The sequence below is a fragment of the Schistocerca serialis genome, chromosome 1 (assembly GCF_023864345.2).
Source record: "Schistocerca serialis cubense isolate TAMUIC-IGC-003099 chromosome 1, iqSchSeri2.2, whole genome shotgun sequence".
Taxonomy (NCBI): Eukaryota; Metazoa; Arthropoda; class Insecta; order Orthoptera; family Acrididae; genus Schistocerca; species Schistocerca serialis.
The window spans coordinates 470162631-470306809 of record NC_064638.1 but is presented as its reverse complement, the minus strand read 5'-3'; the positions used below and the strand labels follow the sequence as shown (position 1 = coordinate 470306809).

Here is a 144179-nt window from a genome sequence, read left to right as displayed (position 1 = left end):
GTTGTGTGGCGTGGACTGGGCGGTTTTTTAGGTTAGATGGCCTCGGGCAAGTACAGAAAGGACGGCAGCCTCAAAGGGTGCGGGGCAAAGTCAGGACATGCGGGAGCCAAGCAGCAAACGCTATTGTAATTGTAAACTGTCGAAGCTGCATTGGTAAAGTACCGGAACTTCAAGCGCTGATAGAAAGCACTGAAGCTGAAATCGTTATAGGTACAGAAAGCTGGCTGAAGCCAGAGATAAATTGTGCTGAAATTTTTACAAAGGCACAGACGGTGTTTAGAAAGGATAGTTTGCAGCCGGCCCAAGTGGCCGTGCGGTTCTAGGCGCTGCAGTCTGGAACCGCGAGACCGCTACGGTCGCAGGTTCGAATCCTGCCTCGGGCATGGATGTGTGTGATGTCCTTAGGTTTAACTAGTTCTAAGTTCTAGGGGACTAATGACCTCAGAAGTTGAGTCCCATACTGCTCAGAGCCATTTGAACCATTTGATAGATTGCATGCAACCGGTGGTGGCGTGTTTCTCGCTGTTACTAGTAGTTTATCCTGTAGTGTAGAAGTGGATAGTTCCTGTGAATTATTATGGGTGGAGGTTACACTCAACAACCGAACTATGTTAATAGTTGGCTCCTTTTACCGATCTCCCGACTCAGCAGCATTAGTGGCAGAACAACTGAAAGAAAATTTGGAATACATTTCACATAAATTTTCTGAGCATGTTATAGTCTTAGGTGGAGATTTCAATTTACCAGATATAGACTGGGACACTCAGATGTTTAGGACGGATGGTATGGACAGAGCATCGAGTGACATTATACTGAGTGCACTATCAGAAAATTACCTCGAGCAATTAAACAGAGAACCGACTCGTGGAGATAACATCTTGAACCTACTGATAACAAACAGACCCGAACTTTTCGACTCTTTAAGTGCAGAACAGGGAATCAGTGATCATAAGGCCGTTGCAGCATCCCTGAATGTGGAAGTCAGTAGGAATATAAAAAAAGGGAGGAAGGTTTATCTGTTTAGCAAGAGTAATAGAAGGCAGATTTCAGACTACCTAACAGATCAAAACGAAAATTTCTGTTCCGACACTGACAATGTTCAGTGTTTATCGAAAAAGTTCAAGGCAATCGTAAAATGCGTTTTAGACAGGTACGTGCCGAGTAAAACTGTGAGGGACGGGAAAAACCCCTCGTGGTTCAACAACAAAGTTAGGAAACTACTACGAAAGCAAAGAGAGATTCACTCCAAGTGTAAACGCAGCCAAAACCTCTCAGACAAACAGAAGCTAAACGATGTCAAAGTTAGCGTAAGAGGGCTATGCGTGAAGCGTTCAGTGAATTCGAAAGTAAAATTCTATGTACCGACTTGACAGAAAATCCTAGGAAGTTCTGGTCTTACGTTAAATCAGTAGGTGGCTTGAAACAGCATATCCAGACACTCCGGGGTGATGATGGCATTGAAACAGAGGATGACACGCGTAAAGCTGAAATACTAAACACCTCTTTCCAAAGCTGTTTCACAGAGGAAGACTGCACTGCAGTTCCTTCTATAAATCCTCGCACAAACGAAAAAATGGCTGACATCGAAATAAGTGTCCAAGGAATAGAAAAGCAACTGGAATCACTCAACAGAGGAAAGTCCACTGGACCTGACGGGATACCAATTCGATTCTACACAGAGTACGCGAAAGAACTTGCCCCCCTTCTAACAGCTGTGTACCGCAAGTCTCTAGAGGAACGGAAGGTTCCAAATGATTGGAAAAGAGCATAGGTAGTCCCTGACTTCAAGAAGGGTCGTCGAGCAGATGCGCAAAACTATAGACCTATATCTCAGACGTCGGTCTTTTGTAGAATTTTAGAACATGTCGTTTTTGGAAACCCAGAATCTACTATGTAGGAATCAACATGGATTCCGGAAACAGCGATCGTATGAGACCCAACTCGCTTTATTTGTTCATGAGACCCAGAAAATATTAGATACAGGCTCCCAGGTAGATGCTATTTTCCTTGACTTCCGGAAGGCGTTCGATACAGTTTCGCACTGTCGCCTGATAAACAAAGTAAGAGCCTACGGAATATCAGACCAGCTGTGTGGCTGGATCGAAGAGTTTTTAGTAAACAGAATACAGCATGTTGTTATCAATGGAGAGACGTCTACAGACGTTAAACTAACCTCTGGCGTGCCACAGGGGAGTGTTATGGGACAATTGTTTTTCAAAATATATATAAATGACCTAGTAGATAGTGTCGGAAGTTCCATGCGGCTTTTCGCGGATGATGCTGTAGTATACAGAGAAGTTGCAGCATTAGAAAATTGTAGCGAAATACAGGAAGATCTGCAGCGGATAGGCACTTGGTGCAGGGAGTGGCAACTGACTCTTAACATAGAGAAATGTAATGTATTGCGAATACATAGAAAGAAGGATCCTTTATTGTATGATTATATGATAGCGGAACAAACACTGGTAGCAGTTACTTCTGTAAAATATCTGGGAGTATGCGTGCGGAACGATTTGAAGTGGAATGATCATATAAAATTAATTGTTGGTAAGGCGGGTACCAGGTTGAGTCCTTAGAAAATGTAGACCACAACAAAGGAGGTGGCCTGCAAAACACTCGTTCGACCTATACTTGAGTATTGCTCATCAGTGTGGGATCCGTACCAGATCGGGTTGACGGAGGAGATAGAGAAGATCCAAAGAAGAGCGGCGCGTTTCGTCACAGGGTTATTTGGTAACCGTGATAGCGTTACGGAGATGTTTAGCAAACTCAAGTGGCAGACTCTGCAAGAGAGGTGCTCTTCATCGCGGTGTAGCTTGCTGTCCAGGCTTCGAGAAGGTGCGTTTCTGGATGAGGTATCGAATATATTGCTTCCCCCTACTTATACCTCCCGAGGAGATCACGAATGTAAAATTAGAGAGATTCGAGCGCGCACGGAGGCTTTCCGACAGTCGTTCTTCCCGCGAACCATACGCGACTGGAACAGAAAAGGGAGGTAATGACAGTGGCACGTATAGTGCCCTCCGCCACACACCGTTGGGTGGCTTGCGGAGTATAAATGCAGATGTAGATGTAGAATTACTTCTGATTCAAGTACAATTTACATGCTCAAACATAAAAAATACATTTATTTATTATTGTTATTTTTTACTCAATAGAACCTTCTCATCACGATCAAAAGCAAGATTTTCCTGTCATTACTGATAAAAGCGAAAATTGTTTATGAATAGATGCAACATGTTGTGCATGAGTTCGGCGAAGTGTTGAAGTGATGTTTGATATGGTGTTGTTTTGTGGTATTTTTTATTTTACCTCTTTGTTGAGGAAATCACGTTTTTAGCGCTTTGTGAATAACCTGTATTGTTTCGCTTATTTTTACTACAACGTGCATGTTTCAGGTTACAGATCGCCAACTTTCGAATAAAATCTGATTTAAACATTTACAGTTTCGATCTGACCATAAATACCGTTTGGTTTTTAGTAAGAGACAAGAGGATGACTAGGTAGAACAAAAATGTCCCGTGGGTCATCCGACGCTTTATACACTGAAGCGCCAAAGAAACTAATATAGACACGCGTATTAAAATACAGAGATAAGTGGACATGCAGACTACGACGCAGTGGTCGGCAACGCCTACATAGACAAGTGTCTGGCGCAGTTGTTAGATAGGTTACTGCTGCTACAGTGGCAGTTTATCAAGATTTAAGTGAGTGTGAACGTGGTACAGTCAGCACATGAGCGATATGACACAGCATCTCTTAGGGAGCGATGAAGCGAATATTTTCCAGGACGACCATTTCACGAGTGTACTTTGAATATTAGGAATCCAGTAAAACATCGCTGCGGCGGGAGAAAGATCCTGCAAGAACGGGACCAACGACGACTGAAGAGGACACTTCAGCGTGACAGAAGTGTAGCCCTTCCGCAAACTGCTGCAGACTTCAACGCTGGGCCATCAACAAGTGTCAGCATGCGAGCCATTCAACGAAACATCGTCGATATGGGCTCTCGGAATCGATACGAACTCTTGGAACCGAAGACCCAATCGTTTACCTGTGATGACTCCACTACGCAAAGCCTTACGCCCCGCCTGGGCTGGCCGAGCGGTTCTAGACGCTTCAGTCTGGAACCGTGCGACCACTACGGTCGCAGGTTCGAATCCTGCCTCGGGCATGGATGTGTGTGATGTCTTAGGTTAGTTAGGTTTAAGTAGTTCTAAGTTCTAGGGGACTGATGACCTCAGCAGTTAAGTCCCACAGTGCTCAGAGTCATTTGAACCAACCTGCCTGGGCTCGTCACACCGACATTGGACTGTTGATGACTGAAAACATGATGCCTGATCGGCCGAGTCTCGTTTCAGATTGTATCGAGCGGATGGGCTTGTATGGGTATGGAGACAAACTCGTGAATCCATGGACCTTGCGTGTCAGCAGGGGGCTGTTCAAGCTGGTGGAGGCTCTGTAATGGTGTGGGGCGTATGCAGTTGGAGTGATATGGGATCCCTGATACGTCTAGATACGACTCTGACAGGTGACATGTACGTAAGCATCCTGTCTGATCATCTGCATCCATTGATGCCAATTGAGCATTCCGAAGAACTTGAGGAATTCCAACAGGAGAATGCGACACCGACACCTTCAGAATTGCGACAGTGTGGTCCCAGGAACACTATTCTGCGTTCAAACACTTCCGCTGACCACCAAACTCCTCAGACATGAACATTATTGAGCATATTTGGGATGCCTTGCAATTTGCTGTTCATAAGAGATCTCCATTCCCCTCGTACTTTTACGAGTGTATGGACAGCCCTACAGGATTCATGGTGTCAGTTTCCCCCGCAACTTCTTCAGACATTAGTCGAGACCATGTCACGTCGTGGTGCGGCACTTCTGCATGCTCGCGGGGGCCCTACACGAAATTAGGCAAATGTACCACTTTCTCTGCCTCCTCAGCGTATGTCGTCCTTTATATTTCCTCACTCAGTTTCTATACTGTTCACCACTTCTGGGAATCTAGTAAGACATTACTTGCGTATGGAAGGGAAGAGATCGCTATGAGGTAACGTGCGGCAGATATGCCACAGACTTAATGTATAGGTAAGTGGGTACAACCTTAACTGACCAAAGCCTCTAACTACTGTAGTCTACGTTCCCTTACGGTAGCCTACGGTAGTTCTACAATTCTAACAACGACAGATCCTGATAACGCACATTAGACAAAGCGGTAACAGACGCAGTGGAAGTGTGTCCAGTTGCAAATCGTTGTACTTTAACGATTACCATTCCAACCGCAATACATTAATTTTAGTTTCGCGTTCCGACTACCTACTTTTCCAAGGTCAGTATGTTGAATCAAAAGTGTCGGAAATTGTCGTCTCCAGTGAGCGCATCCGCAAAGGTGCAAATTAGTTACACAGAAGCCGTACCATACAGGAACACTGTAGAGGAGTGGACGTTCTTATATCGTTAATACTTTGTACTGGCTTGGGCAAAGAACGTGTCACTGCGACTCTGCGATTACACCACCATATTTCTGCCTCTGTGAATCGATGCCCTTTTATTAAAATAAAAAAAAAAAGAAACACACATGGAATTTCCCCCTTGGATGCACGGGTCATTTCACTTTTCAGCTCTCGTGTTCCATTATCCGCTACGAACCGAATGCGACTCGGCCTGCGCGCCCGTCTGGAAAGTCGATATTAGTTCGGAAGCGGGACGTGTGTCACCGGCGCGATGTGCGATGCGCCGCTCTGCCTATTGATTTATCCGAAAAGCATCAAAAGCGCCGCCACGCCACGCCACCCAGCACGGCCCCGTCAGCTGCTCGCCGGCGGCTGCCGCTGCCTGCTGCCTGCTGCCGCTAGCTGACGCTTCCCCGGCGTTCACGGACCGCTGACTCGTGCAATACTCGACACCCACAGCGGCCGGGCTCGCCTGCGCCGCCCACGCCTTACAGCCGCGAAACGGCTCGCCAGCATACAGAGAGCGGCCGTCTCGACACCACTCACCTCCCTCAGCACGGACAAGCGGTTTCTTTGTCAAACGTCTTGACGCATGAAATGACATACACTGAGGAGACAAACGTCAAGGGTTAGCGATAAGCAAATATTCAAAAGGCGTACACAAAGTTTAAAGGCTGTCATTTGCTCAGGTGACCCATGTGAAAAGTTTTCCAACGCACGACGGTAATTAACAGACTTTGAAAGTGGAATTGTAGTTGAAGGTAGGGGTATGGGACATTCCAATTTGGAATTCGTCAACGACTTCATTATTCCCAGGTCCATAGCGTCAAACGTGCGACGAGAATACCACATTTCAGGCATTATCCCTCACCACGGACTAAACAGTGACAAACTGAATTCACTTAACGACCAAGAGCAGCGATTTTTGCATAGAGTTGTCAGTGCTGACAGACAGGCAACACTGTATGAAATAACCATAGAAATCACTGAGGCACTTAACGATGAACTTATCCGTTAGAACAGCGCGCCGAAGTGTGGCGATAATGAGCTACGGTAGCAAACGACTGACGCGAGTGCCTTTGCTATCAGCAAAGGCACCTGCAACGCCTCTCCTGGGCAACCGTATCCAGCCTAGATGACTGGGAAACCGTAGTCAAGTGAGCTGAGTCTCGATTTTAGCTGGTAAGAGCTGAAGGTAGAGTTCGAGTATGGCGCAGAACCCACTCATGTTGTCAACAAGCCACTGTGAAAGCTGGTGGTGGCACTGATACTACTTGGGGAATTTGACCGAGCTAACACCCCACACTGCGCCCTTGTCGTACGTTATATATTCATACTGGTGTCTCCTATTTCTCCAGACAATTTCGCCTAAAGTGCGCTATAGCACCAGAGAGGAAATAACCAATTCGCCTCATTTCCTGAGCCCGCCATCCGTTTTCTCTATCTTCTTTTGCTTTCTTTCAAAAATGGTTCAAATGGCTCTGAGCACTATGCGACTTAACTTCTCAGGTCATCAGTCGCCTAGAACTTAGAACTACTTAAACCTAACTAACCTAAGGACATCACACACATCCACGCCCGAGGCAGGATTCGAACCTGCGACCGTATCGATCGCTCGGTTCCAGACTGTAGTTGCTTTCTTTCCTTCCCATTGCCGACCTTTATCAACATACTTAATGCCCTCGGTTTTTAGGGTAATTCTTCTGTATTAATGAATGTTTTCGGTAAGTATGTAAACATAATATGTGAATAGTCTACTGGATTAATTCCGTCCATGTTGTTCGTTATAACCTTTGCCTCCCCATTTCAAAGACACAATGCTCGGGCAGCTCTTCACACGCTATTAATACATACTCCAAAAGGTTCCTTCACATCCTGTCCACACCCACAATGGATATTCTTTCACTACCTCATACCCCTACCTGTAATTACCCGTTTACACCACTGTACATGGAAGTTCCGAACTGACACTTTAGGAACGTAAGTATTTCCCATGCTTGTGAGTATAACACTTGCAGAAACTCTAAATCTCCTCTAGAAACACTTCCTTCCGTTCATTCAATGACACCAAATGGAACAAGAGCGGTCCAGAACTGAATGCATGAAAGGCGCTTAACAGAGAATGAGGTAACCTAATGACATGTTTACCCCCTATTTCCGTCTGAACACCTGGAGCCACTAATGATCTCCCCCGATTATCTCCTTCCTGCGCTATGTTTACATTCAACATACTGCCTTGTATTGACCTATGTATCACTGTAAACACAACATTTATTATTAATTCTACCAGTACGTCCCTGACCTGCAATCCTCTTAACACGCCGTTGCGTACTCCCTCCTTGCAAGCAGTTAAGAACTTCAGATCACTCAACCAGTTCGTGTATTGAATCACTCTTCTCTATAATCTGTAAGCACGAGGGCTCCACAGCCTCTGAAAATTTAATAAACAACTCCACTTCAGTCAAGGCTGACTCGCTGGTAGCAAATTCGTTACTACCATCCTGCTGCTGCCCCAATGGTAAATGCACTGCCTCTTCGCCATCTGGTGAAGTTGCTGATCCGGCCGCTGTGAGCGAGCGGCTCTAGGTGCTTCAGTCCGGAACCACCCACCTGCTACGCTCACAGGTTCGAATCCTACTTCGGGCATGGATGTGTGTGATGTCCTTAGGTTAGTTAGGTAAGTTGTTTCTAAGTCTAGGGGATTGATGACCTCAGATGTTAAGTCCCATAGTGCTTAGAGCCATTTGAACCATTTAGAAGTTGCTAGATCAAGCTGGATATTGTACCTGCATGGACTGGCCATGAATGGCAACTTCACAGGCCAACTCGTCCTTCCTCAATGAGAATTCACTTCGGACGCCACTAACTGCCATTTCTGCAACACAAAACATAAGAGTGGAAGGAAACAGAATGAAGAACATGAATATCTTATTGCTATCAACTAACACTATGCCAAAACAACATATAACCGAGCTCCGCTACCAGTTGTGGTGCACGAAACTATAAGAGGGAAAATGGGCCCGAGTTGTGTGACTAAAACTATTAGCACAATGTAAATTAGTTTCCTAAGCAGTATTTTACAACTCAGAGTCCATACACAAGAATAAAATCCAGATGAATAAGTGCTAAGCTTACAAAAATGCTATTTAATACCTGAAAAAATATAATTCATCTTTAAATAACTTGGCGCTCTGGATTCAGCCATTTTTGCAATAAGCAGCACAAATTATGTTACCAGACATAACAACACCTTAATCCCTAATGCAACAGAACAAGAAATCAATTAATCAGCACCTCTGAATTGCATCTGCATTGCAATAAAGGACGTATGAGCTACTATACCACAAATAGCAATATACTATAAGAGAAGAACACAAAAATATCCAATAAAGTGTCTTTCCCTATATCCCAATTCTAAAATGGACCAAACAAAACCTTTTACCTTACTTAACACTGGACATGCAGTACAAGATAGACAAAATCAACTATAAAACACTAACCATATGTGCACAATGCTGGATGCAGAAAACCAAGAGCAATGATGAATAAAAGTTCTCAGTGAACGCAATTTAAATACAGCCTTTCCAATTCAATATACCAGACCCAAAAGTAGCCTCATACTTCGCAGATGTAACTTAAGTAGGGCAGGCATGACACAGCAGTCTACACTACAAGACAACAATGTCCACACTAGACAAGCATAGCAAACACCCAACAGCAAGCAAGCCTTGAATCCCAGCAAACACAGTGTCCCCTCGATTTATGAAGCAAAGTTGCATCTGCTGCTCCAGCTGGAACCATGCCCCATATTGACAAAAAACCACCTCAGGCGTCGACTGTGAGTCTACCAGGCTAACTCGCTGCTCTGCTCCATGCTTCCTGCTTCGTCTATCTGGCCAGCTGCTCTCATATACCAACTGCTTGTAGTGTCCATTAGTTGGCCACTTCAAACGGCCTCCACCAGCACAGCTGCCTGTCGCTGGCTGGTGGATGCGTAAAAAGGTCAGTTTCCATCTGCTGCTGGTGACCCTCATTGGCCCTGCTGTCAAATCATGCTGAAACAAAAGAAAAGTTGTAGGGTTAGAAGAAGGATTTAAGCTTTGGAAAAACAACAGTTTGTACAGCATACAAACTGGAAAGAAAATCTATCTGTTATTGATGTAATCTAAGAAGTTAAAGTGATGGTAGAAGGTTTTGGTGGCAATGTATAAATATGTGAAAGCAGCAGAAGAGAAGTGAGAATCTGAAAAGCACAGGATATCTTACCACAAAGTGTAATACTGTGGTTTATATCCAATTCCATCACCGGCCATGTGTCCGTGCGGTTTTCGGTACTTCAGTCTGGAACTGCGTGATCGGTACGGTCGCAGGTTCGAATCCTGCCTCGGGCATGGATGTGTGTGATGTCCTTAGGTTAGTTAGGTTTAAGTAGTTCTAAGTTCTAGGGGACTGATGACCACAGTAGTTAAGTCCCATAGTGCTCAGAGCCATTTGAATCATTTTTGAACTAATTCCACCACCACCATTGTGAATCATCATTTGAAGAAGGTTGTTTCCAGAAGATGGTAATATTTTTTACCATCTCCAACAAACACGCTGTTGAAAACTACATTACAAGAAATAGACACAAAAGAAAGAGAGAGAGAGAATGATAAGAAAAGGTCTGCTAAATAGCTCTGCATCTTTAATGTTAAAATTTCGGTGTAACGTTATGTTATGAATGCAACAATCAAATATTTGACGTAACATAAGTAGGTGATTATTAATGCACTAAAAGTTCCAAAATTAATTGGGTCATGAAGGTGATATTGTACATGAGATAAGGTCCAAAGTCACATATGGTTCATTGACATCATTAACAAAACGGAGTTAAAATGAATTACTTAGTATGTGTACTGAATATAACCTCAAAAACTGTAAGAAAATATTTGAGAATACAAGTTCGCTTTATGAAATTTTTATCAGACGCAGACAAAGGAAGATCTAGTTCAGGCACAAATATATATTATGAATCCAATGAACCAATTTGGAAATAGGTAAAAGAAGTGAAAAGGTTTTTATGGAAAAAGTCTATTCAAAGTTCAATGATAAAGCTGTTAAATATGTTTGCATAAAAGATTTATGAGGACTGACTGAAAGGATTAATCGTAATTGATGGTGAGGAGATTGCAGGTAGTTATAATTAGCACAATGAGAAATTTGGTGTAACATCTATACAAAAAGCAACTTATGTGGTTCTTTACCAGCAGTATTTTCTAAATAATTTACCACATATACTTCTGAAGAGAGAAAAATGAAAACAAATACTAAACACATCAATTAACGAATTACCATTTAAAATTCATTTGTTTGGATATTCAAATTGTGGGTCTGTTAGTAAGAGGAAAGATTAGTATCAGAAAACAAAAGTATCAATCCAGTAGACGAAGCACATAAAAGATATGAAATCACACACACACACACATATATATGTATATATATATATATATATATATATATATATATATATATATATATACACTCCTGGAAATTGAAATAAGAACACCGTGAATTCATTGTCCCAGGAAGGGGAAACTTTATTGACACATTCCTGGGGTCAGATACATCACATGATCACACTGACAGAACCACAGGCACATAGACACAGGCAACAGAGCATGCACAATGTCGGCACTAGTACAGTGTATATCCACCTTTCGCAGCAATGCAGGCTGCTATTCTCCCATGGAGACGATCGTAGAGATGCTGGATGTAGTCCTGTGGAACGGCTTGCCATGCCATTTCCACCTGGCGCCTCAGTTGGACCAGCGTTCGTGCTGGACGTGCAGACCGCGTGAGACGACGCTTCATCCAGTCCCAAACATGCTCAATGGGGGACAGATCCGGAGATCTTGCTGGCCAGGGTAGTTGACTTACACCTTCTAGAGCACGTTGGGTGGCACGAGATACATGCGGACGTGCATTGTCCTGTTGGAACAGCAAGTTCCCTTGCCGGTCTAGGAATGGTAGAACGATGGGTTCGATGACGGTTTGGATGTACCGTGCACTATTCAGTGTCCCCTCGACGATCACCAGTGGTGTACTGCCAGTGTAGGAGATCGCTCCCCACACCATGATGCCGGGTGTTGGCCCTGTGTGCCTCGGTCGTATGCAGTCCTGATTGTGGCGCTCACCTGCACGGTGCCAAACACGCATACGACCATCATTGGCACCAAGGCAGAAGCGACTCTCATCGCTGAAGACGACACATCTCCATTCGTCCCTCCATTCACGCCTGTCGCGACACCACTGGAGGCGGGCTGCACGATGTTGGGGCGTGAGCGGAAGACGGCCTAACGGTGTGCGGGACCGTAGCCCAGCTTCATGGAGACGGTTGCGAATGGTCCTCGCCGATACCCCAGGAGCAACAGTGTCCCTAATTTGCTGGGAAGTGGCAGTGCGGTCCCCTACGGCACTGCGTAGGATCCTACGGTCTTGGCGTGCATCCGTGCGTCGCTGCGGTCCGGTCCCAGGTCGACGGGCACGTGCACCTTCCGCCGACCACTGGCGACAACATCGATGTACTGTGGAGACCTCACGCCCCACGTGTTGAGCAATTCGGCGGTACGTCCACCCGGCCTCCCGCATGCCCACTATACGCCCTCGCTCAAAGTCCGTCAACTGCACATACGGTTCACGTCGACGCTGTCGCGGCATGCTACCAGTGTTAAAGACTGCGATGGAGCTCCGTATGCCACGGCAAACTGGCTGACACTGACGGCGGCGGTGTACAAATGCTGCGCAGCTAGTGCCATTCGACGGCCAACACCGCGGTTCCTGGTGTGTCCGCTGTGCCGTGCGTGTGATCATTGCTTGTACAGCCCTCTCGCAGTGTCCGGAGCAAGTATGGTGGGTCTGACACACCGGTGTCAATGTGTTCTTTTTTCCATTTCCAGGAGTATATATATATATATATATATATATATATATATATATATATATATATAATGCAGCTACAGATATTGCTGCTAATCCCAGGATACCCAGTGCCATTATCTAGTATAGGACTTCAGTAAGATTATATGTTTAATGGAGTATTCAGTACATATTCTATAGTGATTGCATTCTGTATCACAAATGTATATATCATAAGCGCTACATTGTGTTATATTTCTGGACAGCAGTAGCTGTTTGAGAACTATTGTATTACTGTAATATGTTTAATAACTTATGTTATATTATTTATTAGCATACATATATGCAAGAAGATAATTGTGGTGATTGTAGAACTAAGTACTTTGCTATATTGTGCAGTAAGATATATGTGTTACATCTTTTATCACAATAAATTAATTTAATTTAATTTAATAGAATGCACTGAATTCTGAATTATTTCAGTGCTAGATACAGCACAGGTAAATACACTGATGTATTCCATGTTAGATAATGAACAAGCTATTCATCATATATAATGTGGCAAAGATGTGTACCCTCAGTTTCAAAAAGCTGTTGAATGTGATGATGTGGAGTGTAGTAGTGATGTAAGGGAGCATAATTAAAATTCATATCTTTTCTATAATGGCATAAATATTTGAAATTTGAATTTCTAAATATGATAGGACATCATCAAAAGTATGGAGTCAGTGTAGCAGTCTAAAAGATATTCAAGAATTTCTTATTGATTTATTTCAGTAGTTTTGCCATTGTAGTGTATTTAAACTGTGTGCACACTGTTATACTAAGAGAAACTATTATGTTACCAAGGATAAAAGATTTGAGAAAGTTACATGAGAATGTGATAGAAGTTAGGCCAGACCTTAACTACAACAAAATGAACAATAATCAATTAATAGCAATCTCATTACTATGATAAATACTTGATTCTAAATTAAATTCAGTGACAGTTACTGAACTTTGAGTTCTATGTAAGAGCTTAAACTTTCTAGGTTACTCCAAACAACATAAGAATGAACTATTAGATTTTACTGAAAATAAGCAACCATTGTTTCCATTTACCAAAGTTATACAGTATATAAGAACCCTAAGAAAAGAAAACTGCTCAAACAGCGTTAGATTGAGAAATAATTTCAAAATAGACTTGAAACACAAAACATTGAAAAACTCCTAAAATTAAAGGTCCAAAATGTATTATGACAGCAGCTAGACCAACTCTGTATGAGATAGTAAAAGGTAGTCTTAATTATCACATGAATTGAAGGTGAATTTGATATTGCTTTGTAACATCAAACTGAACATGATCAGAGAAACAGAATGGTTTACATTAACATACAATTCAGCAACATGAAATGGAAGAGTTAAATGCTGTAAGAGACATGGTGACATATATGGTAGAGTTTAAAGGTATAGAGTCAGGATGAATGTTGAATAGGGCAATGGGATTGCAACTAATCATTAAGAAATACACACCACACCACATACTATTTTTATGAAACCACCAAACGAAAATGCAATAAAAAGGCAATTATCAATGTTAAGAATAATGATCCAAAGTGCTTTCTGTGTGCAATATGATCAGCACTAAAATCTAGTTGATCCTAACAAATATAAAAATTCTGATTGAAGCTACAATGAATTCATGAAATACTAGAAGAGAATGCTGGGGTGATTAGAATACAACTGATGACATTCTGAAGGAAGAACGTAAACTTACAGCTCTTAACATCTGTATTAATGTTAATATGTATAATGAGAAGTATGTAGTATATCTATTAAAGTTTATGAGACACATATAGAAAACACACTTCTAATTACTCTACATGGAAGTTCGTAGCTATTATCATTATTGGTAGATTAAAAATATGTCTTGTTTACTTTAATTTCAGTACTCAACACATACTTATGATGTGTAGAATAATAATAAATGAAAAGCACCAGTTTGCTTTTGTTCTACAATATGATTTTTATTGCTAACTGGTTTTCGGCTTACAAGGCCATCTTCAGGCATTTACTGAGTATTATCACCAAAGAAGTTAAATGTTAGCAGACCACATTGGAAGAGAAGTAACACATCTAGAGTGAAGTAGAAACATACAGTGAGTAACATCTTTGCAATGAAATAGTAAAAACTGAACAGTACATAAATAACAATGGAGTTGACAGGAAAACCTTTAGCACAAAATAAGAATAGCATGCCTACATAACAGTTTCTATTGATAAACAAAACTATTGAAATAAGATAAAATTAGTACTAGGCAAGGCTGCATCAAGAGGTATGAAACATGGAGAGTGATACACAACCAATTAAAAAAGAAGAGACAGTTGTCAATGTAAATACAGAATACACAAGGAACTTAAGCTATATCAATACGATAAACAGAAATTAATAAATGCAGGAAAATTGAGGTGTTTGAGGGAACCTACAGTTTGAGAGTGTGGTGGTACAGCATTTTAACATTAACATTATAATCAAAGCAGTGGCTGTATACCAGTTTACATTAAATAAATGAGCAAAGTAAAATATGAACAGTATTTGATGAGAAAACTACAAGGGGAGTTAAACATGGACAGTAATACAAGTACAAGTTAAAAGCAAACCCTTAACTATTGAAACTACAGCATATGTGGAATACAAAGACAACAGCAACTAATAAAATGACTTAATGACTACAGGAAAATGGGAATATGTAGGAAGCGAGAGTGTGGGCAGTAATGAACAACAAAGATGATTATATGAAGTTTAGGAGAGGGGAAGTGTTGTGTCTGGTCATTTAGGATGAGATCTGGACTGTGAGCCAGATGTTTGTTAATTTCCAGGGCTTCCAGCAGGTTGAGTTTTTGGCCTTTGTTTGCTAAGTGAAGTACATGGGACACTGGCTGGTAGTTGTGACCCTCACTCAGTACATGCTCAGCAAATGCAGAGTCTGAATTCTGCAACCTCCAGCTGCGTTCATGTTCAGCCAGCCTAGTTGATATGTCTCTGCCTGACTGACCAATGTAAAATTTGTCACAATCAGAACAGGTGATTTTGTGTACCCCACTGTTGGCTAATCGCTGGATCTTATCTTTGCTATTAAAAACACACTGGGCTGTAGTGTTCCTGACATAGTAGGAAACCCTATACTTGCAGAATTTCAGTGCTTTGGCTATAGTCTGTGATACCTGACCTAGAAATGGTAGAGTACACCATTTCTTGCAGACAGTGGATGGGGAAGCAGGTGGGGCATAGAGGAGGGGTATAATTTTCCGTTTGTGTTTCCTGTGCAAGATGTGGTCAATAAGAACTGGATTGTAGCCATTGGCTGAGGCAATAAATTTTATTGTATCTAACTCTGCTTTAAAATCATCTCTGGACATGGGGATGGATAGGAGACGGTGTACCATTGAGTGGAAAGCTGCATGTTTGTGAGCTATGGGGTGTTGTGAGCAAGAAGGTATTACTGTGTCTGTAGTAGTTGTTTTTCTGTAAATTTTGAAACAATGTGTGTGTGTGTACTGATGTCAATGGTGAGATCTAAGAAGTTTATGGATTTGTTGCCAATTTCCATAGTGAACTGGATATTTTTATGTTGACCATTTCGGTTTTTCAAGAATGTATTGATGTGTAGAATATGTAAATAACGCTTTCCTTCTTTATATTACAAGGAAGATTTTCATAAAATGAATTGCTTAATATCATAGCACACAATGAAGATGAATATACATGTTTTGTAAACTATAAACACCCTGAGCCTGCTCGAGTTTTAATCTATGCTCTTTTTGAAAGCTTGCTTTTGAAGAGGAATAAACACAAAACAAATTCTGAAGAATCACATACATCAAAATATCAGACTCATGAACCATCTGGCTTTTGACACCATGTGCAATAAATCCACTGTGTTCACAAAGACCCTGTGGCATATATGCTTATAGAGCTAACAAATAAAAAGAGATTGATAGAATTAGACGTATTTATTCACAGTTTCAGCCAATGAAGGAATTAACAAAGGAATGCCAATTTATTCATTGTGAAGCCAATGAATGACCTCTGCCATTAGATTCATGGCATCTTCAAAGGAGAAGCTATCATAAAATCTGTCACAAGAGCAAATGCCAGCATTAAATATAAGAATCTACCATTAGCATCCATGCATAAACACAAGCTGTTACTTACATTATATGCTTCATAAAATAAGTATGTTGCTCATTATTAGAATCCAAAACAATTCATATCCTTAGGAACGAAATTAACGGACACATCAGCTTCTAAATTCAAACAAAGTGAACAATTGAAAAACTACGTTATTTAGATACAGAGGTGTGAAAAGTGCTATAGATGAATCTGAAAAGAATTTTTATACGCTAATAAATAACTGTGACTATGTAAAATATATGTAATTGGGTGAATATAAAATTAGAATATGATGACAAACTAATAGCTAAAACAAACCATAAATGTAGAACAAAATTTAAGGAAATCTAACAGTGATACACACAAGAATGAAGTGAAATTCAGTGAAACAATTTACTTTTGTGATGTAGAAAAAGTACTGTGATGCCAAGAAATTTAGGATTTGGTGTTCCAGTTACCATCCAAATGACATATGGTGGTGACCTGGAAATAATTTTTCACATTACATCACCATGTGTTAAGATGCCTAAAACAGTAGTGCATGCCTTTGCCACCATACAGCGAAAGACACCAATACACCAATTGAGACACCAATGACATTGGAACCAGAAACTGCAACCAAATACTTGCTGCTGGACCTACCAGTGTCCACTGTTCAACTGTCATCCTACCATCAGTGTGCTAAGGTCTGGAGTCTGGGTCACTATGATGTCTCCATATTGCAATCTTCACCTACACACCTCCAGCTGAATCAAGTACAGTTTTATGACAGCAAAAATGCTGCAGTAGTGTCAACTGGCCACTGGTACCACAGAGCATCTAGTGAGTGTGCTGGGTGCTAGCAGATTGTTTAACCTTCAGGTGCATTAACTGTCTCTGTGATACCAATACGAAGAAATGTGGGTTGACACAGGCTGCTAGTCTTGCTGCAGCCACCTTGAACAAATGGATTGCTCTTATTTGCACCAGACTTTCAACTCCACAATTCCAGTTGGGATAATTGAATACTATCCTGACAGTCTCAAAGAACAGTTCCTCCACCAACACTGTAGAGGTCAGCACAACCCAAAATTCTACACTGCTCTGGAATAAGTATATTAGCCATATAAAAAGAATGAATGTACTGTTTCCAATGCAACAGAATGAAGCCTAAGTATAATGCAAGGACTGTGTTGTGTTTTCAAGATATATTGATAGTTTTGTATACAATATAAAAAGTTAAACATCATGAAGATATGAAGAACATGTATCAAAACTTCGATAATCTATCCAATAACGTGTACAGTGTACCACAAGTGAATAAAACTTGTTAGCTAAGGTGAAGGGCGAGTGCAGTGCAATGGTAATAAATGAGTTCATTAGACTATGAGCTAAGCTGCATGCATATCATGTTGGAAATGATGAATCTAAAATGTCAAAGGGTGAATTTCATATAACAATGACATTAATTAGAAGTCTTCATCATGGAATATACACTTTAGAACTAAAGAAGGTAGCACTAAGTCCATATGATGATTCATTGTGCTTGAAGGAAAAAATTCGTTGTCATCAGGGAAATATAGTTTACTGTAAGTATTCAGTTTTAACATCATCAGTATGTTAATAAATTTTATTTGTCTTAATCACCAGTAAGTATATATACTTTATTCTTCACATCCTCATTAATAAGTTAATATATTTTCTTTTTTGTCTTTATTCTAAGTAGAGTTAATGATTTTCATTATTTCTTAAAGACATTAACATTATTAATAATTATGTTAATTTTTCACAACTATCCTTAACATTTTAGATATATAGTTAAATGACTCGTCAGATACCCATAAAACAGACCATGCATTTTGATAAAGAGTTGTCTATATTTGAAAATAATGTATCATAATGGGGCTATATTCAAGGCAACCGTTATTGCCAAGTGCTTTTGCACTGAAATACATGGGCCTCAATGTGTCTGCATGATAAAGCTGTAAAAAGTAGCTAAAAGTATATTTTAAAGCACTCATTTGGGCAACTTGAGTATAAAATACACTACACATGTAAAATGAAGTCTCTTCCACCTCAAAGTTAAAAAAATATTGACAGTAAAACAACTAAACAAAAAGAGTTATGTCGACATTACGAAAACTAGCTTACAGTTTACAGACTTCCTATCTCCCTCTTATGTAAAAAAAGATATTTATTTCGAAGCAAGATTAATTAGATAGTTGATGTATTTATTTGGTTTTCCTGGTGCAAAGCTTCTAAAAAAGTAACACTGTTAAAAACTGACATGATATCTTACAGCTATTGATACACTAAAAGATATATTATTTTGGAATCAGTAATAAACTAATTAACAGTATGCATTATTAGAATTGTAGGTAGCAGAAACTACTACACTTCATGGAGCTGTCGATGTCGTGTATGTGCATATTATATGTGTATTGTGATTCCAATTTTGCCAACAAAGTATTGATATGTAGTTGGAGGACATTGATAAGAAAATAAACGTGCGAAAATATACAAATAAAGTTGAAAGTCAAATGGTGAAAGCATTAACACATGTTTCTATATGGCAGTTACTCGTAATGACAAAGAAAATCATTTTTCATAGTACACCAGATTGTTGTTGTTGTTGTTGTGGTCTTTAGTTCTAAGACTGACTCTCCACTCTCGTCTATTCAGTGCAGGTCTCTTTGTCTCGGCATGACTACAGCAAACTAAACCCAGCTGAAACACTATATTCAAGCTTTGATCTGCATCTACACTATTCACCCCACACCTTTCTCTCCATTAGAAAACTGATGATTCATTATTCGTTGGGATGTTCCCTATCAACTGAACCCTTCAGTCTGTACCAATAATTTTCTTTCTTCTCCTGTTCGATTCAGTACCTTCTTACTATTTATTTGATCTAACCATCTAACAATTTGAGTTCTTCCGTATTACTGTACAAAACTTCTATTCTGTTTTGTCTTAACTGATCGTTGTCCATGTTTCATTTCCATACAATACTGCACTCCGCACCAAGATCTACCGAAAAAACACACTAACATTTAAAATCGATATTAACACACTTCTCTTTCCAAGAATTTTTTTTGTCTTGCCTCTTATTTCCTCTCTAATTCGGCTGTCATCGGTTATTTTGTTGTGCAAATAGCAAAACAAATCTGCTACTTTTTGTGTCTCACTCTCTAACTTAACTCCACCAGTATTACCTCTTTTAAGCTGACTACTTCCCTTTACACTTCGTCTTTGACTGTATTATCGATCAGAGCTTTCTACCTCATCACATATTTCCACCCAGGCAACGACATCCTATGCCAATTGTTTCTGATGAATGAAACTGGTAACAGTGAATCCAACAGTAGAAGATATGAGACTGTGTTATCAGAACTTTAATAAAAAGTGTTTTGTTATCAGCTCCACATTCGGTCCCTGTGGGGGCATTCAGTGCTGACCGGAAGCAACGTCATTTTCTTTCAGTGACGTCATGTTAGTGTCTGGATCCACCACAACAGTTTCCTGGGCATTGTCAGCTTCTCAGACCATGAGGCCTGTAGTTCTCAGTCAAGCAACTACTGAATTGACATCAGGAGTCGGAGTGGGTTCCCGTTCCAGTCTCACTGATAGTGGGCAATATCTGGCATTACGAGGAAACAAAACCGAATCTACCGCACGGCACTTAAACATGCTGTCCACACAGCTACGTAGGCAGACACAAATGTCTGTGTCATCTGTTTTACTGTATGATGAGGTTACATGGACTTTTTTGTCTTTCCCTACAGTGCCAATGTTAACTGTATTAACTAACGAGATCCTTGCGCAAGTGGGTACAATTTTTGGAGGGCAGCGATCTACCATTCGCTTCCATTTCCATTATCTTCCCTCTGTCAACTGTTTCTGCTGGTCTTAAGAGAACTTGTGTTCTTGCACGAGAAGTTGTTTATTCGTCTCTGTTCCATATATCGTTTACGCTGCACTGTTGCACTGTTGATGTGTGATAAATTCGGAAGCTCCACGAGACTGTTCGCGAATGATGCAGTTGTATGCTCAGAAGTCCCAACGCTATTAAATTGAAACGAAATGCAGTAAGACCTGCAGAAGATCATCGTTTAGTGCTAGGACAGGCAGTTAACAGTGATCACAAATACACGTAATACACTGCACAAAAAATATGCGGAAACAACCGTTATTGACAACACAGACGCCAAATAATGATTAGAAACGGTAACATCAGTTAAATTAATATCTCAGTGCTTGCGTGCGGAGCGACTTAAAGTGGAGTAACCACAATAGTAATCGCAGGAAAGGCAGATGTCAGAGATTCTTTGGGAGAATCTTCAGGAAGTGTAGCCGAAGCACGCAGGAAGTAGCTGTCATTCGTATGACAGAAACTTGATTATTGCTCCTCAGCTGGAGGCCTCTGCAACGTATGAGCGATAGAGAAAACAGAGGAGGTTCAAATGACAGCAGCGCGTTTCATCACTGGTTCGTTTAGCAAGCGCAAATGTGTTGCGGAAATCCTTACTGAACTACAAAGGACGGAGTTATGAAAGAGGTCTTGGGAAGCATTGTGCGGTTTTGTTCAATGCATCACGAGAGCGTAAATTCCTCGAAGGGTCACACAGCAGATTACTTTCTCGTACATACATTTAGAAAGAGGACAATGAAGGCTAAATTAGAAAGATTCAAACTCAAATGGAGGCTTACCAATAACTGTTCTCTTCTCACACCATTCGGTAGTGGAACATAGAGGAAGGAAAAAGATAACGCTACACTAAGTATCTTTATCACCAATCATCCAGTCTCGCTAGCGGGATGAAAGCAGAGCTCACCATCTTCAGCATCGTCGACAGGACTGACTGCGGACCTTTGGTACAGAGCCGAGTGGAGGGTCTGAATCAGAGGCTGAGACGGTTCTGCGACCGTGTGGGCTGCAGATTCCTCGACTTGCGCCATAGGGTGGCGGGGTTTCGGGTTCCGCTGGATAGGTCAGGAGCCCACTACACGCAACAAGCGGCTACACGGGTAGCAGGGGTTGTGTGGCGTGGGCTGGGCGGTTTTTTAGGTTAGATGGCCTTGGGCAAGTACAGAAAGGGCAACAGCCGCAACGGGTGCGGGGCAAAGTCAGGACATGCGGGGACCAAGCAGCAATCGGTATTGTAATTGTAAACTGTCGAAGCTGCGTTGGTAAAGTACCAGAACTTCAAGCGCTGATAGAAAGCACCGAAGCTGAAATCGTTATAGGTACAGAAAGCTGGCTTAAGCCAGAGACAAATTCTGCCGAAATTTTTACAAAGGTGCAGACGGTGTTTAGAAAGGATAGATTGCATGCAACCGGTGGTGGAGTGTTCGTCGCTGTTAGTAGTAGTTTATCCTGTAGTGAAGTAGAAGTGGATAGTTCCTGTGAATTATTATGGGTGGAGGTTACACTCAACAACCGAACTAGGTTAATAATTGGCTCCTTTTACCGACCTCCCGACTCAGCAGCATTAGTGGCAGAACAACTGAGAGAAAATTTGGAATACATTTCACATAAATTTTCTCATAATGTTATAGTCTTAGGTGGAGATTTCAATTTACCAGATATAGACTGGGACACTCAGATGTTTAGGACGGGTGGTAGGGACAGAGCATCGAGTGACATTATACTGAGTGCACTATCCGAAAATTACCTCGAGCAATTAAACAGAGAACCGACTCGTGGAGATAACATCTTGGACCTACTGATAACAAACAGACCCGAACTTTTCGACTCTTTAAGTGCAGAACAGGGAATCAGTGATCATAAGGCCGTTGCAGCATCCCTGAATATGGAAGTTAATAGGAAAATAAAGAAAGGGAGGAAGGTTTATCTGTTTAGCAAGAGTAATAGAAGGCAGATTTCAGACTACCTAACAGATCAAAACGAAAATTTCTGTTCCGATACTGACAATGTTCAGTGTTTATGGAAAAGTTCAAGGCAATCGTAAAATGCGTTTTAGACAGGTACATGCCGAGTGAAACTGTGAGAGACGGGAAAAACCCACGGTGGTACAACAACAAAGTTAGGAAACTACTGCGAAAGCAAAGAGAGCTTCACTCCAAGTTTAAACGCAGCCAAAACCTCTCAGACAAACAGAAGCTAAACGATGTCAAAGTTAGCGTAAGGAGGGCTATGCGTGAAGCGTTCAGTGAATTCGAAAGTAAAATTCTATGTACCGACTTGACAGAAAATCCTAGGAAGTTCTGGTCTTACGTTAAATCAGTAAGTGGCTCGAAACAGCATATCCAGACACTCCGGGATGATGATGGCACTGAAACAGAGGATGACACGCGTAAAGCTGAAATACTAAACACCTTTTTCCAAAGCTGTTTCACAGAGGAAGACCGCACTGCAATTCCTTCTCTAAATCCTCGCACAAACGAAAAAATGGCTGACATCGAAATAAGTGTCCAAGGAATAGAAAAGCAACTGGAATCACTCAATAGAGGAAAGTCCACTGGACCTGACGGGATACCAATTCGATTCTACACAGAGTACGCGAAAGAACTTGCCCCCCTTCTAACAGCCGTGTACCGCAAGTCTCTAGAGGAACGGAGGGTTCCAAATGATTGGAAAAGAGCACAGGTAGTCCCAGTCTTCAAGAAGGGTCGTCGAGCAGTTGCGCAAAACTATAAACCTATATCTCTGACGTCGATTTGTTGTAGAATTTTAGAACATGTTTTTTGCTCGAGTATCATGTCGTTTTTGGAAACCCAGAATCTACTATGTAGGAATCAACATGGATTCCGGAAACAGCGATCATGTGAGACCCAACTCGCTTTATTTGTTCATGAGACCCAGAAAATATTAGATACAGGCTCCCAGTTAGATGCTATTTTTCTTGACTTCCGGAAGGCGTTCGATACAGTTCCGCACTGTCGCCTGATAAACAAAGTAAGAGCCTATGGAATATCAGACCAGCTGTGTGGCTGGATTGAAGAGTTTTTAGCAAACAGAACACAGCATGTTGTTATCAATGGAGAGACGTCTACAGACAAACTAACCTCTGGCGTGCCACAGGGGAGTGTTATGGGACCATTGCTTTTCACAATATATATAAATGTTCTAGTAGATAGTGTCGGAAGTTCCATGCGGCTTTTCGCGGATGATGCTGTAGTATACAGAGAAGTTGCAGCATTAGAAAATTGTAGCGAAATGCAGGAAGATCTGCAGCAGATAGGCACTTGGTGCAGGGAGTGGCAACTGACCCTTAACATAGACAAATGTAATGTATTGCGAATACATAGAAAGAAGGATCGTTTATTGTATGATTATATGATAGCGGAACAAACACTGGTAGCAGTTACTTCTGTAAAATATCTGGGAGTATGCGTGCGGAACGATTTGAAGTGGAATGATCATATAAAATTAATTGTTGGTAAGGCGGGTACCAGGTTGAGATTCATTGGGAGAGTGCTTAGAAAATGTAGTCCATCAACAAAGGAGGTGGCTTACAAAATTCTCGTTCGACCTATACTTGAGTATTGCTCATCAGTGTGGGATCCGTACCAGATCGGTTTGACGGAGGAGATAGAGAAGATCCAAAGAAGAGCGGCGCGTTTCGTCTCAGGGTTATTTGGTAACCGTGATAGCGTTACGGAGATGTTTAATAAACTCAAGTGGCAAACTCTGCAAGAGAGGCGCTCTGCATCGCGGTGTAGATTGCTCGCCAGGTTTCGAGAGGGTGCGTTTCTGGATGAGGTATCGAATATAGTGCTTCCCCCTACTTATACCTCCCGAGGAGATCACGAATGTAAAATTAGAGAGATTAGAGCGCGCACGGAGGCTTTCAGGCAGTCGTTCTTCCCGCGAACCATACGCGACTGGAACAGGAAAGGGAGGTAATGACAGTGGCACGTAAAATGCCCTCCGCCACACACCTTTGGGTGGCTTGCGGAGTATAAATGTAGATGTAGATGTAGAAGGTGGCTTGAGGACTGTAGATGAGAACGTAGGGTGATCGGATGTATTACCTCCGTCTCCGTTCACTCAAATGTTGGGAGTCGATGAAGCAGCTGACGACACAACACTGGGTTATATAACACTCCTCGGCATGAGCAGGAAGAAAACATTAATGAAGGGAAATCCACATAACCCAAAAGTTAAGGAGACAATGATCTTAACGAATATTCTTTAAACGTGACTCAGTTTCGCTAATGCCTTCCAATTAACACAGATCTGAAATACGAGTATTAGCGCAGTATGCTGTTTCATGCTATACAAGTAAATAATCATGCCGTAACTATAACTAGTAAAAGAAATGCATTGAGCTAAATAATAGGATTGCAATGCAGAAGTAGATGCTTCGGCCTGTACATCTGAAGTTCCAGTGAAAGAATTTCCAGGAAAGGAGGTCTAGGGTCGAAGTTATCGCATCAAGTAAAGCCTGCTCCGACAGATATTTCCTGGCAAGAAACTCCTCACGTATACAATTATAGTTCACGCTCGACATTGAAGGTACATAGTATATACGAAGAGAAGAGTCCAGTTCGTGGTGTTCCACATTCAGTATTTTCATAGCTTTGCCGCGTTGAAAACTTGAAAACTGAGTCGACGTAGCTAAAGTTACATTATGCTGCAAAAATACAGTAATATTTATAATAATTATAATTTAATTTTTTTGTTATGACACAGCTCAGAATAGTCCCACGACTCATTAGTAGAAGTAAATTTAGGAATTAATGCAGGCATATACATGCGGCTAACGAATCTGAGGACAAATTATAGATATCCACAATAATATGCAACATGTTATGAATGAAAGTAAAACCTGCCACTCCCGATAAAAATAATGATTTATTGCAGTTAAATTGGAAACAGAATAATGTTAATTCATGCAGCAGCCACGCGCTTCGTCAAGTGAAGGAATTTTAATGCAAAAACCGCTAGATTCAGTGGCGATTCTGCTGCAGTTTTTTCAGAGCGGATTGAGTAACGATGTTTGCGTTAATCAAAGCCCGTGTTTCACACGTGAACGACTACCGTTTACCAAATGAATCCATCGGCAGATGATCCATAAATAATTCGCAAGTTCTTTTATTGCTTCGCTGCGAGCGATATGTAAAAAGAACAACTCTGTCGAACAAAACAGGAAACGTAAAAACTGTATCAGTCCAAAGAGCTGATAGCAAAAACGAAAATATTTCACGTCCTTTTAGGGATGAATCAATTGTCTGCGGCATTTGTATCAGCTTACGTCGTATTAGAGCCATATGGGGTGGGTAATTTTAAAACACATTATTCGGTATTTCAGAGGCTTGTAGTCGCTTCTCTAAAGCCGTTTTTTGTTTAAATATGCTTTTCATGTTCCAGATACGACAGACACATATTACGGCCTCTGCTGATTTTTTATGCAGAAATGTATCTAAATATTGTTTAAAAATATACATTTGTCTACCTTTAATAATGTAGCGTTCGAGTGCTTGACATTTACGTGTACAGCTACATCCACATGTACACTATTCAAATCACACTTAAGTGCCTGGCAGAGGGTTCATCGAATGACCTTCACAATTATTCTCTATTATTCCACTCTCGTACAGTGCGCGGAAAAAACGAACAACTATACCTTTCCGTGCGAGCTCTGATTTCCCTTATTTTATTGTCATGATCGTTTTTTCCTATGTAGGTCAGTGTCAGCAAAATTTTTCCGCATTCGGAGGAGAAAGTTGGTGACAAGATTCGGCAGAACATTCCGCCGCAGCGAAAATCGCCATTTGCTTTAATGGTATCCATCCAAAATCCTGTATCATGCCCGTGACATTCTCCAACCTATTTCTCGATAATACAAAACGTGCTGTTGTCCTTTGAATTTCTTGATATACTCCGTTAATCCCAACTGGCAAGGACGCCAGACAGCGCAGCAGTACTGCAAAAGAGGACTGACAAGCGTAGTGTAGACAGTCTTCTTAGTAAATCTGTTACATTTTGTAAGTGTTCTGGCAGTAAAACGCAGTTTTTTTGTTTGCTTTTCCTACAACATTTTCTAGTTGTTCTTTCCAATTTAAATTTTCGTAATTGTATTTCCAAGATATTTAGTGGAATTTACGATCTATAGACAAGACTGATTTATCGTGTAACCGAAGTTTAACGGAATCCTTTTAGTACTCATGCGGATTACCTCACACTCTTCATTGTTTAGGGTCAATTTCTAATTTTCGCACCATTCAGATATCTTTTCTAAATCATTTGCAATTTGTTTTGAGTTTCTGGTGAGTTTACTAGGCGATAAACGACAGCGTCACCGCAAGTAACCTAAGACGCCCTCAGTTACTACGAACTGTGACCTCTCTGACAGGAAATAATCAATCCAGTCCTATTACTGAGATGATATTCCTTAAGCACTCAATTTCACTGCAAGCCGCAGTGTCAAAAGGTTTTTGGAAATCTGGAAATACGGAATCAATTTGAAATCCCTAGTCAGTATCACTCAACACTTCGTGTGTGTTAAGAGTTAGTAGTGTTTCACAAGAATGATGTCTTCTAAATCCGTGTTCACCGTGTGTCAATAGGCCGTTCTCATAGAGGTAATTCATAACGTTGTAACACAATATATGTTCCAAAATCCTGATGCATATCGAAATTAATGAGATGGGCCTGCAATTTAGTGGACCACTTCTACTATCTTTCTTGAATATTGGTATGGCCTGTGCATCTTTCTAGTCTTTGGGTACGGATTTTTCGTCGAGCGAGCGGTTGTATATGGTTGTGAAGTGTGGAGCCATAGCATCAGCATACTCTGAAAGGAACCTAACTGGCATATAGTCTGGACCAGAAGATTTGCTTTTATTAAGTGATTTAAGTTGCTTGACTATTCCGAGGATATCTACTTCTAAGTTACTTGTGTTGGCAGCTGTCCTAGACTCGAATTCTGCAATGTTTACTTCGTCTTCTTTGGTGAAGGAATTTCGAAAGGCTGTGTTTAGTAACTCTGATTTCGCAGCACTGTCATCGATAATATTTCAATTGGAGTCACGCAGAGAAGGCATTGACTGTGTCTGGCCGGCAGCATACTTTATATACGAACACAATCTCTTTCGATTTTCTGCCAGGCTTCGAGACAAAGTTTCGTTGTGGAAACTGTTATGAGCATCTTCTATTGATGAATCTCGAATTTCTGTAAAAGTTCGCCTTTCTTGGAGATTTTTAGTTCGTTTAAATTTGGCATGCTTTTTTCGTTGTTTCTGCAACAGTGTTCTGACCCGTTTTGTGTACCAAGGGGGATCATCTCCGTCGTTTGTTAATTTATTTGGTATAAATCTCTCAATTGCTGTCGATACTATTTCTATGAATTCATTGCACATCTGTTCTACACTTTAGACAATTTGGAAGGAGTGGAGATTGTCTCCCAGGAAGGCGCCAAGTGAATTTTTATCTTCTTTTTTGAATAGGTATATTTTTCGTTTATTTTTGGGGGATTTGGGGGTTACAAAATTCAGTCTCTCTACGACATCCCTGTGTTCACTACTCCTTGTATCTGTTCTGCCGCTCTTAATTACCTGAGGCTTATTTGTTGCTAAGAGGTCAAGTTTGTTTTCACAACCATGAACTAAAAAATGGTTCAAATGGGTCTAAGCACAATGGGACTTAAAATCTGAGATCATCAGTCGCCTAGACTTAGAACTACTTAAACCTAACTAACTTAAGGACATCACACACATTCATGCCCGAGGCAGGATTCGAACCAGCGACCGTAGCAGCAGCGTGGTTCTGGACTGAAGGGCCTAGAACCGCTCGGCCACAACGGCCGACCAACCGTTTACTATTCGTGTGGTGTCATGAACAAATTGCTCAAAATAATTTTCAGTGAATCCGTTTAGCACAATTTCGGATGATATTTTATGCTTACCTCCGGGTTTAAACATACATTTTCGCCGACATATCGCTGGTAAATTAAAATCACTAGCAACTATAATGGTATGAGTCGTGTACATGTCTGAAATTAAACTCAACTTTTCTCTGAACGTTTCAGCAACTGGATCATCTGAGTTGGGAAGTCGGTAAAAGGATCCAATTAACATGTTATTTCTGTTGTCAAGAATAACCTCTGCCCACATAATTCACACGAACTATCTGTTTCGACTTCGCTACAAGTTAAACTACTTCTAACAGCAACATATACACCACCGCCAACGGTGTCTAGCTTGCCCTTTCGGAACACTGTTCGGTTCTTAGCAAAAATTTCGGCTGAACTGACCTCCGGCTTTAGCCAGGTTTAGGTGCCTATAACGATTTGAGCATCAGTGCTTTCTATTAGCGCTTGGTGATCTGGTACTTTCCCAACACAGCTACTATAATTTACAACTGTTATACTGATGGTTCCTGTATCTACGTTCTTCGTATGTTCGACCTGCACGCTATGAGACTGAAGCCCTTTTTGTATTTCCCAGAGACACTCTAACCTAACCACCCAGTCCACGCCACACAGCCCCTGCTACCCGTGTAGTTACTTCCTTCGTGTACTGCACACGTGAGATATTCAGCGGAACCCGAAACCCAACCAAGCTTTGGCACAATTCGAGGAATCTACAGCCTACACGGTCGTAGAACAGCCTGAGCCTGTGACTTAGACCTTCCATTCGGCTCTGTACCAAAGGTCCGCTATCGCTCCTTCGACTATGCTGCAAATGGTGTGCTCTGCGTTCGTCTAGCAAGCAACACTGGCAGTCTTTACTACTTCCATTAGCCGCTATCAACCAGAGAGAATCTCTTCCGATCGAAAGTGACAAACATCATTCGTAGCGAAATGAGCCACCACTTGCAGTTGACTGCGCCATGTGCTCTTCATGAAATTCAAAAGGGCGCTTTCCATGTCTGGAATGACTCCACCCCGTACGCACACGGAGTGCACATCGGCCTTCATCCCCTCCATAGCAGCCATATTCCTAAGTGTCCTCTTTCTGGCGAAATACTAATAACCAGAATTTAGTTTCACCATAGAGATTCTAAACTGCTACCTCCAAATTGACTATGACGTCATTACGAAGTGGACCACAAGGGCTGGTCCAAATTAAAAGAGTTATGAAATTGACACGTTCACGTATTCAATGGTGCATTGGTGAAGATATATGTATGATATGAGAATTCCATTGCCAGAATCGGTAATTTCATCTCTTCATAACAGAGCCCACAACCGTCAAGTACTGGTAAAATGACGACATGCTTCCTCTTAGGCTGTAACTTAAAGCAAAAATTTTATTTACTTCGTCAGTTTCTACCTCGTTGTCAATATCGAGCACCCTCATGCAAATGTTCATACGTCGGCTGGTTGTAGACATTATATGAAGTCGAAAAACAAAATATCATAAGGAATGCCGAGGCGTGTTGTAGCCATCGTTGTCAAATCATGGTTGCTGACAGCTGTTACTGAACACTTCTACATGTTGGTGACACTACCCGCTGGTGCTCCGTGGGGGGAACATCACGTATGTAATGTAACGACGACAATGAATAAATGAATGTTTGTGCCCGACCGTGACTCGAACCTGGATTTCCCGCTGGTCGCGAACTGTCGCCTTACCATTTAGCTATCCGAGCAGAACCAAGATTCCATATACCGTCAACCATGTGTTTATGCCCTGTACTCGTACAACCCCATACAGGGGAGAGATTTTACTTGAAGTCGCTTGCCCGGTATGGGCAGATAAATACGATACTGCAGTGCCTGTACTATTGCTAATTACGATGCAAAGTTCCTTCAGACATGCATGCATGTGCGAGAACGTACACCTTGGATGTACGAGTACAGGATGTACCTATGGTTGACGACTTAAGGAAGTCTCGGCCTGGCTGTGAGATGTGCGTGTCCGAACGAATTTTGCATCGAAATTCGGAATAACACAGGTACTGCAATGTCGTATCATATAATTGGTATAGGTTGAAATATGTTAAAATTTCTAAAAGTCCATGCCATCATCCGATTTTACATTTCCAATATTCCATTTTATCTGATATTAGCCTTAAATTCGAGATTCTCTTCGAGAAATGGTTCAAATGGCTCTAAGCACCATGGGACTTAACATCTGAGGTCATCAGTCCCCTAGAACTTAGAACTACTTAAACCTAACTAACCGAAGGACATCACACACATCCATGCCCGAGGCAGGATTCGAACCTGCGACCGTAGCAGTCGCGCGGTTCCGGACTGAAGCGCCTAGAACCGCTCGGCCACCGCGGCCGGCGATTCTCTTTGATTTCGAGTATCTACACTACCTTTTTGTAGTTTGGACAATTTATGTAGCACACACGTGTCTATTGGTGAAGGAGCTGTAATGATGAATTTCGGCGTTTGGTGGTGACATGTTTTGGAGGTGTAAAAGGGGGTCTGCATTTCAAGGGTCTTGCAGTTATGTCCTGTTCTTATAAATAATTTGTTGTGTCCATTGTTTCATGTATGTAAATAAAGGCAAAAAAATAACTACCCTTCATTTTTAGTTCATTTGTAAATGAAATATAGACTTTCATTTTTTCCATCTTTTGGAATCCTGTTTGTTCTGTGAATGAGATCTGCTGAAGTTTCAGTATCTTCTTTCTTCGCGGCTACTTTATCCGCAAACACTAGGTAGCCTCTTTCCACTCTGTCCTTCTTCCTCTCATTTCTCATTGCTATGAGTAGTCTTTTTTAAATTGATTTGGCCTGCTAAGGACCACATAAAATAACTTGTCTTTTTTTTCCTTTCTTCCTTTCCTGTAATTTTTTATTTTTCTCTGTGTTTTTCTCTTCTCTTCTGTGCATACTGCGCCTGTCTCTCTCTTTGTTTTCTTCTGGTCGCCCCTGAAACTTTTACTTTTGTTCTGAACTTTTCTCCTTCTCCTATTTCTTCCCTGCGTTATTTCGATTTCTCTCTGTTCTGATTTGACTCCTTTGATCCATGTCATTAAAATTAAAGTCCAGTTTTGTTATCCACTTTGCTAGATATTTATATTTTGTTGTCTTTTTTATTCATATATAACCAGTTTCCATGCATTTAGGCGCCTCCTTCGCATCTAACTTATTCCGTTTTTTTCAAAAGATATACATAGGCCTGCTTTTGAAGCTGCCTCTTGTAAGAATTTATCTGCATTGTTGCATCTTCTACAGATTCAGCTAAGATGGTAAGAACCTCTCCTAAAGCCAGACAACAAAAACTTGAATTATCCTGATAAAAATATCCACGGGTGTACTGCCGGTCTACAGTGTCCAACGCCGCCGCCGCGACCGAACCCAGTTCCCCCTGAGCAGCCATAGAGTACGGATCTCCGAACCTGCACGTTCACAGGAGCTCAGTCCGTCAGTTCACCTGATCATGGCGACATGTATGATCGCCGAAATATTGTGCCCGTTGGACACTGTAGACCGGCAGTACACCCGTGGACATTTTGATCATCAAATACGCCGGGAGAAACTTAAGAATCACTCGAATTATCCTGTTTGCTCCCAATTGTGATTTCTTTTAACTTCCTTCTTATTCTATTTTTTTCCCTTCATCTCCTGATTACCTTTTATAATGCACCTTGAACAGCACGGAAAATGTAAATAACGAACGTAAGCCAGCACGATTTCGAGAATGTACACAGTTTGTCCCTTAAGTTGATCCCAGTCGCCGAAGGACTAGGGAAGAGCGCATACTGCTTCAGTGACGTGTTCGCTCTCGTCGCAGATGACTGCGGACGCCAGCACGCCCCCGCACACGCGATCGCTGTGGATCAACAGGTGACGGGCGGGGTTGGGAGGCCACGTGGCGCCGCCAGCGCAGTGGCGGCTCTCATTGATTCGGGGTCCCGGTGCGGCTGCAGACATCGGGCCCACCTGACAGCCGCTAATTACGTAGCTGCACTCGTCCGGGCTCCCGCCCCTAATTACATTCGCGGCCGATGTTAATTACTCATCCCTGACGCTTTTTAATTATAACCGTGGGGCGAAGTTTCTGAGCAACATTTCAGAAACAACGTTTTACCCAAAAAAGTTTTCTGCGTAATTGAAATGTCTCTATAGAATCTTTTCATAAGACTTTGATCCCTTTTATCCTGTTCCTGTCTCATTTTCTGCACAGCGATTTCTTCGAACTGTAAGTCCTGTAAAGACTCAGCAGTGGAATTAGTATAAATTCATTAATTGTCTGACATTTAGATGTAAGTAATCTGTGCTCTGCATCAGAAATTTTATGTACTTTGACTTTCCATTGCTCATCCACACCAGTATTCATATACTGACAAATAAGAAAAAGAACACACACAACACCAAGAAGGCGTTGTGCGGCGTAGACAAAAGTTGGTACGAAAATAAACAGTCGCAAGAAGACTGGGTTCCAGATGGCCACGTGGCACTATGACTCCTCCCAGTGCGAAGCGCGTGCATTGCACTGACCACAAACACCGCCGTTTACGGCCTCAGTGGTGTCAAGTGTGAGCTCATTGGAGGGCAGTGAGGAGCTCTGTTGTGTTTTCCGACGAAAGCCGCTTCCGCCGCAGTGCCAGCGATGGCCGTCTGTTGGTTAGAAAGAGGTCAACTGACAGCCTGCAATTACGTAATAGATACCCTGTACCTACATCTGGAGTTATGGTCTGGAGTGCGATTTGGTTTGACAGCAGGAGCACTCTCGTATGTATCCCACGCACACCCACTGCAAATGTTTACGTCAGTCTGGTGATTCGACCTACTGCGCTGCCATTCATGAACAGAATTCAGGGAGTGTTTTCCAACAGGATAAGGCCAGCCCACAAACCGCTGTTTAAATACGTATTTCCTTGCATGTCTGTTGCTGTGTGTAGGCAAATGAGTGCTGTGAAGTAACACAAAGATTGTCACATCGTGAAATTTATGTTCTAAAGCGTAAATATTCTACACTCGCCCGCTTCCGTAAGATTGGGTATAACGACGGTCGCCTTAATAATCCAGCCTTGAATTGCACAGGTTTTTGGCTTTCAGTTGCAATCGAAAATGAACTAGAGAAAGATTTGTTTCTAAGACTCAAGTAACAGTGCCCCTTAGAGGTCTAAAAGAAATGTCTCTTACAATTAACGCCAGTGTGAATCAGATTATGCGAACAATGTTCGCTGACAGCGAGAATAGTTAGATATAATACGAGCAGAATTGTAGGTATGACAAGAAGTTCATGCGTAATTGGACTAGAGATAACTGCTGAGACTGAAAGTAGACAAAGATCACGCGAACAAATGAATATCAGATAGATGCTGAGACTGAACGATGGCGCTCCTATAGCCATACGATTGGACTAGATCGATGTGTCACGCCACGGGGAAAGACGCAGAATATCAGAGCATTTGCTGCCGCGATGATGTCGACACGCTTTGACTCCATCAGCCGCTTTGGAATTGCCACTGCGTTAAGAATTTACTTTGAATACTTTGAAAATCCGTCCACTGTTTGTAAAGTGTTGCAAACATCTACCTATTGATAGTTGGTGCTGCAGTGTGTAAGGCAGGCTGTTCCAGCTCGTCGGCTCCATTGTGAGCCGCGGAGCGCTCCCTGCTCCAGGGAGCCTTGTCGCTCGCTGCGACCAGTCAAGTGGGCCGGCAAGCCTGCACGTGGCACGGCTGGATGAGGCAGGCGGCAAGGCAAGCGTTTTGATGTGTCAGCTGCGTCTTACAAGATCGACAACTTCATACTCTTCGCTGCTAAGACGTGGTGACATGCTACACCAGGAAATACGATGTTCAGAAAATAAATAAGAAACAACTATTGTACAAGAAATTGCATACTAAATTTATTGGGCCTCTGCAGCTGTAGATTTTATTTTCATTACAAGATCGGAAATATCAAGCGTCAAAGTGTTCCAGCGTTAATGCGGAGGATGGGCTTCATTGTTGCATCCTGAAGAAACGATCCTTCCTTACTTTTTACTCTTTTCATTGCTGAGAAAAGCTGCTCACAGCAACACTTAGATCCAAACACGCACATGATCTGAGCGGCATTGTTGTGAAGCTTGGGAAATGTTTTTTGCTGTAATAAATGATACCATCGTGTTGTAGTACCTCTCTTTCAACAAAGTTGAATTTGGCAAATCAATAATCTCAAATGGAAGTGACGATGACAAGGTGTTCAGCGCTCCTTTTTCAGTTTCCCCTGATGACTTAAGTTCCATTTCCAAACTAGTGAGGTCTCGGAATCGTGATCAAATGACGCGAGGAGCTGCTTTAACTTTGCTTGGTAATCGCCGAAAGTAGTACCCTCAGGTAGTCGTAAAGAAGCAAGACGATTGAAGAACGTTAAATGTCCATTACTCATCTGCCTCTCAAATAAACGTAACTTTTCCATGAACGCTCGATCTGGTCGTGCATGTCAGCGATTAGCTGCCCTTTGCCCTGCAATGACTGATTTATATTATTCAGATGCATAGTTATGTTAGCTAGGAACGCCAGGTCTGATATCCCTTTTTTCGAAATGAAAGGGGAAGAAATTCGTTGTCTGAAAGATATAAAATGGATATTTCCTCACCAATGGCAAAGAAAACATCAAGAACTTTTCCCCGACTCAGCCAACGAACTGTACTGTGGTAAGGTATATCCCCATACTCCGCTTCCATATCTTTCAGGAATCCTTTGAATTGGTGGTGATTCATACCGTGACGCCGCACAAAATTCACACACTTCACGACATCTTTCATTACGCCACCTAGCTCTACTGTTTCAGCACACAGTGCCTCTTGGTGAATAAAACAATGAAGAGTCAAAATGTCTTTCCCGAATTCGTCCCTGAGTTTATTTTTCAAACGAGAAGCAAAACCTTGGTGACGCCCGATCATTTGTGGTGCACCATTTGTCGCTACAGAATGGAGCTTATCCCACTGCAAATTCATATTGTCCACTGATTCACAAACAGCTTAAAAATGTCACGTCCTGTTACGGTGTAATCGAGTTCTTCAGTTACTTGCAGATCCATGTCGACACCACGCACAAAGACTGCAAGCTGAGCACAGTCCGATATGTCGGTGCTTTCGTCAGGCGCTGGTGAAAATGCCACAAAGCTCTTCACCTTTTTCCTGAGCTGTGTCTCTAAATCCGCTGCCATGTCCAGGATTCGACGAGACATAGTTTGCTTCGACAGGCAGACCCCTTTAATTGCCTGCACCTCCCTTGGAAACAAACATTCTGCAACTGCTGCCATGCACGATTTTACGAGTGGTCCCACCGAAAACGGCTTGCCACTCATCCAAATGATGTGAGCGACCCTGTAGCTTGCTCGAATTGCAGGTTCAGTAGTGTTTTCTCCACTCTCATTCACCTGAAAATTATAAACGCACTACACAACACGAACTATGTTGCATGTTTTGATACCCTCCGTATTACGAAACCGTCTTTAAACTTACGTCTCCTGGTATGTCGTTCTTAAGCCTGGCTACCAATTTTCTGCGTGCAACGCCTTCTACCTGTGCGCTGCATGAAGACGTGTATAATGTCGTTGTATATTGTAGCTCTTCCCAGAATTAAATACTTTATGGCATATAAGACACTGTGGACGACCATCCCTCTCAATGAATAGAAAGGTATCATCCTCCAATAGAGGTAGAGGGCTCCCGCCCCTAGTCATAGCTGTCATCGAACACGGATTATTGCGTCAGTTGCGGCTGCATGCGGCCAGGGGGCAGTGAGTTCGCTTTCCCCGTCCACGCGGGCTCCGAGCTGCCGCAGTGAGCGCTCCGGAGCGCTCCGGCTCCCTGGAGCTCGGTTGGAACAGCCTGATGTAAGGGGTCCGTAGGCCCTTACTATAAGTTTGCACTCGGCACAGGTCGAGGGGGCAAACAATCGAAAGTGTGTCGTGTTGCGAGAGCGAGTGTAGAGTTCAGTCAGTTCCCAGGTTGCGGGCCGAGCCGTGTGGAGGCCGGTTGATGTAAGGCAAGGCCTACCGACAAAGGGAGTGGCCATCGCCCTGGTTTAACCCCTTTGTGTTAGAATAATACGGGAAAGTGAAGAAGTACAATTACGAGAGTGATCGATGATATTTTTGTGCCGATATTTTAGGTTTCGCGTCTACCGCGCCGGCATCATTTGGATTCCAGTGTTGGATTACAGAGATTGAATTTGCGTGTGACGATAATGAATAGCGAGGAAGCCTGTGCTGAGATTAGCCGTCATTAAATATATATGACGATGGCAATGGCTGTCTCCTGTTTCTTGTGTTTTTGAGACGAATATAGGTCTTGATTAGTGAAGCTGTGTTGGCGTTCTTCTTGTCACCAGACATTTCATTATTACAGCATTGAGAAGGACAAAATGGAATGTAACAACTCCGTAGCAGTCAAATCCGATTGCCAGCCCCATTAGGTACACGGTCACATTAATTAATATTTATTTGGGCTGCTATCTGATCCCGATCGAGCGGGATACATAAATCGGACTTGTTACAAGTGGAACGAAATTTTGCAACGTGACATGGACTTCTCGTGGCCTCAGCTTCCAGCTCAACAAAACAATGCTTATCTTTCTCTAACTTCCACTGAATGCTAAGCCCTCTAAAGTCACATAAATGATAATTAAATGTAGCGCTATGTTCTGTCACAAAAGAACGGTGCAACAGAAATTTAGCTACTAGTCTTCAGATCGACCGATCAGAGAACGAACTTGAGTAAATGCTTCCTTGTCTTTTTCTATTACAGAATAAATGGGGTTAATGACCCCATTACGTGCTTGTAAGCACAATGAGGAAAACGATCTAAGTTAATTCCAAACTGACATTTATTCACAAACTGTAGAGCACTCCTTAACTTCACTTATCATTTAACACATATAAAGTCCTAACACTATCGTTCCATAATGAGAAACTGTTTGTCATTACAGTAATCATCATTATTCAGCTAGGATTAAGCTGACTAAGGAACGCAAAATCTACCGTCAGGTGCTCACAAATAAAGTGAGGGTGGCGCTGGTTTGATAGGAACTGCAACACAATTTGGACAATACCAAAAACATTTATTAAAAAGCGAACGTTAGCACGTTCCAAGAACGTTTAAACACATTACTTGGTCTTAGTGAAATTTCATTCAGAAATTAGGAAGCTTCTTTAGCACAATTAAAACACGGGAGCAAGTCAAACACGAATGATCATAACTTCAGTCATGCTTCAGTTAACCTGTTAGACTTATCTAGAGATTTACTCAAATGGAATATATAAGGGACAGTCGAAAAGAAACGAGCCGGAGCCTGGAATGCGCAAACGGGTGACAGGAGGGTAATATCGTGGCGTGTGTAACGAGGTGCGGTTCCGAACAGAAATTGGAAGTTCGCAACCCGTCGCTAGAGGTCACACGTGAACGTCACGTGACTGTACAGAGCTAGCAGATGCATGCATCAATCGTCCAACTCTGCCAGTCGCATTGCGAACAGTGACACGGAGGGCTTAAAAGAGGAGTAAAGAGGTGTTGTTCGTTTCCTGACAACGGAAGGAGTAGGAGGATCGGACATTCATTGACGAAAGTCACAAGTGTTTGGCGAATACTGCATGTCCCTTGGAAGGGTCAAGGTGTGGCACCCAGGACCGCCGAGTGACGGTGAAAGCCATAACTACCATCGTTGGATTGAACGTCGGAAGTCTTAACACCATCATGAAGGAACGACTCCACATCTACACCTATATCTACTCAGCTATTCACAATTAACTGTGTGGCAGAGGGTTCAATGAACCACCGTCAAGCTGTCTCTCTATTTCGTTCAAGTCGCTAACGTCACGCGGGAGAAACGAACACTTACATTTTTCTGTGCGAGCCCTGATTTCTTTTATTTTGTCGTAATGATCATTTCTCCCTATGTAGGTGGGTGCGAACAGAATGTTTTCGCAGTCGGAGGAGACTGAAATTTCATGAGAAGATCCTGCCTTTGTTTTAACGATTGCCACTCCAATTCACGTATCATGTCTGTGGCACACATGGAGATTCCTCTCACACCACATCAGCCCCGCGGAGCCAGTCTGCCGATCAGCTGACCGCAGATACACGTGCCTTTAGGCCTTAGAGGTGGCTCTGACATTCCCAGGGAACAGGGGCGGGGCGTCCGCACCCTCAGAGACAGCAAGGAATGCGGCGACCCACGCTCCATTTGTTCACCCGGCTGCCGATAGCGATTGCCCTACAAGATTTCCGCCGGAGTTGCCCCGCTCTCGACAGAGTTGCGGACTACATCATAACATTTTAAAATACAATCCAGGGATTAGCTATAAGCGTAAATACTTAAACAGAATACCAAAGCTTTACAGGAGTACCTAGAAAATCCAATCCTTGAAGAAACACTGAATTGACCTTACAGGAGAGTGTAATCACATAATGAAAAATTTATGTACCTTAGTTTACAAACGAGTATCCGCCTATAGACTCGTGTATTTTAGATACACTTTGCCGTTTTATAACACGTGATATAACAAGCAACTTGGTACAAATAAGCACCGCATCCTTTCCCACTTTGACAGAAACTCTTTCCTATACTCTGTGAACATATGCTTGAATCTACCCAAATGGTTTGGCATAATACGAAGTAGTAACTGAATTTTACGGCTAACATACGACTAGATACTAACTCACACCTGGTTGGGGACAGAGATAACTGTTGCAACTATTCTCCTTCTTCTATACCCATTTCCTTATTGCAGGCCTAATTGGATAAAAATGGTTCAAATGGCTCTGAGCGCTATTGGACTCAACATCTGAGGTCATCAGTCCCTTAGAACTTAGAACTACTTAAACCTAACTAACCCAAGGACATCACACACATCCCTGCCCGAGGCAGGATTCGAACCTGCGACCGTAGCGGTCGCGCGGTTCCAGACTGAAGCGCCTAGAACCACTCGGTCACACAGGCCGGCCCTAATTGGATAATATATGACAGTTCAATCACCGTGATTTGTGTCTCCTCTCCATTTACACTCTTATTTCGATATCTTCCTTATGGTTCAGTCACACATAGTCACTACTTAAAATTATACGCTACAAACATAAATAAGAACAATATTCACAGGTAATGGATCTTCCTCGGTTCTCTACCTTTTCTCTAAGCAGGCAGACGAACGTAAAGAAACTTAAACAATCTTACCTCTTATAGAAAAAGGTACATTTTCGTTACCAGAAATGTCACTCAGTAATGAGCCAGGATGTGAACCAGACTCTAGAAGAAGGTACGATCCCCCTTGAAAATGCCCTTCGCAGGTGGGCCGAAACGTTGAGTGTAAATGTGAAATCCATTCGACCACTGTGTAATAGCCCGGAACATTTTACTAATTGTAACCTTATCTCTGCACCCACTTGTAGTTATTTACCTCTGCATCTCCGTGAAGGTATTTAGCACTGCAGGTGCTCAAACCTGGCTCAGCACTCTCTCTGGTAGTTTACATCCCATTACTCGGTCCGCAGCATTCATCCTCTTCACATAACTGATAATTCGTAGCCACAGATTAGCCTTCTTCCTTGTGCCTACACCAAGATTTTGTCCTTCGTGACCTTAATAGGTCACACAATGATGTAACCCATGAGAATCCTTTGATCCGCTACAATACAGCTAGCAACACAATCACAATAAACGGAGATACCTTATCACCGACTTGTACTTCACTAAGATTCTAGCCTGCCACGTTCTCACATTTTCTTAAGATCTGATACAAAATGAACGTCATGAGGTCTCTTTGTATGTAAGGAATCCATCTTGATCATATTTTGCTACGGGATCCTGTACATCCGAAACAGCCTACAATACGCATTAAAAAACTTACTGCAGAGGAACTTCCTCTTGTTTGACAGGCAAGAGCCTTAATAAGTACCTTGTCTACAGCATCCAGGGGTGCATCTTGAAATTCTCCTTTCTGGTTTGCTTTGTTTATTCCTGCGGCCCTTCTAATACTTTCAGCTGTAATCCATATGGTCTCTGCATATCTTCCCCTCCTGGCAGGTGGTAAACTCGCTCCAGACACTTGTTCTTCAAGACCAGCATGGGTACCACCCCATTTTCTCCAAGTGGTAAGCCATTAATGACAAACCACTAATGACTTCCTAGAAATCACCCAAGAAACGTCCCAGCTTTTGTTTTGATGTGACAATGTACCCAACACATCATCCGCAGTTTGCACGTGATCCTCGCTGGGTGACTGGATGCAGAGTGATAGCAATACATAAATACAGCAGCGATATTCTTCCGACGAAGCAGGCCTTACGATTGTCAGGACTAAACTAGCGCCCATTGTCTGATATTACTTTACTTATTCTTCCCACATATCTCAGGAAATCTTCAGAAACTGCTTTGCATACCTCTTTAGCAGTAGCACTCCAGAGCAGCGTCAGGATGACGAATTTTGACGTCAGTACAACAGTGACCAGTATATATTCATAAATACGCCATAAAATTGTTACTGGACCAAATAAACTGTGGTGATGAACTCTCGCAAACTCACTGGTAAAACTGGAAAGACCAGGTTCTTGTGCGATACCATTTCTGACTTTGTACATCGGTGTGCTTTACAAGTGTCTAAATCTTCTGTATTCTTCTCTCAGAATTCTCGAACTATACTGACTCCCTTCGCGCCAAAATGTGCATAAATAAGGTACACATGCCATATTAGTTTAACAATTGCAGATTTTGTTAAAAACCATTATTTAGCTCCGATCGCAATACAGAGAGCACAAATAAAACAAGGAGATTAGGAAGGACAATTTATATTAAAATTTAAAAGCTAACTGAGTCCTGGAGGCCATACGTTTTACAGATTAACATTTTACTATAATTAAAAAATACAATAAGTTATCAAAATATTCTACAATTCAAATTAGTATTCACATTAATCACAAGCGGATACCATGAACATCGTACACATGGCGCCGACAGCGATTGACCCTAGGGCAGGTAACATGGAACAACTTTAAAACAGCATTTGGTCTAAAACAGAAACAAGATACAATTTAGGTCTTGGACATACAAAAATTTTCCAGAGCCTCAATTACGAGTACTTAAATAAGGTTAAAGGTCGAGCGAACTTTATGACATTTATTTTATTTTACCAACTAATCCAAAAAGTGCAGCCCTTTGTGATCGTTAAATACTTTCGCATGCCTCCCAAACAAGAAATAACAGAATCTCTTAAAGCGCACACAACTGAGAGGGCTATGTGTTCTCTATTTGAATAGTTATGCTTGCATTTTGTTAAAATGCAGTTATCTGAATTGTCATCTTGCCATTCTATTCTACTTCCTGGAAAGAGGATCCTTATGTCCATCCATAAGCTTTTGGAGGTTAAGACAGAACTCTTTCTCAAGGTCCAGGTGACCTGTAATCTGTGCACTGACCAATGTTGTTTTAAGCGCCACAAACCCTCGCTGTGCTTCCTTGTCCCATGGCCAGATGGTGTTCTTGCCTGTGAGTTGCAAACATGTGTCATAGTCATGGTCATGTCAGTTAAATGATTACAAAAGCGTGAAGTTCGGCCCTTAGTCCTGGGGACGCCATAGTCCCTGATTTCTGAAGTTTCTCAGAGTCTGTCCGATATCCTAGCTGAAAAGTTACATTACCCAGGAAGCTAATCTGCTTGCGAACGACCTCAGATTTCAAGAGTTCTGCCGTATCACCATGGTCTCTGAATACGTGTAACAGTTGCCCTAACGTCCTGCTGTGGTCTTCCCAGGTTTTCTCTCGAATTAGCACATCATCAGACTGCTGCGTTAGTTTCGTTACATGTTCCTTAGATGGTTTCGAAGATTCTTTTGCCGAAACGATGCGGAACGAGTCAGTTTACAGGAAATGTATGCACGATTAACTTTAACATTAATGAACGCATTTCTAATTTTAGTCGTGCTCGGCAACTACATTTCATTTTTTTATTTTTTATTTTCCTTTTTTTTACTGGCTATGAGTTTTTGAGTAGACATTCATCAATGAAATAGAAGTAGTTGTCCAGAAGAAATGATTTTGAGTTGGATTTAAAACATTCTTTTCTACCTATTAGACGATTATTTGTTATTGGGCAGACGATGAAAACTTTTTGTTGCTTTATATTGAACTCTTTTCTGGGCATTTTTCCCTTCTAGTGTTGTAGGTATGATCGTCACTGTTCTTCTCATCTGGTTACCGATTTGCACAAATCTTCCAGAATGGCGTCGTTCAAACCTCTAATAAAGGTGGCCGATAAGATGCTTCGCCGAGCAGAAGTTTTCATGAATTAGAAAAAGCGTCCCACACATAGGATCTCAGGATATAAATCTACCAACTAATAACTCACCTTGAGGTTGGATGAAGTGAGCACTTCCATCCCTGAAGCATTGTCGTACCTATTCCAGCGTCTCTGGATGTTTGGTCTCAGACTCAATAATAGCATTACTTTGGCACGAGTTGAGCACGAGCAGAAGGGAACCCTTAGTTTTAGAGACACACAGTAATGGGCTGTCGAAAGAGCTGGTTTCAGTTTCAGCAATCCCTTCCACGACAGTAGATTGTAACTCCTCTTCCACTTGGTACTTATACGTTAATGGCATTGAATACCGTTGCACTAAGAACTTTTTGTGCAGCTTAACTTTCAAGCAGTACACAAAAATTTAATTGTACCAGATGCTTTGATAAACATTTCACGATGTGAAATTCACCTTTTGGGAAACTGTTTTGTCTCTCTGGTCAGGTCCTAACGTCCTAGCATATCATTTATCACTTGATTCAAATATATTTATGCATGCACTACTTGATGTTTAACACATGCTAACTGTAATATATGTATGAACCCCACAGGGCAACCTTTCTCCAACATATCTTTTCAATCCAGTCTTCTACATGCAATTTCAGTATCTCATTAGCAGTTTTAGCCAAGATTGACTCAAAGTAAATGGACATCATACAATAATTAATAAAATAAAGGAGAAAAATCACATCTACAGTGAGGGAGGGCACATTTAGAAAATTCGCTGACAGTTCATTTGATTGTCACGTAAAATCTATTCTCACTTACCTCTTCATCTCTACTGCATTTTTGTTAACTGCGCCCTTAGTTTTCTACGTGGAGAACCATGGCCACATTCGCTACCTCAAAGCACTCTTCATAGACACAGTCGTTCATGGCTGACACTTGGCTAATGTTGTCAGGGATTCAGTAGACTACTGTACCAGTAATCCTTACCCTAAGTACAGGATAACCTGAGATCTTGGGAGCAACCTCCACTTTCTCATTTCTTCAAAATTAATATACAGGATGCTGTGTATTTCCTATGTGCAACGCTAACAGGCCTACTATTGGCTCGTAAGTTTTTACTTATAGATTTGTTCGCATTCAACCATTATTCTATTGGGCTACAGCATGCGCATTCACAATTTCTGAGGGGGGATTGCACACCTCTCAATTCTTGTATGGATCAGGCTCTCGTCTCCTGTTTATACTTCTGCCTGAGACCAACGACCCCTGGTTATTGTATTGGTCCTGTTTCCATATCTCTGCAATCAGTGACGTTGTTGCTATCCCCTCCATCCTGTAATGACATTCTTGGTTTGCATCATTACCCTATAGCGTAACAGGCCATCTAGCCTCACTGCCATTATCGCACCCCAGTTTATGGAGCAAATACTTGTATACGTACATAGCATCTATACAGAGCTCAGTAATAACAATTTCCCAGAAAAGACACTAACGAAGTTTAGCCTAATTTATCTGGATGAGGTCTAATAGATCCTATCAAGATTCGAGGTATTGATTCTTCTTAATCATAGAATGAAATTTTCACTCTACAGCGGAATGTGCGCTGATACGAAATTTCCTGGCAGATTAAAACTGTGTGCCGGACCGAGACTCGAACTCGGGAGCTTTGCCTTTCGCGGGCAAGTGCTCTACCAGTTCTAGTTCTGCAAGGTTCGTAGAGGAGCTTCTGTGAAGTTTGGAAGGTATGAGACGAGGTACTGGCGGAATTAAAGTTGTGAGGACGGGCCGTGAGTCGTGCTTGGGTAGCTCAGTTGGTAGAGCACTTGCCCGTGAAAGGCAAAGGTCCCGAGTTCGAGTCTCGGTCCGGCACACAGTTTTAATCTGCCAGGGAGTTTCACTTCTTAATCATTTATTTCAAGTAGTGTATCTAGTTAAGGAAATTAGATTCGTTGAATGACTTTAACATTAGGATGCGCATTGTCACCTGGTCTTGCGTACTTCTTGACCTGAAATTGGCATTTAAGGTCTTGATAAGTCCAACAGTCATTCTTAAGAATAGTCATCCCCACAATCAGTTTGACTTGTAAATGCCCGTATAGAAAATTTATTTTTAGCACAAGGTTCCAAGAAATTGGCAGAGTAAAATCAAATTGCACAAGCTACATAACTTGGTGAATGTCCATTGTGGGGTCAGTAAAAAGCGTACTTTTGTACTGACGCAAGATGATGACACTCTTCATCCTCATCAAAATCGACTGTGGGTGTCTTATTATTTGTTTTACTCTTTGTTGGTGCTCATTGAACTGGCATATGCAGGTCATTCGTTCCTCAAATCCTTCATCTTCATCCTTGTTCGTTTGCTCCCAGTGTAACCTTCAGTGTTATTACCATTATTTCCAATGTCTGTTCCCATAGTTGCCGAATCGTGTGCAGTGCTTTACATTTCCTATTATTAACCTTTGCTTTTGGTTGTTTAAAATTCATCAGCCACTGAACTTCAGGGGCGTCTCCTATCCTAACAGGACAAGAGCAGTCAGGTCCTTCCTTCACAAGCAACAACAAATGCTTCAACACCATGGTCCGTTGTTGTATTTTGTTTGACAACTCCTCTACTATCTCGCCTGATTGCCTCAAAATCTCCTCATGTTGCAAGACTTGTTTACAGGATTTGTTCATAGACTTTTGCAGCAGAGTCGTTTTTTCTTCGCTGACGACCTTAGACAACTGCACTGACGAAGTGCTGTTCCTTATGACTATTTCTCCTCCTAAGACGATAAACGAATTTTCTACTTCCTCGTTTATTTTAAATTGGTTTACCATCAGTTCCTCTATTTTATCGCTCAACTCTTCGTGCCATTGTTTCATAATCTCTAATTCGATTCATACTTCTCCTATTTCTCGCGTATTCTCTTCAATACAGGCATCCATTATGACGTTTTGTGCCTCGATCTGTTTACCTAGTTCGCTAGCTGAATAGCTGGCATGACCCGAGTGATAACTGCGTTAAAGTTGCCTATTCTTCTGTGATCCTCCAAGGATCGACTGTCCAGCGCAACCATTAAGCTCGGAGACAATGTTTCTATCCCCCAAACGCCTGCACTCGATTAGCACAAAACTCTCGCCCTCCGAAACGTTTCCTCCTTTGCTTTCACTGCCATTACTCGGTTCGCTGAGACTTCTTTCGCAATACATTTATAGTAACTTTTGAGTAAGGATTTTAGTACATCACAGCATATCAAACTAGCCAGAGTAGCAGCTGACGAATCTCATACGAATTTTAAAATTCATAGACACCTGCCATCTCACATGCACAGGCATAACATCTACAGATAGAAATGACGACCACTCAAAAAACACATGAAAATTTACAAGAAGATAACGCTGTGGTTTACAGTGCTGTGGCTTCAACGCTGAAAATTCCAAATCTGTAATCTTATGTATCATGAAAATTAGATGGCCGGCCGGGGTGGTCGAGCGGTTCTAGGCGCTACAGTCTGGAACCGCGCGACTGCTACGGTCGCAGGTTCGAATCCTGCCTCTGGCATGGATGTGTGTGATGTCTTTAGGTTAGTTAGGTTTAAGTAGTTCTAAGTTCTAGGGGACTGATGACCACGGCAGTTAAGTCCCATAGTGCTCAGAGCCATTTGAACCATTTTTGAAAATTAGATTAGCTCTGTAAAAAAAAAAATGCTACAGTTAGCATTTCCTAGTTCTTAACGCTTTCAAAAAATCTGAGGCGTCTAAAATATCCTGGCCAGGTCATCAGATAACAGCCACCCGCTGTTAATGAAATGCTGAGAACGTTTAATTCTTGGTAGTTGGTGTTTCAGTGAGACGAACTTTTGTCATATAACAAGAACGTTTTTGTATCCATGAGCTTTCTATTGAAGATAATGACTCTTTTCATTCTCTAAATTCCATTCAATGTGTAGCTGTCTGAAGTCATATACACATTAATTGAATTTAGCCTATGTTCTATCACAAAGAAACTACACAACGGATATTTAACTATTAGCTTGATATTGACCCATGAGGAGACGAAATTTAGTAAATGATTCCTAGTATTTTTCTCTTACATTATAAATGAGGTTAATGATGTCAGAAGGTGGGACGGCATACTGGTATGCCCATTGGGGAAAAGCTCAATGAACTAACTTGATTCCAAATTGACGTTTATTCACAAACTGGAGCGTACTCTTCAACTTCACTTATCATTTAACTTGAATAAAATCCTAATACAAAGGTGGCACAAGGAGAAACTGTTTGTCATTGTATTAGTCATGATTATTCAGCGAGGATTAGGTTCACTGAGGAACGCAATGTGCAAGCTCATACGTTTACACACAAAAACTCAAGCATTCATAGAATAACCGAATGCAAAATGTATCATTTTGTAGAAGTGCACCATTTTGTAGAAGTCAAAAATGTCTTGTGGTACAAGGCTAGAAGAACAACGAAGCTCAATTTCTGTTCACAGAGCACCAGATAAAGAACTAATTCAGGTCCGTCTGAATCCAGTTAAGCAATACCAACGAGAACTCCATAATTCTTATTCAAATGACTTTAAAAATTACAGAAAAATCATATTACGAAAAAGCTGACCTAACTCCCACCCAAAATCGCCTTTCAAGTGTGCAAAGAAGGGGCACGACATAAGCACATGAAAACCAGCATAGCCATCCTGCTTCGCCTCCATGCACAGGGACAGAAATACGAGTACTTGGAGGGAGCAAACTGACCAGTGGAAAAAATCAATTTTTCAGTGGTACCAGCCGTCTCCCCAAATCAGAAGTAGCAGGAACAACGCCTGGTTCCTTGGCTCAAAATTTTCCATCATTTCAGAGCCAAAAATTTGAAGAAGGGTCTGAGGGAAACAGTCTCGTGTCCACGCATTAATAAATCCAGGTAGATAAACGTCTCGCCAGTAAAAGGTGTCGTGAATATCGAACGTAATAAAATGAACATAAAAATCCATCAGTTATATTCCCAGTGTGATCTTCCTCCCACCCCCAGACCCCACCCCCCAACCCCCGCCCCTGGCTTGGTAAAAATATGAGAAAACACAAGCAGAGAAAACACATTGTGCACTACTTGGTGAAATAAGAAATCACATGAAAAGTGGAGTGACTGCCGCCTTTCACCTTGAAAGGGGAAATGCTCCCCGGATGCTAGAGTCACTGTCTTGGCCTGAAACTTCTTGACTTTTTTTTTTAGTTCATGACGCTACATTCTGATACATGTGTCTGATAAGGAGCTACCTAGACGTAGCGTAAGTCACAGTACTACGTAAATGTTGTGTACACTCAGAATGGAATGTAATGGATTGTTTAAAACAGTCTAAGCGTGATGGTTATTATTTCCACTAAATTGTCTCCGATTGTTTCAAGCATTGGATTGATTTCTCCGGTATAGGAATTACATGCTCCTTTTCTCTTCTGTCAAAAGTCTTCGAAGTAACTACAGACACACAACTACTTTGTACCTTTATCTCCTAACAATTTTAGTATTTTTCTTGTAGTATACCTTTGTGTCTTTTTACGGCAATCCTACAACCATTGGGAAGAGAAAATTGTATTTTTTAGGATCAACAATTCCCAGTTTTGGATTTCTTACGATTACCGTCGGTTTCTGTGCTGGCAGAAAGAGCGAATGTGTTTAACCACGATATCTTTAAGAATTACCTTTGAGTAAAATCGCTTAGGTAGCGTTGAATTCCCATTGCGATATTTTCTATCGTTGCACGAATAACTCATCAGTCAATATGCAGTAGAGCCTGTTTACCTTATCCATTGAGGTATTCTTTTCCTAAGTATCACATGTCGGCATTCTCCTTCTTCAATAAACCTCACTTGTTCACCGTTAATGAAAATTGCTTTATCAATTTGTCTTCTTATTTATACATAGTATGGAAGAGATTTTGTTTTGAGTGTAATAATAATGACACATATTAGGCTTATCGGATGTCCCGATTTTCCGGGACGGTCCCGGTTTCAGATTAAAGAAACCGATACCTTCAGGTTCAAAATGGTTCAAATGGCTCTGAGCACTATGGGACTCAACTGCTGAGGTCATTAGTCCCCTAGAACTTAGAACTAGTTAAACCTAACTAACCTAAGGACATCACAAACATCCATGCCCGAGGCAGGATTCGAACCTGCGACCGTAGCGGTCTTGCGGTTCCAGACTGCAGCGCCTTTAACCGCACGGCCACTTCGGCCGGCCTTCAGGTATCTGTATTTCTGCCCTCCAGCTGTTAAGGTAAATAACGAAAGTTTCTACTATGGCTACTGTCTTAGTCCCTCAAGGAGTACTATGCTCGGTAACGCTGTTGTGTTACTGTTACTGTTGCCTATCTCAGGTGTCAGTTTAGTTTAAGCTTTGCAGCAACGTAGTTCCCCGTTTCTCTGTCTAAGTCGTATCGCAATTAATTTGTTATTAATTTGTTTGGATATTTCAGGTGAACTCAAAATGACAAAGAGAAAGTGTTCATCCCAAGAAAAACATTCAGAAGAAAAGTTCTTCATAAAACGATGGAGAATTGAATATGAAGCAGAATGTATTATTTGTGTTATGTTTTCATTGCACACAGGGAGAGAGAAAATATTGTGAATCAGTTACCTTGCGTAAAGCATGAATCAAAAGAGTTCGCGCCGAGCGGTCTAAGGCGCTGCAGTCACGGCCTGTGCGGCTGGTCCCTGCGGAGGTTCGAGTCCTTCCTCGGGCATGGGTGTGTGTGTTTGTCCTTAGGATAATTTAGGTTAAATAGTGTGTAAGCTTAGCGACTGATGACCTTAGCAGTTAAGTCCCATAAGATTTCACACACATTTGAACAAAAGAGTTCGCAAACTTTTCAAAATATGATCAGATATTTTGTTTGAAATTTATTTCAACTGGACAAATTAGAAACAGCAATAGATTTAGAAATGTGCTACGATACAGTTAAAAATCATGTCTTTGAAATCAGTGGACTGATCATTTAGGCTAAACTCCAAACTTTGTAATGATTTTGAACAGCAAAAAATGTAACGTTGGGCAGACAAAATCAACAGCACTCGTGTAACCAATGTTGGCGTACGACACTCTCATTCAAGTATGCGATGATCTCTCAGAGATCCGTTGTTTTGGTATAGTTAGAGACGCTAGTAATAACAAAACAGAGTAAATGTTACAGTTAATTGCACAGTATTTTACACTGAAGTATCCAGTACGAGTAAAACGGATTAAAGTCTCTGCCAAATAAAACTGCCTCTGTAACAAGTACGTTTTGCATCACTGCCTTAGTGGAAAATGGAGCTGATGCAAGTAAGTACGTACCGGTAGCGTTTTGCGGTGACGACCCTACACTAATTATGAGGGAATACAACGAGCTGGTACAAACAACGTGTTGGCGAAATCGAATAGTGAAGTAAACGAAAATCTTGTAGAAATTTGATGCGCCGAACACATATTACATAATGCTGTGAGGATGTGGAAACATTTGTAATTAAACTTTTCAATTAGATACAGTGCGAGCAGAGTGTCTAAAAGAATTTTTGAGTTTGCCGACGAAGAGTTTCACGCGTTGTTGTCACATACAAAAACAAGGTGGTTATCTTTGTTTGTTGTTGTAGAGAGAGTACTGAAATTACTTTTTCCTCTCAGAAGAAAAAGCACCTAAATTTCTAACCACTCTGATTCAGTGTCCACTGACTGAGCCATATTTATGGTTTCTCCACTATCAGATGACTGTATTTCAGAAACAAACTCGGGAAAGCAGATAGTAGTACTGTAGAAGCAACTGCGATTCTAATAGATGTTGTTGGAGTGACAGGATGGCGTAACAAGAAAAAGAAATTGTACCACTCAAAGTGACACCTATCTTGCGGAAAACAGAGGCTTCATTCGCGATGGATATGCGCCTGTGGTCTAAGGGCAGCGTCTTTGATCCATAATCAAAACGCCTTCGGTCCCGGGTAGGAATCCCGCCAGTGGTTAAGTTTTGATTAATAATCAGCATTGGCTGCCGAAGACTTCCGGCATGAGAAGTCACCACTCATTCTGCCAACGGCCTTGTCAAAGAGAGCGGAGGACCCTGCCAAGGGAATAGTTACCATGAGAAAAAGATTAATCAACGGAAGGAACACGTTCCATGAGTCGGGGCGTGGAATATCAGAAGCTTGAACGCGATAGGGTTCAAATAGCTCTGAGCACTATGGGACAACTTCTAAGGTCATCAGTCCCCTAGAACTTAGAACTACTTAAACCTAGCTAACCTAAGGACATCACACACATCCATGCCCGAGGCAGGATTCGAACCTGCGACCGTGGCGGTCGCGCGGTTCCAGACTGTAGCGCCTAGAACTGCTCGGCCACCCCGTCCGGCCGAACGTGAAAGGGAAACTAAAAGATCTGAAAAGGGAAATGCAAAGCCTCAACCTAGATATAGTAGTGGTCAGTGAAGTGGAAAGAAGACAAGGATTTCTGGTCAGCTGAGTGTAGGGTAATAACAGTAGCAGAATATGGTATAACGTCAGCAGGATTCGTCATGAATCGTAAGATAGGGCAAAGAGTGAGTTACAGTGAACAGTTCAGAGACAAGGTTGTTATCAGGATCGACAGCAAATCAACACCGATAGTTCACGTATACATGCCGACGTCGCAAGCTGAAGATGAAGAGATAGAGAAAGCATATGAGGACACTGAAAAACTAGCACAGTATGTAAAGGGATATGAAAATCTAATAGTCATGGGAGACTCGAATTCAGTTGTGGGGGAAGGAGTAGAAGAAAATGTTACAGGAGAATATGGGCTTGGGACAAGGAACGAGAGGGGAGAAAGACTAATTGAGTTCTGTTACAAGTTTCAGCTAGTGATAGCGAATACTCTGTTCAAGAGTCACAAGAGGATGAGGTATACTTGGAGAAGGGGGAACTACGGGAATATTTCAGTTAGATTACATCATGGTCAGACAGAGATACCGAAATTAGATACTGGATTGTAAGGCGTACCCATGAGCAGACATAGACTCAGATCACAATATAGTAGTGATGACGAGTAGGCTGATGTTTGAGACATTAGTCAGGAAGAATCAACACACAAAGAAATGGTATGCTTAAGTACTAAGGAATGACGAGATACGCTTGAAGATCCCTAAGGCTATAGGTACAACAATAAGGAATTGTTCATTAGACAGTACAGTTGAAGAGGAATGGACATTTCCAAAAAGGGCCATCACAGAAGATGGGAAAGAAAATGCAGGTACAAATAAGGTAACAGCGAAGAAACAATGGGTAACAGGAGAAATACTTCAATTGTTCGGTGGAAGGAGGAAGTACAAAAAAAGTTCCGGGAAACTCTATGAGGTGGAAGATTTGTCTCATGTGATAGAAGGAGAAACAGTAGTCGATTTAGAATATATTGGGGATTCAGTATCAGAATCAAAATTTAAAAGGGCTTTGGAGGACCTACGATCAAATAAGGCAGAAGTGATAGATGACATATCATCAGAATTTCTGAAATCTTTGGGGAAAGTGGCAACAAATCGACTATTCACGTTAATGTGTAGAATGTATGAGTCTGGCGACACACCATCTGACTTTCGGAAAAGCATCATCCACACAATTCCAAAGACGGCAAGAGCTGAGAAGTGCAAGAATTAACAGCTCATGCATCCAAGTTGCTTATAAGAATAATATACAGAAGAATGGAAAATTGAGGATGCTCTAGATGACGATCAGTTTGGCTTTAGGAAAGGTAAAGGCACGAGAGACCCAATTCTGACGTTGCGGTTAATTATGGAAGCAAGACTAAAGAAATATCAAGACACGTTTGCCGCGCAGAGTGGTTACGCGTTTTGAAGCGCCGCGTCACGGTGCGGGCGGCCACTCCCGCCGGAGGTTGGAGTTCTCCCTCCGGCATGTGTGTGTCTGTGTAAGTTAGTTTAAGTGGTGTGTAAGTCTGTGGACCGATGACCTCAGCAGTTTGGTACCATAGGAATTCACACACATCTGAATAATCAAGACACGTTCATAGGATTTGTCGACCTGGAAAAAGCGTTCGACAGTGAAAAATGGTGCAAGACGTTCGAAATTCTGACAAAAATAGAGTAAGCTATAGGGAGAGGCGTGTCATATACAATATGTACAACATCAAGGAGGGAATAAGAGTGGACGAGCGAGAATGAAGTGCTCGTATTAGAAAGGGTGTAAGACAAGGATGTAGTCTTTCGCCCCTACTGTTCAATCTGCACATCGAGGAAGCAATGATGGAAATAAAAGAAAGGTTCAGTAGTGGAATTACAATTCAAGATGAATGGATATCAATGATGTGATTCGCTGATGACATTGCTATCCTGAGTGAAAGTGAAGAAGAATTAAATGATCTGCTGAACGGAATCAACAGTTTAATGAGCACAGAGTATGGATTGAGAGTAAATCGAAGAAAGACGAATAATCAGCAGTAGTAGAAATGAGAACAGCGAGAAACTTAACATCATGATTCATGGTAACGAAGTAGATGAAGTTAAGTAGTTTTGCTACCTAGGTAGTAAAATAACCAGCGGTTGTAGGCGCTACAGTCTGGAACTGTGCGACCACTACGGTCGGAGGTTCGAATCCTGCCCCGGGCATCGACGTGTGTGATGTCCTTATGTTAGTTAGGTTTAAGTAGTTCTGAGTTCTAGGTGACTGATGACCCAGAATGTAAGTCCCATAGTGGTCAGAGCCATTTGAACCATTTTAGTAAAATAACCCATGACGGACGGAGCAAGGAGGACATCAAAAGCATACTAGCAATGGCAAAAAGGGCATTCCTGGCTTAGAGAAGTCAACTAGTATCAAAAATCAGCCTTAATTTGAGGAAGAAATTTCTGAGAATGCGCGTCTGGAGTACAGCATAGTATGGTAGTGAAACATGGACTGTGGGGAAACCGGAACAGAAGAGAATCGAAGAATTTGAGATGTGATGTTGGAAATTAGGTGGACAGATAAGATATGGAATGAGGATGTTCTGCGCAGAACCCGACAGAAAATGAATATGTGGAAAACACTGATAAGGAGAAGGGACAGGATGATAGGACATATGTTAAGACATGAGGGAATGACTTACATGGTATTAGAGGGAGCTGTTGAGGGCAAAAACTGTAGAGGAAGACAGAGACTGGAATACATCCAGCAAATAATTGAGGACGCAGGTTGCAAGTGCTACTCTGAGATGAAGAGATTAGGACAGGAGGGAATTCATGACGGGCCGCATCAAACCAGCGAGAATACTGATGACCAAAAAAACAAAATGCGCAAATGTACTTTTGGATTAAATATTTTACTGAGCTACATGCTGCACAGTCTTATGACAGTACTGTGGTGGCTCTGCATCTGCCTGTATCGGTTCTCAATCTTGCGACTGAAGGAGGTAATTTGAACGCACGTTTCCTTTTTTTAAGCTTAAGAGAAGTGTCCCAGTTCGTCCTTGTTTGCCCCAGTTTCTTCTTCCCATATTACGTCTATTTTTGTGAGTTCAAGAGAAATCTCCCGATTTGTCAGGCAGAAATTCCGGCAACCTTACACATATCTGCTTTTCTACTGGTATCACCTGTTTAATAGCGTGTTGTTCCACTTTTTAAACACAGTACAACAGGACTTCTACTTGGGATGGATTCTAAGGTCCTTGACAGGATTCGAGAAGTGTGTAGCACCTGGTGTCTACTCACAGGTCAAGCAGTTCCCGCAAATCACGGGGTGGTAGCTTACGGGCACGCAGCTGGCCCCCAATATGTGTTTCACGTGTTTTCACTACAATTTCCCTCAAACCACTGTAGCATGTTTCTTTCCTTGCAACACCGGCAGATGTCCTGCTTGAAGATGTCATCGTCACAGGGGCAGACTTGAAGCGATGCAGGTGGTCCGCGATAATGTTGACGTAATTCATTGCTGTCATGATGCTTTCGATTACCATTACAGATCCCGTGGAAGCCCATAGCATAATTTTGCCCTCACCGGCCTGCATGTGTGGCGCGGTGCAGGTTTCGTGCAGCCATTCGCCTGTATAACGGCGTGTAAGGACTCAACCACTGGAAACACCATTATACACTCATTTAAATCGAAATTCCGTTCGTCATCACCTCTGGCCACTTGGTTTCATATAAAAATTCAGTTATTTGTTGTCTTTATTATTCCCTACAAGTTTTATGTGTGGGCAACCGCGGTTTAATCTATGTAAAAATCTTTCTTTACAAAATTTGTGGTAAAGTCTTCTAAAAGAGTGTAGAGTCTGCTTGTAGCTGCTAATCCTTGTTTATTGTGGAATTAGTATAAAACCAGTTTCGCAATAATCATCGCATCTTCGGGTTAAATTTGGCTGGATTTCTGATGTACAATGGCAGACCCCATTCCTCCTCAAGAGCCGAAAGGAGACAAGGTAGTGATAGTGGGCGCTTGTCTCTGGAGCGAAGACGACGTTCTAACTCATCCCAGACGTGATCCATCTGGTTCAGGTCTGGACTCAGGTCCAATCAGTTTCAAAAATTGTGTTGTCCGCAAACCGTAGCTCAGAGATACAGATTTATGACAAAGTACCTTGTTACGCAGACACAATCAATCATCGTCTCCGAAGTCTTCCTGTATAGTACGCAGAACACAATGCAGTAAAATGTGTTTATATCCTCCCTCATTCAGGGTCCCCTTGAGCCCAATAAGAGAACCACGAAAAATGCACCCATACCGTAGCGCCATCTCCTCCGTAATTTACTGGTTTACTGTTGGACTTAAACGTGTGGTACGTAAAGTTCTCCAGATATTCGGCAAACCGCAACCATACCATCCATTGCCTCAGGATGTATCAAGATCCAAATCACTTGTTTCCAGTCATCCATTATCCAGTAGTGTCGCTCTTTGCACCATCTCAAGTATCGTGTACCATCGACCACAGAGGACCTTCTCGATCATGGTAACCCATTCTTTTTAGCGCTGTAGGCACAATCACTGTGCTAACAGACTGCTGGTAGCTCACAGGAACTAACGAGTGTTTCCGTCTGTAGACATCTTGCCATTTATTGCAACAGTAATCTCCGTTGCTTCACGGCCACTGTCCATTACACGAGGTCTGGCTGTTCTTGCTTTAGCTGTGGTTTTTCCTTCGTATTTACCCCTCACAACCAAATAGCAAGTGGTCGACTTGGGCAGGTTTAGAAGGACTGAAATGTGCCAGATTGATTTATTACTCACACGGGAACATTCCCAAGTGGTCAATTAACGATCTGGAAGAAACTGGGTGGGTCTGTAAAGGGGCCAAAATAATGGAATACTTTTTTTGTACTCAGTTTCATTTTTACGGGGTAAAACACACCCTGAAAGGTAATTTTCCATTTTAGTTTTGAGACAATATATTCTAATCGAAGATACGTAAAAAATGTTTTTCATATTGAAGTTTGCATGTAATTAATGTTTTTAAAAATTGTATAATCAACTCCGTAATAATTTAACATTTAGCTAAATACCCCACTACTAATTAACTGAATAATCTGTTACGAAATAAATTAAAGAAGCTTTCAAGCCGTATACATCCTTGTGTAACAGAGCTAGCTTACGAAATACCAGCCGGCCGTTGCGGCCGAGCGGTTCTAGGCGTCTCAGTCCGGAACCGCGCTGCTGCTACGGTCACAGGTTCGAATCCTACCTCGGGCATGGATGTGTGTGATGTCCTTAGGTTTAAGTAGTTCTAAGTCTAGGGGACTGATGACCTCAGATGTTAAGTCCTTAATGCTCAGAGTCATTTAAACCGAAATACCATTTTTGGAATATAAGCTGTACACAACGTGCTATCGGAGTATTTTCAACATACCTAATTAAAATATCTTAATTTTCATTACTACTCCGATTATTAATTTTATTTATATTTGTTTTACGTTTTAAATTGTTATTTTACGTTTTCGATTCGTGTTTTTTTTGTTTACCGTTGCGCATATGTATATTTTGTTAATTGAAAATAATAAATAACTCATTATTTTGATAGAAAATAGTTACAATAACGATAATCTGTAAGTAAATGCTTAAGACATGACCTTTTTACACCATGCACATAAAATGATGGAAGAGCCAATAGAAAATAAAATTCAGCAGTATTTCAAATTGTCATGGATGATCACCGATTACCCAGATTTTTATCATGCATATTTCAGTATACTGGTAAGCATTGGCGAAGAGAATTCTTGTGACCGCGGCATCATGGTATCGTTTCACAAGTGGAGATTGACATTATTATCATTCGATTTGAAAATCTTTTCACAAAGTTCTTACAACATGGAAAGCTGTATATGTCCCAGTGCTGTACCCGTGTCGTCGAGCCTTTGGGATCACAAGGTGAACAAGTTCCGTGTCCTCAGCTACGATGCTCAAAATGGTTCTTTCACATCGACCTTCGCAAGAATCTAACAATAATACAGACATTTCTCCCACTCAGGAAAAGAAAAACTGAAATATCTTCTGAGCTGGTCAAACGTTTGTTTGCTAGATTTCTATCCTGCCACACGGACGTTTGGTGCTTCAAAAAGATACTATAGAATGCGCGGTTCAAACTCGCCATTGGTTTCTTTTAAAACTATAAGAAGGCGAGTGGTCAGCACGAAAAAGCCATATTTAGTGTCACACCCGAGAACAAGAAAAATCTGATTGGCCCTATGGTACAGGTACAGAGTTGGAACGTATACGACTTTCGATGCTGGAGGAACTTTGTGAGAAGATTTTCCGGTCTAGTTCTGTTAAAAGATTATGTCAACCTCCACTTGAAAAACGATACGATGAAGGTCAAGTCACAAGCACATAATCACTTCTCTTCTACAAAGCTTGCAAATACACTTACGCATGTCTGATACAAATCAGGATTAAGAGCATGACCTGTGACAATTTGGAATGCGGCTGAATTTTGTTTTGTATACTACGTGAGTACATTTCGTTCATTTTATGTACATGGAATAAAAAAAGTCATGTTTCAAGCTTTTCTTTACAGATTGTCATTATTGTTATTACTCCCTATCATAATAATGCGTTACTTATCGTTACCAATTAACAAAATGCAGGTATGTGAAACGGTAAACTAAAAAACAAAAAAGCGATGAATGCAAAATTTAAAATAACAATTTAAAACATAAAACAAAAATATAAGTAAAATAATTAATTAGAATAGTAATGCATTGTTAAATATTTCAATTGGGTATGCTGAAAAACTCGTACAACACCTTGTGTGCCGCTTATTTTCCCAAAATGGTACATGTGAGGTGAAATCGTGTTTAATTCGTATTGTAACAAAAGTTTTCACTTTTCAAAATTCATTATTGTTGGTGGGGTATTTTGCTAAATTTGAAACTATTACAAAAGTTGAGTATACAGTTTTCAAGAATAGTAATTACATACGAACTTTGATAGGAAAAATATTGTTATGCACTGAAGCCCCAAAGAAACTCGTGTAGGCGTACACATTTACCTACAGCGATATGTAAGCAGACAGAATACCCCGCTGCGGTCGGAAACTTCTATATAAGATAACGAGAGTCTGGTGCAGTTGTTAGATCAGTTACTGCTGCTACAATGGTACGTTATAAAGATGTAAGTGAGTTTGAATGTGGTGTTGGCGGCTCATAAGCGATGGGACACAGCATCTCCGAGGTAGCGATGAAGTGCGGAATTTCCCGTACGACCATTTCACGAGTATACCGTAAACATCAAATCTCCGACGTCATTGCAACCGGAAAAAGATCCTGCAAGAACAGGGCCAACGAGGACTGAAGAGAATCGTTCAATGTGACAAAAGAACAACTATTACACAATTTGCTGCAGATTTCAAGCTGAACTATAAGCAAGTGTCAGCATCCGAACCATTCAAAGAAACATCATCGATACTGTTTTTCGGAGCCGTAAACATCAAATCTCCGACGTCATTGCAACCGGAAAAAGATCCTACAACAACACGGCCAACGAGGACTGAAGAGAATCGTTCAATGTGACAAAAGAACAACTATTACACAATTTGCTGCAGATTTCAAGCTGAACTATAAGCAAGTGTCAGCATCCGAACCATTCAAAGAAACATCATCGATACTGTTTTTCGGAGCCGAAGGCCCACTCGTGTATCCTTGATGACCTCAAGACACAAAGCTTTACGCCTCGCCTGGGCCCGTCAACATCGACATTGGACTGTTGGTTACTGGAAACATGCTGCCTAATCGGACGACTCTCGTTTCAAATTGTATGGAGCAGGTGGACATGTACGGGTATGGAGACAAGGTCATGAATTCACGGACCCTGCATGTCAGCAGGGCGCTGTTGAAGCTGGTGGTGGCTCTGTAATGATGTGGGGCGTGTGTAGTTGGAGCAACATGGGACCCTTGATGCGTCTAGATACGACTCTGACAGGTGACACGTACGGAAGCATGCTGTCTGATCACCTGCATCCATTCAGGCCCATTGTGCATTCCGACGGTTCATGTGCAATTCCAGCAGGACAATGCGACATCCCACACCTCCAAAATTGCTACACAGTGGCTCCAGGAACACTCTTCTGAGTTTAAACACTTCCGCTGGCCACCAAACTCCGCAGACGTAAACATTATTGAGCATATCTGGCATGTCTTGCAACGTGCTGTTCAGAAGAGATCTCTACCTCTTCGTATTCTTACTGTTTTCTGGACTGCCCTGAAGGATTCAAGGTGTCTGTTCCCTTCAGCACTAGCTCAGACACTAGTCGAGTCCATGCCACGTTATGTTGAGGCACTTCTGCGTGCTCGTGGGGGCTCTACAAGATATTAGGGAGGTGTACCAGTTTCTTTGGCTCTTCAGTGTATATCATCGTTTCGAAGATCTACAATGCCACATCACCCGTCGGCGTGTGTTTTACTCCTGCTTGATTTTATGCTGGCAGGTCTTCCCTCGTGCCATCTAGTGGTCAATTCCCCATTACGTAGGACTGTCCACATGTGTTCATATATGTAAACATAATGAGGTCTTTGGCCGTCTGCATAAAGTTTGAACGACAGTAAACGTCAGCGATGGTGGCTGCTACGGCTCTCCTGGGGACGGCACACCATCACGGACGTGAGCTTTCAGTGCTCAGATGTGTGTGGTGCGCCATAGGATTTCGCGGAGTGCTGCCTATCGTCGCTTGTGGACTCGGCTACCTGTCGGAGGCTGAGGGTATCGACCGGTGGATGTGCACACCGCTGACCGGCTCTGGCTCTGGATTTGGTTCTCGCGCTGACTCTGGTGCGGTGAGGTGAGGTGTGGCCTGGTGCCACGGGCCGTAGCACGTGCCCAGCACCGCCCCCGCCTCCGCCTCGTTAGCCGCTGGCGCCCTCGTGGCTGCCACTCTCCGCCAACGCCTTCACTGCCCCCACTGCCGCCTACGACAAGAACCCTGCAGCCACAGCTTCCTTGCCACACTCTCGCACGTAGTCGCGTTGTTACTCCTGTGTAGGTCATGAATAAGTGGACCATATCGGTTATAACGTCTCGCTATAATCATAACTAGTTTTTTCCTGTTTAATATTGTTCGAAATAGCTAAGGGATGCCACTTAGAACCAGGCCATTGGTAGAAACCTTGACAAACGTGGTGATATTAAATGGATATGACCGTAGTGATTTATTTAGGTAAAAAAAGCAATTTTTTCTAAGAATATGGACCGCTCTACGAATCACTGTTTTAAAGTGAAAGAGCGATGTGAGCGACCACAAGTCAGTTAATTCTCGGTGCTGGACGGAGCGATGCATCAGCCGCTGGTGGCTGTAACAATCGCGAGTAATAAACACTGCTTTTTTGCGTCAGATTTTGCTGTTAGCATGGATTATTACTTCTGGTTACTCGTCAGGTGGCTGCAATTAAAATGCAGCGCTGTACAGCACCTCGTCAACGTCTCTGGTTCTCGTATTGAACAGTGTGAGCAATCGGTTAAAAGCACACTGAGGCGACAAAAATCGTGGGTTAACGATATGCACATATACAGATGGCAGTAGTACCGTGTACACAAGGTATAAAATGCCACTGCACGGCCGCAGATATCTTTTGTATTCAAGTGATTCGTGACTTTGAACGTAGAATCGCAGTTGGAACTAGACGCATGGGACATTTCATTTTGGTAATTATTAGTGAAATCAATATTCCGAGGTCCATAGTGTAGAGAGTGCGCCGAGAATACCAAATCTGGAGCATTATCTCTCATCACAGACAAGGCAGAGGTCTACGGCCTTCAATTAATGATCGAGAGCAGAGGCGTTTGTGTAGAGTTGTCAGTGCCGACAGAGAAGCAACAGTGTGTGAAATAACAGCAGAAATCAACGTAAGCCGTACGACGAACAAGTTCGTATGGTCAGTGCGGCAAAATTTGGTATTAATGGGCATTAGCAGCAGACGACCCCTGCTAACAGAACGACACAGTCTGCAGCGCCTCTCCTGGGCTCGTGACCATATCGGTTGCAACGGAGACGACTGGAAAACTGTGGCCTGGTGAGACGAGTCCCGATTTCAGTTGGTAAGAGTTGATGATTCGATTCAGGTGTTCCGCAGGTCCCATAATGTCATGGACTCAAGCTGCCAACAAGAGACTTTTCAAGGTAATAGTGGCTCCGTGATGTTATGGGTTGTGTTTACGTGGAATGGACTGCGTCCTCTTGTCCAGTCGAACCGATCATGGACTGAAAATGGTTATGTTAGGCTTTTTGAAGACCATTTGCAGCCATCCATCGACCTCACATTCCCAAAGAACGATGGAAGTTTTATGGATGACAATGCACCATGTCACCGGACCACAATTATTGCCGATTGATTGGAAGAACATTCACGACAATTCGACCGAATGATTTGGTTAGCCAGATCGCCCGACATGGGATATAATCGAGAGGTCAGTTAGTGGACAAAATCCTGCACCGGCAACACTTTCGCAATTATAGACGGCTATAGAAACAGTATGGCTCAGTATTTCGTCAGGGGACTTCTAACGACTTGTTGAGTCCATGTCATGTCGAGCTGCTCCACTACGCCGGGCAAAACGTTATCCGACACGATATTTGGAGCTATCCCAAGACTTTTGTCACCTCCGTGTAAAATCAAAATTATGCCTTTCTCACTTGTTTGACCTTTTCTGGCTATGTACCGTTCCTAATATATTACATATGGCAACATTTGTATACCTCTTTCTTGCATTCACAGCGCCAAGTTTGCACCCTGTGGCCAAAGTTCTTTCCAGCGTAAATCGGTTCAGCATTAGTGTATTAGACTATCTAAGAAGTTTCGCTGACATACGATAGTTACAGCCCACGCTGGATCTCTACGAGTTATTCCACTTCGATTACAACCTCCTGGTAATTGTTGGGAAATGAGCCAGTTTAATTTTATGACTGTATCTATCGCTTCCACAAATTTAAAGATAAAAATTTGGGCAAAATGTTGGAAATTGAACGATTGTTACTTTATAAAGGATGGTTTTTCTGAATAGCGACAAACTGCAGGAAACAAACCTTGAGAGTATAAAGATCATATTGGCATATGGTCAGAAATACTTGCCAAGTGTGGTGGAAACAAAACATTTCTTCCGGTGTAGGTTTTAGAGGTTCAAAGCACATATGAGAACACACCCGGCAAGTGGAATGTTCTGTAGTAGTGCTTCAGCTCCACACTCAAGATGTGGATTTGAGCACTATCATGAAGTAGACACATTACCCTTCTTACCATCAAAAGCACGCCTTCCAGCAGCAGAGGCAGCGTGATCCATAAGAAATGTTGACAGACCTTCCAAATGAGGTGTTACGGAAGGGTGACTCTTTCAACGAAGCGGTCGCCAATAATACCCGCCCACATATTGAAAGACGGAACCTAGTGTGATCCATAAGAAATGTTGACAGACCTCCCAAATGAGGTGTTATGGAAGGGTGACTATTTATTTCAACTAAGCCTTCGCCAATAATACCCGCCCACACATTGACTGAACCTCTGATAACTGTTTGTAGCCATCCTACCATGGAGATTCGCCATAGCCAGCGGATAGGTGTTGCCTAGCTTGACGACGCTGCTGCTCTCAAAGAAAGCCTCTCAAAGGTACCACTACAGTAGAATGATGGGGCTATCAGCCACTGAGTGAATATGATTGTCTACTTAGAAATTCAGTTTCTGTGGGATCCTAAGTGACTGTAGAGACCAAGCTGGATTTGCAGATTTTTCCACATTTTGACACACCGTTGTTCTGGTGGCAACTGATTGCGTAGCTTTGCTTATCTTCAAGAGTTTCCGTTGTTTGCTGGCTGCGTACTTGTCGGTTTCTGTTTTCTGTCTCAATTGCCCGAAGTGCTGAGATTCCGTTATCCATGTTTTGAGCCAGGGTAAAGAGACTAAACAGATAAATCTTTCCCACCCAGTGGAATGCTAACTATTTGTTGCTTCAATATCTGTTTCCAATTTATGTTGTTTTTCCTGTTTCATTATCAAGAAATCCTGCCACTTTTTTTAATAAAAGATTAAACCTTTGTTGATACATTAATCATCCATCAATAATTGACCACACTAATGACATGTCAATCATTTCATTAAATTATTTCACCTTTTAAGTTTTATCTAAGAGTCAATAAAAGTGAAAAATCACCAATGCAGGCTAGCAACAACAACTACTGTCACAGGGCAGAATCCGTTTATCAGATGCATGGCCAGGTAGACAAGTGGAGAGTTTACTAGTTAAAGTGACTGCTGTCTGTGTGTAAACTTACAGTTGCCTGTAGTCTTTGAAATCAAACTGTAAGACCAGTGTAGTCTCGCAACTTGGCGACTGCTGTCTAGGAGCCTGAATAAATGGCACCGTCTCTGACCATCAGATGCGATTTCCGCTAGAGGGTATCTGTTTTCCCATGTTGAAATTTATTTGGTGCATTGAGGCAAGATAGATTCGCGTAACCATAAGAATTGCTAGCGCTAATTATATTGATGATTTGCAAGTTTTTGTGTATTGTTTTTTTGTATTTTCATTCATTAGCTGTTGTGACTTCTGTATCACTTGTTGATTGTTTCTGACAGAGAATGCCGTTGCGTTAACGAATGGATGGTAGATTATTTGAGGTACCTTTTTTTTACCTTTTACGCGTTGTCAGGGATTTAGAACTAGTGGCTAGCTAGAATAAATTTCAGTGCAGAAATGTGTAGCATTGCGATGAGGAACAATTGAAAACTCTCGAGATAAGGAACCTGAATACATGGCTTCTAGAAGTAAGTCACGTTTGGTCCAAAGCAATGACAATATTAGAACCTCGTCACAAATTGTTCAGTGTCAGACCAGTAGCACTGATAAAGAGAAAGTTGCGGAGAATGTAGTAGCTGATGTTGCTGATATGTCGAACGCATAATTTTTTGATTATAACGAGGTAATTCAGTCAAATAAGGAGAATGAAGGTGAAACCGTAGCAGAGCGCCATGTAGAATCTGCAGGTATGGGAAGACCTTGCCGGCCGTTGTGGCCGAGCGGTTCTAGGCGCTTCATTCTGGAACCGCGCGACCGCTACGGTCGCAGGTTCGAATCCTGCCTCGGACATGGGTGGGTGTGATGTCCTTAGGTTAGTTAGGTTTAAGTAGTTCTAAGTTATAGGGGACTGATGACCTCAGATGTTAAGTCCCATAGTGCTCAGAGCCATTTGAACCATTTGGAAGATCTACTATTAGAGTGGCAGATCAGATTCGAGAACGAAAGGTAACGTTACGATGGAATCGCGATCGTATAGTGCAGGAGACATTAGCGAAGAATCAGTTTGCGGCCCTGGTGAGATTCATGCCGGAAGTAGAGCGGAAGAGACAGGAAGCGGAGAAGAAGAAACAAGAAGAGTGGGAGAGGCAGGAAAGAGAGAGAATATAGCCACAAAGGAGATGTGCCAATAAATCACTAAGGAGACGAAAGAGATATGGATGGTTAAGAAGTATGTCGCGTGTGGTAAAGAAGAGGTCACAAACAAGGCAAAACACGATGCAAGGGCGGCAACATCGGTAGCCCAAGGTGCATGCAAGGATGCTTTGTTAGCTAAAGAACAAGTAAAACAGTCCAAAACCGAAATGTGCAAAATCAAAAAGGCTCGTGTCTCGCTCCAAACCGGGAAGAGGGATCATCCAAAAAACGCAAGAAAAAATTAGGTAGAACGTAAATGGCGTAGAAAGGATCGAGAACAAACAGGCAGAAATATCAGAGGTTAAAGAAGAGCAGACTCGGTTTACGTCACAGTAAGCAAAAGACGTCCAGCGGGTTGCGCAATTAGAATCACGGCCTCGTATGGGAGCACTCCCTCGTGGTCGTGGTAGGAGAGAAGAGCACGTATTACACGCAATATGTGGCTACATCACCCGCACAACGGCGAATGACGCAGCAGAACACCCCACCAGCCACATGGCACACGTCAGAGAGCGCTGCGTCGGTGACGCAGAAACCGAACGAGATAGCAATTGTGTAAGTCTTCAGCGGACAGAAACATTGCTCCGTGAATCTGACGACACAAGAGGAGGCCATAACAGTGAACAAGGATCGTTTGGACCACGGATTGTGATGTCTCGTGCTGCAGAAAAGAGGGAAAACTCGTTAGCAGTAAATGTCGAACCATTCGATCACAATCACTTTTCATCCAATCAAAATTTCCAAGTGCACAAACCGATGGATAGCTCAGTGAAATAAAGTGCTACTGGAATCTTGGCCACTGAAATACAACCAGGACTTTATTTGCGGATTTTTAGAGGGGTCGATCGGGGAACATTATGCGCATCGTTACTGACGGTTGTCGCTCATAAAAAGGGTTCAAGGAGTTGTTCCTTAACACATACTGGTAGTAGGACACGCAAGAAACAACCCAGCATGAGGTTGGCCTAGGCCTAGAAGCGTAATGATTCCCAAAATCCTGAAGTTCTTTGAGTCGCTAGTTAAGAAGAATCGGTTTTTGAACCAGTGTAACATCATAGATTAAGGGTCGACCTGCGACAGCAATCGCACAACTTGCATACGGGCCGCTAGACACCGCCGCGAGCGCTAAGAGTGCATTGCGATCGCAGGCGCCCGTTTTGCGTACGGGCCGCGAGGTGGCGCCACGAGCGCAACCGTATAGTATAAGTGCCGACGGAATTCGGCCAGCTCTCATTTTGTTTGCATCTCATTTTTGCCTATTCTCCTATTTGCTTAACTCTTATTCGTTTATGGCTCATGTTATTGTGCTCTCTTTCAGCCATTCTGATTGTTTTGATTTACTCCCAATTGAGAAGTGCTCATTTTGGCATTTCACTTTTGCATATTTCTCATTTTGCTAATAATATGATCCTTAGCCTTTTACAGTTGAATTGACTAACATAGTCTCATGTACTGTTTGTTCTTTTCAGGCTGTTCATATTTTGATGTTCTTTAAATACTGTAATAATTATCGCAAGCATTTCTTCCCTTAAACTTGTGTAAAGTATTCTCGATGCAGGATTTGTTCTGTGACACAGGTGTAAAGTTTTGAATAAAAATTATATCCGAAACTGTGCTTTAAAAAGAATTTATTTTTTCAGTTTGTACTACATCAGACGACAATTTTGTGATATGAGGGAGAAATTTGAGGGGCGAACCCATGGAAATAGTCTTAAGTGATCCCCTTTAAAAAATAAAAATTTGTGTGAAAGATGTGACACTCTAGGAACCGAAAATTTATGTATATAAAATTATACGTCACACCAGCCGTATAGCCCCAAGGAAATTGTGAGACACTGTTGCGTCAGATTACCTCTATACTCTCAAAACTCCTTATCAGAAGGTGCAACGATTCCGCTGAATCATTCAAGAGCGAGCTACGTGAATTAGACTATGTCAACAAAATACAAAATGCAAACGACAGAAACAGAAACAATAGCTACAATTGGCAACGCTCGTCAGAAAAGAACGACAACAGACAAGACAAAATGGGAGATATTATCGATCAAAAGGAAACACCAATTCGAACTGTAGAGGGAAAACCAGCCACTATGGGAGGTCAGAGGTAGACGAGGCAATTAAAGCAACAATTGCAACAAACAGCAAAACAGAAACTGGAGAGAACAACGAAACCCAGACCACTTCCAGCGGGGTATTGGAGAACCACAGCAGCAAGGAAACAGCTGTTAGAACTAGTCAATGTCACCAAAATAACCAAAAAGATCATAATATCCAGATTAGGCCACCCAGTCCGCCAAACGGGAAACCAAGCAGTAGTCTCAATAGAAACTGACACTCGGCTGCTGCAGACACATCTCTAAACAACGCCGCAGGAACTATCGGAACCAACAACATCAACTTGTTAGAATATGAGGACACAAGAGAGCTTTTGTATAAGGAAAACGAAGTCATGACACGACTGGATCTACAGCCTATTATTCACGTCACCATAGGCAACATCAGTCTGACCCGGACTGTGAACAGTGGAAGCCACATTACGGCGATATCGGTATCTGTGTGAAAGAGATGTACTGAGAATCACCATGGCCAGCACTCACGCTGAAAAAAGCGATAATCACTGAGAGGAAAGCAGCCGGAGGTGTGGATACAAAACCGATTAATGTTCAGCTGCCAAGGGCACACCTTGTAAGCGGACTTTTTGGCCGTCCCTTCGCTGGCATCTTAAATAATATTCAGCATGGATTTCCTGAACCAACATCAGGTCGTATTGGATGTGGGACGGGTAGATCTCACATCGCAAAAAGATGGTGTCAGAAAAGTTACATTTGGTGATTACGCAATACGTGCACAAATTCCTGCCGAATGCCTCAATCTAAATTTCGCTAAGAAACAGGAGGCAGACAGAAATCAATGACGAAGTCATGAGCGTAGTCGCACCACGCAAGATGAACAAATTTGGTGAGAGGTGCGCTATGCTATTGATAACATGTTAGGGAACTCAGAAAACATTCCAACGAATGATAAGGACGATCTGGCAGAAATCGTACTTGTAAACGCGATCTATTTCTGCAGAAAAGAGGAGCAATCCGTAATTTAGTTCCAAGTTTGTAAGCACACAAAATTCTTCATGCCACCTTACCATATCCCACTCGCCTACCGTCACAAAGTATTCTTGGACATGAAGAGGATGCTAGATGTCACTGGACCTGCAACCTTCGCGTACAAACCCCTCACCGTACAAGAAAAGTCTGACGGCTTAATCCCTTTGGTGCTGGATTCACGCCAAATTAAAACCATCATAGAACCAGAGACAGATCGCCCGAGAAGCTGGAGGGACTCCCTGAAAACTTCTATTGTCTAACAGCACTCTCGCCCCTCGACTTGCCCTCCAGTTCCTGGTAAATTATACTCCACCCAGAAAGCAGGAAATACACTGCATTCCTCGTTTTCGGTAGATGTTACTAATTCAGATGGCTGCCATTTGGGTTAAGTGTCTCCTCAGTTGCGTTCATTAGGGGACTCGATGGTATCTTAAAGGATTCCATAAAACAAGGAATCATCACTTATGTAGACAAACTCTTGGTTCTTGAAGAGATATCGAGAGGGCACTAGACCTTGAGGGAAATACTACAGACCTTCAAGGAATGCTGCTAACTGCAAACATCACGAAGTCATGCATTGACACCTCACAAGTAAAATTCCTCGGCCATAACATCACCAGACCCGGAGAAGACCGAGGCTATAGCAATATTTGCGACACCAGCAACTAAGAACCAACTCCATGGCTTTCTCGGTGTCAGAAATTTCTATAAGAGAGACATTCATGTGGAGAAATTCTTTACACCGCGATTATGCCATTTCACCGGGACGAAGGCGCCGTGGGACTGGGACCATGTGGCGGAAGATGAATTCCAGACCCTCAAAACCGCGCTAATTAATGCACCGGTTCTGTCGCACTCCAACCTGGCGGAGGAATTTCGCATGGCGACAGACAACTCACACTCAGGGCTTGGCGTAGTGGTCTTTCAGGGATACCAGCAAGGGGAAAATATTGTGTATAAGAATTGCCCGGTGTATAAGAACATCGCTTTTGGAAGCTGTGTTCTCAGTAAGCGTGAGTGGAACTACTCTGTCAGTGAGTTGAAAGCTTTGGCGATCATGTTTGGCTTCGGAAAATTTCAAGTTTTCTTGTATGGGAGAAAAGCCTTGGAGTTGTCACTCACGGCGAAGCTGCACTATAAGAGACTCATGAGATGGAGACTCATGCCACAGGAGCATGATTTTACAATAATGCACGTACCAGCGAAGGAGAACACCTTCGCGGATGCGCTGTCACATGCGCTTGTGGGATTGGAAAGTAGTGCAGATCTACTAGAGGATTACTGTATTAAAAAGGTAGCGTTTGATAATTATGTCACCATGAGCCAAAAGGAGATCATCAGGGAGCAAAGCAAGGACCCAGCTCTACTTTCTCTAAAGAAAAGGTTAAAGGACAGGATGAAAACTAAGCTCAGGCAATACTATCTATTGTGAAAGGGATTCTTGTTCTTTCGCAGTGAAGGGGAAGGAGCGCCCTTTGGGTGTTTGCATTCCAAATCAACTTGCGAACAAGGTCATCTGCCACACTCCCTATACCCATGCACATTTTAGAGCCAGAAAATTCTACCTGAAGTTACACACCATGTACCACTTCAAAGATATGAACAGACAAATTCGGAGGGCTCTGGCGGTGTGTAAGTCTGTCAGAAATCAAATCATGTTATGGGTACAATGTAGCCACCTCTGCATCCCATAATTCCATCCGAACTAAAACACGTCGCTGAAACAGATCTAATGGGCCCTCTTGTGTGCATAGATAGGGTATATATTTACTTCCTGTTAATAGTGGAGCTGACATCTAAGAATGTCACCTTATCCCCTCTGAAAAAGGCAGCCGCACAGATGGTGTGCAGACCCTTCTGCAAAGATTTCCTGACCCTATTAAGTCATGTAAACAGGATATCTCCAGAAATGGACCACAGTTACGGTCAGAAAGATGGAAAGTAATGTTAAGAAAACACAGGAATAAAACAATATACAGATCCATACAGCATCTCCCACTGTCTCCAGCAGAGAGGTTAATGAAAAGTCCGGGAACCCTTTGCCGTATATACTGCATGTAATGACATGCCACCTGGGATGTTTTCCTGTGTTACTTCCGAGACATGATGAAGGAGTCGCCCCATCGATTCAGTAAGATAACACCAGTCATTGTTCTCAAGAACAGGCAACCCAGAGAACAAATCCATGAACCCGAGTGCAACACAAGCAAATTGTTGACGTGGCAGTCCGGAGACTGCGTGAGGTGGGAGTGAAACGAAAAGAGATGTGGGATACAAAGGCACACATAAGAGAATTCCGCGTTGGTCAAAAGGTGTTCAAAAGTTTCTGCCTGTCTAACAAGCAGAAACAGCTGTGTCACAAATTCTACATTATCTATAGTGGACCTGTCTGAATCTGCTGAATCGCTCAATCAACACACTGGTATCGAAACCCTGAAATCAAGGAAATTTCTTTGTACTCACCAAATCTGTCAAGTGAAACCATTTGTAGAATAGGTGCATATAGTAGTTCACTTAGGTTAGACTCAGTCTGTACACAGAGCATCAATGGATAACCACATTCTAGGTGATATTGTGTAATGAAGTTTAGATTACTTGCTTATTGAATTTCTATGATTGATGTATTTGTAACTGTGATTTATTAGGCAGCAACAACCAGCCGAGACACGTGCACCAACAGAAAAGTAACCGAGTTTTTTACTTTTATAATATCATCTATTTGCCTTAATAGTTTAGTTTCTTGAGTTTCTGCGTGTTAATATCTAATAGCCACAGTTCTCGCGTTTTTGTTTGCATTGGAAAATAAACCGATTTTGTGACATAAAACTAGTTCCTAATCAGGGGCGATGTATATAGTCTCACCTAAGTGCTTCGGCAGTTATGTTTCTGAATCTCTGCGTATTAAACTAATTTATTAGACAAGTTCCTGCGTTTTCGCCAGCGTCTCCAGTAGAGTTGTGCAGCACTTGCCATTAGTCCGATTATCTAGGTAGTTCACTTTTCCTGGTCTTTAGTATGGATAGGTAGTGTGACTGTTGTATGCAGAAGCGAGCAGAGTTGGTGACACTTCGCTCTCAGCTCCAGGCTGTAATTGCTTCGGTTGGCCGCACAGAGTGGCCGTGCAGTTTGAGGCGTCATGTCACGGACTGTGTGGCCCCTCCCGCCGGATGTTCGAGTCCTCCTGTGGGCATGGGCGTGTGTGTTGTTCTTAGCATAAGTTAGTTTAAGTAGTGTGTAAGTCTAGGAACTGATGACCTAAGCAGTTCGGTCCCTTAGGAATTCACATTCATTTTTTAAACATTTGGCTTCGGTTACACAGCTTGAGGTTGCAGTAGTGGGTCACCAGTGTTGTGGGTCGGCCGTGGGGTTCCGACGGACGTCCAGCACTTCCGAATCCTCCGATCGGTCCTAGGCAGTGGCCAGCCCAGATACTGCTCACTGAGGTTGACCCCTCACCTCTGGTCGAATGGAAGCTCGCCCCAGGGCGTAGCAGGCGGCGGGAGACTTCCCAGGGGGCTGCACATAAGGCCTGCCCAGTTAGTCTGACAAACAGGTTCCAGGCGATGTCTGTGGCTGACACTGTTGCTGAGCCAGATGCCAATGGCTGTCCTGTTTCAGGGGAAACCTCCCAGCCAGCAAGATCTGGGCAATCACAGAGGGTGGGATTATCGATAATTGGGAGCTCCAACGTTAGGGCCGTTATGAGAGAGAATGCCAATGGGCACTCTGTGTGCATACCAGGTGGAGTCATTCCAGATATGGAACGGACACTTCTGCATGCTATGAAGAGCACAGTGTGCAGCTAACATTAAGTGGTGGTTCAAGTCAGTACCAATGGCGTGTGTCACTTTGAGTCAAAAGAGATTCTGTCTGGTTTCAAGCGGCTAGCAGCAGTGGTAAAGGCTACCAGTCTTGCTTGCGAGATGAAAGCACATCTCACCATTTGTAGCATTGTCGACAGGACCGATAGCGGACCTCTGGTACAGAGCAGAGTGGAGGGTCTAAATCACAGGCTCAGACGGTTGTGCGACCATGTAGGCTGCAGATTCATCGACTTGCGTCGTAGGGTGGAAAGTTTCGGGTTCCACTGAATAGGTCAGGAGTCCACTATACGCAGGAGGCGGCTACATGGGTAGCAGAGGCTGTGTGGCGTGAACTGTGCGGTTTTTTAGGTTAGAGTCTCGGGATAACACAAAAAGGGCTTCAGTCACAAAGGGTACTGGCCGAACACAGCAAGAACGTAGATACAGGAACCATCGGTATAACAGTTGTAAATTGTCGTAGCTGTGTTGGGAAAGTACCAGAACTCCAAGCGCTAATAGAAAGCACCGATGCTCAAATCGTTATAGGCACTGAAAGCTGGCTAAAACTGGAGATCAGCTCAGACGAAATTTTTGCGAAGAACCTAATGGTGTTCGGAAAGGTTAGGCTAAACACGGTTGGCGGTGGCTGTTTGTTGCTGTTAGAAGTAGTTCATCTTGTCGGGAAGTTGAAGTAGATAGTCCTGTAAGTTAGTATGGGCAGAGGTCATTGTTAGAAACCGGAATAAAATAATAATTGGATCTCTTTACCGACCTCCCAATTCAGATGATATAAGTCCTGAAAGGTTCAAAGAAACCTTGAGTTTGATTTCAAACACTTACCCGGCTCACACAATTATAGTTGGTGGCGACTTTAATTGACCCTTGATATGTTGGCGAAAATACATGTTTAATTCCGGGGGTACACATAAAACATCATTAGAAATTGTAATAAACGCATTCTCTGAAAATTATTTCAAGCAGTTAGTTCATGAGCCCATGCGAATAGTAAACGTTTGTGAAAACACACTTGACCTGACCAGAACACTGTTGCAGAAACAACGAAAAAAATGCCAAATTTAAACAGACGCAAAATCTCCAAGATTGGCTATCTTTTACAGAAGCTCTAAATGTAGAGTGGACTTTAATGCGAAATGCCTATAACAGCTTCGACAACGAAACTTTGTCCCGAAACCTGGCGGAAAATCCAAAGAGATTCTGGTCGTATGTGTAGTATGCTAACGACAAGGCACATTTATTGCCATCTCTAGGCAATAGCAATGGACAGTACTTCCAAAGCAGAGTTACTAAACACACCCTTCCGAAATGCTTGCAGAAAAGAAGACGAAGTAAATATTACAGAATTCGAATCAAGAACAGTTGCCAATATGAGTAACGTAGAAGTCGGTATCCTCCGAGTAGTGAAACAACTTAAATCACTCGATAAAAGCAATTCTTCTGGTCCAGAATGTATTTAAATTAGGTTCCTTTTAGAGTATGCTGATGCATTAGCTCCATACTTAACAATCATATACAACCGTTCACTCGACGAAAGATCCGTACCCAAAGACTGGAAAGTTGCACAGGCCACACCATTATGCAAGAAAGGTAGTAGGAGTCAGAAGGGACGGGTTGGGATTCAGTCGCACCTTGGTTGCCGATTGAAATTAGTAGGTTGGTTGCTTTGAAGTAAACCTAATCATTGTCATATTGTTTGCTGATCTGTTTAACCTTTAAGCAAAGGTGCGCATCTTAACCCCGAAACTTTCGACATAAGGCTTCCAAATTAAAAGTTAAGTCATATGTTTTGAGTAATTGAATCACTTTTGTCATCAGTGGTGCTTATATAGTTTCATGTGTTGCTGAAGGCCATTTAATAAGACAGACTGTGCGAAGCGCGGTAGTAAACACTGCTGTACGCAGACAACATAAAAATAACTGCTCATTCAAAACCACAAGATACACACGGATCCGGGAAAACAATACCACCAACAACTCACAATACTAAAACCAGTCACTGTGAAACAACACGGACGAATTAAAGTCGGCACAAACACAAAGAAGCCAGAAGCGGACGGAAGACCAAATACACGTCGTCCGCTGCGACGACCGACCGAAAGACCAACCAACGGTCGTCTCCAGTCAAGTCAGGCACGGGAAAGATCCCAGTATAAATCGTCGACTGACAACTTATTGCCTAAGGCCACTTCGACGGACGGACATACACACACACACACACACACACACACACACACACACACACACACACACACAGAGCTGAAAGTTGCACTACTCGAATATCACGGTCCATTCAAATAAAACTCGCTGAATCCGGTCCTTGACGTGGTCGTGCACTCTCGCGACACATCATTCCGTCGGACAGTGCATGTGCGTCGCCAGCGGTCGGGCGAGTACTGGCTGTCCGCCCCTCACTGCTGCTCCGTCCCAACTCAGCTGCCCTCGACACACGACGAGCCCGGAAATACTACAGGCCGCTCCAAAGATGGTACCACAGTACGCGCTATCAATAAGCGCTGCTGCTGCCACTCACGGACAAACAAGGCGAGCAAACGTAGTGACGCCAGTGAAAACACTAACAAAACGAGATGCCACTATCGCGATTACAAGGTGCCAAGCTATGAGCGGCATCAACGCGAGCCGCACTTAGCTCACGGTGCAGCAGTTTTATTCCGTTTAATTGATAAAATTTTAAGTGATTTACAAAAAAAAAAAAAAAAAATGGGTCAAATGCCTCTGAGCACTATGGGACTCAACTTCTGAGGTCATCAGTCCCCTACAACTTAGAACTACTTAAACCTAACTAACCTAAGGACATCACGCCATCCATGCCCGAGGCAGGTTTCGAACCTGCGACCGTAGCGGTCACGTGGTTCCAGACTGTTAAGTGATTTACAGTTTAATTGTGTCTACAGTTTCTTGGACGATGTTGTTATATTTAGTGCCTCCGTTGAAGAGCATTTCGTCCGCAGCTCGTGGTCGTGCGGTAGCGTTCTCGCTTCCCACGCCCGGGTTCCCGGGTTCGATTCCCGGCGGGGTCAGGGATTTTCTCTGCCTCGTGATGACTGGGTGTTGTGTGCTGTCCTTAGGTTAGTTAGGTTTAAGTAATTCTGAGTTGTAGGGGACTGATGACCTGAAATGTTAAGTCCCATAGTGCTCAGAGCCATTTGACCCATTTGAAGAGCATTTAGAGCACATCCGGAAGGTACTGTCCGGGCTCAGGGATCCGGGGCTGACGGTGAGATCCTCAAAGATAACCTTGGCTAAGCGCCAAATTTCATTTTTGGGTCACTGGGTCTCCGGAGACGGAATTAGCATTGATCAGGAACGCACTAAGGTGCGGAGGAATTTGCCGCAGCCACGATATAAGAGGGAGGTGTGACCAGTTTGTAGGGATGGTTAATTATTTCCGTGGATTTATCCCAAACTTTGCGCAACTTGCAGATCAGTGACAGTTATACGATTCATTTACGTTTTTCGAGGCAGTATCTTACAGATAGCAAACCATTAGGAAACATCCATTTTACAAAAAAATGGCTCTGAGCACTATGGGACTTAACTTCTGAGGTCATCAGTCCCCTAGAACTTAGAACTACTTAAACCTAACTAACCTAAGGACATCACACACATCCATGCCCGAGGCAGGATTCGAACCTGCGACCGTAGCGGTCGCGCCGCTCCAGACTGCAGCGCCTAGAGCCACTCGGCCACTTCGGCCAGCACCATTTTACAGAAAACAGTGATCCGCCATTAGAAATCAACACGACAGCAAAACTAAACAATAACACGTGACTCTTATCTCATGCACTAGAATAATTGAGTAAAATGGTTCAAATGGCTCTGAGCACTATGGGACTTAACATCTATGGTCATCAGTCCCCTAGAACTTAGAACTACTTAAACCTAACTAACCTAAGGACATCACACACATCCATGCCCGAGGCAGGATTCGAACCTGCGACCGTAGCAGTCGCACGGTTCCGGACTGAGCGCCTTAACCGCGAGACCACCGCGGCCGGCGCCTGAGGAAGGTTTCGAACCTGCGACCGTAGCGGTCGCGCGGTTCCAGACTGAAGCGCCTAGAACCGCTCGGCCACCAGCGGCCGGCGAAACTTTAGGCCAATAGGTATTCAGACAAGGTTCAACAGGCAATATTGAACAGGTAGGCCACAACCAATGTCTCAATACATGTTATCACATATCAAAGATTATAAGAAGCGGTCCGTTCCCTTATTTGTCAGTCGATTTGGATCGCTGGCGGCGTTTCTTTACATCCAGTCCTTTGGCCTCGACGTCAGAGCTCCACTCAACATACAGAATATGACAATTTTTCAGATCGGACCTGAAACAGACCTTTGCTAGACACAAGCTACACACAGTATACTGGCACACGCACTTTAAAGAACAAATAACGAGCCTCAGAACCAAGTCACTGCAGCGTACAAAAATCAAATGGCTCTGAGCACTATGGGACTCAACTGCTGAGGTCATTAGTCCCCTAGAACTTAGAACTAGTTAAACCTAACTAACCTAAGGACATCACAAACATCCATGCCCGAGGCAGGATTCGAACCTGCGATCGTAGCGGTCTTGCGGTTCCAGACTGCAGCGCCTTTAACCGCACGGCCCTGCAGCGTACATAAACGTCAAAATACAACATCACTATAACAGGAGGGGGACACTAAATCACATCAATCAAACAAGCACATTCTACCCTCGAACTGAAGCCGCAGAACCGGTATACACTCGCAGAATTTGTACTGCATGAAAGTACAAAATAGGCCAATCAACAATTAGCGCCGCGCTGTAGGTGAACGAAAGACAGAAACAGTGGTGACGTGGCCCTTCTCACACAGTACGTGGAGGACACCCACAGTCAAGGTGCAATAATGACGTCTGATTTCCTGCCCGTCCGCATATTTCAAGTGCAATTTATTTTCACCCACAGTCAGCTCGTGCTCCAACTATCCACCACCATGAGGCGAGCGGTGGCTAATCTTACCTTCGCACGGCCGCTACAGTACTCATTTCTCTTTCTGAGCCCCGCGCTCGCCCAGATAAACCACTCCTAGTCAGAGAGGTGGCAAACAAAGTAGGGAGGAAGTGTGGCCACCCTAGGCACCTAGTGCCAACTTCGGTTTATGGGTGCTGTACTCGGCACAACGTCCCGTAATACCCCGACAACACGAATATCCCTAGGAACAACGTACTGGTTCAGCTGGATGAAGGTAGATCAAAGATTAAGACTCAGTCTCACAGAATGAAGCATCCCAGCATTAATGAGACGTTTCTTAAAGAAAATGCAGAAAATCTATTAATAATTCAGGGTAGCAGAACAGCATTCGATCTTTGCTCCTTCTGGATAAAACCTGTATGTTCCAACTGCTACACCGATCACTCTCTGACAACCAAAAGGCGCCTTCATGGTAATGATTGATGAAAACGCACGCTCTAGCCGGCTGTAATCCTTTCGAATCCTTGTCGTAGAAGAAACTTTTACCAGGACTAATCCGTCAGCAAGCAGATGGGAGGTAAAGGCTTAAATCCTTCACATGCGACACTGTTGATGGTAATTCGCCCCCGGGAAGGGGACATTAAACTCTGCGTCACCCTCGTTGTAAATTAAAAAGCAGTCCTTGTGACAAGCCGGCCGGAGTGGCCGAGCGGTTCCAGGCGCTACAGTCTGGACCCGCGCGACCGCTACGGTCGCAGGTTCGAATCCTGCCTCGGGCATGGATGTGTGTGATGTCCTTAGGTTAGTTAGGTTTATGTAGTTCTAAGTTATAGGGGACTGATGACCTCAGAAGTTAAGTCCCATAGTGCTCAGAGCCCTTTGAACCATTTTTTTCCTTGTGACAATACTGCGTTACATTCCCTCCCTTTTCTTCATTTCTGTATTCATCTACATTACACAGTACAAGTACTCACCACGTTCATCCATTACCTACACTCCCTATCGCATTGAATAACTCAAAGCAACCGGAAGAAATCTTTGTTTGGGGCTGCAGTAATAGATTTGCTCATTGCCCACAACATGTACAGCAGTGGGAAATTCAGTTTCACTGATGAACCACCTCACACTACGAACTGTGTGGTAGACACGTGATGACGGTAACCAACAGCCCGTTAATAATAAAAGAAAGTTACTTTTATGTAGTACCATGAGCGCCTAACGAACGAGGTCATGATGTTGCCTGAAAATGACATTGTGCGCATTCTACAAGATTTTCTGTCTTGTAATCCCCCAGGCCACTGACGTCGGTAAGGTGTCGGCGGCCGCCACAGTTAGTGCAAGGCTGTCGACTCGCGCAAGTAGTAAGGGAAAGTCATAAAACTATTAGAAGCACCAAATTTTGTTTTTAGCACCCAACTTCTAATTTTCAAAACATTATACTAATATAAAACCGCACGGCCGCTCCGGCCGGCGTTTATGCATTGACAATTGATCTATATGTGTGAAGCAATCAGAATTGTAAAGAAGTATTCGCAGTTCATTCTGTAACTGCACTTGTAAATATTATTGTACAAAGTCAAGTTGAACGTTCACCGCTGATGCTGAATTAAAGCTAGGTATTAAATTGTGTTCCTGTCTACTAACTTTCTAATAACCTAAGATGTTCCAGATACATCCCGTAAAATATAGTTCATTGATCCTCATGTCAGCCTACGTGATCAACGCGTGCAATTAATGGCCACACCTCGTGATCCGACTAAGAGTCAAATTGCGTGACTCAGCCGGGTCACCCTTTTTCCATGAGACCTATAGTTCCGCCTCATACATAACACTTCTCTAGACCAGAAATGCCCCTTTTGTCATTCATAGTCTGCTTTTCATGTCTCCTTGCTCAGTCAGTCATTAATTATTTTAATGCCTGGGAAGCAGAATTCCTTAACTTGATCCACTTCGTGACCATCAATCCTGATGTTAAGTTTCTCGCTGTTCTCATTTGTACTACTTCTCATTACCTTCGTCTTTCTTCGATTTACTTTCAGTCCATAACCTGTACTCATTAGACTGTTTATTTCGTTCAGCAGATCACGTAATTCTTCTTCACTTTCACTCAGGATAGCAATGTCATCAGTGAATCCTATCAATGATATCGTTTCACCTTGAATTTTAAATCCACTCCTGAACCTTAGTTTTATTTCCATCACTGCTTCCTCGATGTACAGATTGAACAGCAGGGGCGAAATGCTACACCCTTGTCTTACACCCTTTTTAATACGAATATTTCGTTCTTGTTCGTCCACTCTTATTATTCCCCCTTGGCTGCTGTACATATTGTATACAACCCGCCTCTACCTATAGCTTACCCTTACCTCGTCAGAATTTAGAACATCTTGCACCATTTTACACTGTCGAACGCTGTTTCCAACTAGACAAATCCTATGAAACTGTCTTGATTTATCCTTAGTCTTGCTTCCATTATTAACTGCAACTTTAGAATTGCCTCTCTCGAGGCTTTACCTTTCCTAAAGTCAAAGTGATCGTCATCTAACGCATCCCCAATTTTATTTCCCATTCTTCTGTATGTTATTCTTGTAAGCAACTTGGATGCATGAGCTGTTAAGCTGATTGTGCGGTAATTCTCGCACTTGTCAGCTTTTGCCGTCTTCGGAATTGTGTGGATGATGCTTTTGCGAAAGTCAGATGATATGTCACCAGAGTCATACATTCTACACACCAACGTGAATAGTGGTTTTGTTGCCACTTCCCCTAATGATTTTAGACATTGTGATGGAATATTATCTGTCCCTTTGTCTTATTTGATCTTAAGTCCCCCAAAGCTCTCTTAAATTCTGATTCTAGTACTGTATCCCCTCTCTCTTCTAAATCGACTCCTGTTCCTTCTCCTATCACATCAGACAATGTCCCCCCCCCCCCCCCCCCCTATAGATGCTTTTAATGTATTCTTTCCATCTATCTGTTCTCTTCTCTGCATTTAACAGTGGAATTCCCGTTGCACTCTTAATGTTACCACCCTTGTTTTTAGTGTCCCCGAAGGTTGTTCTGACTTTCCTGTATGCTGAGCCTGTCCTACCGACAATCATATCTTTTTCGATTTCTTCACATTTTTCATGCAGCCATTCCGTCGTAGCTTCCCTGCACTTCCTATTTATTTCATTCCTCAGGAACTTGTATTTGTCTATTCCTGAACATTTTTGTGCTTCCTCCTTTCATCAATCAATTGAAGTATTTCTTCTGTTACCCATGGTTTATTCGCAGTTACCTTCTTTGTACCGATGTCTTCCTTCCCAACTTTTGTGATGGGCCTTTTTAGAGATGACCATCCCTCTTCAACCGTACTGCCTTCTGAGCTATTACTTATTGCTGTATCTATAGCCTTCAAACATATCTTGTCATTCCTTAGTATCACCCGGTCCTTTCCAAGTATACCTCCTCATCTTGTGGTTCTTGAACAGAGTATTCGCTATTACAAGCTGAAACTTGTTACAAAAATCAATTAGTTTTTCTCTTCTCTCATTCATTTTCCCAAGCCCATATTCTCCTGTAACCTTTTATTCTACTCCTTCCCCTGCAACTGCATTCCAGTCTCCCATGACGGTTAGATATTCATATCCCTATATATACTGTATTACTCTTTCAATATCCTCATACACTTTCCCTCTCTCTTCATCTTCAGCTTGCGACGTCGGCGTGTATACCTGAACTATCGTTGTCGGTTTCGTTTTGCAGTCGATTCTGATAAGAACAACCCTGTCACTGAACTGTACACAATAACACACTCTCTGCCCTACCTTCCTTTTCATAACGAATCCTACTCCACTCATACCATTTTCTGCTACTGTTGATATTATCCCATACTCATCTGACCAGAAATCCTTGTCTTCTTTCCACTTCACTTCACTGACCTTTACTGTATCTAGATTGACCATTTGCATTTCCCTTTTAAGATTTTCTAGTTTCTCGATCACGCTCAAGCTTCTGAAATTCCACGCACCGACTCGTAGAACGTAATCTTTCCGTTGTTTATTCAATCTTTTTCTCATGGTAACCTCCCCCTTGGCAGTCCCCCTCCCGGAGATCCAAATGGGAGACTATTCCGGAATCTTTACCCAATGGAGAGATCATCACGACACTTCTTTAATTACAGGCTACATGCCCTGTGGATACATGTTACGAGTCTGAAATACAGTGGTTTCCATTGCCTTCTGCATCCTCATGTCGTTGATCATTGCTGATTCTTCCGCCTTTAGGGGCAATTTCCCACCCCTAGTGCTCTGAACCTCTGTCCGCTCCTCCGCCCTTTTTGACAAGGCCGTTGGCAGAATGAGGGGTGCCTTCTTGTGTCGGAATTCTTCTGCCGCCAATGCTGATTATCAATCAAAAGTTAAGTAGCGGCGGGATTCGAACCCGGGACCGAAAACGTTTTGATTATGAATCAAAGACGCAACTCCCAGACCACGGGTGCCTCGAAAGTTATCAGACCAATAAATGTAGCTCCATCTTGGGCTCAGGAACATGGGACAACGGCTGGTCGATAAAATATAAAGATGTCCTATGAACAGGTGTTATTCCGAAATTGTTTCATTAGGCAGCAGGTTTCGACGTTCGAATCTCATCATCTTCAGGCTAGTTGCATGAATGACATTAAGTACCACTCGTGCTTGTATAGCACATGGCACCATCACATGTATATGCTTCCGTAGATGTCAGAGCTTCCCGAGCGTGTTGTCACATGTGTCAGCAACTGTCTCTGTCGGTGTCACGCGTCTGAAGAGCACACATGATCATTAAGTTCGGATATCTACGGAACCAGATACAAATAATGGTGCCCTGTCTTGTATACTCACGTAAGGTACTTGGTGTCATTCACGCTGCAAGTCTAAAGATCACGTGACTGGAACGTCGAAACTGGTTGCCTAATAAAAAAATATGGAGTGTAGCCATGTATGGAAGTGAAACATGGACGCTAAATAGTTTGGAGAAGAAGAGAATAGAAGGTTTCGAAATGTGGTGCTACAGAATAATGCTGAAGATTAGATGAGTAGATCACGTAGCTAATGAGGAGGTACTGAACAGAATTGGGGAGAAGAGGAGTTTGTGGCACAACTTGACTAGAAGAAGGAATCGGTTGGTAGGACATGTTCTGAGGCATCAAGGGATCACCAATTTAGTACTGGAGGGCAGCGTAGAGGGTAAAAATCGTAGAGGGAGACCAAGAGATGAATACACTAAGCAGATTCAGAGAGATGTAGGTTGCAGTAGGTACTGGTAGATGAAGAAGCTTGCACAGGATAGAGTAGCATGTAGAGCTGCATCAAATCAGTCTCAGGACTGAAGACCACAACAACAACAATAAAACAATATCAAAATAACGGCTGTTGGTACAATATTATTACATTTTATTAGACCAGTGTCAGCACTAGTCACAGATATCTGGAATTACCTAGTTTGGGGAACATAATCCGTTCCCTCCGACACGCTGCGCTCGCTCGGACTGCAACAGGTGTGTCAAATGGGCGAAGCCATTTCTGTTAAATGCCCGAATACCACGCTCATCAGTTGAAATTTTATAGTTCGCGCCATATTCTGTCTGGCGATAACGACCCTGTTTGTATTTTTTATTTTGCAGTCGATATTATTGGACTGTCCACGTAATTCACGATGAACTAGACATTCTCACACATTCTTTGAGAGTTCGAATCAGGACGTGGTTTCAGCTCCACTGCCTCTCGATCGTCATTAACATGGTTTTGTGTTTCTTGTTTCTGAGAGATACAAAATGCGTCCCATGACACATGTCAGTAGTCTCTTTAATGTGCGCACGTTCTTTGACAAAAACGTGAAATGATTGCATGTCGCAGTTCTAAAAATTAATTTGCGGATACAGAGACAGAAATCCTCAGTAGTGGATATTAGCACGACAGGACTGTTTGTAGTTACGGACAGTATGTCTCATTGTGTAATGTTTTACGACTGTGAAATAAACTGCATAGTCAGTATACTGCGGGACGTTTTTACCTGGCCTGTCATAGGTTATCAAAAACCTGGAAAATGAGTAAACAAGAAAATGTTAGAATGAAATAGATTGAATGCCAAAAACAACTAAATTACACATTTTGAACATAAGTATTCAGCAGATATTGAAAAAAAGCACAAATTTAGGCAGTGAAGTAGTACCTTTTGAGCCAGATCCACACGTAGTTTACGTAGAACATGATCACTTAGACGTTTTGCCAACGTTAGTTCGGCTGAAGTTATTTCCGCCTGGCGTTCCAAACAAGCTCTTGCTTTGACCAGCTGCGTTTTTGCCTCTGTAGGTATCACAATGTTCTCAGATTGAGCGCGAATTTCGTCAGCTAAGCCATCATTCTCTGCGGACGAGTAAACGATGATGATTTATAAAGTCATCGATTAAATCTTCTGGTTAATGAGACTGTCCAAATTAGAAAGAATTATGCTATGAAGATCCTACAATCCAACGACGCAAGTAAATAACCCTAGATCTGGACCTAAGTCTGTGGTGGATGTTGCAAAATTTGTTAGCATCATTTTAGGATTCCCATTTACGTTTCTCAGAGCACCTATGATACATTTCATACTGTACTGTCCTGTTACGATGCCAGTAGGGTGTTTCTGAATTTGTTTCATTATCTATTGCTATGTCCACTTGATTGGACTCTTATGGTTTGAATAACACGAAAACAAAGTCACAAAAGATGGCACTGCTTTTTTCTACAAAATACTGGTTTACAATCGCTTAATAGACACATCAGAGAGAATTTAGCAGTTTTAAATCTAGACTGGAATTTGATTAAACGGTATAGCACAAGATACCTTAATTATGTTTAGTTTTTGATAGAGGTTATCGATCATTGGTAATAACACTTGAGTGGGACTAATTGTGCTAACTATTACAACTATTATCCTTCTGAATGCCATTGGTGAAAGGAATATTGCTGCCAAGCCTTAAAAATACCTCGTAAACGTCACTTCTCTGGCTAAGTATAAATTACAATTGTCAGTTCTTTGCAGAGTCATGGACTAAAGGAAGTCCACACGTCGTGCAAGAGAGGCACTCTCAGTAGCTAATGGATCGTAGCTGTCATATAGTATATTAATGTTAATCTGAAAATTTCCCCAAACAGGTTTGGATTTGAAGTGCAGATTCGTTCGAAGAGTCCATTCCACAAACCGCTGATAATGCGATTGAACACAGAATTACAAATATTGAAAATAATATATTGGAATTGCCCTTTTACTTAAATGAGATTTATTTTCATCGATCGGAATTACGTTTCCCTACTACTGACTGTAGTATCAATGTTACAGCCTCGACCACAGTTCAGCCAGTAGGTTCACATTTACATGTAACTGCTCTAATGGAGTCTCTGAACAATACAAATCAAATATTCTGACTCTCCAAACAGAATCTCCAGACATAACCTTTCTCTCCGTTAAAAGTCCATGAGTAAAGTCATAGTCTAACATAACAGTCGCGACACTCCATCTCGTTTTTTGTTACGCCAGCGATAATGGAGCCCCAAGCGGCCAACAAGTAATACTTTTGAAGACGTTATCGGATGAGTGCGAATACTATCGTTTATATTGGTTTGTAACTTTTATTGCAAGAGGGAGTGTAGGCAGTGCCACAAAAATCGGTAATGACTAAAAATTACACCAAATTTGTGATTATTTAGTCTGCTAAGAACCATGGGAGAGACGAAGTGGTGTATTACAGGACAGTTTATATACGATTTTTTTGTAACGTACAGAAATTTACTGAATAACATGGTGTGGTAGTACACACCAGAGGACCAGAGATTTTACAGAAAGCAGTGTTTTTTTCGCTATTTTTCAGACAAATCAGTGAAAGTGGAATGTAGGAAATCTGATGTAATTTAATACTTACATTATTTAACGTATCAAATGAGCCACCACAACTGTACCTCAAGGAAAACCAAACAGACATGATAATAAATGGCAAGAAACAATAAAACTCAGTTTCCCAACACAGGAAAAATCAATTCCACAATTGTTGCTAAATCTGAGCCACAAACAGCAAGAATATTCAAAACAACGCAATTACGTTTACAAAAATATTCTTGTTCTACAAAGTGGAAGAAAGTCTAAGAACGGGCAAATCTTTTGATTCCATGAAAAAAATTTTAGTGTGAACGAAAGTGCCTCTGATAATAACAATAGACAACAGCAGAAGTATATGCATCTCATCCGTTGAATATGTGTTAACTTCTGTTGCTTTCAGCCGAATAAGCTGCAAATACAGACATGTTCGAAAGAACTGATTCTTGAATGTGTTGTACCTTATGTCATTGAAGCAGTACGACTCGGCTTTTTTTTTACATGTATTTCACGATAATTCATGTCTCTTAGTTTCTTACTAACGATGGAACGCAAAGATATAGGAACTATTCCGTTAGTTAAGTAGAATATACATTGAAGAGACAAAGAAACTGGTACACCTGCCTGATATTGTGTATTCCCAACACAAGCACGCAGAACTGCCGCAATACACCGTGGCATGGATTCGACTAATCTCTGAAGTACCACTGGAGGGAACTGACACCAGGCCTGACGATAAATCCGTAAGAGTACGAGTGGGTGGAGATCTCTTCTGCTAGGCATCCCAGATATGCTCAATGATGTTCGTGTCTGGGGAGCTTGGTGGCAAGTGGAAGAGCTTAAACTCAGAAGAGCGTTCCTGGAGCCACTCTCTAGAAATTTTGGACGTGTAGGGTGTCGCATTGTCCTGCTCAAATTGCCCAAGTCCGTTGGAATGCACAAGGGACACGAACGGATGCATGTGATCAGACACGATGCTTATGTACGTGTCACCTGTCAGGGTCGTATCTAGACGTGTCAGGGGTCCCATATCACTCCAACTGCACACACCCCACACCATTACACAGCCTGCACCAGCTTGAACAGTCCCCTGCTGACATGCAGGGTCCATGGATTCATGAAGTTGTCTCCATACCCGCAAACGTCCATCCGCTCAATAAAATTTGAAGCGAGACTCGTCCAAAGCGGCAGCATGTTTTCGTCATCAACAGTTCAATGTCAGTGTTGATGAGCCCAGGCAAGGCGTAAAGCTCTGTGTCATGCAGTCATCAAGGGTACACGAGTTTCCTTTGGTTCCGAAAATCCATACTCATGATGTTTCGTTGAAAGGTTCACACACTGACACTTGTTGATGACCCAACATTGAAATATGCAACAATTTGCGGAAGGGTTGCACTTCTGTAACATTGAAAGATTCTCTTCAGTCGTCCCTGGTCCCTTTGTTGTAGGATCTTTTTCCGGCTGCAGCGATGTCGGAGATGATGTTTTACCAGATTCCTGATATTCACGGGACACTCGTCAAGGGGTCGAACGGAAAATCTCCACTTCATCACTCATGCGCCGACCATAATACCAAGAGTAAACTCACTTACATCTTGATAACCTGCATTGTAGCAGCAGTAATTGATTCAAAAAGTGTGCCAGACATTTGTCTATATAGGCGTTGCAGACAGCAGCGCGGTATTCTGCCTGTTTGCATATCTCAGGTATTTTGATATGCATACCTATACCTATTTCTTTGGAGCTTTTGTGTTCTTAAAAACAAACATTTTCCTTACGAAGCATATGGGGGGGGGGGGGGGGGGGCGTTAGTATCGCTCCAGCTGCGAAACGGTTACAACTTTCGCACCAGAGGGTGTCGTGATTGTATTCATTAGACTGTGGTAAAGCTTCGTTGAAGTCCATAGAACACCAACAACCATGCGTGACCGTTAAATAGAATCTCTGACACGCTGCTGGCACACACTAGTAAATTACTCAAACTGAATATAATATCTAAATGATTCGTTACGATGAGATTCACAAAAGTATTACTAGAATACTTTCTAAAGTTCTTCGCAAAGTAGTAGTAGTAGCTTTATTCATCCGTAGATCCCTTCTTACAAGGATACAGGACATGTGAAAGTATTTAAAAATAAGTTAACTCGTATACACATATATTTACAAACTTCTAGTTCGAGACAATCATTAGATTCACTCCTGGTATACAATACTTTTTTTACGAATAACTTATTAAGTAATGTAATGCAACACTGTTCACTCATATCTCACAATCAAGCACTGCACCCACTACACACACATTGTTTCATAACACTTCTCTCATTACACACACAAACAAACACACACACACACTCCACACACACACACACACACACACACACACACACACACACACACACACTGCTGATCTCTGGGCCATTTTCTGTACCGCAACTTCCCATTTGCTATCCTGAAAAATCTGAGTGAGCATCTCTCCACAAAGAGCGCTCAGAAAGGGGAAGAGGTGTTAGTATTGTGCTATGCATAGCTTGGGGGTAAGTACTTGTAGAAAGGAAAAACCATAAAGTGAAGGTGTTACGTGGAATGTTGGATGTTTTATAATCATTATTATTATTATTATTTCTTTGTATAATATTTTTTTTATCTAAGTAATACTTCAATGTATAAAATGTATTGCATAACAGGTTATTTGTAACTGCCTTTTTAAATACGTGTATTTTTGCATTTTCTTTAACCTCTTTTGGTAATTTGTTGTACTGTTTTATTCCTTGGTAGAAAACGCTGTTTTAAGTTTTATGTTTATTTTTTTCTTGGTAAATGTAAGTTGAGTCTAGCTCTTGTTGCTTGGTCATGGACAGGGCTGATTGTGCAGTAATTACCAATGTTATTTTTGATGTGTACAACTGACTGGTAAATGCATTCACATGGAGCATTTTAAATCCCCAGTGTTTTGAATAGATCTTTACAATGAGCTCGACTTTTGGGTATTATTATTATGGCTCTTTATTGGAGTTTGAAAATTGGTGTTCATATTTTGTGCATTTGTTCACTAAGAAAGAATGCCATTGCTAAGAATGAAGTGTACATATGAATAATATGTAACTAAAAGACACTGCATGTTACACACTGATGATAGGATTCTAAGGGCATAACATGTTGAAGACATTATGTTTGCAATGCCTTTGTGTGTTCACACCCCTTCAACTGAGAATCAATATTCACTCCTAGAAATTTTGCATTTGTTACACAGTCTATAGAGATGCCATCAAAATTTAATTTAACAGTGTCATTTTTCCTCTTCAAACTGAAATTCATGGGATTAGTTTTCTTTATGTTCAATGTCACTCTATTGCTTATTGACCAATCATAAACTTCCTTGAGATTTTCATTTGCTTTCGCAGCAAGGAGTTCTCTTGTTTTCTCAGTGACAATCTGTCACTGCTGTTGCACCACGTTCCTCTAGTCAAAAGACTGCTTACGTCCTTTCATTACATTAGTGACCCTCCATACTTAAGTGCGTGACTTTAATGGAATCGAACATTCTCGAAAACCAATCGATATGGCCATCACTTTAGTTGGTCAGCCATGACACAAACACTGTTTCCATTGATTTGTTCGTATGCGCATGGATGAAAACCAAAGTCAACAAAGTGAAAGTAAACACAGGAAACTTTATGTAGGTTACCCTGTGCGCGTTGTTAGCATTACAAATCTACGCACTCGTGGAATGAGATTTATAGTCATAGTGCCGCCTTTGAAAGATGGATTAAACTTCTGGAAATCAAACTTTTGTTCTGGTTCAGTAAAACCATCTGTACTCCTTCTGCACGTCACGAGCCAGTAGAATTCAATATCCTCTGAAAATGGTACAAATCCTTGTGTCAAATTTATTGCTCAAAATCTGTATACAAAAACCGCTATCCCCAAAGCCAGTACCAGTTGCATGGTGCCTATCTAACGGCAACAAAACATGATTTTCAGTGTTGTATGTAATTATTCTTCGAGCGAAAAGGCTTTTCATAGCCTCACCTGGTACCCACAGCCCAAAGTTGTTATCCGATGTGAATACGGAGATGTGTGTGAGCAACCCGTCGCTCGCTAGCAGTCGACACTTTTGGTGACCTGGAGCCGCTATTTCCTTAATCAGTGACTTCTCAATTGGCCTCACAAGAGCCGAGAGCACTCCACTACCCAAGAACGCACGGCTGATTGGAACGATCATCCATGAAACTGACAGCCATGACCTCCGGTGCTTACCTTCACTGATCTGACGGGAACCGGTGCAACCACGTGACTTGGATTTTGGTCTGTGATATCTATTTTTCTGTCATCAGTTTTCTGACTGGTTTGATGCACGAGCCACGAATTCCTCTCCTGAACCAACCTCTTCTTCCCAGAGTAACACTCGCAAACTACATCCTCACTCATTTGCAGGATGTATTCCAATCTCTGTCTGCCTCTCCAGCTCCCTCTAATATCATGGAAGTCATTGCCTGATCTCAGCAGATGTCTATCATTTCGTCCCGTCTCCTTGTCAGTGCTTTCCTTTCCGATTCTGCGCAACACCTCATCCCTCACCTTATCAGTCCACCAAATTTTCAACATTCGTCTATAGCACCACATTTCAAATTCTTCGATTCTCTTCTCTTCCAGTTTTTCCACGGTCCACGTTTCATTACCATACAACGCTGTGCTCCAAACGTACATTCCCACAAATTTCTTCTTCAAATTAAGGCCGATCTCTGATACTAGTACTCTTCTCTTGGCCACGAATGCCCTTTGTACCAATGCTAGTCTGTTTTTGACGACCTCCTTGCTCCGTCCACCAATGGTTGTTTTGCTGCCTAGATAGTAGAATTCCTCAACTTCATATTTTGTGACCATCATTCCTGATGTTAAGTTTCTCGCTGTTCTCATTTCTGCTACTACTCGTTCCTTCCGTATTTCTTCGATTTACCGTCAATTCATATTCTATACTCATTAGACTGTTCACTCCATTCAGCAGATCATGTAATTCTTCTTCACTTTCACTCATTACAGCAATATCGTGAACGAATAGTATCATTGATATTCTTTCACCTCGAACTATCATTCCATTCCAGAAACTTTTTTTCAGTTCCTTCATTGTTTCTTCGATATACAGATTGAACATTAGAAGCGAATGACTACATCCCGGTCTTACACCCTTTTTAGTACGAGCACTTCGTTCTTGGTCGTCCACTCGTATTATTCCCTCTTGACTCTTGTGCATATTGTAATTTACCCTTCGCTCCCTATACCTTACCCCTATTTTTCTCTGAATTTCGAACATCTTGCACCATTTTACAATGTCGAACGTTTTTACAGGTCGACAAATACTATGAACCTGTCTTGATTCTTCTTTAGTTTTGCTTCTATTATCAACCGCAACATCAGAATTGTGTCTCTGGTGCCTTTCTCTTTCCTAAACCCATACTGATCATCTACCACATCCTCAATTTTCTTTTCCATTCTTCTGTGTATTATTCTTGTCAACAACTTGGATGTATGTGCTGTTAAGCTGATTGTGCGGTAATTCTCGCACTTGATGTCTCTTCCACTCTTCGGAATTGTGTGGATGATATTTATCTGAAAGTCAGATGGTATGTCGCCAGACTCATACATTCTACACATCAACGTTAATTGTCGTTTTGTTGCCATTTCCCCCCAATGATTTTAGAAATTCTGATGGAATGTCATCTATCTCTTCTGCCTTATTTGACGTTAAGTCCTCCAAAGCTGTCTTAAATTATTATTCTAATACCGAGTCCCCTAGCTCTTCTAAATCGACTCCTGTTTCTTCTTCTATGACATCACAGAAATCTTCCCACTCATACAGGCCTTCAGTGTACTGTATCCAAATATCCACTCTCTCCTCTGGGTTTAAGAGTGGAATTTCCTTTGCACTGTGAATATTACCACTCTTGCTTTGACTTCCACCGAAGGCTGTTTTGACTTTGCTATATGCTGAGCCAGTGCTTCCGAGAACCATTTCTTTTTCGATTTTTTCACAATATTCATGCAGCAATTCCATCTTAACTTTCCTGAACTTCTTATTTACTTTGTTTCTCAGCGACTTGTATTTCTGTATTTCTAGATTTCCCTGAACATTTTTGTACTTCCTTCTTTCATCTATCAAATTAAGTATTTTTTCTATTACCTATGGCAGTTTAGCAGTTACCTTCTTTGTAACTACGTTTCTCTTTCCAACGTCAGGCTTTTTAGAGATGCCCTTTTTAGAGATGACGAATCTTCTTCAAATGCAGTGCCCACAGGGCTATTCTTTAGTGCTGTATCTACAGCCTTGGAGAACTTCAAGCGTATCTTGTCATTCCTTAGTATTTCCGTATCCCGTTTCTTTTCACATTGATCCTTCCTAACTAATGTCTTAAGCTTCAGCCTACTCATCGTCACTACCATATTGCGCTCTGAGTCTATATCTGCTCCTGGGTACCCCTTGAAGTGCAGTATTTGATTTCGGAATCTCTGTGTGGTCAAAATGTAATCCAAGTGAAATCTTCCCGTATCATCCGGCATTTTCCAAATATACCTCCTCGTCTTGTGATTCTTGACCTGAGTATTGGTTATTACTAACTAAACTTCATTACAAAACTCAGTCTTTCTCGTCCCTCATTCCCTGTGCCAAGCACATGTTCTCCTGTAACCTTTTCTTCTACTCCTTCCCCTACAACTGTATTCCAGTCCCCAATGACTACTAGATTTTCATATCTCTTTATGTACTTTATTACCCTTCCAAAATCCTCACGTACTTTCTCTGTCTCTTCATCTTCAGCTTGCGACGTGGACAAGTACACCTGAACTATCGTTGGTGGTATTGATTTGCTGTCGATTCTGGTAAGAACAACCCTATCACTTAACTGTTCACAATAATACACTCTTTGCCCTACCTTCCCATTGATAACGAATCTTACTCCCCTTATACCATTTTCCGCTGCTGTTGATACTAGCCTACACTCATCTGACTAGAAACCCTTTTCTTCTTTCCGTTTCACTTCACTGGCCCCTGCTATATGTGGACTGAGCCTCTGCATCTCCCTTTGCAGATTTTCTGCTTTCCCCACCACTTTCAAGCTTCTGACATTCACCGCCCCGGCTCATAGAACGCTATCCTTGCATTCATGCTTTTTCTCACGGTGATCTCCCCATTGGTAGTCTCCTCTCAGAGACTGTTGTGGAATCTTTGGCCAATGAAAAGATCACTTGACACTTTTTCGATTACACGCCACATGGCCTGTGGACACACGTTACGTGTGTTTAATTCAGTGATTTCCATTGCCTTCTGCATCCTCATGCTGGAGTGCCCTGCATCTCTGTCCGCCATCTTTGACAAGGCCGTTGGCATAATGAGTGTGAATTCTTATGCCGGAAGTTCTCAGCCGCAAATGCTGATTATTAATAAAAATTTTGGCGGAGGAGGGTGGGGGGTTTCGAAACCAGGACCGAGGAAGTTTTGATTACTAATCAAAGACGCCACTCCCTCTTTTTTAATCTCACTTTGTTCGTTACTGTTCATCATATTAGTTTATGGGGGACGTCCCAAAACAGCCTCTCAAGCTCATCCTAGATCCATTCATTCAGTTTTCTTTTTTTAATTATTTTTTTAAGTTACATACGGCAGCTAGCCCTCTGACCGAATATGATGAGCTAGCGGGCCAGCGCCACTTGACCACGCTATTCGCGTTAAAAATTTTAAATGCTGTAAAGAGTACATTAAGAGGTAAAATTTTATGTTAAAAGTTTGAACCTAATGTCTCTAACTATTTTTCTCATTTAAAGACTGACCTATAGATTTTTCCTGAGAAAGACAACTCAAACTTATCCTACTCATTTATTACCCACAATATACAAACCAAACGTAATCATTATTATAAGGTGACAACATCACTTCCAATAATTAACACAACAGAATGGCCCTGAATTGGAAGAAATCCTATAGTCGAAAAAGGATGAAATTAAAGAAATATGAAACTACCTCCAACTCTGTCTATTGCCTAAACGCATTTCAACCACGAACCTCATTTTTATATATATAAGTCATATATCTCAGAGAAAATCCTCATAACACCAACTACAAAAATTACAACCAGCTAAATAAAAAGATTCTACTATAGACTCTAACTAATATGAGGCATATGGTTAGCAAAAGAAAGATTTTACTGGAGAGCAATCAACGTATTTAGAATATTTTACCTTATTCATGTGACATCCAGTTCCAAAAATTACATACTTGTCAATAATTCCACAACCCAAATATTAACAACAACGTCCATCCTTTTTAAAATTTCCTTGCGTCTCGCTTTACAATGCATGTCCTACCAACACAGATTCTCCACTAAGAAAACCACGTCCATACGCATCTCTATCCACTGGCCAATTGCTAGTCCCTCCAACCACAGGATCTCTTGGCAAGGGCGCAGAGCGCTGTCAGAGATATTAACACAGTCTATAGCGCTGCCAATGTACAAACAGGCTACTTACAAGTTTAACACAACTAGACAACTTTTGCAGTTAGAAAATGCGTCTCTTTCTTGATGCAGTATGACTGACGGGTGCAAATACCCAGACTTGAAACGTCCAGGTTTTGAGAATGGGAGCACTTAGCGTCTTTCAACCACATTTTACACATAATTTCAAGGTTTATTAAACATTTGTGGTTAATACTCCATGCCCCTACCACAAAATGAAGAAAGGAGAAAAAAACACTTACTCCATTATGTCTGTCTTCGCGGTTAAACTTCAGCATCAGGCACGGCGTTTTAGTTTATTACTTCTTTCTTACTAGCTCTATTCGGAACACAGTTTGCAAACACTGTCCACATAATTGTATCAGTGTTGGCACCTGTAAATTTATATCACTGTGTGACATATAGTTCAGTACTTATGACGTGTTAACATTTATATGTGTGGAAAACTAGCTTTTGCCTACAATGGCACGCAATAAAACTTTAACGTCGCACGTGACGTTTTATTTTATTATTTATTTTCTACTAACTCTATTCGTAACACATTTACCACTGGATGCACCTGCAAAATTATATCATTGTAGGACACAAAGTTCTGAATATATACGTCATAAGCATTGAGATGTGAGAAAAACTGTTTTGTGCTTAAAATGGAGCACAAATTACACAGACCACATTCATCCAGTGCGTCATAATGAGGCCATTTAGTAATTTCCAACGAATTTTAAACATAATTTCGAATCTTTGCTACACTTTTTCTTCCTTAAGTGCTTAAAGTCAAATATTTAACACATTAACTCATTTGGACAATAATGAGACGTTTGAAGCTATTTTATACGGAGGAGTTTTATCCTTTAAGGAACTGGCGTTTACTAGTCGTTGATGTTACCAGCTCCGCAAATACTTGGTTTTGCTCCTGATATACCATAAAACAGTTCACTTAAACGCTTAGAAACAATAAGCAGTAAAAAGTTGTTTACTGACGGTTCCGAAAGGATGAATACTAAGTGTATTTAAAACTAAATGATATATATTGTCCAAAACAGGGCACAGGAGAAAACTAATGGATTTTTATGTACGTCTCAAATCTTTGGCTCAATAGTTTTACGAAGAAACTGAGAAATTAATACCATCTGTGATCATAGATTTCTCTGACAAACACGAAAACTTTAAGGAGCACTAAACCGGAAAGAAACGCTACAGTTGGTATGAGAAGCTACTTTTCAGTCCCAATAATCGTCTTGAGCAGGCATCAGTGCCCAACATTACCTGGCTTTACGTGTGCGTAAGATACATAGTAAAATCACTGCACGATAAATTTTGCTACACATAATGTTAAACAATGGCGTCCACCACCTTCTACGAATACTGTAGTAAGATGGACGCCTATCGTAACACACTGACAAGCCGAAAAAGTACGACCATCTTTTTAATAGAGCGATAGTCCACCTTTGGAACGCAGTACAACAGCGATTATGCGTGGCATGGATTCGACAAGTCCTTAGTAGGTTCCTGGAGCTGTGTGTCACCAGATGTGTCCTTATAGGCTGCGCAATTCCCATAAATTAGAGGACGGTGGATCGTGGGCGCCAAGCAGTGGTCCAAGAGCGTCCCAGATAAGTTACAACTGTTCCTATCAAGCGGATATGGTGGCCAAGTCATCAATGTAAGTTCACTACTATGCTCCACAATTCACTGTTCATAATATCGTAGCCGGCCGCGGTGGCCGTGCGGTTCTCGGCGCTGCAGTCTGGAACCACGGGACTGCTACGGTCGCAGGTTTGAATCCTGCCTCGGGCATGGATGTGTGTGATGTCTTTAGGTTAGTTAGGTTTAAGTAGTTCTAAGTTCTAGGGGACTGATGACCTAAGATGTTAAGTCCCATGGTGCTCAGAGCCATTTGAACCATAATATCATAATTCTGGCCTTGTGACAAGAAATTTATCCTCCTGGAAGATGCCCTCGCCGTTGGGGAAGACGTCAAGCATGAAGGGATGCAAGCTGTCCGCTGTAATGGTCACGTAATCAACAGCTGTCACGATGCCTTCATACAAGTCCTGGTGAATGTCCCCGGTAGCATAATACTATCCCTCTTGTTTTTGTCCGTGCCGCGCTACATGTATAAAAGGACTCGTTCGTCTGGATTGTGGCGTATCCCTACACGACATTTAACGTGGTGCAACAAGAAACGCTTTCCCGTTGATCTATGGTCCTAACTCACCGCAAGCCTACTGCTGTCGTAATTGACTATGTCGTTTGATCAACATCCGAACAGGTAAGCCTTTCACTTCGTAGGCTTTCCAGCGTAATAAGACCAGAAAGTCTCCTCGGAGGGACGAGGCGGTGGTAGTTACCAACAATTCCGACTTTTGGAACATTGTTCATAAAGAGGCAATTGAAATTATTTAGGCAGACAATTTAATTAATGGAGACAATGGGTTTTCCTCTTAGCAGGACGTGGAACCCTGTACTATCCAGCATCAAAGCAGAACGTTCTTTGGTGCGGCTCTTGAGAGTGTTTTAAAAGAGTCTTTGAGTGTGATATGTCGTTGCTGTCGGTGTTCGACTAAGGGCGACACCGAGCGAGGTGGCGCAGTGGTTAGCACTCTGGACTCACATTCTGAAGGACGACGGTTCAAACCCACGTCCGACTATCCTGATTTAGATTTTCCGTGATACCTCTAAATCGGTCCAGGCAAATGCCGGGATGGTTCCGTTGAAAGGCCACAGCCGACTTCCTTCTCCACCCTTCCCTAATCCGATGGGACCGGTGACCTCGCTGTTTCGGCCCCTTCTCCCAGTCAACCAACCAACTAAGGGCAACACCACCAGCCCAGTCTTGGAGGGCAGCAGCTGCGACGTGTGGCGCATGCGCCGTACGCTTCGGAGGCCTATACAGGACGTCGAATTGCAGCCTTGGCATCAGCTGTCAACGAGGCTCATCCCAGGAGTGATCTCCTGAAGATGGCGGATAGATGGATGGCCGGAACATTATATCACGTTGATTTTGGGATCCGGCAGCAAACCTGACGGTACTTTCAGGGCAAGGGTTGTCTTCTTCGGAGACTCATGTTCAACAACATGCGCTGAACGGCGTAATCCCTAAACAACTGCGTCTGCACCAGCAATGTTATTCTCATCAGATCTACCACAAACAGCCGCCTGTCATGCTTTACAGAACGGGAAAGTCTCTGATGGCTCTGAGCGCTATGGGACTTAACTGCTGTGGTCATCAGTCCACCAGAACGTATAACTACTTAAACCTAACTGACCTAAGGACATCACACATATCCATGCCCGAGGCATGATTCGAACCGGCGACCGGGGCAAGTCTCTGACCTCAACGTTCTGTGACGAGGCGTGGACGTTCAACACCTCGTCGCCTATTCGTGGCTGACCATTCTTCAACCATTTTCCATAGACGCTCAAGACAGCTGCCCCATTTCTGAGATTTTTACGCCTACTGAGCAGCGCGCCAGAATGTCAGTCGCTCCTAGAAGCCGCAATCCCACCTGAAGACGTCGTTAGTATACGGGGACGACACGTTGGTTTCCTACAACAAATACATTCTACCACATTATAATAGCCCGGAGTACTTTAACAAGTGATTGTTTTCACCTAATTTCTATTTCTGCAGGTGTTTTCCTCACCCGTAAAACAATATTTCTATATTATCAACGATTTCAAATCAGTGTCACACAGCGGCAAGAGCGAATCCATATGTATCAAGTGCTACAGAAATGATCTCAAGACTATCTTTACAGCGTCCCTACGAAAGAGCCAAAAAGAACGAAACTGACGAGGAACTGAATTAATCCTGCAAGTATAAGACGCATTTGCGCATACAAGAAGAGTTCTGTTACGTAGCAATCACAAATAATCTGTAGGCAAAGCAGAAAGCATCCGTCTGCTGCAAGTTTCTCAGCCGATACAGACGGCGAGTAAATTTGATGGACGCCGCAAGGCTAGTACCTTGAGTGTTCCTTTGTGTGCGAACGTTGTACCCAGGCCACAGTCTGCCTGATTATCGGAAAAGCCGTCCCTTGCTTTGCGAACAGCTGCAGGGAACAGCACAGCGGCAGTGGTGTTGTAAAACAAGCGACGGGTGGGGGTAGCCTACGCACAGAAGCACAAAATACAAAGAGCTCGATCTTTTCGCGTTGCACTTCCTTTCGCTTTGATCAAACGGTAGCTCTTTTTTAGTTGCTAAGAATGACCGACAAATGTTCATATAGAAGTAAAATTATAAGGGAACTAGTAGTAAGTTCGTCAACAAGCTCATTTTAAATTATCGTCTATTTTGTCATAATGATTTACAGCTTACACATCGGTGTCCCTTTTATTGAGTCTCCACGAACCGTGATAATTAGGAATTTTCTGTCATTTCTTGCAAACTGTTAGTGGTTTAGTCTACTTGCACCGCATACTTTACGCAGTCCTTACTTTCAGCCACAGTTTGTTAGTGATAACAATTCCGCAGCTGCAGCGCTTGTTTTGCCTTAAGGTTAAAGGTAAACAATCATCCCAGTATCAGCTCTCTACTGATTGTCCACACACTGGTACCCTTATCAAATGGTTCAAATGGCTCTGAGCAGTATGGAACTTAACTTCTGCGGCCATCAGTCCCCTAGAACTTAGAACTACTTAAATCTAACTAACCTAAGGACATCACACACATCCATGCCCAAGGCAGGATTCGAACCTGCGACCGTAGCGATCGCGCGGTTCCAGACTGTAGCGCCTAGAACCGCTCGGCCACCCCGGCCGGCGTACCCTTATCACACCGGTACATACTGACAGTAGGAAGCAGGAAGGAAGATAATGATTTAACATCCTATCGAAGACGAGATCCTGAGAATCGGAGCACAAGCTCGGACTGACGATGCTTAGGGAAAGACCCGTCACAATATTTGACTTAAGCGTTTTCGATTTGGACCGACTTCCGTCCAAATTCGAATCCGCTATTGTGCCAGCTTAATCTGCGATACTAGCAGTGTATAAACTTAGGATTTAGGATCCACAATAAAGGAAATGGAACTGAAATATTTTCGTATAAATCAAAAGTGAGAAAGAATAATATCGTCATACGTGGGGTGTGAAATGCTGTGTAATTGCTGGGTAATAGTTACAATAGCCGAATAGTCAAAATCCCATCCTACAAGAACACATTATTATTGTACGTTGCGCCTCAAATAGTTCAAAAGCAGCTCTTCATCGTTCCTTCAGTTGAATATTATTTCGTGTTTTGCGTTGGGCGTTAACTGGAGCTGTAATGGACTACCTTTTGCTGTAACTGCTGTGCATCAAGAAGCTAAGCGAAACGCAATATGCTGTCTGAACGAAGAAATGGTAAGCTACTGAATGCATCTCTTAATATGATGTGTAGCAATAACGATGATCTTGATGATACGATGAGATGGCGGTAGCGGCGTTACCGCAGACATTCCTTTGGGAACTAGGATAAGTCGCATGTTGTTGCTGCTAGTCGCGGAAATCCATTTGAGGCCGATAAGGGTGAATCAGTTTTATCATTTTCATCTTGGTATTGCTTTTGGAATAATCCAGTACCTTTCACAAGTCATAGAGAAGTGATAATAGAAACAATCTGTCAGAGTCATGGCGTTCTCTCTCTTCTTGTGACTGTAAGCTGGCATTTAGGACGTACACCATTTCCGCACCAATTTCATCCTCAGCGCGTTTGTTCTGTAAGGGAGTTAGTTACATTCGGGGTCGATAGGAGGCTGATACTTCTGCAGTCATTGGCTTAGCAGGAGGCTCAGTACTGAAAGCAGTTGCGACAAATTCTGTTCCCAATTTGAGAAAGTACAGTCGTTTAAAAAAAAAACGAGGTTTTTCTTGGGGCCGTTGCACGGCTTCCTTCTTCCTCCAGACGTCTCGTCCATCTAAAGCAGCAGTCTCTCAAGTTTTTTCCATTTCTTGTGCAATTGCAACACTGAAAATAAGCAAATCACCTCTTACTTTCAGGTACTTAGCATCAGGGCGAACCTCTGGTGATTCATTCCAGTACTTCAGTCTTGGTAACAGAACTGTTTGCGCATTAGTAAGGCAAACCAAGTCTGTTGTATGGGCCAAAGGTACTGACATATGCTTGCGAGAACCTGCAGAAGAAGAACGCAAAAACATTTCGTAAACGTCTGATAAGCACGCACAGTTCCCGAATTGTATAGGTGATTTCGATGGAGAGCACATAAAAACCACACAGCCACATCTTAGAGGATCACAGTATTACAAGATAAATTTTTCCATTGTGTTGCTTGCTATCTGCAATGCAGATTATAAGTTCACCGACATTGAAATGGGTCCAATGGAAAGTCCAGTGATCAATATTCTTAGGTTCTGCCATCTACCAGAGACTTTTAGCCGCAGTGTGAATGAAATAGGTCCTGCGAATGCCATGCTGTTAGTAAATAAGCTGCACTGAGCTCCAAAATGGCCGTTAGATGTGGTGTCGCCATTTTGGAGCGCAGTGTAGCTGTATTACTAAAGGTACGGGTGAGTCGCAGGGCCTAATTGATTTACACTGCGGCTAAAGACTTACAAATCGCAAACTACAAACACCAAATAAGTATCTAATAAATACAACCAATGATATGTGTATGCCACATGTACTTCTTGCTGATGAGCCGGCCGCGGTGGTCTAGCGGTTCTAGGCGCTCAGTCAGGAACCGCGCGACTGCTGCGGTCGCAGGTTCGAATCCTGCCTCGGGCATGGATGTGTGTGATGTCCTTAGGTTAGTTAGGTTTAAGTAGTTCTAAGTTCTAGGGGACTTATGACCACAGATGTTGCATCCCATAGTGCTCAGAGCCATTTGAACCGTTTTTGTTGTTGCTGATGATGCTTTCCCTCTTTCAGAACACCTGATGCGTCCGTATTCTGGCAGTAATTTAACTCATGAATAGAATTGGGGAGAAGAAGAATTTGTGGCATAACTTGACTACAAAAAGGGATCGGTTGATGGCAAACGTTCTGAGGCATCAAGGGATCATCAGTTTACCATTGGAGGAAAGTGCGGACAGTAAAAATGGTAGAGGGAGACCAAGGCATGAATACGCTAAGCAGATTCAGAAGGATGTAGGTTGCAGTAGTGACTCGGAGATGAAGACGCTTGCACAGGGTAGAGTAGCATGAAGAGCTGCATCAAACCAGTCTCTGGACTGAAGACTACAACAAAAACAAGAGAAGATTTTAAATTATAGGTTTAGCTTTGCACGACAGTAGATCGAATGTATTTCCGGGATTTTATTTCGTAAATGGCGAATTTTCTATCATCTAATGCAGCCAATATTGTAAAGACCTGTTGTTGTTTACTCAACGTCATTTTTAGCAGAGGTAGCATTACAAACGATGAAGTTGTGCATTACTTGACAACAATAACAGAAACACCACGAGATCACACTAGAAACGCGGGACATTCTGCATTTTTCCGACATTTCTCTACTAGGTATTTTACTGATGAAGGCCAGGTTCCGTGGCAATACAAATACTTATAACTAGATTAAACAAATCGTTATACACACGCATCTGAAAATACCTAGCATTTATGTTTATCAAGTTCTTGTTCTTGTTCCAATTCTGTAACTCCAACTTTCTCCACTACTTCATCCCATGAAGCTTTTCGTTTAAGTGAGACCTGAGTTTCCCTCGGCTTATGTAATATTCAAATAACTTACGGGAATGCAGCCGGGTGACATTGTCGACAACTTACGATGTTTCGGTACGATCACACCCTGCCATTTTCAAAGTAAAAGTGCAGCAAGTAAGCGCTCTGCAAGGGAACTTAAATTCTCGGTTTTCAGAGATACTCTGGAAGGATAAAATACACACACTGTAGACACAAGCACTATGACCGACATCAGACGTTCTCGATAGTGAAATTAATAATGAACGGATGAGGTAGCATTAGCTCTGCTCCACTTTTTTTTTTTTTGACAAGGCAGAGAGCAGGACTTACTGCAGAATTTAAACAAAAATCTCTATCACTATTTATAAGACGTGCTTCCGTCGAAATATCGACGACTGTCGACGACATCACCTTGCTGCATTTCCGTAAGTTGTTTGAACTTTCCGTTCATATTTGTCACTGCATTCCTTCGTAGTACAGTTCCATAGTGCTGATCCTTGTTCCACATCCATTGTAAGCTACTCTGTATGGATAGATTTCTCGGGTAGCGCCATTTCAGAACTACTTTTGCTTTGTCCTTGTTTTACGTCCCTAACGCGGCTGTTCGTAGTTTCTTTACCCGCGAGCCGATGCTCTGTCGCACGTGTACCGTGCTCGTAAAATTGGCCGCGCGCAGCTTGCCAGCCGTGACGTGTCAGTGAATTTTGCACCACACAGCACAGCGTAATTAACATCCGCGCGCCGCAAAGCGCGTCTAGCCGCGTGCAACTGGACGCATTAGTGTAAACACAGTCTCAGTGTTAAATACACAAAACAGGGCCAACTGTTACGGAATACAAGCTCCATAACACACGTCGACGGACTCATTCAATCTTAAGGTGTGACTCCAGCGCGGCAGCTGTGGCGATGCAATAGGCACGACAGTGAAACGTCCCCTTAGAAAAATAAATGAATTACTGTGCTGGTAAACCCCTTACGCTATTTGATTTTCAAACAGCTGAGCAAAACTGAACGTACTCAGCCATATCTCTCTTTACTTTTTCTGATCATCACTAAACAGTGTGTCTGGATCTTTTATGGCCCACCAATACCACTATTTCTACAAGGACGGCAGTGGGTCTGCACCTCTGGTGGCCCACCAATACCGTAATCTCTACCAGGACTACAGTGGGTCTGCTCTGTGATGACCTACCTACCAATATTCTTCAACTTCGACTGTCTCTGCTGTGGGTTTGCTCTGTTGTGGCCTATTACCTGTCTGCATGTCAAGAGTCAGCACTGACTTTCCGTTGGAAGGACAAAACTACTTCTTCAAGACTGCATGGAAATCCACTACTTACGTGTGCATTTTCGTTTACTGCTCAGACTTTGAGAACAACACTGCAATTTTACTGTGATTAACGATCAGGACTGTCTTAATGGACTGCGAGAAAATCTTTGCTTTTGACCAACAGTGCATCAATAAGTGTGTGCATTTGATATCTTTGTTATTGTAATTATAAAAAAAATTTCTAAAATTTTTTGTGGGGAGCATGGGGGCTATGTAAGTAGGCTGTTTAGGTTTTTATGTTGGTAACGCCATGTAGCGCTCTATATGAAAATCACTGACTGTGCTGTGTGCAGTCTGTGGCTGGTTTTGCATTGTTGGAATTTGCTATAGTAGTGTTGGGCAGTTGGCTGTTAACAGCGCGTAGCGTTGCGCAGTTGGAGGTGAGCCGCCAGCAGTGGTGGATGTGGGGAGAGAGATGGCGGAGTTTCGAGAGCGAATGATCTGGACGTGTGTCCATCAGAGACAGTAAATTTGTAAGACTGGATGTCATGAACATATATATATATTATGACTTTTGAACACTATTAAGGTAAATACATTGTTTGATCTTTATCAAAATCTTTCATTTGCTAACAATGTCTATCAGTAGTTAGTGACTTCAGTAGTTAGAATCTTTTATTTAGCTGGCAGTATTGGCGCTCGCTGTTTTGTAGTAGTTCGAGTAACGAAGATTTTTGTGAGGTAAGTGATTTGTGAAAGGTATAGGTAAATGTTAGTCAGGGTCATTCTTTTGTAGGGATTATTGAGTCAGGGTCATTCTTTTGTAGGGATTATTGAAAGTCAGATTGCGTTGCGCTAAAAAATATTGTGTATCAGTTTAGTGATGATCAGAATAAATAAAGAGAGAAATGTCTGAGTACGTTCAGTTTTGCTCAGCTGTTTCAAAATCAAATAACGTAAGGGGTTTAGCAGCAAAGTAATTCATTAATTTTTTTAAGGGGACGTTTCAACAGTAGTATGAGCTTTACTTCCCGGTGTGAAACTGAAAGCAGTCTTTCTCGGTGTTGATCTGTGGTCGCGCGCTAGCTGACACACCTAACAAGGGGAACTCCCCATCGCACCCCCTTGTGATTTAATGGTAAGATGGCCCAGAGGATAGCTCGTCAAAAACTGAACACAGATCAAGCATGAAAACTGGAAGAAGGTGTACTGAACTGTGAAAAAAGCAAAACAGAAACAATGAGCGGTCCAAGCAGAAGATGTGTAACATCGAGCAAATTTGGAGTGTACAGGACAGAACCTTGTTCGAATACTACTTGTGCCCCATTTTTTTCCACAAAATTATGAACTGTCCATCAGATCACTGACATGTCTGTTCTCCTTCTGTAGTCTTGGCAACTCTCGTACTATACATTCGTTATAAAATATGGATCATGTGATAAAGATATATTACAGTCGCAAGTAAATATGATAAATAGTGAGAGCAGGCGAGACGTCACTTAGACCTCTCGCAGAAATGAAAACAACAAATAGACGGGTGTGAACTATGTGACAACAAAAGAAATCAGGAGTCAAAACTTCCAAAACGGAACACAGGATTCGTAACATTTGCTACTAGTGTAGAACAAACAGGAGGTACGTACTCCTGGAGGTCCGTTTCTTAAACCTCGCTGTTGCAAACGGACGTTACGCCACTACACACACACACATTGGAATACAGCGAACCGAGACGTCAATAACCGGAAGGGCAGTTCATAATTTTGTGAAGAAAAAAAGGTGGAGCACAAGTGAGCCGTGCTGCGGCTCGCGTTGGTGCTGTCTATAGGTTTCCGCCCTGTGTTGGAGGCCAGACGGTATCATTTAGTTGGCATGGTTGTGGTTGTTTGTCTTCTTCTCGTGCTAACTGGCGCCACTCGGTTTCGCAAGCGTTGCCTGTGGCAGCAGAGTGGTTTTTCCGTGTCGTGTGAGTGTGACAGTTTGGTTGGGGACTCAGGAGCAGCCAGTTCCGCGCAGTTCTAGAATACGCCGGGACCGCTGGCGGCAAGCATGACTGCCGAATGGAAGGGCTGTGGTCACGAGGTACACGACCTCCTCGTAAACTGGATCCAGCAAGCTTTAAGATGACTGCATTTCAATCCAAGTAGAGTAGAGTCAGTCACCTATGTGGGCCCCGTAGTACATATGTGATCTTGTGACAGGTTATCATCGCGCCGTCATGTGCAGTTTGGTGGATCTGTGTACTGCTTAGTACTTGAAGACCCTACTGTGTTAAAAGCACTTGGCTCAGTGATTAGATGGTGTGGTTACTCAACTGTGAATTAATAATGCAGTTAAGAGATTTGTTTCATTCAGCCAATCGTCGTCAGAAATGTCACAGTGAGTTCAGTGTGCGTTTGTGTGCCGAATGAATTTGATGTCACTCATTTGGTACTTGGTTTTGGCTCGCTTTGTGATTACTTCCGCAATGACGTGTGGTTGCTGATTCTGGTTGGTTACATTTCGGTTCTGCCTCGCACGCAATATCGAGTGAGGTTTTAGTTACTGTTAGTTAGTCTGGTGTTCTGTACTGTGACTTGTTTGTTCAGATTTTCGGATTTGTGGAATCGGGCGGAAATCTGGTAGTGCTTCCTTTCTCGTTCTGGGTGCATTAAACGTAGTGCAGACCGCCGGCTTTGGCATATTGTTCCATCGTTGCATTTGGTTTATCGGACGTCAGGTAGCTTGAGCAAGATTATCATTAGTCATTCATTAGACTGCCATTAGTCTGAGTTACCATCTTCTGAAGTGAATGCAACTCTTGGTTGCCTATCTCATCGCTCGCGAAAGAGTTTGTTACCGGACTTTCTCAGAGGTCGACTCCTGGAGCACCATCTGTATCAGTTGCTTGTTTTTTTTTTTGTTTTTGTTTTTTTTAATTAAATTTTGCTATTGTATTTGCTGTTTTACAGCAGGTTTCAAATTTTTTTGTATCATTGTCGTTCCTGGCATGTAAGGCCTTATGCCGTGATTGTGGTAAATTGCTTTAAAATTTGGTATTTGTATTTTAGCACTAAGCCTTGAAACTTTATTTACTGCCATTCCTGGCGTCTGATGCCTTCTGCGGTGTTTGTGGCGAGTTGACTTACTATTTCAATACCTGTAATTTGTAAGTTGCATCGAGTTTTAAACAATACTTAATTTATGGCCATTCTTGGCGTGTAAGGCCTTCTGCCCAGATCACAGTGGCTTGCTTTTAAAACATTATCTGATGTATCTGAATTTAATGGTGATTTGCTAAATTTTAACTAACTGAAAACACTGTTATTTACATTTGTTTATTCCTTCATTAATAACGAGTGGTATTTTTTAAAATTATTGTTGAGTCTGGAATTAGTAATTTAAAATAAATTGTAACTGTAGCCCGCATCTCGTGGTCGTGCGGTAGCGTTCTCGCTTCCCGGGTTCCCGGGTTCGATTCCCGGCGGGGTCAGGGATTTTCTCTGCCTCGTGATGACTGGATGTTGTGTGCTGTCCTTAGGTTAGTTAGGTCTAAGTAGTTCTAGGGGACTGATGACCATAGATGTTAAGTCCCATAGTGCTCAGAGCCATTTGAACCATTTTTTTTGTAACTGTAAAAGGCAACCAAAAGTAACTGATTACGGCCCCATCCACAATCGTAACCGAATCCGGCCTTCACCTGACCACAAGGTCTCAACAAGGGAGATTAGAACACGGATTTTCACCAATCACAGTCCAACAACGTTACCACATAACCATGACGCCCCGGCTCTTGAAATTCTCTCAGTGGTGCACATCTTGAGCTTGGTCCGTTAGCTGTTTATATTTTGCTTCTTTTCTCACGTATCAGTACACCTTCTTAATGTTTTGATGCTTGATTTCTGTTCAGTTCTTGACCGTTTGTCCATTGGGCCACCTTACAACTGAATCTGAGAGGGGTACAATGGGTAGTTTTCCGCTACAGGAACCGCAACCGCATTCGAATCACGGCTTTAGGCAGCAGTCGGGGCCCGTGCGAAATACTGGAACCGCAACGTCCTTGTGACACTAGTAGCGTTGCCCGACATACATCGCGAACGTTCGGCTACGTCCGGGACCAAGCGAAAAAGTCAGTATCTCCATGTAAAGACATCAATTCAAGTCTTTAACACTGTCACGTGTTCAAATGGTTCAAATGGCTCTAAGCACTATGGGACATCTGAGGTCATTAGTCCACTAGAACTTAGAACTAGTTAAACCTAACTAACCTAAGGACATCACACACATCCATGCCCGAGGCAGGATTCGAACCTGCGACCGTAGCAGCCGCGGGGATCTGGACTGAATCGCCTAGAACCGCTCGGCCATGTCACGTGTTACAGAGAGTGTATGTGTATTTAAACACACGGCTGGGAAGTGTTAATTTCGTCTGAAATAGTAACTCACTACAATTCAGAAGACCCATGGTGTCACGTACCCATATATCTTGTTGCCATGGCTACACGTCTGACGTCATGTCGCGATTTTCGCCTGGTTTCACATAAACCAGCTTCCTGAATCTGTTTAACAAGAGGACCATAGGTCTTGGGATAAGACTTAGCAGATTAGTAGTACACCTCACAAGTGTCCACCCATAAAAGTTGTAAAGTGCACTTGCCAGAAGATTCCGAGAAAAACTGCTCTGAAGTTCTGTGTCCAGCTTATATTCCAGTCAATTTATATCTATTACAGCACAGCGAAGTGCTCTCATCTGAGTGGACTCGCTTGCAACGTGAGCGAGCCAAGTTTGATTCTAACTTCAGGTACCTATAATTTTTTTAAATTGGTTTAAAAAGTGTAGCAGCTTTTAAATAAAGTTAACGACAGAAAATATTATCTTCTAAATCTATGAAGCTGCTTTCAAGGCCGTATATTAACATTCTCAACCGTGGTTTAACGTCTTATGTGAAAAAAAACCAGCTTCTATTAATTATTGACTCTTAGAGAGGACGGGCAAAGCCTCATTTTACGAGGTTCACTATAAATCACCGACATATACAATTGCGGTGATTCTTTCAAAATTTACTCCTCTTGTTCAACCATATCATTTCCATTTTTCTAATAAACGGTGCACAAAATTGTACTAATTTGCCAATAAGAGAAATAGATTCCCTTGAAGACAGTATAAAGACACCATCAATAGCGCAACATCAACTGTCATAACCAATTTTTAATGAAGTTGAAACGGCACTGTATGGTTCAAATGGCTCTGAGCACTATGCGACTTAACTTCTGTGGTCATCAGTCGCCTAGAACTTAGAACTAATTAAACCTAACTAACCTAAGGACGTCACACACATCCATGACCGAGGCAGGATTCGAACCTGCGACCGTAGTGGTCGCCCGGTTCCAGACTGTAACGCCTAGAACCGCTTGGCCATTCCGGCCGGCGACACTGTATATACCGTTCCATAATTAAATACGATGCTTTGCAATCGTACCTTCCTAAAAGGACAGCACCATCGATAGATATTCACGGATGCGACCACTTGCCGTTTTTCTCTCTCTCGTAACGCGGCCCCACCGCGGGAGCCACGAAACTCTCATGATGTAGGATGGAACGTTGATTTATTATGTTGTAGAATATTTATTATCTTGTAGAATATTTATTTAATGTTAATATGTTCACGCACGTGAAATATCCTTTACAACCTATTCCCATCTTTCCTGAAGCGATGTCAGCCATTAGTTTGGAAGCAGACAACTCTTGGTAGATTTTAGTAGTGGCAACTTTGTTTCCTTGGGCCTGAGTGACAGAGATTGACCATGGGTAAAACTTTGTCAAAGAGAATATGTGAACATAGGGTTTAGCAGGGAGAGGTTGGTCAGGCTACCCCCTCCATCGAATACCAGCGGCTCTCGGGAGCTCCGCCATGGTAAGGGGCTGTTCTGCGAAGAAACGGTAAGCGAGTGGACGTGCCTTCAGCATGTCCGTCTCGATTGGTAATGGAAAAAGGTATTGGAATACTAGATATTTGTGACTAACCCACTCTTTTTCAACCCAGCGTTGAATAGGGAAACCAATGATTCCGCTCATGGTTATTTTGATTATTTTTTGTTGTATGATTTTTGTGTATTGAAAGTGATATATGTATGTCTTTGTGTTCACGCCACGTGGTAGGTAACGTTAGGCTTGGATAGTGAAATTGTCCATCTGTACGATAGAGTTAGGTAACAAACAGTGTGACTTTCAATTTATTTGTGTTTGGAATTTTGGAAGGATTTATTGATTTTTAATGTGTGTTTTCTGTGTTTTACAAATAGGTGCCACGGGATCCATGTGTGACGAACTAGTAACAAGGCAGCTACGCTCGCCTACAGAGAAACTCGAGTAGAAGCAATAGATTATTCACGGTACAGGCATTTACACAGTTTCAACGGTTTGATTAAAATCTTGTAAGCATCTGGAAAGCCACTTTGAACCCATTGGTCGTTGCCACCACGCGCACATGCTGTATCCTTTGATACGGGCTAAATTCTAACTGAATTCGATGTACAGTACAGAATAGGATTATAGAAAAGGAAGTTTTATCGTCTAATGCCAAGCCGATCTCTGTGCACTAGGTGCAAGTTTAAGCTCTTGTCTATCCTGTCCTATGTGTTTTAGTATTAAAGGAGCAGGAACATTACTAGTGGCTGATGAGATGCAATCTCGTCTCTTAAGAATCCCACCTTTCCCAGAAATAGCGTGCGCGTTGTGTGCAGTTGTGTAAAATAATAAGAGGCTTCACCTCCACCTAACATTATATTAAATTAGGAGAAACGTCTATGAAAGAAATAAAGCAAATTTATTCAGAATAACTTCAGTATGCTACGCTTGAACAAACCTTATAACCCTTTAACAATTATAAATATTAATGGCACAGACTGCCAATAGGTATACTGCGTTCTATGACGGAAAACTCCTTCGTTGATCCCTCCAAAAGAATTCGTTACGCCTTATTACCAACCAGGGCCTAAATATCGTTAGACATTGCCATAATTGCCGGCAGCCTTGTCGGTTTCTACTGGCCGTGGACCAGCGTGTTAATATGCACACACATAGAGGGCTGTAATACAGATGAAGGAGGTTTCTGAGAACCTATGACAGAAAAGCAGTGTAAACTAATTGCAAAATTCTTCCTTATCGTTAAAGAAAGTAAAATATCCCTAAACATACTTATAACTAAGAATAGATAGTTTCCGCACAAACAACTTTTAATGAAGGCAACTTTTGCCAGAATCTGTTTCAAGTAATATACCCTTAGCGACAGCCCCTTTTCAAAGTGATCTGGTAATACTCTTCTAGGCCCTCTGATGAAAGAGAAATTTCCATGTATGGTAACGCACTACATTATCCAATAGATTTTAAACGTTGCACTTGTAAAAGACAGTCCTTCATAAAAGGTACAGGATGTCAAAATATTATTTGTTTTCAGTATTTTTATTATAATGTAAAATACGAAAATAAAATAAAGACGATGTTGTAAAACAGTTTCCATCAACAAAACTCTGCTAGAAACATCGTGACAGTGGTAATTAAAGCTTTAATTTACCTCCATTAAGAGACATCTGAAATTATCCAGCTTTTGAAAAAAAGGAAAAACACTAGTTCTTATAATTTTTAAAAGAATTAAAAAATCAAACTGAAAAGTTACCAGGAAGTCCGATCGAACGCGGATCGCCCACAGGAAAAAAAATGGTTCAAATGGCTCTGAGCACTATGGGACTCAACTGCTGAGGTCATTAGTCCCCTAGAACTTAGAACTAGTTAAACCTAACTAACCTAAGGACATCACAAACATCCATGCCCGAGGCAGGATTCGAACCTGCGACCGTAGCGGTCTTGCGGTTCCAGACTGCAGCGCCTTTAACCGCACGGCCACTTCGGCCGGCTGCCCACAGGAAAAGCGAGTCCGCTACAGGGCAGCCTTTTCGCTTTGTTGCCATAGCGTATAATTTTCTCGGAATCTTCTGACTAGTTGGTTGGCTGATTCGGCGAAGGGCACCAAACAGCGAGGTCCCATCGCATTAGGGGAGGATGTGGAAGGAAGTCGGCCATGTCCTTTCAAAGGAGTCGTCCCGTCATTTGCCTGAAACGATTTAGGGAAATCACAGAAAACCTAGATCAAGATGGCCGGACTCGGGTTTGAAACTCCTCCCGTATTCGAGTGCAGTGCGCTAACTACTGCCCCACCCAGGTCCCGGGTTCGATTCCCGGCCGGGCTGGGGATTTTCTGTCCGGAGACTGGGTGTTTGTGTTGCCCTCATCATTTCATCATCATCATTCGTGATAGTAGCTAAACTGGACTGAGTAAAGAAATTGGACCGTGTGAAAAATTGGGACTTTGTATGGGCGCTGATGACCGCGCAGTTGAGCGCCCAACAAAACCAAAAATGATCATGAAACTGCGCCACCTTGCTCGGTTTCTGGCTAGTGGTTTTTACAACTTTTATGTGAACACGCCCTCTTATGTGTGCACGCCTAACCTGCGAGGCCTCATCCCGAACTGAATTCCTTTGACGATTGATGCAGGATCAGGAGACGAAACCTTGGACACGGGAACATCCCGTAGTATACAGCCTACTTCGCATAAAACAAGAAATCACCTAAAATGAATTTCAATTATTAAATTAAAAACTTGAGTTGTTTGGTGGTATTCCGAAACGTGTTGAACATGAAACTTAATTAATAACTCGAAAAGAAATATTTGCATATATTTTCACGGACTGTTGACATGAGGAAACCATTGTGAAAGTTTGTAAAAATCTTTATGATACCTCCATTATTTAGAAACTGAATCAGTAGGTGGGTGCGTGAAACGCCGGTAAATTAAAAACAAATATACTGGCGTTTTTCTCTCTCTCTCTCTCTCTCTCTCTCTCTCTCTCTCACTTTGTGTGTGTGTGTGTGTGTGTGTGTGTGTGTGTGTGTGTGTGTTGTGGAGGGGTATATGAGTGAGACATGGAGAGGTAGAGGTATTTTAATATTTGTTTCACATGTCCCTAATTAAGTTTTACAATTTCAGCCACGCTCGTCCTTACGCAGCTTGCGTGCGCGCTGATGACCCCATTGTCTTGCGCCGTGGTCCCAAAATCATTATTGGTTTTAGCTCCGATCATTACTTCACGTTCCCGTGGCGTTCGCAAGCTGATCCCACAGCGCGGCTTCCCGTAATGAGCATCATTACGGGGTTTTCTCTTTTCCTGTTTACTCTGCGGTCCGACGTTTCCCGTGAGTTCACGTATCGCGAAACGGGCGTGGCTGTAAGGTCTACGTTTATATAACTTTTCAAGTAATGGCAGCATACCAAAGAGTATAACGATAGTTTTCAGTGTGTGATTCTTGACATAATGTTGACATTTTATGTTGCATTTTGTTTTCGTAACAGTATTGATTCTGCCTCCCCTGGTTATTATTATCTTTCTTACTGGGTGGGTCATTGGTGGCTACGTTCACAACTTAATATCTTATCGATACAGAGGTCGTTACGCGAGGACTATTACCGTAATACGAGGCAGCAGGAAATAAACAGGGCGCCATTACTGACGCAGTAAGGTCGACTGCCATCAAATATAATTTAGGAGTGCTATAGGCAGTTTGTGAGGTCCTTGTGACTCAGAAGTGAACTCGTGTTGATTGGTTTTCATGGGTTCTTAGGTCTGTATCAGGCAACCTGCTGAAAAACAAAAAATAAACATCCGAAATTATGAAAAATAAAAGTATTTATTAAACGAGTGCGAAACCGTGTTCGTTGACATCGTTCATAAACAGTTGTAGAAGTTCATATTAATATTGAGTATTAAACATAATAAGTCCTTAATATTGACAGACGGTTATCAAGAGATACACTGACGGAAAAAATGGAAACACCAAGAAATAATTAATGTAGGGTAATAAAATTTGGGAACACATTTGTCTAGGTAATATATTTATAACTTTACATGATCACAGGTTAATGTAAGCGCACGATAACCCACTACGAGTGTGAAATGCTGGTACATCAAAAAGCGATGTAACTGCCAGGATGTTGAACGCAAGCATGCAAACATGCGTGCGTTGTGTTGTACAGGTGCTGGATATCAGTTTGTAGCATGGAGTTCAATGCCTGCTGCACTTGGTGTGTCAATACAGGGACAGTTAATGCTGTTTGTGGTTGTCGCTGGAGTTGTCGTTGAATGATGTCACGTAGGTGCTCGATTGGAGACAGATCTTGCGATCGAGCAGGCCAAGGCAACATACCGACATTCTGTATACCTGGTTGGGTTACAACGGCGGTATGTGGGCGAGCGTTATTGTGTGGGAAAACACTCCTTGAAATACTGTTCATGAATGGCAGCACAACAGCTCAAATCACGACTGATGCACAATTTTGCAGTCGGGGTGTGTGGGATAGCCACGAGAGTGCTCGTGCCATTATAACATCGCACGCCAGACCGTAAGTCCAGGTGTAGGTCCAAGGTACCTAACATGCAGACAGGCTGTTTGCAGGCCCCCAACTGGTCTTCTTCGAACAACCAAACGGCCATCACTGTCACCGAGACAGAACCACCTTTGATCAGAAAACACAGCTGACCTCCACCCTGCCTTCCAATGAGCCTTTCCTTGGCGCCCTGAAGTGGCAAATAGCTATAGGGCGTGCTGGTCCGGAATTGTTCTTGATGTAACCGATTTGTAACAGTTCGTTGTGTCACTATGATGCCAACTACCCCAAAGTGCCCCACAACCTTATGCTGAAGCCGGTGGTCTTTCCTTTCGGCAGTGACACTTGGCCGTCCAGAGTAAGGCCTTATCATGGCCTGTGGCTACATTCCTGCCATGTCTTCAGAAGGAATATCCAGCTTCTCGTAGCCCTGTTACACGACTAGTTTCAGCTCAGTGAGTTGTTGATAATGTCTTTGTCGTCGTAACGGCATTATTACTAACATCAACGTAGCACGTCCAGTCTCAAACGTAAGCCGGCCGTTGTGACCGAGCGGTTCTAGGCGCTTCAGTCAAGAACGGCGCGACCGCTACGGTCGCAGGTTCGAATCCTGCCTCGGGCATGGATGTGTGTGATGTCCTTAGATTAGTTAGGTTTAAGTAGTTCTAGGGGTACTGATGACCTAAGATGTTAAGTCCCATAGTGCTCAGAGACATTTGAACCATTTTAACCATTTCAGACACTCTGGCTACAATTGTGTACATTTACGTTTATTGTGTCTTAGCTGTAACAAAAGCATTTTTTCCCAATGGAAACCTGAGCTACACATTTATGAATGTTCAACCTGTTCATCATGCGCAAGTGCTGTCAAATTTAGGGCATCATTATGAAAATATCAGCAAGTCAATGCAGCAGTGCGCAGCAGCTCGTGACCACCATAACACAAGGATGTGGTTGGTTCGCTATATTCTACTGTATAATTGAATATTGTTATTGTTATTTTGTACAGAAATTATTGAGTAATCGTATTACTACTTGTTACGAAAAAGAATATTCCGTAATTAGTTACTTTAGTCCATGAAATGAAGCCAAGTGTAGAAAATATGTATCGAAAACGGGTATATATTCTGCACAAATCTTGCATCTAAAATTATAAAAAAATCACCTAAAATCATCAGCACATAAAGAAATATTTTCCATCCTCCAGAAAAATTCAGGTCCGAAACGGTTAAGTCTCAAACGTAACTAATGCTCATGACTATTACAGCGAGAATTTCAAGCAAAACTGATATGCAACCTCATACTTGTGCTGACTGACGTTAAATTTGAATAGTCATCATCTTTCAGATGGAGAAACACGCCTGCCGACTTTCGTTTGTGTCGCACGACTACGTCTTGGTTTTGCGATGTTTTTCCGTCAGTGTTTAGTCAAGAGATAGTTCACAATCTCTGAGAAGAAACATTTCCCTTGAACCTACTTTTCTCTTCATTAGTACTAATTAAATAACTTTATTTCGATGTGTGTTCTCTAGTTCTCTGTGTCTGAGTTCTTGTGGTTTCCATATAGCACTTCTACGATGTCCACATAGGTCGTCAAAAACTGGTTTTCACTTTTATTTTCCTGTGATTGTCCCAAGTGTACATCCAGTTACCCTCTCCTTAAAAAATAGCAAAGTATGCCCTTTAAATGTAATATTTCCGTTTTATTTCCGTCGTGTATTTTTTGCACGTTTGTCCTGGCAACATCTACGGATTACGCGTTTGCCGATATACTGTACACTAAACGGTTTTTCGATTGTCGATTGGGTATGCATCGAACACTAATGGACTCACACCATTACACAGAATACATTCTCATCCCAAGAACTATCAAGAAGCCGCAAAAATCGTTCACTATGAATGCAAAAGGGAAACGTTCTGGTTTCTTACATCACTGCCGCATACGTCACTGATAATTAAGACTACCGCCACATATGTCACTCATAATTATGGCTACCGTCAAAAGACAGTCATAACCGTCCCGGGGTGGGAAATGGAGGAGGGGGCTGGAGGGTCGAGAGGAGGGTTGCAGGAAGGAGCAGCAAAGTGAAAGGAGTGAATGATGATTCTTAGGACATGTTAGTGTTAGATGTATTGTAACCTCAAAACTCTGTCGTCAGTTTGTTCTGTCACTTTATTTACTAGTAAGTGAGCCAGAAGTTCAGCCTTTCCAATTCGTTGGTTGTACTCATTAAGCGCATAACCTTCACTTGACAAGATCGCGAGTTTATAACTGATATTACCGGTTTCGAGTGTGCTCTTAATCATCTTCAGATCACAAATATCGTTACAGGCTGTAACACGTCACAAATTTTGTAAGCAAGTACTGAGTCATTTTTAAATTATCCTACTTGATTGTACAACATGTGAAATGTTATACTCTGCAACGATATTTTATGACTTAAAGATGATTGCTGCCACATTCGAAACAAATCGTATCGTTCATAAACTCGCGACCTAGACAAATAAATGTTGTGTACATAGTTCCGCGTAGTCAGCGCGTACACAACTTTCCCACTAGAGCGCGCCCCGCTAAGCACAACAGCGCAGGCGCAGCGCTCGTCCGTCTCCGTTCTACGAGATGACGCTGCCATAAAGACGGACCAAATTCTACTTCCGCCGATCCGCGTATTAATATGTAACGCAGCCAAAGAGATTGCTGCTAGCATAGAACCTTTTCTCCTCGCGGATCACACTGGCGCAGTGATACCTGAACGCTCGAGGTATTATAACGAGTGTACAGACCTCCAATTAGTCAGTTGCATTAGTCTGCACCAGTCTGCATTAGTCTGTAGTCAAGTTTCAGTCTGTGCCTAATAAGATTATCATATTCCTGTACATAGCCATGAAGAGAAACGTATAGACACTTTGTCAAGTATCAGAGATATGTGAAAATAAGATTAACGTACCAGGACCAAAGGAACTTCAGATTGTCAATTGTAAATAGCATCCAGAATCCAGTTACGTAATGTCTACGATTTTTATTACTTTGATAAATGTGTGTGAAAATTAATCAAGTTCTGTTTAAAGCTGGTCATCGTCAATCTGCTACTCTAAGCGTGCAAGTGGCATTTCTATCGTCTGACCTAACGGCAGAAGATAAACACGCCACGATAAGACCACGAGACATATTGCTGACACTCGCCTACTTCGTTAGAGCGACAAGTCAAATAATCTGATGGTATGAGTACCGAAGGTCTTACAGTACGCACACCACAATAAAGGTTACATTGATAATTGAGACTTTTCTTCCTCATTCTTGAACATGTCAAATCTTATAACATTTAGTGTGTGGCTCAATTTTGTGCCTAGATTGTATTCTGTGTAGCACTGTCGACTTGCAGAAAAAGAATTTTCAGTATTTCTTTCCTGTCAGCAGAAATGAGATGCGAAATAGTGACATTTTAAAAAAAATATTATATTGACACTAACAGGTGCGATCAAAGAGTTTCCCTTTGAGGGCATTGCTGCAGCGTATATGCACCGCAGCGTGACTTCGGTATAGGTATATATGCACCGACATTCAGGCAAGGTATTACTGCTCCATTCGTGTCTTTCTGTAGTGCGTGCCGTTAAACGAGAAAACATGTACTATAGCGACGTTACAAGCAAAAGCGTCCAAAGAGGACCAACATGCTGTTACTCTTTCCTTGGCTGCCGAAAGTCAAGCCCCGGTAAATATCCACCGAAGAATGAAGTGTATGGGGCGGAATGTCTGTCAAAAACCACCACTGTTGTATGATGCGCCAAGTCCCGTGCTGGTCACTTTCGACAAGAGACGCAGGTCGATCTGGAAGGTCAGCCTCAACTGCGAAACTCAAGCAGTAGGCACTTGAGTAGCCGCCATATTGTCCTCTCTCTTTGAATATATCACACTTTCGGTCCATTAGAAAATGCCTTGAGGGGTCGACGAGGATGTGCAGCAGCCATTTACGGACTTCTTCACCGAACAGGTATTTTCAGCCCGGTGCGTCGGTGCGACAGTTATCTAAATGATCACTGCGATTTCGAGTGACTGGCATACCGATTGTGGACTGTACGTTCTTCGAACGGATGATAGCTTCAAAATATGTATATTGGCCCAACAAAATACATATTTCTTATTGTGAGCAGTTTTCATTATGACAGCGTTTTTGTTATTTGTATTCTACAACAGTAATCTCTCTCTCTCTCGCTCTCTCTCTCTCTCTCTCTCTCTCTCTCTCTCTCTCTCTCTCTCTCTCTCTGTCTGTCACACACACACACACACACACACACACACACACACACACACTATCAAGCTCTCTCTCTTTCTCTCTCTCTATCTATGCCTCAGTCCCTCTGAACACAAAACACTTACATCAGACATAATAATCACAGGAAGTAGAAATACTAAACTGCCCTGTTATCAGCAGTTAATAAAGAATTGCCGAATGCCGGTGATTAAATTACTCAGACGTTTTATTGCATGGCGGTAAATTTTTCTAGCTAGGTTAAAGGAACCCATTTTACATTAGTTACCTCAATTCACATGAACGGGAAGGACGCTTCTGGCAAAAGTTAATGAATTTTTAGTGAAAATTCGGCACTAATGACACAAAATATAACATAATTATGCTTTGTAAAGGTAAGTTTCTGTGCGTTTTGGAGTTGTTTATTTATGTGACGTTGAGATGACAACTTAGTCCGTAATTTGACGTGGCGTGTTAACAGATTCATTTGCTTGTTTTACTTCGGCAACATTCTCTGTGTTCAGAAACCGCAATCCCGTAGAATCATTTAAACATTGTCATGTGCTGCAATGCGCCACATGTCCTGCCTTGATATGTCGTTTCTGCTATCGAACTGGCTAACGCTGGCGCTGCTATCCAAGTGGGCTCCACCAGTCGGGCGCGGAGCTTATTCCTTCACCTAGGGGTCGCTGCTGTGGCATTGTCTTCGTGGAGGGAGGTAGGTCAGCGTGCGATAGGCTGACCTCTTCTCACAGCCGTCTCTTCCCTGTCGTTCCCGACTGACGTGCCGTCCCCCCCCCCCCCTCCCCCACCAAAACGACGGACCATCGTCTCATATGGAGCATGAAAACGGGTGGGGGGTGGGGAGGCAGGAGCGTGTACGCTCTGATGGACCGGAAGCTGTGGCTGCAAGAGACGTCAGACTTCAGATTGTAACCCGTTATCCGGCCTTCTATCTGGTGGAAACGTCCCCGGAAAACGCCCAGAAGGGTACACGTCCACCTCCTAAGACCCATACCACGATTGAGAAGGTGTCGGCCGCTACGGCGTGGGTGGGACCAGCTCCGTCGATAGGACGAGAGGAGGCGGAGGAGGCGAAGGCTCCGTCTCCATGGGGTCGCCCCGCGGTGTAGTGATAACACCCTCTGGCGGTTGCTGCGGCCGCGCTGTCCTCAGGATCCGTGAATCTGGAAGAAAAGATACAGAAGGATCACCGCGCACATGACAATCATGACAGTGGCGAATTTGATTAGATTGCGGCTCTGAAATCCATCTGGGTCTGAAATGAAATACATGCATGCGCCAAGTCGAGAAGGATCGCGCCTCGCGCCCACCGTCTGCTCCCGGTGAAAACTCTGAAAAACAAAATATCATGCGGCGCGAAACGATACTTGCGGCCTTCCTTCAGTGCCAGATGCTGAGGAGAGTGAAGTAGGTGGAGCAATGCCTTGAAGCAATTCCGCCGGCGATGGTCTGTCTCGTGGATGCGAACGACAGGAGGCAAGAAACAGTTGCAGTGCATGATCTCTGGTGTGTGCGGTGCAAACTTTGGCCTTCTGCTGCTTGAAGGTTCACACAAAACGTTTCGCTTCGCCCTTTGACTGTGGATGGAACGGTGCACTATTTAGATACTGTATGCCATTGCGTTCAGAGGATGTTTCAAATTCATTTGACGTGAACTAAGGGCCTTTCTCCGACACTGACTTCAGGTAACCCTTCGAGCCAAAAAACAGAGGACAACGCCGCTACATGATGTTCTCGAGTTCTTTGACTCCGCAAGAGGAAACTTGCTATAAGACCCGACCACAATCAACCAATGAATGTTCCAAAAATGTCCTGTGGAGTCTATGTGCACACGCTGCCATGGTGATTGCAACTTAGGCCAAGCAGGGAATTTTTGTGGCGGAGCGGACTGAATTTCCACACATGTGTGACACTGTGACAACATCTCTCCTATTTGGGTGTCCATACCCTGACAAGTACAGTGTCGACGCGCTAATTGTGTCGTACGAACGAGCCCCCAGTATTCTTGGTGAACTAACGGCAACACTTCTTTTTGCAAAGGTATGGGGATCAACATACGTGACTGTCTACTGTCATTTTGAACAAGAATCACACCTTACTGTATAGCGAGGTTATGCCAACGTACAAAGTATCGACGCACTACAGAGTTCTCTATGCTATACAATGTGCTGAGCACGTGTGCTTTGGCATCCCATCCTCGTCTCCAGTGTTGTTGTGTCTAGGAAACCTCCATAGTCGGTTCGCTAGACAATGAAACATATTAATGAGTTTTATTAGAAAAGATAATTGCAATTACTAAACTTTGATATGTATCGCAAACGAAGGGCGACATGCAAAATGATCAGTCTTCTTCAGAATAGACAATTGAAGTGTGTCCTACGTAGAGATTCCTAACGAAGTGGCTAACGTTGACGCTGCTATCGAAGTGGCTAATTTTGCAAAAACAGACATAATGTCTGATAGAAAAGTCACAATCAGTGATTTTACAATGTAACTTTTAATCTGTCTTGATTGCAAAGTGTTTATTCATATGATCGGTTTCGGTTCCTTTAGAACCATCTTCGGATCTGATATTTCGGTTACAGGAGTAACCCGTCCAAATACAGCAACTTTCATGTGCTGTGTCACATATATGCATTCAAGACGGATTAAAAGTTACATTGAAGTGGATAATGTTGATGCTGCTATCCAAGTGGGCTATATCAGTCGGGCGCGGAGCTTATGACCTTCTGACGTAGGGGCCGCTGCTGTCACGTTGTCGTCCTGGAGGGAGGTAGGTCAGCGTCCGGTAGGCTGACCTCTTCTCAGAGCCTTCTCTTCCCTGTCGTTCCCGACAGGTGTGCTGGCGCTCCGACAGGTGTGCTGGCGCTGACTCCATGCCGTATCATCCAAAATCTGACATACATCCAGTCTGCAGCTTTTTATTCCGCTCTCTGCTGAGACAGAATGATAAAACTCCTCGCAAAATGAAAACATAGATTCTTTGGGACACACGCACAGTACAGCTTCTGGAGATGTATAGCACCCACTGTCCACATCGTATTATGGTTCAGATACTACGCTCGCATGAGTCCTGTAAAATGACCATCAGCAGTGGAAAATGCAGAGTTGTGGTGTTTGACATGTGGAATTACGTGTTTCACAAATCCCTGTCACTAAGAATCATTGCAGTTATGAAACTGAAGACTCGATTTATGCCCAAGATGTGGGAGAGAAATGGAGTACTTCGCATACATCTTCGTTCGTCTAGAGGAGGGTGTTGGAATAGGTTTTGCATCGACGTGATTCATCACACATGCGTTGGAGTTCTTTTGCTGGGTGTGATATAGAGGGGTTTACTATTGCAGGTAGATAGCACTCTGAGCCACACACAGGACACGCATTTGTACACAAGTCGAACGCAAGTTAAACCACACAACTGATGTATCCCGAGAGAAAGCGGAAAAAATGGTTAAATGAGTGATAAGTGATCCATCGCAACATCTCCCTCTACCTAGAACGCGTCATCAGCATACCTTTAACGCATACCTTATTAAAATTCATCTCCATCGATTACTCCAGTTACTTTCTATCATGCTTTAATGTAGATCCATGCCACTTTGAAGGCAGAAGGTTCTCTTTTCTAGGAAAGCATGAACGAACAGCAGTCAACTTGCATGTTTCCCCATTACTTCAACAGAAATACAGCTGAATGTTGTTAAAACCCAAGCAGCAACTGCTCTATAAAGTATTTGTTTATTGACACCACATGGTTCCTATTGGTAGAGAGTACAGAGAAGCACATTGTAAATACTGTTTCTAACGGTTGAAAACATTTAAACTGTCCTGCATAGGGTTAAGCATGTATCCATTCTATAGCTCTTTATTGGAGTCCCTCAGTTGGTAATACAATGCTCTTACGAAGAGCTCTTTATAAAAGTCTATAAGGTGGCCGCCAATAACTTTGGGGCCATACATGGGCTTGTGATTCGACTCTACGTTACCCTGCGTTTGGTGGTCATACTTGTTAAACAATCTATTCAAGCCATCTTATCGCTGCAAACGTAAAATGATGTTTCTCTAGTTCCCAGCACTTCCAAGTGTACTTTTCCTCGTAGTCCTCTCGCTGGCACATAATCGTTCTCCAGCACCAAGCAGGAGGCATGCAAGTACTCGCTCATTACCCCTCAGTTTCGATGCATTTTGGCATATTTTCCCTCAATTTATACGTATTATCAGTCAATTTTGATAATCTTATAGATTGTATATCCCTTTTACTCATGTGATCATGATATAACTTCTCGCCATGTATTCTACAAATGCTTGTAAATATAATGCATTTGTCAATACATAGCGCAAATGCACTATTTTTCTGTCTGTGTGTGTGAGCCAAGGTCGGCTCACGTTTATGCCGTTTTTCCTTTTGGGCATCTTTTGGGCATTCTTGCATCCTTCACTGGGCCAAACAGATGGAAGTCGCGAGATGTGTGCTCCGCGCTGCAGTGTGGATGAGGAAAAACAATCCAATGATGTTTCCTGCGCTCCTCTCGGGTGCGCAAACTTGTGTGAAGTGGTTCACTGTCTCAGAGAAGTTCGTTTGCATTTTTGTGGCGACGAACACTTTGCAAGAGTCACAGCTGCTTGCCGCCGGCCGGTCGACCGGCCGGCCGACAGGTTTGCGCGATCTTGTTGCGATGATGACAGGTGCCTCTCCCAACGACTCTCCGTGCTTTTGTTCATTGCTAGGTCTCCGTAGACATTCTGAAAGCGTGTATGAATATCTGCGATGCTCTGTTTTTCCGCCAAATGAAACACGATGACAGCTCTCTCCTTGGAACACACCTCCGTTAAGATACACCAGCTATCGAAATTTCATGAAACTTTACGCTATGAAGCGGAAATATACCACTATGTCCCACAACAAATTCCGCATTTTTTTCAGCTAAAATTGGCCGAGAGAAAAATTTGTTGCTTTAATTCTGAATCTCTCTCATGTTATAACTTGCATGTCACGTCGTCTCAGAGTAACGGCACACCGAAGCTTCCTAAAAACGTGTTATTTTATGTGCGGTTTGTTGTAATTACATGCCATTTAATATCGGCGATTAAAGCCTTCAGGAGACTGTAATAAGAATAACATCGTCGTGCTTTACACAAAATCGGACAGGTAGCGTATACAGATGCGGAGGTAGAAAGTGATGTGCAACTGGTTCGGGTCTCGGCGCTTAAAAAAAAAAAAAAAAAATCACCTTTTAGCTTTCCTTACGATTCTCGAACTTTCTTATTAATTTACAGAAATAGTGAGCAAGATACATGTCTTTATTTCCGTGTATGATCACGAAACGCTTGTTGCTCAGACTACCGGTATCGGTCAGCAACGTCCACCTTCAGATCTGATTCAAAGACATGTCCTAATATAATGGACACATAGTGGCATCGTCAACAGATAAACACAGTTATGTTAGTTTGAGACAGATCTGAAGATGGTCATCGCTGAACGAAACAGGTAGTCCGAGGACGTAACATTTGTGATCGTAGACAGAAATAAAGAAATTTATTCTACACTTTCTGAAAAACTGTTTGATTCGCGAGCATGTCGCAGTTTGTGAACAGTGATCAAGTAAGGATGATCATAGAATTTCGAAATGGTTCAAATGGCTCTGAGCACTATGCGACTTAACTTCTGAGGTCATCAGTCGCCTAGAACTTAGAACTAATTAAACCTAACTAACCTAAGGACAGCACACACATCCATGCCCGAGGCAGGATTCGAACCTGCGATCGTAGCGGTCGCTCGGTTCCAGACTCGGTTCTAGAACCGCACGACCACTCAGGCCGGCCATAGAATTTCACTAAAATGTCAAAGACATTATTGGTCATGGCACTTTTAGAAGCCCGTGTCCTTGCTGAGAGCACACAGAAACTTCCTTTTTGCTTTATAACACGTTCGTGGATATTACAGCTTTCATTCACATGTACTACTGACAGAACAACATGACTAACATATGGACAAGGGAAGAAATGTGCGTTTTCGTGCAGCTGACGTAGAAACATTATGACTGTCCATTTTCTTAAACAAACCGTATGATTTGCGAGTCAGACACAACCAGCTACAGCCGCTGGAGGGGCTGCAGTCTCAATCACGTTGACCAGCACGTCTCATATGATGTGGACGCCTTGTCTTGTGCCGTTGATTTTAGCGTCCATATCCACCGGTCATCAGTTGCCTTGTCCCGTGTGACGATAGCGTTACTAAACAATCTGTTGAGGAAACGTGATACTGTTGGTTCGATCTCTTCTGTTAACCGAACCTGATAAGGGTCCAAAACTGGTGAGCAGTAAGGGAAAGTGAGGTAAGATCCGCTACCCCACTAATGGGGTAAGAATAGATACTATCTTTGTGGGAATATAGAGAAACCAGATTTTCAGTGCAAAATCAGCACAAATGTTTATTGAAATACAATTTAACCAACAATATTATTCGCAAAATTCTCATGTAAAGTAGCACTCCTCGTTATCTGCTCCACTACAGCTTTCGTCGGCCCAGCAAGGACATTTTACACAATTGAATCCAACCAGTTCGTTCAACTCATCTTCGTTTCGTAATTGAATGTATGCTTTAAATTAGCTTTGGTTGCTAAATCGTATTCTCATTTTCGGATATCTCCCAAAGTTAAACCGAAAATCATTAATATATAGTCGACCAATTCTTTTCATTGTTGTTCTGAAAACAAGTGGGCATGGTACTAATCGTTCTTTAATTGTCTCCTTTTGAGAGGTTAGTTTATTTGTCCTGGCTTTTCGTAGTCTTCTAAGGTACTTTGTGGAACTTTTAAGATTCTTGCAGCTTTCGAGTACCCCATTCATTGTCTTCCATGCTCTCTTGGCTCCACGATTGCCGCCTGTTTGTCTTCCTCAGATAAGTTCTAGGCGTATTTGACACTAAAAAGAAACAAATTTGTTGTGCAATAGCATAGCCGGACTTACCCCGAGAGGAGAGGTTATGAAAACGAAATAAAAGTTGGCCATTGTTGAACCAAATCCATGATGTTTGCTAGTGTATAAATAATTACTTATCATGTAATATTCCTGACTAAATAGGGTTTTTATAAGTGTAATGGCTATGAAGTGATCGCAGTTTACAAACAGGAGGCTATTAGTCTCTTGATGCCGTAAAACAAACTTAACTTGATAGACTCGGTGACCTTAACAACAATAATACGCAGTTACGGGCACTCTTACTTCTTGACATGTGCAGTGTAGTTCTGTATCCCTCCATCAGGGGGTATAAATAGTGACAAGGTACCCCTTTTCACCCCACTACCCGCTCCTATCCAGTTTACGCTAACTGGTCCTGCAAGTATTAATGCTTAATTGTGAGACGCCACGCATGTTTCATCATTGCTAAGCCACAACAATTAATACTCTTAAGAGATCCGGTATTGAAGAAGATGATGTTCGGCTAATGCACTTACCCAATTGGAATACCCTTTACGTAGGTCACCGCTGAATACTGTGCTTGCAGGCCAACTTCTACCCGGCCCCGGATCTAAGATATTTCTGAACCATGGCAAAATCTTGATAGTGGCGCCCCCACCGCTCCCCCCCTCTAGCGTTTGAGACAGGACGTCAAAAATTTTACAAAAATCAATTGTTAAAAAATCATTTTGTAGTGCACATCTTTCTGAATAGTTTGATATATAAAACACATACGTTCGAGGAAATGTAAGAATGTTTTTCGGCCTTAAGGATGACAAAGTGCAGTGCCACATCTCTTCATACATTGTTTTTCTACCGCACGTCACTCTATTTCCCTCTATGGAATTCAAACGTGTATATTTTATAATTTAACCTAATAAACCTATATCATGGACAGTGAAATTAAAATGTCCTCTGGTGCCTCTCGTGCTCCAAATCGGCCAGTTTGACATCGTACACCCCTTATAAGAAGCTCATATTAATACTGGATGGGATTACTTGTGCCTGGGAGAATAAGAACTTCTCAGAAAATTTGCACTCTTTATTGCCTATTCGTTAATAACTTTCTCTTTTGTTGTCATAAAATTAAATATAGGAAATATAAGAGCAGTAAAGACAGGAGTTAATCAAGACAGTACATATTTCTTTAATCCTTAGGTCCCAGAATTTTTCTGTCTCTAATCTAGCTACAGATTTACACGGTGTGCTTTCCTTTTTGCGAAGCAATCTATTGTTAACGGCCTTGCCGCAGAGGTAACACCGGAAACGCGTCGGATCACCGAAGTTAAGTGCTGTCGGACTGGGCTAGCTGTTGGCAAGCGGGGTGCACTCAGCTCTTGTGAAGCAAACTGAGGAGCTACTTGACTGAGAAATACGGCCGGGAGAGCGGTGTCCTGACCCCATGCCCCTCCATATCCGCATCCAGTGACGCCTGTGGGCTGAGGATGACATGGCGGCCGGTCAGTACCGTTGGGTTCAAAATGGTTCAAATGGCTCTGAGCACTATGGGACTCAACTGCTGAGGTCATTAGTCCCCTAGAACTTAGAACTAGTTAAATCTAACTAACCCAAGGACATCACAATCATCCATGCCCGAGGCAGGATTCGAACCTGCGACCGTAGCGGTCTTGCGGTTCCAGACTGCACCGCCTTTAACCGCACGGCCACTTCGAGTACCGTTGGGCCTTCATGGCCGGTTCGGGCGGAGTTAAGTTATTTTTCAGTTTTAGAAAGAATCTATTACCTCATCTAAGTTTGGCAAACCTTTTGCTACCTGAAAAATCAAAATGTCATTGTCAAATACTGAAAAAGCTGTTAATTCAAATAGTATCCAAAACTGGTGTGATCCCTCGTTTTGATTGCGTCTATTTTGTCACTTTCTAATATTGCAGCAATTGTAATACATGCGAAATAAGCGAGACTGTTTTGCCACAAATGGTCATCTTTATTTGCCTCTTGTGGTGCAGTTCTTCTTGTTGTCTCCGTGCTTGCTAAGAAAATGGGATGAGAAGTTCCGCCTTATGCAAGACACCTTTTTTCTTTTGTTTCACCCATACATGTTTCTGCACTTTTGTGCTATCATCAGTGGGTTCTATTTTTATTTTTAACTGTAAATTTGTTGTTAACATATTAACATTTTCGTCGTTTACAACATTATGTAAAAGTTGCATTTATAACTTAATTGGCCAAAAGTAACATACCTTACATTATATTATTGTCCTCTTGTTTTGGTAGCTGTTATGCTACACAATATACAACATGTCATCTGCAAACAGCAAAACGTAATTTATTTTCTATTTGTTATGTATTTACGAACGGAAATGAGACTATATCACGTTTTCTTTCTGTAACTTACAGTTTTGACGTTGTGGTTCGTTTTCCTGTTTTGTTGGCGAAGTAAATGGGCTTACTTCTTTGCCTGTGTTCGTGTGGTAATGCAGTTTTTCGATTACTCAAAACATAGGCGGAGTTTTCGCTGCCATTACGTGTTGTTGTGGCTGTGTGGCGTTCATTTGTTTCGTAGCGTGTTCTGCTGGCTGAGGCGCGCGAGTTTGAATTGTATTTGGTGTTGGTTCTGTGTGGTTTATGTGGGTTTGCCTGTGTGTGATGAGTACTGGGGCAGAGAGAGAGTGTATGTGTGTGTGTGTGTGTGTGTGTGTGTGTGTGTGTGAGAGAGAGAGAGAGAGAGAGAGAGAGAGAGACTGAAAGAAAGAAATAAAGAAAGAAACAAAAGAGAGAGGATTTGTGTGTGTGTGTGTGTGTGTGTGTGTGTGTGTGTGTGTGTGTGTGTGTGTTTTACTTGTATAGTTCTTCTATTGTGGCGAAGAGAGTTTTGTTGCACATTGATGTGTATTCATTGAGTACTTTCTTTCCTTGGGCTATTGATTTTTGGATGTGGTAGTTTTCTTCTATAGTTAATTTTTGGTATAGGCTGCTGCTAGTTTTTAGGATGTGAAGGTCAGTTTCAATGTTTGTTGGGTGGTGGTTGTGTGCTACCAGGTGGTCTGCAAATGTTGAGTGTGTGCTATTGCTTTTCAGTGCTGTGAGGTGTTCATTATATCTGGTTCTGAAGGTCCTGCATGTTTGGCCCACATATACAGATTGACAGCAGTTGCAAGTAAGTTGGTAGATGCCAGACTGGCTGTATTTGTCAGTGTTGGTGGTAATTCTTCCAAGTCTGCTCTGTATTGTGTTGTTGGTTCTGTATGCTATGTTGAGTCCTTGTTTCTTTAGTATATTACCCACCCTGTGTGTGACTTTGTTGTTGTAAGTCATTATGTGCCATTTGTTGTTTACAGTCTGCCGATTTGTTGTGTGATGAGTTGTGTTTGTATGTGTATGTGTTTCATGGTTATGTGCTGTTTGTTTTTCTATTTTGTGGTTTATTTTGTCTACTCTCTTTGCATCATATCCGTTCTCCTGTGCAATTTGTTTTATTGTGTTCAGTTCTTGTGTATAGTCATGCTTATTCATGGGTATTTTGTTCAGCCTATGAAGTAAATATCTGAAGCTGGCTTCTTTGTGGGTTATGGGGTGATTGGATTGGTCATGAATAATGGTGCTGGTGAGTGTGGGTTTTCTGTAGATTGTGAGTTCATGTTTGTTGTTTCTCTTGTGTATAGTGAGATCTAAGAAATTTAGTTTTTCATCTGTTTGTGTTTCTGTGGTGAATTGTATTTGTGGGTGGACACACCTTTTTTCATTTGTTTCACCCATACATGTTTCTGCACTTTTGTGCTGTCATCAGTGGGTTCTATTTTTATTTTTAACTGTAAATTTGTTGTTAACATATTAACATTTTCGTCGTTTACAACATTATGTAAAAGTTGCATTTATAACTTAATTGGCCAAAAGTAACATACCTTACATTATATTATTGTCCTCTTGTTTTGGTAGCTGTTATGCTACACAATATACAACATGTCATCTGCAAACAGCAAAACACAATTTATTTTCTATTTGTTATGTATTTACGAACGGAACTTCTCATCCCATTTTCTTAGCAAGCACGGAGACAACAAGAAGAACTGCACCACAAGATGATTATTTCTACACCAAGCCAGGTATTCCCATCGCAGCTCTTCAACAAATATCAGAACACAACCATCAGACTTCATAAAACCATACTCAACATTAAGTTCAATAAACTATGTTTGGCCTATAAAATTGTACCTAACTATGTAACAATCACTGTAAACAACATGTCACCAGCAGCACAGCAGACAAAACGTAAGGCAGAAATCATGTGGATAAAGCAAGAAATCCGGTCTTTGTATTCCAAAAAACAGACTCTGAATATTGAATTATACAGATTGCATTTAGAATTAGCTAATCACATAACATACCTACCATTTTTTGACAAACTAATATACAGGGTTAGAACATACACTGAGACCATAATAGGCAGAAAACAGACAATCCAACAAAAGAAACTCACAAAAATGTTAAATCACACAAACACCCACCAATCCCACCACCAATACAACCAACACACCTTTCACAAAAAAGTGATTAATCTAACAGACATAAAATTATCTGAACAAGAAAGCAGCCTACTTGAAAAGGATCCCAAACATAACATTAACACAATGGTGTCATATAGGACAGTAGAAAATATCATAACAGAAACTGAAAACATCATAAAGCAACAAGAAACACTAAACACACCCGAATTTAATGCAAACGTAACAAGAGAACTAGTTGCTGAGGAAATAAGAAACATAATCAAAGAGAACAAACCACCATAAAAGAAAACACTAGGACTCCTGAAGAAAAAACCTACATAAAACTACAAAATAAATTAACACAAGAAAATGCCATCATCACAAAATCTGACAAAGGTAATTCAATAGTAGTCATAAACAAACAGGAATACATTCACAAAACATTACAATTCATCCAAAGCAACAACATCACAGAATTAACAAGTGACCCAACAAACCGATACCAAAGTAAGTTACAGAAAACCCTGAGAAACTTAGAAACAATTTTCACAGAAACACAGATTTAAAAAATGATACAGAAAAATCCCAAGGCCCCCCACCCTAAAATCATTGCCTAAAGTTCACAACCCCGGAATACCGATACGTCCATTAATTAATTTCACCAAAGCACCAACATACCACTTAGCCAAACACACACACACTCCGCTACACACAATATACAAATACACTGACAACAGAAGTCTAAAGAACTCAAGCGACTTAATAGAAAAAATAAAAAATGAAAACATACCAAACACAGCAACATTGGTTTCATTTGATATAATTTCAATGTACACACACATCCCAACAGAAGAAACCATCAAAATAATAGAAAGAAACCTCCAACTGCCAGGAAACATACCCACAACAAACATACAAGAAATATTAGCCATACTCAAACTCATCACAGAACAGAACTACTTCACATTCAACAACAGATTTTACTCTCAACAAGATGGACTACCCATGGGATCCCCAATCAGTGGCCTCCTAGCTGACATTTTCCTCAACCAGATAGAAAAACAAATCTTTGACAAAATAGTAATACCAGAACAGTACAAAATAATATATTGGTACAGATACGTAGATGACATAATTTGCTTAATAGATGAACCACTGTCCCGCATAAAAGAACTTCATGATAACATAAACTCCATCCACCCACAAATACAATTCACCACAGAAACACAAACAGATGAAAAACTAAATTTCTTAGATCTCACTATACACAAGAGAAACAACAAACATGAACTCACAATCTACAGAAAACCCACACTCACCAGCACCATTATTCATGACCAATCCAATCACCCCATAACCCACAAAGAAGCCAGCTTCAGATATTTACTTCATAGGCTGAACAAAATACCCATGAATAAGCATGACTATACACAAGAACTGAACACAATAAAACAAATTGCACAGGAGAACGGATATGATGCAAAGAGAGTAGACAAAATAAACCACAAAATAGAAAAACAAACTGCACATAACCATGAAACACACACACATACAAACACAACTCATCACACAACAAATCGGCAGACTGTAAACAACAAATGGCACATAATGACTTACAACAACAAAGTCACACACAGGGTGGGTAATATACTAAAGAAACAAGGACTCAACATAGCATACAGAACCAACAACACAATACAGAGCAGACTTGGAAGAATTACCACCAACACTGACAAATACAGCCAGTCTGGCATCTACCAACTTACTTGCAACTGCTGTCAATCTGTATATGTGGGCCAAACATGCAGGACCTTCAGAACCAGATATAATGAACACCTCACAGCACTGAAAAGCAATAGCACACACTCAACATTTGCAGACCACCTGGTAGCACACAACCACCACCCAACAAACATTGAAACTGACCTTCACATCCTAAAAACTAGCAGCAGCCTATACCAAAAATTAACTATAGAAGAAAACTACCACATCCAAAAATCAATAGCCCAAGGAAAGAAAGTACTCAATGAATACACATCACTGTGCAACAAAACTCTCTTCGCCACAATAGAAGAACTATACAAGTAAAACACACATACACACACACACACACACACACACACACACACACACACACACAAATCCTCTCTCTTTTGTTTCTTTCTTTATTTCTTTCTTTCAGTCTCTCTCTCTCTCTCTCTCTCTCTCTCTCTCTCACACACACACACACACACATACACTCTCTCTCTGCCCCAGTACTCATCACACACAGGCAAACCCACATAAACCACACAGAACCAACACCAAATACAATTCAAACTCGCGCGCCTCAGCCAGCAGAACACGCTACGAAACAAATGAACGCCACACAGCCACAACAACACGTAATGGCAGCGAAAACTCCGCCTATGTTTTGAGTAATCGAAAAACTGCATTACCACACGAACACAGGCAAAGAAGTAAGCCCATTTACTTCGCCAACAAAACAGGAAAACGAACCACAACGTCAAAACTGTAAGTTACAGAAAGAAAACGTGATATAGTATCATTTCCGTTCGTAAATACATAACAAATAGAAAATAAATTACGTTGTGCTGTTTGCAGATGACATGTTGTATATTGTGTAGCATAACAGCTACCAAAACAAGAGGACAATAATATAATGTAAGGTATGTTACTTTTGGCCAATTAAGTTATAAATGCAACTTTTACATAATGTTGTAAACGACGAAAATGTTAATATGTTAACAACAAATTTACAGTTAAAAATAAAAATAGAACCCACTGATGATAGCACAAAAGTGCAGAAACATGTATGGGTGAAACAAAAGAAAAAAGGTGTCTTGCATAAGGCGGAACTTCTCATCCCGTTTTTTATTTACCTCATTCACATAATCCACAAAGTAACAAAATCAAATGTCCATAAGACCTACTACAAGCAAAAAGTATGTTAGGAAATAGTTTCACATTTCATTGGTATGCTCCAGTTTCACAAACATGAGATCGGAAAGCAGTAGTACGAAATTTTTATATAAATTTGGAATCGTCATATTCTTCCATATAATCTGTGTGATGTCTTCGGTTCTTCTCCTTCCTCGTTCTAACAATTTTGTCATCACTAATTCTGTAACTATTCCTGCCATTGTCAAAACTTATTGTCCTGCCAGAAACACAGATTCAGTTATCCCGCTTTTATCCTCCGGTTAGGCTTTATTACGTATCTGTACAACGCGTTTTCCGCCTATTCCGGAAATAGAATTTAAGCGGCTGCTAACAGGGGGACTTCGCGTCAGGCCCTTAGTATTTTAGCAATCTGGAAAAAATTTTCTGTCAAAATTTCATTTTCTTGGATACACCGAGACGTTAATAAGTAATCTTCCTTACCTGTTATTTCGGTTAGTCGTTTGTTTCCACTATTATAGTCTGAATCTAAGGATTTCGCTAATAATTGTAACGACACTGATCACTCGCACACCCAGTCAACCACATAAATAAACAGTGATTGGCATTCACTCGTTCAAGTTTATTCGGCTCATCTCGGACAGCCCCGTCCCCTTTTGTCTGCAGGAAGTTTTTTTATTTCTTGACGCGACGGCTATTCCCCTGACAGAGACATCACGTACATTGTGCACGCATTCAAAAATCAACTTATAACTCTTTCAGAAATCAACTAAGAATGTATTCAGAAACGAACAGGGATGCGTTTCAAAATCATATGTATAATCGATGGACCACTGTGCGCTGCGTGCTAGGCATTTTGTGGAACAAGGTTTTTTTCTATAAGAATATGAATTTGGCGCCCCCTGAAATTGCCACCCGGGGCAGATAACCCGGTTTGCCACCCACGAGATCCACGCCTGCCTCTAACGTTCGAGGAACACGAATTTCGCTTTGTTCAACAAGGCATTTGTGGGGCAGGCGAAGTATGTGGTCTTATACGCATTGATTCTCCGCATGTGGCGCTGCAGGATTTCGCTGAAGAATTTTGGAATTCCTCGATACCGCGATTTCACAACGGCAAGCTCATTCGAAGTAATACAAAGGAAGTGGGAGTCCAAATCATATTCACTATGAAATGCAACTTCTATTAGATGAGTTTTCTCTCACCAGCACCCACATATTCCCAACCATAACCATACCATTGTTTGAAGTCCTGATTTACGAGGCCCATTTAACCCAAAACTGAGAGATGCACGCTCTCCCTTTATTTTAAATTAAATTACTGGCTTATATAATAAGGCTTCAAACTTAAACCTGGACCTGCCTGCAATATCTGCAGCAAGGACAACCATACATATTCCTGCAATTGTAGGTTGAAAACTAGTTCCCTCCTGACAATTCCGAAGTATATGCTTTCTAACAGCGAGAGGCATTCACTCCCTTTTATTACGTCTGTCGTGCAAACATCCACTTTTTTGAAAGATTTTGCAACTTCCATCTAATCATGTTACTTGCACATTTTATATTGGATTATTTTTTGAGTCGTCTTTACCTCAAGCCAATGCCATTTCCTACTAAACTGTGAAGACCCCTTTATTTAAACGTTTCATATTTTAACTAATCATACAATGTCGTCTGACGGACAACCCTATCCAATGAAACTCATCTTACGTTTTTCTAATATGACCTGATTTCAACATCAAGTACCAACCTGTCGAACTGCCATTTCCTGAACAAAGTGCTAATTAATTTTGCTGCGTAGTAGTTAATCCGCATAACAGTTGCTCACCTGCTTTTCCTATTCGTATGATTTACTAACACTGCTTACAGTCAGCGCAATTGTATTCATAACCAATAATATTATTAAAATAAATGGTCAAAAATTTGTTACAATTTCTCACAAAGTTGCATACAATTCACTGTTAATGGTGATTTTACATAATGATTAAAAACATGTGTATAACTTTATACCCTGTAATGACACCATCAAGGAATTTCAAATTTCAGAAAGCAATTTTTCTATGGAAAGTGAACAGCTATTGGTGTAAAATATTAAAACTGAGTAAAACGGTTTCGATTGCAACAGATATTTACTTCGGTTGGCAACAGGTTTCCGCCTATAATTTAGATCACCGCCATGCAGTAAGCACTGCAAAATAATAGTAATACATATTCAGAGCGATTTCTGAACAGAGAGATGGTACCTTGGCTGAAAACATCTAAAATAAAAGTTGCAATAATAACAAAATAAGATGTATACCCATGAAGGCGGTGGACGGAGCAAGGTGCGTAAGAACACGGTCGTGAACTGCTGATTAAAGCAGCATGACTCGAAAATATATACAGTCCGCCCCGCCCATCGCACACTGCATTAAATCGATGACAACCAATCATGCACTCATTGTGTGAGGAACGTGTAGTTCATATTTACAAGAAAAATATGTACAAAAACTACACACATAATGGTCCGAAACAACTCCTATCATTATTTAAAATAAGGGAACGCATATCTGACAAGATTTGATTGTTGAAATTAGTCGTAGCAAAGATGGCGCTATTGGTTACCGTAGCAATGGTTGTCGTTGTCGATTGTTACACTCCAAAGAGGCCTACAACAGACACTGTGCAGGAGGCGGCGGCTGCCCGATGGCTTGGAAGTCGATCGTCGTGTTTCTGCTTTGAAAGACGATCGTAGCGAAGAAACTGCCTGCCTCGATTCGCCCTATTGTGGTCAAAAGAAACAACTGAAACGATCATTCGCAACGACTGTACTCTGCTGTCAAAGAACCTGGTTATAAAACTAACAAGCGCTGGCTTCAAAATCTCTACGTACTATTTAGCATTATAACCCTTACCAGCGAAACTTCTGCCACGTGCTCGAAACAACCTTGGCAACGTGTGGTCCCGAACCCTCCAGAAGTTTCGCTGGGAATCCCTTACGCATCCTTCGTACAGTCCCGATCTCTCCGTCTTTGATTTTTGGAGCCCCGAAGAAAGACGGTCGCCGATTTACTTCGGACGAAGATATGCACGGCTGGGTACAATCATGGTTTCGTAGGTAACTGCAATCAATTTTCCAAGGAGCCATTAACTGTCTTATTTGACAGAGGTATAAATTTATTAACATTTACATCGATTACTTTTTAAAATAATAAACAGTTTACTTACTCTTTCCCAAATATCTCGTTTTCATTTTGATAGAAAAAGGAATTAAATTCTAAAAATATAGATACGGAACGTAAATTAAAAATTAAAAAGTATCACAAGTAGTTTGTAATATTAATGTAACACAAACCACGACTGTTTTTGTTTCCACCTATTATCACTCTCTCAGGAGCGAAATGCCATCGGTAATTGTCACCAATCAGCCTGTCCGCTCCCGGTAGCTGAATGGTCAGCATGACGGATTGTCAATCATCTGAGCCCGGGTTCGATTCCCGGCTGTCCTCATCATCATCCTCATCGACTGTAGGTCGCCGAAGTGGCGTCAAATTGAAAGACTGTCACCCGGCGAACGGTCTGTCCGACGTGGGGCCCTAGCCATACGATTAAATTAAATAAACCCATCACACTAACACCACCTAAAACTATGGATTCAATATTGATATCAGTTATTTGATGAAGATGAAGCCTATAGGTAATGGTCCACTCATAATCAGGAACATCATAAATGGTGGGCGGTTTTTATTTCGACTTCCCTTCTTAACGTCAGAACTCCGAATATTTTTGATGCCATGAAACAGCTTTGTTGGCGGTCGTACTTGCTTTTATTTGTGTGCAAGCGAGTGCATGTTCACTTGAGTGTAACGTCGGGTGTCTATATTATTGTACCCATACACTTTAAAAATACAATATATTTTCACCTTATCAGAAAATGTTATAATGGTGTTTTGCTGCAGTGATCCTGCTGCTGTTCGTTTGTACCCGCTCCGTATCACCTGTTTTTTTGTTTTTTTTTCAGAATGTTCAGTGCATTGCGTGGTAACGGTGTATTGTATGTATCCCATTGGAACGTGTGCTAAGAATAAGAAATTATCAGTTATCATTCGTTGTAGCCCTACAACCTGCGGCGTCGTTGAACGAGTCCATGTATGATGCATATCACAATCCGAAATGCAGGTAGTTCTTTGAATTTACTCACTGGTTAAACATTAATCGCTATTTTTACCCTATACTACTATTTGCTACTTACGACAAATTTACACTGGATTGTATCGGTACTGGAGGTGGTGCGAGATAGCTAAAAACAACACCACTCGTATCGTATCTGTCCGTGTCATCAGGACAGTTAACATTATTCAACTGAAACAGATTTCGATGTTTGTATTTCTGTCAGTACGTGTTGGAAGATGCTGGACGATATGAACATAGCTCCAATTATTGCAGTAGTGTGATTGTGGACTGAGGAAAATATATTGCACACTGTTGTTGCAGCTACACCAATAATCATAACAGAAAACTCATAAATTTTATGAAAAATATAGAGTGTTCGGCATGATATGAAGTATTCAGAAACGATTATTCCAGGAATCATTAGAAATGGCGTACATAACTGTATGGGTGTTCCCAATACGTAGCTGTAAGCTACTCGTGGTCACAGTGTTAATGAAGAACAGCAATCCAGCAGCAGCCAGATCGACCAGAAGTGGGAATGAAACGGTCAATAAACGTTAGAAGGATCGCTATCCGCTACGGTAATGCGCCTTGTGTGAAGGATCATTACTTTGAGTAAACAATAAACGCTTGGAGACGATCAGAGGACGTTCGTTTGATTACTTATGCGACTGCGCTTTAACAACAGGATGTAGAATACATTCACTGCAGATGTACCCCAAATCTGTTTCGCTTAATCATATAACAGGTGGAATGATTCTCTGTACACACGTAACAACGCAGCGGAGAGCAAGCAACGTAGCTACTGACAACTGATTATCAGCTCTGCTAATGGATCCCTTCGTGCTTGACCGTACGCATTAATTAACGCACAACATTAGCGCACAGTTCGCCATAGTGTTACATTGGGCCTTCGATATCTCTGTTTACCATCACTCAATCCACTGTAATCTTGTATTGTAATCTCCATGTAGTGGCATATATCAGAGTAGACTCATACAGCGAAAATATTACTGAACTTAGCCTTACACTACGTAATTCGTGAGAGGAATGTCTCGTTAAATCTAAGGCCATTTAATCTTTTTAATCACCCGATCATCCTCATTTAGGTTTTCGTGCCTAAGTATCTTTTGATGAATTTCCGTTCTTTTCGTTTCACAAAATAAAACGGACGATCCCTCGTTCCGTATTGAAGTAATACCTTCGTCTTTAATGACCTACGCGGCCAACGAATTCACATATTTCTCCTATTTCCTCGGAAAAAATGCGGGCAAATGACAGATTGACGTGGATGCGCCTAGATTTCCCCAGTAATATGCTGGGTCTTCCAAAATGAGCATTTATTACATTCAAGTTATCATTATAAATAATACAATAAAAATAAAGATTCAGTCAAAAATGAATATTTCAAAAAGAACATATGGAGTTTAATGCTATGTAACATTTATTACATTCAACTTACAATCTTAAATAGTACATCAAATAAAAGAGTAACTCAAACAGTTTTTCTTACAAGTATTGAATGTGAGCACCATTAGTCACAGGTGGAGTCGATAGGCGACTTCTTCCCAAACACCGATCAGTGTGTCTGGAGTAATAGTTGCAACAATCCTGTTCTTAAAGTCGGGTAGATCTGCTGATAAAGGAAGCAAATACGCATGCTCCTTTACGAACTTCACAAAGTTAAAAATCGCGTGGCGTCAGGTGGTGTGTGAGAGTGGATGTCATGCGAAACAAGCTCTGTCATTCTGCTCCTTTCGGCTAATCCAGCGCTATCGGGTACAACGTTGCTTAACCAGTCGCGTACTGAGTTATGCCAGTGAGGTGGCGCGCCGTCTTACTGCCAAATAGTTTTATGACTCAGCTTCTCCAATAGAGAAAAGAGCCACATTTCTAGCGCATCGAAATAAAAACATCAGCTACCCTTGCTTCAACAAGAAGTAAACGCCCATAAACTTTCCTCCGGGATGTGGCACAGAAAATATTCAATTTATGGAAGTATCGTTGTAGCAGACCATCTCGTAGGGATTTGCTGACACCCAGATACGCATATCATGTGTGTTTGCATTCCCACTTAGGTCAAATGTCGATTCATCACTGGAGATGACACGGTCCAGAAAATATTCATCGTTATGCAATAAGATGTCGTTTGCAAATTTAATACGTAATCTGTAGTCTGTAGGCTCTAGAGCTTGTAAAAACTGCAAAAGATATGACACATTCTTCAATCGCTCTTGGTCGTTGCATACACTTCCCTTTGTGCACTGGAATACAGACAAAACTACTTAAGTTCAACTTTCTTCTGATATATTAATTATAGCTGTAAGTTTAGTGTAATAAATGCTACAAACTCTTACAACACGAATACTCATTTTGAAACACCCTATATACACTCCTGGAAATTGAAATAAGAACACCATGAATTCATTGTCCCAGGAAGGGGAAACTTTATTGACACATTCCTGGGGTCAGATACATCACATGATCACACTGACAGAACCACAGGCACAAAGACACAGGCAACAGAGCATGCACAATATCGGCACTAGTACAGTGTATATCCACGTTTTGCAGCAATGCCGGCTGCTATTCTCCCATGGAGACGATCGTAGAGATGCTGGATGTAGTCCTGTGGAATGGCTTGCCATGCCATTTCCACCTGGCGCCTCAGTTGGACCAGCGTTCGTGCTGGACGTGCAGACCGCGTGAGACGACGCTTCATCCAGTCCCAAACATGCTCAATGGGGGACAGATCCGGAGATCTTGCTGGCCAGGGTAGTTGACTTACACCTTCTAGAGCACGTTGGGTGGCACGGGATACATGCGGACGTGCATTGTCCTCTTGGAACAGCAAGTTACCTTGCTGGTCTAGGAATGGTAGAACGATGGGTTCGATGACGGTTTGGATGTACTGTGCACTATTCAGTGTCCCCTCGACGATCACCAGTGGTGTACGGCCGGTGTAGGAGATCGCTCCCCACACCATGATGCCGGGTGTTGGCCCTGTGTGCCTCGGTCGTATGCAGTCCTGATTGTGGCGCTCACCTGCACGGCGCCAAACACGCATACGACCATCATTGGCACCAAGGCAGAAGCGACTCTCATCGCTGAAGACGACACGTCTCCATTCGTCCCTCCATTCACGCCTGTCGCGACACCACTGGAGGCGGGCTGCACGATGTTGGGGCGTGAGCGGAAGACGGCCTAACGGTGTGCGGGACCGTAGCCCAGCTTCATGGAGACGGTTGCGAATGGTCCTCGCCGATACCCCAGGAGCAACAGTGTCCCTAATTTGCTGGGAAGTGGCGGTGCGGTCCCCTACGGCACTGCGTAGGATCCTACGGTCTTGGCGTGCATCCGTGCGTCGCTGCGGTCCGGTCCCAGGTCGACGGGCACGTGCACCTTCCGCCGACCACTGGCGACAACATCGATGTACTGTGGAGACCTCACGCCCCACGTGTTGAGCAATTCGGCGGTACGTCCACCCGGGCTCCCGCATGCCCACTATACGCCCTCGCTCAAAGTCCGTCAACTGCACATACGGTTCACGTCCACGCTGTCGCGGCATGCTACCAGTGTTAAAGACTGCGATGGAGCTCCGTATGCCACGGCAAACTGGCTGACACTGACGGCGGCGGTGCACAAATGCTGCGCAGCTAGCGCCATTCGACGGCCAACACCGCGGTTCCTGCTGTGTCCGCTGTGCCGTGCGTGTGATCATTGCTTGTACAGCCCTCTCGCAGTGTCCGGAGCAAGTATGGTGGGTCTGACACACCGGTGTCAATGTGTTCTTTTTTCCATTTCCAGGAGTGTAGTTATCGAAAAGTTTGTGTGAAAGCTATTATGGGGGAAAATTATCTAGATTTCTATCTGTTAAGAAGCATCAAAATTAATTATGCAAACTTAAATAATTATAGAATTACTACACCAAACTTACATAATTAATGTCCATGCTGTCATACTACAATTCGTTAGAAATATTTCCTACCAGTAGTAACTTACATCTTTGAAAGACAAGTCTTTACGGCAAAATCGTTAATAAGAAAAAATATCACCGAAAAGCTTTATAAAGTAAGATCCTGAATAACGCGCAAGACTGGCTATGGAGAAAAAACAAGACAGAACTACAAGCCCCTTGGGATAATACAGAAAGGTATGGACGAGATAAAGCCATAAAGTTTAGTTGCAATGTAGCAGATATTTTAAATTCAAGTGAGCTGGAGTTTAGAGAGAGGGAGGAGGGGCTGGGGTTGTGGAGTGGGTGAGTCGGCATACGACAGTTGTATGAGGACAAGCAAGATCAAATTACCTTTAAGAATTACCTCTAAGGGGCATTCAAATGAAACCCGGTCACTAGTGTAAAGTAACAGTTTCGATTTTATTAACTCAAAAATGTAGTTACACACAGTACACATAGTCAAAAATATTTGCCAAAACTGTTGGCACATTTATCCCACTGCGACACTAGACGTTCGATTCCATCCTTGAAGAAGCTAATAGGCTGCTATAAGATCCAGGCCTGGACCCCCGTCACACACTACGTGGTCCGTTGCGAATCAATGTCCGCGAATAGCTTGTTTTACAGGTCCAAACACATGAAAGTCACACAGTGAAAGGTCGGGGACTGTACGGTGAATGTTCCAGCGTTTTCCACCGAAACTGCTGCAATGTTGTCTTCACCACAGTGGCCATATGTGGGCGGGTATTATCATGCAGGAGGATAACATCATCGGACAACATGCCTCGGCGTTCCGACTTGATGGTTCGTCTAAGGCTCTGTTAAGTGGCTTGACAACGCTTGACATTGACGGTGGTTCCCCGTTCCAGGAACTCGACGAGCAGTGGGCCCTTGTGGTCAAAAAATGAGGACATCATGACCTTACCAGAACTGGTGTACACAGGCGTTGATTTCTTTGGAGGTCGTGAAGTCATATGTTTCCACTGCTTGCTCTGACGCTTGCTTTCCGGCTCAAAACGGTGACACCATGTTTCGTCACCTGTGACAATACGCGACAGAAAGCCGTATTCCTCCTCATGATAACGTTGCAGATGACTCAAAGACAGCGCCATTCGAGTATTACGCTGTTCGGCGGTCAGTTGGTGGGGAACCCACTGTGCACAGATTTTTCGAAAGTTTAAGTGTTGATGCATTATGGTGTGGGCGGTGCCCACGCTAATAACCAGTAACCGATGGATCTCGTCCACGGTGATTCTGCGGTTGTCCAACACTAAAGCATTCACTTTCGCAACCATTTCAGGAGTGATGATACGATGAGCCTGTCCAGGACGAGCATCGTCATCCAGTCACTCGCGTCCCTCAAGGAATCGTCTGCGGCATTCCACAACACTTGAACAAATCACACTGTACTCACCGTACACAGCCTTCATGCGGCGATACATTTCACGACCTCTAACACCCACCGCGGCTCTATGTGTGCACCGGCAGCAGCACAAACGACGTCATTTATATTTTTACCACTGTTAATTTTTAGTGAATCTTCAACATTTCGTTTTACTGATAACATGCACATATGCAGACCCCAGAGCCATCATGACATTACTGAACGCGAAAGGGACTCACCTGAAGCGAACGTTTTCTGCATCATTTCCCTTCTTTGTTGACGAAAACACAGTGATTGGAAAGAGCTATCTTTAAATGCAGCAGAATTGGCTATTTTCACAACTTCAGGAGGGCTCCGATGACTTAATTTTCCGACAGGATGGAGCTCAACCATGCTGGCACAACAACGTACGTCGTTTTATCAATGGCACTCTGCTCCAACGCTGTAAAGGCGCACGGGACCCCGAAACACTGCCCTGCATTCTTGGCCTCCAAGACTGCCAGAGGTGACCCATGCGAGTTTTGCTTGTGGGGATAAGTGAACGTAAGAGCGTTCATCTACCCTCTACCTAGTGACATATAAGTGAAGAAAAGATTAACAGCCGCCATAACTTCTGTAAAAGCAGATACATTGTGCAGATACATTGTGTCAAGTTTAGTTTATGACGAATTTAGCTAAAGTCTAGGCGTTGTTCGTGCTGCTGCTGGTGGACACATAGAACATTTGTAATAACCTAACTAAAACTTTAAAATTTTGTATTTTTCAATTTATGCCATATCTGTAGTATGTTTTATCAAATGTAGTGTACAGAAGAATGGAAAAGAAAACCGGGGATCCTTTCGATGACAAACGGATTGGCTTTAAGTTAGGTAACAGTATCATTCAGGTAGTTTTGACGTTGGACTTTTTTCTAGCATAAGAATTTGTCATTGTTTTCTCTCTTAATTCTCGGTGCACTTTAGCCTGTAAGGTAGATCAGCAGTAGTGCTAAAGTGTGTTTTTCAACCGGTTTTTAAGCATTTGGATGGCAGTTGATCGAACTACTGTCGTCGACTAACCTATAATTTATTTAAGTAGTGTCACTAAATAAGCTGTGTGTATTTTAATAAGTAATACAGGAAGTTTAGAAGCGAAAATATATAGCAGTACATACAGCTTGCAATGTTTGGTACAGCAATCAACTTTTGTCGCTAACAAGTGCCCCATAACCTAAACGGTTTTGTCAGTAGTGCCAGCGCACAAAATGCATGTGTTTAGTAAGTTCTACAGACAACTTAGATATGAATATTTAGTTTGAAGATTTATTCTACTTGCACACTACGTTCCGTGATCAAAATCTTACCAATTTTTTTCCGTGCAAATTTTGAATTTTAGAATTTGTAATTATTAACTTCTGTACTTAGAAAAGAAACATACAAGCGTGTTTTGTACTCTGTGACGTTCCGTCCTCTCTCTCAATGAGATATTCACTGGGAAGGTTTCTCGAACGGGTGGCATTAATAGGTAGCAAAACTCACCAGTTGTGTCATGCAGGCAACCCATACTAATGGTGGTTAATCCCTTTAAAGCACCATACAGTGAGGATCTTTACACTGATCTCTTGCCGTAACTGAAACATTGCTTTATTGGGATCGACCATCGGAACGTTTTCTTTTAATTTGGATTGCATCAGACCAGTGAGCACGCCGCCCATGGTCATTGTTCCAAAGCGATAACCGATCAGGCCCACGCAATTCTCTCAATAACATGCGCAACAACCGAAATGATCGGATAAAATATCTCACTGGGTTCTGACCTTCTGTTGTAAAGAAGTAAGCGAAAGAACACGAATAGGATTCGAATGTCCGCCTCCGAGTTACCCACTGCCAGCCTATCATATTTTTTCACTGACACACTCTTGAAGATAGAATATAAAGTGATAAAATGTCATGGAGACAAGGTGATTGGCCCTGTGAAATAATGAACTCGATTAATTATGGTGAAACATGTACTTACTAAGCCAGCAAAACTACACTCATCTCAATTTACATCTATTCCGTAACAGCTTCCATCACGGAAATACAAAATGAAACTGAGGAGAAAAGGGAAAATACTCTATATATATTTTTTTTCTCAGAGACGCTGCTTACAAGTGCGTTAGAGTTCTGGAAGATTTTCTTGTGTAAATGTTCATTGCAGTTACAAGAGTGTTCATTGGATTATATTTAACGACTCATTTTACCATACATATTTATTAGTACTCTACCCATCTTTTAAAATAGAGCACAGACATCAGTTAGATATGAAAAGGAGAATAAGAATATAAGTAAACACTTCAATTCGATAAACAATGAATAACTTTACCAAAGATTTTACTACTGGGATGATGACACCCTTGAAAAATGATACTCTTGAAAAATGTTACTTTGACACCGTCTTTGATCATGTTCCGTGTAGACATACGGGAAGTTGCCCAGTTTAAGTGATACATAGTAACAACATTACCTTCCTTTCTTGCATCCTAGAATGGTGCTTGACTACGTTTGTGTGTGTGTGTGTGTGTGTGTGTGTGTGTGTGTGTGTGTGTGTGTGTGTGTGTGTGTGTGTTGTTTTACGTCGCACATTGTTATTAGATGTTGGTGTTATTTAGAAGAATTTCAACAGGTAAATATTACAGCAGTTAGTTTTGTGCTTCACCTCAACTAGATCCAGTCATTTGTATAAAAATCAATATTTTCCAGTCAATACTAGCGATTTTATTCTTCTGTACACATATTATCTTCAGTGAAACATCACTGAAATATTGAAAACTTCAATACACAGTGTTCATATTCCACAATAATATTTATTTAATGGTTCGTTATGAACTAGTATTCGGCTTCCTAGACCGAGTTAATACTAAACAGATAGTCAACACAACATCAAGGAGACTTCATAGCTGTACATAGATTGTTATTCAAAGATAGATGACATATCGATACAAAAACAGGGGCACAATGTAATACCCAAAAAGGCTATGAACAAATAAATCTTACATTATAGCATATTAAAAGTATATGAATGTATAAACCAAAGATATTTTACAAGTGAGAATTGGCACAGACTATTATTTTATATGGACAAATTCGTGAATGTAATGAACAAGGCGAAAAAGGAGGTGGGGGGGGGGGGGCGGGGTCAATAAGTGATTTGTGGAATGTGGGTGTGGAACAGTTACAAGAAGCATATTATCTAATGGTGAGAGAAATATTAACTGGCTGCTGCTTCATTAGTAATAAAAGCGCAGTTATGGAATTGGGTTTGGTCATTAAAGACCAGGCAGGTTTCTGTTATTAATACTTATTAACAGTCAGAATTTAGAGTAATTTTAATTTAATGCCTAAAGTCCTCTACAGAGAACATCACATTTAATATCATATGAGTGACAACCCCCATCACCTTTCATGTTCAGTCACTCTAGTAGTTATAACCCTACCTGATTGACTTTCATAAAATTTACAACGCAGGTTGCAGAAAATCCTATAAATTCCGCTCTATTCTAAAGATAGAATCTTATTACTACTGTTGATCAGAAGTTCAACTGTATTCTTAGTGTATTTTAGTTTCCTGGGACGTAGCTGTAAAGTCTTATCTACATATAACATGCGAGCCCAGTGTTGTTTTCTACTGCCTGAGGAAGATAAAGAAGTGCCGTTATCCTCTGTCTCCTCTTTCTGCTGAGAATGTTGTTAACTAGGTTAGGATTATAAGTATTGAAGAATGCTGTTTCTTTAATTCTTTGCAGTTCACTTCAAATGTCTTTTTCAGTTTGTGGTATGGATAACAAATGGGTCCCCATGCCATAAGTATGTACAACTTTACAGCTACTTGCCAGGAATCAAAAATTCATGAAATATACTCCAGGTTTTTACACTATGAGTACTGTTGCCAACATTCTGATCAAGAGTATTGATAAGATTTCACCTTTAGAACAGAGTGGAGTTCATAGAAGTTTCTGGCATCTGTTGGGAAATTGTACGTAGTTCAGTCAGGTAGGGCTATAACTAGTAGACTGAGTAGGAAATGAGTTGGAGACTCAAAA

The 144179-nt window shown here is 42.1% G+C and overlaps 1 non-coding gene across 1 annotated transcript; it reads left to right on the top strand.

The window, feature by feature from the left end:
• The first annotated feature begins 44388 nt into the window (after positions 1 to 44388).
• Trnas-uga (transfer RNA serine (anticodon UGA)) lies at positions 44389 to 44463 on the top strand. The gene has a single exon. It is a non-coding gene; the product is annotated as a tRNA-Ser (tRNA).
• Positions 44464 to 144179: the final 99716 nt, after the last annotated feature.